The 144,179-nt window shown below is 32.7% G+C and overlaps 10 protein-coding genes, 3 long non-coding RNA genes and 1 pseudogene across 25 annotated transcripts; 8 read left to right on the forward strand and 6 right to left on the reverse strand.

Moving 5' to 3' along the window:
- Window positions 1–1,478: 1,478 nt before the first annotated feature.
- LOC128283809 (uncharacterized) lies at window positions 1,479–2,132 on the reverse strand. Its single transcript, XR_008274218.1, has 2 exons — window positions 2,007–2,132; window positions 1,479–1,731 (listed from the first exon to the last, which is right to left on the reverse strand). It is a non-coding gene; the product is annotated as an uncharacterized LOC128283809 (long non-coding RNA).
- Window positions 2,133–41,724: 39,592 nt separating this feature from the next.
- On the forward strand, window positions 41,725–46,061 carry LOC108472695 (jasmonoyl--L-amino acid synthetase JAR4-like). 2 transcript variants are annotated; one of them, XM_017774248.2, is made up of 6 exons: window positions 41,725–41,873; window positions 42,571–42,617; window positions 42,754–43,054; window positions 43,128–43,229; window positions 43,398–44,221; window positions 45,460–46,061. In XM_017774248.2, the coding sequence occupies exons 3-6, from the start codon at window positions 42,762–42,764 to the stop codon at window positions 45,996–45,998; spliced, it is 1,758 nt and encodes a 585-aa protein (XP_017629737.1). In that variant the 5' UTR covers window positions 41,725–41,873; window positions 42,571–42,617; window positions 42,754–42,761; the 3' UTR covers window positions 45,999–46,061. The 2 variants fall into 2 exon arrangements, with proteins under 2 accessions (XP_017629737.1, XP_017629735.1); XM_017774246.2 differs by lacking the exon at window positions 42,571–42,617.
- A 2,415-nt stretch (window positions 46,062–48,476) lies between these two features.
- Window positions 48,477–52,693, forward strand: LOC108472614 (jasmonoyl--L-amino acid synthetase JAR4-like). Of its 4 annotated transcripts, none has more exons than XM_017774159.2 (5): window positions 48,477–48,878; window positions 49,445–49,797; window positions 49,871–49,972; window positions 50,185–51,008; window positions 52,106–52,693. In XM_017774159.2, the coding sequence occupies exons 2-5, from the start codon at window positions 49,505–49,507 to the stop codon at window positions 52,642–52,644; spliced, it is 1,758 nt and encodes a 585-aa protein (XP_017629648.1). In that variant the 5' UTR covers window positions 48,477–48,878; window positions 49,445–49,504; the 3' UTR covers window positions 52,645–52,693. The 4 variants fall into 4 exon arrangements, with proteins under 4 accessions (XP_017629648.1, XP_052878333.1, XP_017629650.1 ...); XM_053022373.1 differs by having other exon boundaries at window positions 52,188–52,693; XM_017774161.2 differs by having other exon boundaries at window positions 48,477–48,692.
- Window positions 52,694–55,979: 3,286 nt separating this feature from the next.
- On the forward strand, window positions 55,980–61,629 carry LOC108473529 (protein ENHANCED DISEASE RESISTANCE 4-like). Of its 5 annotated transcripts, none has more exons than XM_017775154.2 (5): window positions 55,980–57,133; window positions 57,764–60,023; window positions 60,163–60,223; window positions 60,336–60,559; window positions 61,196–61,629. In XM_017775154.2, the coding sequence occupies exons 1-5, from the start codon at window positions 57,019–57,021 to the stop codon at window positions 61,236–61,238; spliced, it is 2,703 nt and encodes a 900-aa protein (XP_017630643.1). In that variant the 5' UTR covers window positions 55,980–57,018; the 3' UTR covers window positions 61,239–61,629. The 5 variants fall into 5 exon arrangements, with proteins under 5 accessions (XP_017630643.1, XP_017630641.1, XP_017630642.1 ...); XM_017775152.2 differs by having other exon boundaries at window positions 56,077–57,133; window positions 61,227–61,629; XM_017775153.2 differs by having other exon boundaries at window positions 56,087–57,133; window positions 61,233–61,629.
- Window positions 61,630–66,494: 4,865 nt separating this feature from the next.
- LOC128283465 (uncharacterized) lies at window positions 66,495–70,493 on the reverse strand. Its single transcript, XR_008273813.1, has 2 exons — window positions 70,371–70,493; window positions 66,495–66,786 (listed from the first exon to the last, which is right to left on the reverse strand). It is a non-coding gene; the product is annotated as an uncharacterized LOC128283465 (long non-coding RNA).
- A 2,325-nt stretch (window positions 70,494–72,818) lies between these two features.
- Window positions 72,819–77,035, reverse strand: LOC128284258 (pentatricopeptide repeat-containing protein At1g09900-like). 2 transcript variants are annotated; one of them, XM_053022189.1, is made up of 5 exons: window positions 76,899–77,035; window positions 74,758–76,010; window positions 74,555–74,674; window positions 74,409–74,469; window positions 73,455–73,680 (listed from the first exon to the last, which is right to left on the reverse strand). In XM_053022189.1, exons 2-4 carry the CDS (start codon window positions 75,258–75,260, stop codon window positions 74,457–74,459), a joined length of 636 nt encoding a protein of 211 aa, XP_052878149.1. In that variant the 5' UTR covers window positions 75,261–76,010; window positions 76,899–77,035; the 3' UTR covers window positions 73,455–73,680; window positions 74,409–74,456. The 2 variants fall into 2 exon arrangements, with proteins under 2 accessions (XP_052878150.1, XP_052878149.1); XM_053022190.1 differs by having other exon boundaries at window positions 72,819–74,469.
- On the reverse strand, window positions 73,027–74,432 carry LOC128283825 (60S ribosomal protein L18a-2-like). The gene is made up of 2 exons (XM_053021220.1): window positions 74,409–74,432; window positions 73,027–73,446 (listed from the first exon to the last, which is right to left on the reverse strand). Exons 1-2 carry the CDS (start codon window positions 74,430–74,432, stop codon window positions 73,027–73,029), a joined length of 444 nt encoding a protein of 147 aa, XP_052877180.1.
- LOC108472976 (hydroquinone glucosyltransferase-like) lies at window positions 76,675–78,500 on the forward strand (annotated as a pseudogene).
- Window positions 78,501–81,468: 2,968 nt separating this feature from the next.
- On the forward strand, window positions 81,469–83,552 carry LOC108473746 (hydroquinone glucosyltransferase-like). Its single transcript, XM_017775478.2, has one exon. The coding sequence runs from the start codon at window positions 81,992–81,994 to the stop codon at window positions 83,408–83,410; it is 1,419 nt and encodes a 472-aa protein (XP_017630967.1). The 5' UTR covers window positions 81,469–81,991; the 3' UTR covers window positions 83,411–83,552.
- A 10,837-nt stretch (window positions 83,553–94,389) lies between these two features.
- Window positions 94,390–95,375, forward strand: LOC128283538 (uncharacterized). The gene is made up of 2 exons (XR_008273902.1): window positions 94,390–94,520; window positions 95,209–95,375. It is a non-coding gene; the product is annotated as an uncharacterized LOC128283538 (long non-coding RNA).
- A 2,589-nt stretch (window positions 95,376–97,964) lies between these two features.
- On the forward strand, window positions 97,965–98,411 carry LOC108471353 (uncharacterized). Its single transcript, XM_017772985.1, has one exon. The coding sequence runs from the start codon at window positions 97,965–97,967 to the stop codon at window positions 98,409–98,411; it is 447 nt and encodes a 148-aa protein (XP_017628474.1).
- Window positions 98,412–108,508: 10,097 nt separating this feature from the next.
- LOC108471352 (putative anthocyanidin reductase) lies at window positions 108,509–111,711 on the forward strand. The gene is made up of 5 exons (XM_017772984.2): window positions 108,509–108,772; window positions 108,852–109,021; window positions 110,489–110,701; window positions 110,783–111,150; window positions 111,239–111,711. The coding sequence occupies exons 1-5, from the start codon at window positions 108,664–108,666 to the stop codon at window positions 111,393–111,395; spliced, it is 1,017 nt and encodes a 338-aa protein (XP_017628473.1). The 5' UTR covers window positions 108,509–108,663; the 3' UTR covers window positions 111,396–111,711.
- On the reverse strand, window positions 111,471–113,809 carry LOC108472609 (probable WRKY transcription factor 46). The gene is made up of 3 exons (XM_017774156.2): window positions 113,157–113,809; window positions 112,916–113,044; window positions 111,471–112,341 (listed from the first exon to the last, which is right to left on the reverse strand). Exons 1-3 carry the CDS (start codon window positions 113,414–113,416, stop codon window positions 111,732–111,734), a joined length of 999 nt encoding a protein of 332 aa, XP_017629645.1. The 5' UTR covers window positions 113,417–113,809; the 3' UTR covers window positions 111,471–111,731.
- An 8,238-nt stretch (window positions 113,810–122,047) lies between these two features.
- Window positions 122,048–123,744, reverse strand: LOC108472697 (transcription factor CPC). Of its 4 annotated transcripts, none has more exons than XM_017774249.2 (4): window positions 123,534–123,744; window positions 123,185–123,248; window positions 122,954–123,041; window positions 122,048–122,734 (listed from the first exon to the last, which is right to left on the reverse strand). In XM_017774249.2, exons 2-4 carry the CDS (start codon window positions 123,234–123,236, stop codon window positions 122,605–122,607), a joined length of 270 nt encoding a protein of 89 aa, XP_017629738.1. In that variant the 5' UTR covers window positions 123,237–123,248; window positions 123,534–123,744; the 3' UTR covers window positions 122,048–122,604. The 4 variants fall into 4 exon arrangements, with proteins under 4 accessions (XP_017629738.1, XP_017629739.1, XP_052877910.1 ...); XM_017774250.2 differs by lacking the exon at window positions 123,534–123,744 and adding an exon at window positions 123,454–123,531; XM_053021950.1 differs by lacking the exon at window positions 123,534–123,744 and adding an exon at window positions 123,450–123,488.
- Window positions 123,745–144,179: the final 20,435 nt, after the last annotated feature.

Here is a 144,179-nt window from a genome sequence, read left to right on the forward strand (position 1 = left end):
AAGAGGAGTGAACCTTTAGCATCTTTCGATTGTTTGCCCTTGGTGCAAAAGAGTTCTGGAATGCGCACCTCATCTAGTTTTCAAATGCAGATTTATTGAAAGATTTTGGGCAAATATTTTTAGTTGGTAGGATACTGAATGGAAAAGGGTCGATGGTGTTGTGGACTTCTTTGCTTTATGTTACAATGCGAAAATAGAAGTTAGTAAGAAAAGTTTATGGCTAATTTCTTGTGCTGCAGCTTATTGGACAATATGGATAGCAAGAAATGGGCTGGTTTTTGAAGGTAGGAGAGTAAAAATGGAAAATTTAGTTTTTCAAACTAAGATGAGGGCATTGTTGTGGATTAGATCAGCTCATAATGAACTTATGATACAAGAGAAGTTTTGGTAGTTTGCTCCAAAGATGTCAAGTGGTGTCCCACAAACTCAACTCAACTGTTTCCTTTTGGAGACCCCCTCCATATGGATGGTTCAAATTCAATGTTTGTGGTGTAACTAAACAGGATAAAGCCGGCTGTGGAGGAATTTTGAGAGATTTTGAGGGGATGGCAAGAGGGATATTCTCTGGTGCTGCAGGTACAAATGTTACTGAGGAAGCTGAGATTGAAGCGGTGAAAATTGCTCTCGAAGTGTTTGAATCGACAAGCTGGAAGTGTTTTAATTCACTGATAATTGAAGTAGGCTCTGCGGTGGTGTTTTCTTGGTGTAACAACAAGGGGCTGAGACCTTGGTCGCTTCAGGCAATTTTTTCAGAAATTGAATCAACTAAGTGCAAGGCTGGATCCATTGTCTTCTCTTTGGTGGATAGGAATGGAAACGACCTGACGTTCTCATTGGCTTTGGCTGGGGTAAATATGACTTAATTGTTTAAAGCTTGGTAGTGATTTTTGCTTTGTTTGGTACTTTAATGCTGCTGGAACTATGCTTTAATTTTTGCTGTATTTTTATTTGGATACTACTCTGCTTTGTTACTATTAACAGAGCAGTATGAATGTTGCGAAAAAAAAAATATCAAATACACTTCAAGGGTTTATCTTGATATTGTCATTTTTCTTGAGTTAATATCAAGTTGATTTATGATACCAACTCAGTTAAGGACAACATTAATAAGCCAACTTAATCACGCACTTAAATAATAGTATATACACACACACACACAAACAATCTGGATGAAATAATTTGTACAATAACATTGACTTGTATAAAAATGTTAAGGCTAAAGGGCCTTAAAAGCCCTAATTTTTTTTCCACTCACTTGAGCCTTTGAACAATTAATTCAGCCATTTATCCATTAAAGTTAATTGCCAGTTACATATCTATGTTAAATTTGAAAATTTAAATAATTGTTGATGTGGCATCCACATTGCAATTCACGTGTATGCTAGATCAACAAAGTTATAGATGTTAAGTTTTTTTTTTATCCATTTTTAGTGATTTGATAAACAATGCAAATTCAAGTGCTAAAAGAGACAAAAAAATTAAATAGAAGGTGTAGACCCAATTTTTAGCCCGGGCCCATATATATTCAAAGATAAAACATAAAACGGCCCAAAATACAAGTCAAGTTACAAATGGCCCAACACTAATAGGCCCAATTTCGGAAAACCTAGGGTTTTCATATGTTTCGCGCCGCAGCAGTGGCCACCAGCAGCCTCCACGCACTATGCACGATCACCGACTCGCGCATGGCTCGCCTCATATCCGTGCGCTTTGCTCCCATGTCTCCATGACCTACAATATGAGCAAAAATAACTAGAAACCGCTTGTATTTTGGACTATAAAGCCTCTAAATTTTGATTGTAAAATGATGGTTTTTTTTCCTCTCGGAGAAAGAGAATACGAATTGTATACAAAATACACACAAAAATCAGTAGAAAGTAACCAAAGAGTATTTTCAAAGGTAATTATTTAATGCAATTTTTTTTTGTTTCTTCTTTTTCCATTTTTTTTCATTTCCATTCGGATCCGCATACGAAAATATAAAAAGAAAGGGGAGGGGAACTCACCGTCGCGGCACAAGAGGAACCTCTGAAGTCGAAGTTTGGCTCAAAATGGTGGTGGAGCCGTTTCTCTTTAGTCTGTTGAAGAAGAGAAAAAAGAGGGGAAAGTGAAGGAGAAGAGTCTCAAAACTTAAGGGATTTTTTAAGGAAAAAGTTAAAATGTTCTCTTTAAAGCAAAAATAATAATTTTTAAAGTAGGTTTTAATTTTAAGAAACAAAATAAAACAGCATTGGGAAGGGTAGAGTCAGTATGTGACTTGGTCCACGCGTATTTACCTTTTAGATGGAGGATTTGCGCTTTTAGTCCGCCTCCTTTGTGTCCACTTTTAAATTGGCCCAATTCACATTTTATTGTCTTTTAAAATTTTCACTAAAATTTGCATACTGTTCCAATTTGGCCCGCGCCTGGGTACTACGTTTAGGAGTTTGGATCTTTTGCGTTTTTGGACCCTATGCATTCGCGCGCCTTGCACTTTGATCCCTATTTTAATTTCCATGGTTTGTTGTATTTATAAAGTATCCCTTTTGTTTTAATTTTTTTTATATTTTTTTTGCATAATTCATTTTTTCATTCACTTAGTTTTTTATATATTCAGTATATACATTTTAAATCGCTTTGACAGTTTTACCTTTTTAAAAAACATTATTTTAGCGTTTTTATATATCTTATTTTGTATGTTATTACATTTAAATATTCTTATATATACGTTATTATGCACATAATTTATGATAAAATTAACTCTATTCTATGTACACTATTGTTTTCATATTATCTTATGTAAATATTTTCTTTTAAATTTTATATATATATTTTTTAAATTTATTTATGTATAATTTGGTTCTCTTTAAAGGGTTATTGTATATTTTATTTATTTTAGTATCTTGGTATATATTATTTACACTTTTTTTCCCATTTTCATATATACATCATTAGTTAAATTAACTTGTCTATGTTTTATATATTTTTTAATAATTATTCATATATTGTCAGTTTTTATATGCATATAAGTTATTTCGAATTTTTGCTTGTGTATTTCTTTGCATATATTTAATAGTATTTAAATTGTTTATATCATTGACTCCTAGTTCTTGTGTTGTCTTGCATATCACGTGTCGTCACTGGCTTTCATATCGTTTTCACATATTATTGTTCATATATGTAATTATGTTTTTTTTATTTCTTGTAATTGCATTATGGTTTCAATTCCCATGTTTACTCAACATCGATTGTTTTTATCCTCAAGCAAACAAGTATTTTTAATTCGTTTTTGTAACTATCAATTTAAAAAAAAAACTTCTAAAACAAAGACAATGTTTGGCGTTTGGAAATTTAGAAAATCGTGCCTTAACATGCTGGGCTTCGATTTTTTGCTTACCCAAAATAGTCAAATATTCCTTTAAAATTTCATTCATGTTTTCTAAATTTTAAAATAAGGCAATGTTTTATGTTTGGAAATTCGAGAAATCGTGCCCTAACGTGCTGGGTTTCGCTTTTTTTCGTTGGTCCAAATAATTGAATACCCTTTTCGTTGCATTTTGGAAATCATGAAGTGATCTCAATTTTTGGAGGCTTAAAATATCGTGTCCTAACGTGCTGGATGTGGTTTTTTATTTCTTTGAAACGAGTGAATCTTAAAATCCAATTCGAGTTGTGCACACACTTTTAAGAGGATCATATTTCAATGGTTTTTTTAAAATTTTCAACATTAGACATAAATTAATTAATTAGGTACCAATTTTGGGCGTTACGAGGGTGCTAATCCTTCCTCGTACGTAACTGACTCCCGAACCTATTTCTTGATTTTTCGTGGGCCAAAATCCATATTTTAATAAAATGATTTATTAGGTGATCCGATCACACCTAAACCAAAAAAGGATTGGTGGCGACTCCATACCTCGTTTTAAAGTCGATCCCTTTTTTTTCAAACTTTTAAAAATGATTTCGACAGCTTGGCGACTCCATTGGGGACCAATAAGAGAGTCAAACTGTAAAATTGATTATTTTCTGTCCTTTTGTCGAAAATTTAAAATTTAGATTTTAACATATGATCTTTTTATTGCATTTTATGGGTTTTATGGTTTTTGTCATTTTATTCGTGTTTTGCATTTTGAGTTTTTTTATATCCCTTCACATCATCTTACATGACCGTTGTGGTCGCACCTTTTTAAGTGGGAGTGATGAACTATGCCTTCGTGAGGTTTTCACATCCACATGGGCTAGTGGACTGCTTCCGGGATATATCCGTACCTATGTCTTCGTGAGGTTTTCACCTCCGCATGGATATAGGGAAATGTATTCCTCTGAACTGAACTCGATCCGCATGAGCCTATAATGGGTGAGAGTTGAGGAATCTGCTGGTTCAGATACCATTTTCTTAGAACCGAGCCGCATATAGTGAACTCTAGGAGCCCGCCCTAGGTAGAGCTATGTTGAACTCTAGTGATTACCCAGTTAGGTGTTTAATTATTTTCTATTTGCTTAAATTTTTATTTTTTGAATACTAACTTGTTGTGTTTTGTTGTGATTATGTTTTGCATGTCATTTCATATTAAAAAGGTGTCAACTTCTGTTCGGTTGCTAAATTAGAAAGGTTGTTATGGAGAGCGAATTCCTTGATAAAGTAGAGGATAATGGGACTGTCCGTATCTGGTCAGAGAAGATGCAACTTGAGAAAGGGGATAGCCTAGTTGAGGGGTATGCATCGGGGTTGTCGGGCTTCACTCACATCAATGTAACCTAAAATGAACTCTAAGAGTTGAGGGATATATGGGCTCGTCAGGATGATGAGACCAAGCAGCTATTCTATCAAAGTTATGGTGACTTACCCTACCTGCTCGATATCAAGGTGGACAAGTACTTGTTTCGGGCTATGGCTCAGTTTTGGAACCCGGCATATAGTTGTTTCACCTTCGGGAAGGTGGACTTGGTGCCTACTGTGGAGGAGTATACAGCTTTGCTTCGTTGTCCAAAGGTTCAAGTCAACAAAGTTTATTCCAAGGCTGCTAGTGGCCTAGCTTTTGTAAAGAAGTTAACGGGTATCACTGGGATGAGTGAACAATGGGTTACAGCTTTTATTCAGCAAAAAGGTGAAGGTAGGTGTATTCCTTGGGTAAGTTTGAGGGACCTGATCGTAGCACATCCAGATACAAAGAGGAAAGTTGATGTCTTCGCCTTGAGTATTTATGGTTTGGTGATTTTCCCTAAGGCTTTAAGGCATATAGCTGAAGCAGTTGCCGATTTCTTTGATCGACTTGACAAATGGGTCACACCGGTGCCGGCAATTCTTGCTGAGACATTCAGATCCTTAAGTGCATATCGGAGGGCAAGTGAATGTAGATTTATAAGGTGTGAGCAGTTATTGTTGGCTTGGTTCTACGGCCATTTCTGGAAGGTGGATAAGGTTTCCTATCGGGTTTTTCTGAGAGTTACTCCCCGTTAAAGGAGATAGCAGCCATGTCTAGGAGATATGAAATATCAGAAGAAAATTGGATCGTGCTCTTCCGAAATCTTAAGGAAGAGGATGTTGAGTGGAGAGCTCCTTAGTTTGTTCCTGATGAGATCCTCTATCGGTGTGGGAGTTTTGATTGGGTACCTCTACTTAGAATTTGGGGAGCTGCTGGATATGCCCCTTTGCTCGTTTTAAGACAATACAGGTCAAGCCAGTTTATACTGATGACACATGGATTAGCCCATAGTGAGTTCGCGTATAGGGAGAAGAATTATAAGAATAAGGTTCAAGAGATTTCTGATGCTTGAAAACAGACGCGCCGGATGAAGCGATCGGCTGTTGGATCAATGACGACTCCTGAATAAAATGGGTGGTTGAGTAAAAGAGTTAACGATAATATCCCCGAGCTGAGTTTAGAGGATGTTCGTGTGATGAAAGAATATTTGCAAGTAATTCCCTCCGAGCTTGAAATCGTAAAACGGGACTCCGAAGAAAGAAATACAGAGTTGGGGAAAAAGATAGAATAATTGGAGGAAGAAAAGATGCATTTGAGTTTGGATGTCGATGTTCAGAAACTCGAGGTCGAGAAGTTGAGAAAAGGGAAAAAGAAGGTTGAGGAAGACTTGGATAGTTTGAAGACCGATTACAAGAAGTTGCATATGTCGATGAAAACTGCTAGATTGGGAAAGACGTCAGAGTAGTGGCGATAAGAAGTTCAAGAGGAAAAGGCTAGAGCAGATCAGTGGGAGAAGAGATTCCATGATGCTCGAGCACGTGAAAGCGCCTTAAAGAAGAGCTTGGTTGAAGGCCAAGGTGAGAAAGAGATATTAGTAGCTCAGGTAGCGAAGCTAGAAAAGGCCCTGCATCAACACCGTGGTCGTAACTCTGATATTGAATTAAAAGCCAGCCTGAGTAGGATTGAAGATTTGAAAGGGAAGGTAGAAGAGCTCGAGACTACACTACAAAACTGTGAGCTTCGAATTGAATTACTTGAGTCAAACAATGAGCAGTGGAAGGAACAACTCTGTCAATCGCAAGACCAAGTCAGGGAAAGAGATTATATCATGGGCGAGGCCGTGGCTCAGATTCAAGAAGTGGCCGATTATCTACAGACCTTAGTGGTTTAGGCTGATGTGTTATGTTTGAAGTATGAGTTAGAGTCAGACCGGGGTCATGAGCTGGCTTGCCTTCTTAAGAAAGTTAAAGCTTTGAGTATTAGGGCTAGACCGTATATATGATTTGTTTTATGAAAAGGATTTTGCTTTCTAATAAATTTTTTTAAATGGAATTGAAACAGAATCGACGTCTCTTTAGTTTTGCATTCATTTCATGCATTTGCATTTCATCGCATCATGTACATTAAATTTCAAAAAAAGAACCTTAATTAATTAAAAAATTGTATTATAGTTACCCTGAAACATCAATACCACACACGGAAAAAGACCAAAGCTATGGATCAAAGGTTGGAAAAATTAGAGCAAATGCAGAAAGAAATGCAGGAACAGATTTAAGCACAAACGCAAGAGCAATTAGCTAAGATCCAGCAAGATATGAAAGATCAAATGCTGTAATCTCAGAGGAGTATGATGAGCGAATTGACTCAGCTACTAGTTGGAAAACCGGAAAAGGGGAAGAGTTCCAAGGTCAATGCTGAAGATGTTAGCGGGATTCTTGCTTATCCTCCGGGTTTCACCCCAACAAATACCTCAGTGCCTCCTCAAAAGTTGTCTGTTAGTATCAAACCCCAATATCAGACTGGTACTTCGGTACCGATAAATATTCGGATGGGCTCGTGTTCCAACCCTAGAGACCATCGGGCAAATCCTACAGTCTCTGACTTCGGTGAGGTCGCGAAAGTAGGAAAGGCAGAAGCAAAATTTCCAAAGCGACTAGAAGACTGATATAAATGGTTGGAGGAAAAATTTAAGGCATTGAAAACGCTGATTATCATTGTGGAATGGATGCTAAGAAGTTGAGCCTGGTCCCGGATTTGGTACTCCCTCGGAAGTTCAAAATTCCGGAGTTTGAGAAATACAACGGAACCAGTTGCCTTGAGGCTCATGTCACTATGTTTTGTCGAAGGATAACTGGTCATGTCAATAATGATCAGTTATTGATTCACTGTTTCTAGGACAGTTTGGCCGGGCCTGCGGCTAAGTGGTACAATCAATTAAGTCGTAGCCAAGTCAAATCATGGAAAAACTTAGCACAGGCCTTCATTAAACAATATGGTCATATGACTCACATAGCGCCTGATAGGATCAAATTACAAAACATGTAGAATAAGTCAAATGAAAGTTTCAGGCAATATGCTCAGAGGTGGAGGGAGATTGCTACATAAGTCTAGCCCCTACTATTGGAAAAGGAAACAACCATGCTTTTCATTAATACCTTGAAGGCACCTTTTATTAATCACATGGTGGGAAGCGCAACTAAGAGTTTTGCGGATATAGTTATGTCTGGTGAAATGATTGAAAATGCAATAAGGTGCGAAAAGATAAAGGCAAGGGAAAGCACCAGGAGGTTGGCCCCGAAAAAGAAAGAAAATGAAGTCAGCAATGTGAACATGTGTTATGCGAAACCAATCATGGTAAATCAACCGAAAGTGGTAGCCACGGGCCAGCAAGCTTCACCAAGGCAGGAGCCCAATAAAGCAGAACACGGAGAATTCCCAGTTTACTCCCATTCCAGTAACGTATCAGGAGCTGTACAAAAGTTTGTTTGATGCACACATCGTATCTCCTTTTTATTTAAAACCACTGCAACCCTCATACCCCAAGTGGTATGATGCAGGTGCTCAATATGAATATCATGCTGGAATCGCGGGACACTCGATAGAGAACTGTACCTCTTTTAAGAGGGTTGTCGAAAGGCTCATCAACATGGGTATTGTGAAATTCGATGATGCACCTGGTGTAGGAAATCTGTTACCCAATCATACTAATAAAGGGGTAAATGCAATAGTCGAGAATATGGGGAGGAAAATTAAGTTGGATATGACAGAAGTGAGAACCCCGATGAGGGAGGTTTTGAAGAAGATGGTAGAGAAATGTCTAGTCATGCAAGACTTTGGGAGCAAATCCCGAGAAGCAGGAAACTATTGTGAGTTCCATGGAGAGGTGGACCATGAGATAGAAACATGTAATAAATTTAGAGCCCTAGTACAGGCTCTAATAAACAACAAAGAGCTAGAGTTCTTTGAGTTTACTAAGAAGGAAGATGTATGCACCTCAAAGGAGGGGTTGATAGAGAAGGTTTCTGAGGTCAATCACCCAGTGGTGATCATTTCACGATCGAAAATTAATAAAGTTGGAGCAAAAATCACACCGAGAGTTGTAATCCATAGACCCATGACTTTTCGGTATAAGGATATCAAAAGGGTGCTTTGAAAGTACAACTGTAATGTGACATATCCATAGGGGGAGAATCTGGTCAGCACGCCAAGTACAAAGGTCGAGCGTGGAAAAGGGAAGCCCGTGATAATTGAACTGTAAAAGCCTAATTTTCAGTGGTGTCGGAACATTGATTCGAGATCACTAAATCCGACAAATGAGTAGGAAATATTATTAATTTAGTGAGTATAAGTTAAATGTTAAGTTAGGAAAAATTTTGAAATAGAGAAATGTACAATATATATATTAAAATAATTAGAATTGAAAATGAGGTATCGAGACCTCGGGAATTTTAAATCGAGCCATAAATATTTTTATAAATATTTATGGAGGGTTAATAAGTTAGTATTAAATTTTTGTCAAGAAATTTTAAAGTACTGATAGCTAATTGAACAAAAAGGACTAAATTGTATCAAATGCAAAATTATGCGAAATGATTAAATAGCTTAAATGATAAAAGAAAGAGGGTTTAAAAGGCAAATAGACCCAAGGTCTATTTGGGCTGGACGGCAAGAGCATGAAATCACCAAGAAAATAAGGGCAAAATTGGAAAATTACAAAATTTACTTAATAAAGCTTGGACTAAAGTGGAATTATCTAGATTTCTCTTTATTTTTCTTCATTCTCATCAGCAAAAACACCATGGAAGAGTTACCTTAAGCTGGTTTTTCATATTTTTACTGCAAGTAAGTTCAATTCTTGATTATTTCTTGAAATTTTTGTGTTTTTGTGACTTTTACAACTAGGTCCATTTGTTGAATTCATTAGTTCTTGATTCTATGAAAGAAATTGAAAGTTTCTATGAATATGTGCTGGAAGTATATGATGATTTGATATAGAATTAGAGCTTTAAATTATTTATATGCTGACTTTATTGAAAGAATTGAATAGAAAGTGAATGTTTGGGACCTAAATTGTAAAAGAGTTTGAAGTTAGAGTTGTATGTGGAAATTCTGAATTTCAATAGTTATGAAATAACTTATAATGTCTAGGAAAATTATTAATTGAAAAAATTAGTTTAATTGAGGGGTTAATTAAGTAAGGACTGAATTGTATGAACTGTGAAATTTGGGGCAAAATGAAAATCAACATTTTGCACTAAAATAGTTTTGGACAGCAGCAATAGTCTAACTTTGAAAAATCTCCAAAAATTTTAAAAATATAACTAGAGGATGAATAAAATATGAAATTAAAGCTTATTGAGTCTAGTTTCTTATAGAAGAAACGATGTAAGCAATGGAATTGTAAATCATGAGATATAATAAGTTTTGTGAGACAATGTCAGAACGATTTCGGGTTCCCCTATTCTGAATTTGGAAAATCATCAAAAATTGGATAAAAATAATTAAGGAATTAAATTTATATGTTTAAAATCCTTAAAGAGTCTATTTTCAATAGAAATAAGCAGAAACATCATCCGAATCTCGTACAATGAGATAATTAATTCTTAGTGAAGAAGGGTCGGAACTGTCAGACAGCAGAACAGGGGAAACTTTAAAGAATAAACTGTACTTATTGGATGAACCAAAAATTCTGAAAATTTTATGGTAATAAGATAAGTAAGTCTAGTTTGAGGAAAAATTAGCGGATCTTAATTTCAAGTTCTGTAGCTTAAGATATAAATAATTTAGTAACTATGACGCAAATAGACAGTTTTGAATATACATAAGTAAATATGTATGTTTTAGGCTCATGGACTAAATTAAATAAAAGTAAAATTTTATGGGAATTTTGTAAAAAAAATGTTAGAAATGACCAATTTGCATGAAATGAATTATTTTATTCTTTAAATTACAAAATTGAATGAAATTATTAATTTAGCTCAAGATCAGGGAAAAACATGTTTTAAGGATTAAATTGGAAAGTGTTGAAATTATGGTAAATTCTGACATTTTATAGAATTCATAGGTTGTTATCAATTTGTGTGAGAACAACGGCTGGAAATAAGGATTAAATTGCAATTATTTTATTTTATTTTAACCTAAGGATGAAATCGTCATTAATTAAAAGTTTAGGGGTAAAATGATAATTTTGTTTAGAGCATTAGTTGAATGTATTATAACATGAAATAAATGAAAACGACGATCAAATTTCTTTATAAAGATCCGGATGACTTGAATACGAGACTTGAACGTGGAAAAGAAAAGATATCGGATTAATGAAATATATGATAAATGAATCGGTAACTCCGGTAATGCTCTGTAACTCTATTCCGGTGACGGATTCGGGTTAGGGGCGTTACATGAACAAGGGAAAGAGAGGACAAAACCACTGGTTAATAAACCAGTAATTGAAGATGAAGCTAAAGAATTTTTGAAGTTCCTAAAACACAGTGAGTATAGTGTTGTGGAACAGTTGCACAAGCAACCGGTACGCACATCGGTACTAGCCTTGCTCCAAAACTCAGAGGTTCACCGAAATGCGTTGATGAAGGTGTTGAACAAGACCTATGTCGCTGAAGATATTTCAGTGAACAAGCTAGACCGCCTTGTCAGTAACATAAGCACCGATAATTTCATCTCCTTCAGTGACGATGAAATACCACCAAGGGGCATGGGATCCACCAAGGCTTTGCACATCACCACTCGCTGCAAAGGGTATACATTGCCGGGGGTATTAATTGATAATGGGTCAGCACTGAATGTTTTGCCATTGTCCACATTAAATAGGTTACCAATAGACAGTTCTCATATAAAGACATGCCAGAACATAGTGAGGGCATTTGATGGCACTGAGAGGAAAGTGATGGGAAGGATTGATGTACCTCTGCTGATCGGACCAAACACATACGAGGTAGATTTCCTTGTGATGGATATTACGCCTTCTTATAATTGCTTGTTGGGGAGGCCTTAGATTCACTCGGCAGGGGTAGTACCGTCATCGTTGTACCAAAAGTTAAAGTTGGTAATCGGGGGCCGCTTGATAACGATAAATGCTGAGGAGGACATTATTGCATCCGTTACTAGTAGTGCACCGTATATAAAAAATAATGATGAAACAATTGAGTGTTCCTATCGGTCATTGGAGTTTGTAAATACAACTTTCATCATTTAAGGGGGCAAGGTCCCAATGCCAAGAATGTCTGAGACTACGAGGATGAGCTTGCAATTAACAGTGGGAAAGGGAGTATTGCCTGGAAGAGAACTTGGAAAGTATCTTCATGGACGAGTTGAGGTGCCGGTTTTGGCTAATAAACAGGATCGCTTTGGCTTAGGGTATAGGCCAAATACAAAGCAGAAAAGAAAGGAGATGGAAAGGACGCAGAGGAGACAAATAGCACGACTGAATGGGGCAGAAGTTGAGTGGGAATCAATGACTTTTCCCCATATATCCTATACATTTGTGTCAGGTGGAGTTATTTATCCTGAATTGAATATGACAAGAGAGGGAACAGCTGAAGACGCAATGGAAAATTTGAATATTAATATCATATCTGAAGTGCAAGTGATGAAACGTGACTTAGCAAGTATTGCCCTTATGAGCTTGGAAGTGTTCTAAACAACTGGACTGCGGAGGAAATTCCTGTAGTTTTTAGTGCTAATACAAAGTAATGTTTAAAACACACTTGTTGTTTTAAAGCCTAGAAGCAATAAGAATCATTTGCGAAATAGGCTCATGTTCAAAACGTTTATTTCAATATAAATACACTTTCATGTCTTATTCTGAGCAAATATTCTTTTATCTTGAGCAAATTTTATTTTCTTGCATTTCATTGATAATCCTACTATAAAAATAAAGCTATACTTAGGTTCATTTGATTGTTGGATATTCTTTCGTGCCTACAATAGGTCTCTAGATATCAATGGCATGAGTGATGCTGTTACAAACTCAGAGTTCCTTTTTGAGAGAGACGTGTGTCTGGAGGGATCTCAAGATTTTGAAGTTGATGAAGGCTGTAGCTTACCTTCAGATTTGTTAAGGATGGTAGAACAGGAGGAGAAACAGATTCTACCCCATAAAGAGACAATCGAGAGTGTGACCTTGGAAGAGGGGAAAGAGGTGAACATTGGAACTTGCATCATTGAGGAAACAAGACGGGACCTCATTGATTTACTGCAAGAGTTCAAGGATATCTTCGTGTGGTCATATCAAGACATGCTTAGGCTAAGCGCTGATATTGCGGTGCATCGCGTCCCCACAAAAAAATAGTGCAAGCCTGTTCAACAGAAGCTTCGAAGGATGAGACCTGATGTTGCAGTAAAAATAAGAGAAGAGGTCAGGAAGCAATTTGATGTCGGGTTCTTGCAATTTGTTAATTATTCAGAATGGGTAGCTAACGTCGTCCCTGTCCCTAAGAAAGATGGAAGGATGAGGATGTGTGTAGATTACATGGACTTAAACAAGGCCAGCCCAAAAGACAACTTCTCATTGCCTCACGTCGACACTTTGGTGGACAACACGGCAGGTTACTCGCTGTTTTCCTTCGTGGATGGTTTCTCTGGGTACAATCAGATAAAGATGTATCCTGAAAACCTGGAAAAGACCACATTTATAACCTTATAGGGGACTTTTTGCTATAGGGTGATACCATTCGCGATGAAGAATGCGGGAGCAACGTATTAAAGAGCCATGGTAACCTTATTTCATGACATGATGCATAAGGAAATCGAGGTCTACGTCGACAATATGATCGCAAAATCCCGAACAGAGAAGGAGCATATACAGGTTTTGAGGAAATTGTTCCTGAGGTTGAGGAAGTTTCAGCTAAAGCTCAATCCAACAAAATGTACTTTTGGAGCTAGGTCAGGGAAGTAGCTTGGTTTTATAGTTAGTGAAAAGGGAATTGAGGTTGACCCCAACAAAGTCAAAGCTATACAAAAATTGCCTCCATTGCGCACTCAGAAGGAAGTTCGAGGGTTTTTAGGAAGACAAAATTACATTGCTCGGTTCATCTTGCAATTGACGGAGAAATGCAATCCCATATTTCACCTTCTCAAGAAACATAACCCAGGTGTATGGGATGATGAATGCCAGAAAACCTTCGACAGAGTTAAACAATATTTGACCAATCCCCCAGTGCTAACGCCACCTAGCCCGGGTAGGCCATTGATATTGTATTTGACAGTATTTGATATTTCAATGGGATGTGTACTCGGCCAACATGATGAGACAGGAAAGAAAGAAAGGGCAATATATTACCTTAGTAAGAAATTCACTGAGTGTGAAATGAGATACTCACCAATTGAGAAGTTAGGTTGTGCCTTGGTTTTGACCACTCGGAGATTAAGGCAGTACATGTTATACCACACGACTTAGTTAATCTCAAAACTGAACCCTTTAAAGTACATGATAGAGTCGACTACTCTAAGTGGAAGAATGGCCCGGTGGCAAATCCTGCTTTCTGAATTCGACATAGTTTATGTGAACCAGAAGGCTGTGAAAGGGAGTGCAATAGCATATTTTCTAGCCAGCAGAGCTTTAGAAGATTATGAGCCTTTGAACTTTGATTTCCCTAATGAAGATCTAATGTATGTGGCAACTACCGAAGAGGACACTTCAGAAGATCATCCGTGGAAACTGAATTTTGACGGAGCATCAAACGTTGTTGGCAATAGAATTGGGGCAGTCCTGATATCCCCACATGGAGATCATTATCCATTCACTTGCAAATTAGATTTTGATTGCATAAATAATATGGCAGAGTACGAGGATGTATCATGGGAATCCATGCAGCAATCGAACGTAAAATCAAGGTGTTAGAGGTGTATGGAAATTCTGCACTGGTGATCTATCAGCTTAAAGGTGAATGGGAAACAAAAGACCCAAAGTTGATTAACTATCGAGAGCTAGTTTGGGATTTGATTAAAGTGTTTGATGATATCACTTTCTTTTATCTCCCGCGATACAAAAACCAGATGACAGATGTTCTGGCTACGTTAGCTTCTATAATCAGAGTAAATGGACCAGAGAATATGAACCCGATCCAGATGAGTATTTATGAGGCTCCAGCTCATTGTTGTAGTATAGACGACGAAGAGGAGAGAGATGTTTATCATTGGTATCATGATATTTTACAATATGTGAAGAGCCATGAATATCCTGATTAGGCAACTGAAAATGATAAGAGGACGTTGAGAAGGCTAAACAATGACTATGTCTTAGATGAAGAAATCCTGTACAAAATGAGGAAAGATCATGTGCTGTTAAAATGTGTTGATGCTGTTGAAGCTAAGAAAATCCTGGAAGAAGTCCAAGAAGGTGTCTGCGGACGCATGCCAATGGGTTCACAATGGCCAGGCAAATTATGAGATTCGGGTACTACTGGTCCACAATGGAAGGAGATTGCATCAGCTATGCCAAGAAATGTCATAGGTGCCAAATTTATGGTGACAAGATCTACGTACCTCCATCACCCCTTCATGTCATGACTTCTCCATGGCCTTTCTTAATGTGGGGCATTGATGTCATTGGGTCGATTTCACCAAAAGCTTCTAATGGACATCGATTCATCTTTGTGGTCATCGATTACTTCACCAAGTGGGTAGAGGCTATTTCATATGCCAAAGTCACAAAGTCGGCAGTCAGCAAGTTCTTAAAAAAAGAAATCATATGTCGATATGGCATGCCAGAAAGGATCATATCTGACAATGCATTGAATTTGAATAACAGTGTGATAGTAGAGGTCTGTAAGTAATTCAAGATTAAACACCACAACTCGTCACCTTATCGCCCAAAAATGAATAGTGCGGTTGAGGCAGCCAATAAGAATATCAAGAAGATCGTGGGGAAAATGACTGGGACCTATTAGGATTGGCATGAAAAGCTGTCATTTGCTCTTTATGCCTATCGAACATCTGTCAAAACTTCTATCGGGGCAACACCTTACTCATTGGTTTATGGGATGGAGGCAGTTTTGCCCATTGAAGTCAAAATTCCTTCTCTCTGGGTTTTATCAGAGTTGAAGCTAGACGAAGCAGAATGGATTCAGTCCCGATATGATCAGCTGAACTTAATTAAAGAAAAGCGACTGAAGGCTATCCGTCATGGTCAAATGTACCAGAGGTGAATAATGCGAGCTTACAACAAAAAGGTTCGACCCAGAGTATTCCATGAGGAGGACTTGGTATTGAAACAAATTCTTCCTATACAAAAAGATTTCAGAGGGAAATGGATGCCAAACTGGTAAGGACCTTACGTGGAAAAGAAGGCTTTTCTGGAAGAGCGCTGATATTAACTGAGATGGATAGTAGTTGTAATGGCCTAAATTCAAGGTTATCGGAACAATGGTTTCGTAACCATAGATCCGATTTAAAGAGAAATTTATTTCAATATTTTTGCTTGAAAATTGATATGATAGGAAAATCGTATGAAAATATTGATAGGAAAATTTTATCGATTTAGTGATTAGTTAGAAAAAAAAATTATTGAAGAAATTGGGTAAAATAAGGTGTTTAATATGTCAACAAGTTAAAGCTGAACATCAGGTACCTTCGGAGTTACTTCAGCCAATTACTATACCAGAATAGAAATGGGAAAGAATCACTATGGATTTTGTATCGGGGCTACCTTTGTCTTCGAGGAAAAAAGATGCTTTTTGGGTGATTGTTGATCTATTAACAAAGTCAGCTCACTTTATTCTGGTACGTATGGATTATTCTTTAGATAAACTAGCTGAACTGTACATATCTGAGATTGTCAGGTTACATAGAGTGCCTGTCTCCATTATATCAGATAGAGATCCTCGATTTACGTCTTGTTTCTGGGACAAATTGCAAGAAGCCTTGGGTACTCAGTTGTATTTCAGCACTGCATTTCATCCTCAGACAGATGGTCAATCTAAACGTGTAATTCAAGTATTGGAAGATATGCTCCGATGTTGTATACTAGAGTTTGAAGGTAATTGGGAGAGGTATCTACCTTTGATTGAATTTGCTTACAATAATGATTATCGATCTAGTATTAAAATGGCTCCGTATGAAGCTTTGTATGGTAGAAAATGTAGCACACCGTTATATTGGACAGAGCTCAGTGAAAGGAAGATACATGGGGTTGATTTGATCCGGGAAACAGAAGAAAAAGTAAAGGTTATTCGAGATAGTCTAAAAGCGACTTCGATCGTCAAAAATCATATCTTGACCTTAAGCGAAAAGAGATGAATTTCAAGTCGGTGACAAGGTATTTCGAAAGTGTCTCCTTGGAAGAAAGTTCTTCGATTCGGTTGAAAGGGTAAATTGAGTCTAAGATTTATCGGGCCCTATGAAATCATAGAAAGAATTGGACCGGTCGCTTATCGATTGACATTACCACCGGAACTTGATAGAATCCATAATGTTTTTCATGTATCTATGTTACAACGATATCGATCGATCCTTCAAATGTTATTTCTCAATGTAAGTAGAGATTCAACGGATATGACTTACGGTGAAGAACAAGTCAAGATATTGCACGGGAGACAAAAGAGCTTAGAAATAAAAAGATAAATTTGGTGAAAGTATTGTGGCAAAAGCACGGGATTGAGGAAGCAACATGGGAACCGGAGGAGGCAATGAGGAAACAATACCCAAACCTCTTTACTGGTAAGATTTTCGAGGACGAAAATCCTTAAAAGGGGGGGAGAGTTGTAATGGCCTAAATTCAAGGTTATCGGAACAATGGTTTCGTAACCATAGATCCGATTTAAAGAGAAATTTATTTCAATATTTTTGCTTGAAAATTGATATGATAGGAAAATTGTAACATCCCAAAATAGGCCTAAATGGAATAGTGGTTGCGAAACCACAAATTCGAAGTAGAAAAATTTATTTTATTATTATTTTAAGGTTCATGGTATGATTGCATGATTGTGTGAAAATTTCGTGATGAAATTCCATGCATAAAGTGCTTAAGTTGAGGTTAGGGACTAAATTGAATAATTTACAAAACTTGCATTCTAGAAGTTTTTAGTATGAAATTACTTTGGAATATCAATTAGGAGGGTTTAAATAACAATTTGACCAATTTTAAGTTCATGGACAAAAATTAGGACATGGAAGGAATTTTTGAAAGTTTAGTAAGGAGGGGTAATTTGGTCATTTGGATATTAAATGAATTAAATAGGGAAAAATAACACAAAAATGGTCATCTTCTCAATTAGTTTCTGCCGATTTTTGCTCTCCTCCATAGCTGGGGTTTCTTCAACTTTCAAGCTTTATAGTAAGTGATTCCAAGCCCCGTTTTTAATGATCTTTACGTTTTTGGAGTCCCGTTAACTTGATTAAGCTTATTCTAGCAATAATTCAGCCTAGAGTTCATATTTGGAAAAATACCCATGGCTGAAATTTGTGTATTTTGGTGTTTTATGATAGAATATGAGGTTTTAAATTATGTTAAACAACTTATGCTACTCGGTTTTAAGTGAAAACGAGTAAAAGGGCTTAAATTGGAAAAAAATACCAATAGTCATAAGTATATGTTAGAGTGTGATTTTGATATTGCCATAGAAGGGAAAAATGATCAGCATGTCATAAAACATAAGAAAATAGGATGAAGTTTAATTTACGAGCCTTGGGGAAAAAGTGCAAATATGTGAAAGTTTAGGGGTAAAAATGTAATTTTTCCAAAGTTTGAGTAAAGGGTTGTTTTGATAAATGTTGATATTAAATAAGCTAAATTTGCTATTATAGATCAAGAAGAGCGAAATTCGAGAGTAGATCGGGGAAAAGAAAAAGTAAAGGACTAAATTGTAAAGTTTAGTCACATTTTGTATCGAGGTAAGTTTACAGTAAATAAATGCAATATTATTTTATTTTACATTATTATTGTCAATTTCTAGCATTTATATATTTATGTTATAAAAATATTTAAAGTCGAATTTAAGGTGAAGTGACAGAGGAAAAGTGTTAGAAAGCCTCGGTTGAACCCTAGGAATGTTAGGATATTAGGGTTGACAGGACAGAACGAAATGAGCCATGTAAGTCCATATTAGAAATATGGCTTTGGGGACAGGATTGAGCCATGTAAGTCCATATTATATATGGCATTGGAGACAGGAATAATTCATGTAAGTCCATGTCAAAGACATGGCATTGGCAGGATATTGATAGACAGGAACGACCCTAGTATCCTTAGTATTCCGAGTGGTTCAACAGGTCAGGATACGAGTTAAATTACAGTGAATTAACAGCAAAGGAAAAGTAGATTATACTTATGAAAAAGGAAAGGTCAGGTAAGAAAGAAGGTAAGGGAATAAAGAAGAAGATAGAAATTGAGAAGTAAAGAAATTTATGATGTTAGATGATATTATGCATAATTATCCATTATGTTGAATGTTGTGATTTATTTGCTTGTAAGCTTACTAAGCCTAGTGCTTAATCTCTTTATTTTCTTCTTCTTATAGTACTTATCTAGCCACTCGGGATCGAAGGAAACGTCGGAGGCCGATCACACTATCAAAGAAATAACTCGGTATAATTAGACGTTTTGTTTTGTGTATGGCATGTATAGAAACTTAGCCACTTTTGGTATAATATGAACAATGAATGATGTGTAAATACTTGCTAGTGATTAGCTAATAAAAATGGCCGATGATATGCATGTTTATTAATATGTATGATTGAATGGTGATTATCACATGAAAATTATGAAAAATGTGAAAGTAACCTAAAACAGATTCAAGTAACAGCAATAACGTAACTTTGAAAAATCACTAAAATTGCATAAACATAGTTTGAAGATGAATAATATATGAAATTAAATCTTATTATGTCTATTTTCTTATGGAATAAGAAAAATAGGTAAAGGTATTATATTTCATGATATATCTGAGTTTTAGTGAAATAGGGTCAGAGCGATTTTGGAACCCTGTTTCAACTTTGGAAATTCACCATAAATTGTACAAAACTAATTAGAAGGTATACTTTATATGGTTATAATACTTGTTGAGTCTAGTTTTAATATAAACAAACGTCTTAGTGATATGAATTTTGTACAGGAAGAAACATGGTTCGTAGTAACAAGAGGTTAGTGCAGTCGAGTTTTGAAACAGGGAAACTTTAACTAATAAACTGTACTAATTGGCCGAGTCAAAAATCTATGAAAAAATTAGTAGATAGATATATGAGTCTAGTTTCAGGAAAAATTTACGGATCTTAATTTCGAGTTTGAACTCAAGATATGAATTTTAGGCGACTCACGACGCAGAATGGCAGTACATTCGAAATGCTTAAATAAACAACTTAAACCTATTTAAGGGATAGAATAAGTTTAGTAATGCCTCGTGCTCGATTCTGGCAATAGTCTCGGGTAAGGAGTGTTACAAAAATCGTATGAAAATATTGATAGGAAAATTTTATCGATTTAGTGATTAGTTAGAAAAAAAAATTATTGAAGAAATTGGGTAAAATAAGGTATCGGGACCTCTATCTCGTAAAACCGAGTCAAAAATAATTTTATAAATATTTATGAAATGTTATTAATGTGGTATTAAAATTTCGTTAGAAAATTTTAATGTTTGGGTAGTCAATTAAATAAAAAGAACTAAATTGTAATAGGTGTAAAAGTTGCTAGAGTGATTAAATAGCTTAAGAGTCTAATGAGAAAGGATTTAAAAGACAATTAGACCCAAAAGTTATTTGGGCTGGACGGCAAGGGTATGAAATCAGCAGAAAAATTGATAAATTAAGGGTAAAATTGGAATATTGCAAAATTAACTTAATAAAGCTAGGACTAAATAGGAAATCTCTAGATTTCTCTTCATTTCTCTTCAATTCCAGCAGCTAAAAATGCCATAGGAGGGTTCTCTAAGCAGGTATTCCATAATTTTTGCACCAAGTGAGTTAATCCTTGCCTTTTTCTTGTAATTTTTGTGTTTCTAAGACTTTTACAACTAGGTCCTACTATTAAATTCATTAGTTTTTGATGTCATGGATGAAATTGAAGGTCACCATGGTTGAGTGCTGTAAGATTATGATGAAATAGAATGAAATTAAAGCTTTAATTTGTTTATGAGATGATTTTATTAGGTAATTTCAATAGAAATTGATTTTTTAGGACCTAATTGTAAAAATGATTGGAATTAAAGTCTATTGCTGAAATTCTGATTCCTAAAGGTTGTAAACTAGTTTAAGGTGATAGAATAAAATGTTAATTGAGAAAAATCAGCTCAATTGAGAGGATAATTGAGTAGGGATGAAATTATCATTTATTAAAAGCTTAGGGGAAAAATGGTAATAAACAGCTTGCACTAAAACAGTTTGGACAGCAACAGTAGGCTAAATTTGAAAAATCACCAAAACTTGTAGGAATCAAATTAGAAGATGAACAAAATATGGAATTAAAGCTTATTGAGTCTAGTTTCCCATAGAAGAAATAGTGTAAGCAATGGATTTGTAAATTTTGAGATATAATGAATTTTGTGAGACAAGGTCAGAATGAATTCGGGTTCCCCTGTTCTGACTTTGAAAAATCATAAAAAAATTTAAGAAAAACAATTATGGGCTTAAATTTATATGTATAGAATTCTGAATGAGTCTATTTTTAATAGAAACAAACTAGAACATCATTTGAATTCTGTATAAAGAGATAATTTATTTTTAGTGAAGAAGGGTCAGAACTGTTAGACAACAGAACATGGGTGACTTTGAAGAATAAACTGTACTGATTGGCTAAACCAAAAATTATGAAAATTTTATGGTAAAAATATATATGAGTCTAGTTTCATGGAAAATTAATGGATCTTAAATTGGAGTTCTGTAGCTCAAGTTATAAATAATTTAGTGACTATGACTCAAGTAGACAGCTTTGAATGAACTATAAATAATAGTTGAATTATAGAGAATGTAGCATATGAACATGAAATGTATTAAATTGATAATTAAATTTATTTATTTAGATCCGGAAGATTCAAATCTGAAGCTAGATCGAGGAAAGGAAAAGTTCGGGATTAGTAGATTTTATTGTTTACAAACAAGTATCAAGGTAAGTTCATGTAACTTGAATTATATTCTTAAATGCTTGAGATTGTATGTTATTTTTGTGAAAATGATTTGAATGTTCATTGTATGAAAATTAATGAAACATTGATATATTTGATAAAATGGGAAGAAATCCGGTTGAATGAAAGGAAAATTCGATGGATCTCTGAAAAGGAATTGACGGTAAAAGGATCTAGCCGGACGGGTGATCCTATCTGATATAGCCTTCCAAGAATATGTGTAAAATGGATTTAGCCGGACGGGTAATCCGAATTAGGGTCTGAATTTAGCCTGGAATGGTAATTCAGATCCAAGCTCATTAGAGTAATTGTCGTTGCAGGGGATTTAGCCTGGACTGGTAATCCCGACAATACTCTATGAGTTTATATTGCGAGGATTTAGCTCGATGGTAATCCCGCGCAAGGTTGAGGTTCATGGAGTGTGCTCTCGAAATGGATATATGCGCACATGAATATGAATTGACGGGTTCGGAATTGTACACTAAATGTGTACCTCTGAAAATCCATCGAAATTCCGATAAATTCAACAGGATAAATATGGAAAAATAACAAGGAAATGGAAATCATGGTATTGATGAGCTCATCAATCATGGTATATATATTATTGATACATGGAAATTATTGTACTAACTTGAATGTTGAGTTTGTGCATGTTAGGGTAATAATGCATTGAATGGATATATGAATGTTTATTATATTGTATTGAAAATATTAGGTAAGTATAATTCTTGTTACATGAGCTTACTAAGCACAAAGTGCTTACCCCGTTTCCTTTTTCCCTGTTTTGTAGTGTTAAAAGCTCGGAGGTCGGATTTGGTTGGAGACACATCACACTGTCAACCTCAGGATTTCGATATATAAAGAAACTTTATTTTGGAAATCAATGGCATGTATAAGCTAACAAAGTAAATGTTAACGTGAAATGAATGTAAAGTTAGCCATTAGTATGGTTAACAAACCTGGTTATAGATATGTGATGACGTTATCTTATATAAATGCATGAATCTATCATGAAAATATGTTGAATTGATTTGGTTGATGTGGATTGGTCTCGATTTAATATTACAGGGAAGGTTAGATATTTATAAAAGCGCTATATTGAATATAAAAAAAAAATTAATTCGTAAATTCCGGTAATGTCTCGTACCCTATTCCGACAATGAATACGGGTAGGGGTATTACAGTAGGAGCCTGCCTAACCCAGTAAATTCGGATTCAGTCAAGAAGTACTTCGATTAAGAGGTGAAAACCCACAAATGGCGCCTAAAAAAAATGGAGAGGCCGAGGTAAATATTTGCTTCTCTTGATTAATCTATTCTCTTGAATCTTGTTCCTAATAAACTTCAGTTTTGTCCATCTTTATCTTTGTGTTCACGTACTTGTATTGAAATAATTACTAATGAACTGATAATACTTTTACAAAAGAGGTTTTTGTATATTACTCTGGGAGTTTCTAAATGGAACATGAATCTGAAGCAGGACTTTTAGTTAGAACTTACCCAACTTAGAGGTGGGATATTTGTGTTCAATTTGGGATTATCTCTTTAGATTTTTAGTCAAAGATATTGATTGAATAAGAAAACAGGATATCATGTCAACCAAAGCATTAAGAGGGGATCATGATATTCCTCATTAATGTAATGTCGGGCGTACACATCTGGTCATGGGGCTCGGGGAATGGTGTAATAGACCGAATTAATGGAAGAGGGGGGTTTGAATATGGTACAAACCTTAGGTTCTATAAGTATAGCGAAATAGACTTTGAAGTTGCAATAGGGCAAACCAGTTGAGCAAAATGAGTTGTTTCTACAGGTTTTATTGAGAAATGCTAGTCGAGCAAGAAGACAGCATAATACGATAATGATAAAGCTCTGATGAATAACGAGTGATGGCACTTAAAGTTTTTTTTAAAAAAAAAAAGAAAAAGAAAAAAGAAATCATTTTCATTTCTACATTCATATCATTCATAACACATTTGGTTAGGAGCATCTGATTCATTTCAATCTTAGCATTCTAATCATTTGGCATAAACATAAACATAAAATCGAGTCTGCAGGGCATGTTCCCTAGAGGACAATGTAGCGACATCGGTGAAAATTACAGATATTATCTCTATGTATCGACTATAGAGTAGATCGGAAATGGCGAGTCTTATCTCCATGTATCGGCTATGGAGCAGATTTTAGCCACCAAGCCTTATCTCTCTGAAGTTACAGAGAGCAGGTTGAAGATACAAGTCTTATCTTCCTGAAGTTGCAGGAAGCAGACTGAAAATTACAGATCTTATCTCCATGTATCGGTTATGGAGCAGATTGAAAATGGCGAGTCTTATCTCTATGTATCGGCTATGGAGCAGATTTTAGCCACCAGCCTTATCTCTCTAAAGTTGTAGAGAGCAGGTTGAAGATACAAGTCTTATCTTCCTGAAGTTGCAGCAAGCAGACTGAAAATTACATATCTTATCTCTATGTATTGGCTATGGAGCAGATAAAAAATGACGAGTCTTATCTCTATGTATCAACTATGGAGCAGATTTTAGCCACAGACCTTATCTCCCTGAAGTTGCAGTGGAACAGGTTGAAGTCAAACATTATCTTCTTGAAGTTACTGTAAGACTACTTGAAGAAGGAGTACCAAGGAGGTCGAAGATTTGGCAGGACCGGGCAAAATTGGTTCTTTTAGGGTCTTTGCTCCGTTCTCGTTACACAATAACGGGCAAAGAGGGGCAGTTGTAGACCCAATTTTTAGCCATGGCCCATATATATTCAAAGATAAAACATAAAACGGCCCAAAATACAAGTCGAGTTACAAATGGCCCAACACTAATAGGCCCAATTTTGGAAAACCTAGGGTTTTCATATGTTTCGTGCCGCAGCAGTGGCCACCAGCAGCCTCCACGCACTATGCATAATCACCGACTCGCGCATGGCTCGCCCCACGTCCGTGCGCTCCGCTCCCATGTCTCATGACCTGCAATATGAGAAAAAATAGCTAGAAATCGCTTGTATTTTGGACTATAAAGCTTCTGAATTTTGATTGTAAAAGGATGGTTTTTTTTCCTCTCGGAGAAAGAGAATACGAATTGTATACAAAATACACACAAAAATCAGTAGAAAGTAACCAAAGAGTATTTTCAAAGGTAATTATTTAATGCAGTTTTTTTTTGTTTCTTCTTTTTCCATTTTTTTCATTTCCATTCGGATCCATATACGAAAATATAAAAAGAAAGGGGAGGGGAACTCACCGTCATGACGCAAAAGGAACTTCTGAAGTCGAAGTTTGGCTCAAAATGGTGGTGGAACCGTTTCTCTTTGGTCTGTTGAAGAAGAGAAAAAAGAGGGGAAAGTGAAGGAGAAGAGTCTCAAAACTTAGGGGTTTTTTTAAGGAAAAAGTTAAAATGTTTTCTTCAAAGCAAAAAAAAAATGATTTTTAAAGTAGGTTTTAATTTTAAGAAATAAAATAAAACAACATTGGGAAGGGTAGAGTCAGTATGTGACTTGGTTCACGCGTATTTGCCTTTTAGATGGGGGATTTGTGCTTTTAGTCTCCCTCCTTTGTGTCCACTTCTAAATTGGCCCAATTCACATTTTATTGTCTTTACATTTTATTGTCTTTTAAAATTTTCCCTGAAATTTGCATACTGTTCTAATTTTGCCCGCGCCTGGGTACTGCGTTTAGGAGTTTGGATCTTTTGCTTTTTTGGACCCTGTGCATTCACGCGCCTTGCACTTTGATCCCTATTTTAATTTCCATGGTTTGTTGTATTTATAAAGTATCCTTTTGTTTTATTTTTTTATATTTTTTTGCATAATTCATTTTTCATTCACTTAGTTTTTATATATTCATATATACATTTTAAATCACTTTGACAGCTTTTACCTTTTAAAAAACATTATTTTAGTGTTTTTATATATCTTATTTTGTATGTTATTACATTTAAATATTCTTATATATACGTTATTATGCACATAATTTATGATAAAATTAGCTCTATTCTATGTACACTATTGTTTTCATATTATCTTATGTAAATATTTTCTTTTAAATTTTATATATATATATATATATATATATTTTAAATTTATTTATGTATAATTTGGTTCTCTTTAAAGGGTTATTGTATATTTTATTTATTTTAGTATCTTGGTATATATTATTTACACTTTTTTCCCATTTTCATATATACATCATTAGTTAAATTAACTTTTCTATGTTTTATATTATTTATTTTGATTTTCTTCTTACGTAATATATATATTTTTAATAATTATTCATATATTATTCATTTTTATGTTATTTCGAATTTTTGCTTGTGTATTTCTTTGCAGATATTTAATAGTCTTTAAATTGTTTATATCATTGACTCCTAGTTCTTGTGTTGTCTTGCATATCACGTGTCGTCATTGGCTTTCATATCGTTATCACATATTATTGTTCATATATGTAATTATGTTTTTTTTTTTATTTCTTGTAATTGCATTATGGTTTCAATTCCCATGTTTACTCAATATCGATTGTTTTTATCCTCAAGCAAACAAGTATTTTTAATTTGTTTTTGTAACTATCAATTTAAAAAAAAAAATTCTAAAACAAAGGCAATGTTTGGCGTTTGGAAATTTGGAAAATCGTGCCTTAACGTGTTGGGCTTCGATTTTCTGCTTGCCGAAAATAGTCAAATATTCCTTTAAAATTTCATTCATGTTTTCTAAATTTTAAAATAAGACAATGTTCTATGTTTGGAAATTCGAGAAATCGTGCCCTAACGTGCTGGGTTTCGTTGTTTTTGTTGGTCCAAATAATTGAATACCCTTTTCGTTGCGTTTTGGAAATCATGAAGTGATCTCAGTTTTTGGAGGCTTAAAATATTATGTCCTAACGTGCTGGATGTGGTATTTTATTTCTTTGAAACGAGTGAATCTTAAAATCCAATTCGAGTTGTGCACACACTTTTAAGGGGATCGTATTTCAATTTTTTTTTTAAATTTTCAATATTAGGACATAAATTAATCAATTAGGTACCAATTTTGGGCGTTACGAGGGTGCTAATCTTTCCTCGTATGTAACCGACTCCTGAACTCATTTCTTGATTTTCCGTGGGCCAAAATCCATATTTTAATAAAATGATTTATTAGGTGATCCGATAACACCTAAACTAAAAAAGGATCGGTGGCGACTTCATACCTCGTTTTAAAGTCAATCTCCGTTTTTTTCAAACTTTTAAAAATAGTTTCGACAGAAGGCTAAAATGATTTTTTTTTAGTAAAGTTGGAGGGCCAAACAAGTCATTATGCCTATTTTAAAATTACTTAAAACTTGACATGCATGATCTAAATGAGTAAAATATAGATAAAATACGGTTGTTGTATTGTTAAAATATTAATAGTAATATATAAAATTAACATTAATCTTATTTACCCTCATTCCTTTTAAATATGCAGTAGTTTTTGCATGGAAAATAAATCCTATCACTGTAACTGCTAAGAATTCAATTAGTATAGCTGTATGCATGTGGCATGTAGCATTTATGCACCAACGAATTGGACTTCTCTTGGTTTGACAGCTTTTCCCAATGTTGACATGCAGGAAAAACAAATACGTGGAGAGAGTACAGATCCACGATCGTAATAGACGTATAGTTTAAGCCTTTGGGAAATGTTATTTTTATGAATGGCTAATGTTCAGCAGCCATTTTGGTCGGTTACACTGCTATAGGACAAGAGCCTCCAAGTGCGGCAGGCAGTTATGTTTTCGAGCATTAGCAAATCAAGCAAAGAGAAAGGCAAAACGTTAAACACGTGAGGAAAAAGGAAAAAAAGAGTGCTATTATTTTAGCAAAGATTATAGGTTTTAAGGTGAGTCGGTCATGTTGTGTGATTTTACTGGTGAAGGCCAGGCCAGGCCCATCCACGCGAGTAGCCATTGTTGCTTTCTTCTTTGTTTATTGCATTACTTTTTCGGCTGAAACCTACTTGTTATTTCACATTTGACTAACAAGTAGTAGTAACGGGTCCTACCCAATCAATCTTTTAATAAAAATATTGGAGCCATTTTTTAAAAGATTTCTTGGGTTATTTTATTTTTAGTAGAACACAAGAGTGTAATTTATGTCTATTTTATTGTTCTTTAATATTGATTTTTAATGAAAGAATTAATATTTGTAAAGGTGTAATCATTGCCAGGTAAATTACTTTTTATGTTTTTATTATATATTAAAGGATGATTGAATTTGTATTGGATAATAATAAATACAAAACAATAAATGTGCCACAAATAATTGTTTGTTCTAAATTTGATTTGATGTTGAAATATGAAAATTTTATTTTACTATATCAAATGTTTTGAGTATTAAAAAAGAGGTATTTGATGAAAATGTGAGGTTAGGTGCGTTAAACTCAGAAAATAAGGAGGGAAGGATTAGATCCAAATTACAAGAAACATACTTATCGGAATTGAGGTAAATCCACTCTTCCCAGAACCACTGATGAAGAGACGAAGTTGGAAAAGGAAGAAGATTGACGATTTGGTTACCCACCGGATCTTTGTTTTTGTTTTGGTTATTTTGTCTAGATTAGGTTTTTTAGGGTTTAAACCTTTTGGTTTTTAGGAATAGTTTTAATGGAGCTTTAATTTTATTTTATTAAGTTAGGTGACACCAGCATTCATGGTAAATAGTTTAGAGACAGGTCATTCTAGATGGATTTGTAATCGTAAAGTTTTTTTTTTTTCAATCAATACATCGGTCGATTTTATTTTTAAAAAAATGAAAAAGAAAAAGAAGTCTTTGATTGGATGGACATTTCCAATGATCGGACCATCTATCTTATAAAATTATATTTGGAATATGATATTTTACATTAGAGAACCTAAATTATTATTTAATAAATAAGGGTTTTTTTTTTTGTGAATTATAAGAGGAGAATAAAGTCTTAATAATAACGCAATTAGCGTAACTCGAATTTAAACAATATTTGAGGTGATAAAGACCCTAATTATTAAGCTAACACGAGATTCAATAACACTATTTCTATTTAAATTCAAATCCAAAAGAAATATAAAACTAATCTTGAATCACAGGACGATTGAGCAATCAAAAAATATCTTGTTTCTCTACTTGAAAAAACCATGTGCTTAAATCAGTTTCGGTTAGAAACTTGAAAACGAGATTGAAAGGTGCATCGGCCGGTGGGAATGAATATATCTGAGTGACTTTTTCTGATTTAAATTTGTTTCAAACCTAATTACTTTTGGTGCCATCTCAAATATAAAAAAATAATTGTTGTTTCTCTCTGATGTTTATAAAATTATTTTATCCATATTTTTAGATTATTTTATTTTTTAACATTGCCGTCTCATTATAAAAAATAATTTTTAAAGTTTATAATTATTTTTTAACGATATTAAGGTTTGAACCTAAATTTTATTTGTAAGAGTGAATCGTACCTTATTATTAAACCCAACATTTATTAGTATCTATATTTAGCAAATGCATTAATTTTTAATTTTATTAAGATTGAATTAAATGAATAATGGGACAGCCGGGGTGTGAAGTAGAGCTAAGGGTGAGTACATTTTACTATTTAATCCTTATAGAATTATCATTAATAAAATATATGTATTTGAGGATTAAATTAATAGAATTTATAAAGTTAAAAGATTAAATTTATTATATTATTTAAAATTAGAATCAAATTGATCAAATGTATAAGTATTGAAGATTAAAAGTATTATTATACATGTTAAAAAATATCACATCATAATTTTCATTAACCATTTAATGGAAAAGAACGAAAATACAAATAATCTAAAACATTAATCACAAAATTGACAATTTTATAATTTGATAACAAAAAAATACCATAATAATTGGATGAATAATGATACAATTTACCTAAAAATTTTTAAGATTTTCTTTTATACTTTACCTCACATGTACGCATGTTTATGATCAGTGTCAATTTTGTCTCCATTATCACCTCCCAATCATTGAGGAGTTAATTAAACCAGAGCCCTCGGGTAGGGACCAGAGATTAAAAATTGAAAAATAAATAGAACGGAAATTCGATATGTAATAATTATAGGATTAAGATAGAAAATAAAGCTGTCCATAGTTTCTTCTCCTAGCTTCTTCTTTTTACTTTTCAGCAAAGAATTGATTATGTCCGTAAAAGACGAAAATATTTAATTGTGAGTTTTAGTTCATTTAGTTAGTAGTTTGATTTTTATTTTAATTATAGTATATTTATCTTGTAATAATTTTATTTTACGTTAAGTGACAATTTGATCGAGTATTATATTTGTATTGTATTTTGTTAATTTTTTAATTAAGAATTGAACATTAAAAATTATTTTCTTATTTTTATTTTAAAATAATTTATAAATTAAATAGAGATAATTAATTGTCATTAAAAAAATTCAAATTAAGTAAATCAGCTAGGCTAGTGCAATAGTGCTGGAATTTTCTTTTAGGCTTTTATGAAAAAAAAAATGAAACATTAAAAATAAAAAAAAATTATTCAACTGTTCGGTTTCCAAATCAATTGATCTAATTGCTTTCTCCGAATTGATATCAGGGACGAAATCAGAAATTTTTTTTAAGGGAGGCCGGATGAAATTTTAATTTTCTATAGTTTATATTTTTATAATTTGTAAAGGGTTAAATCAAATTTTTATAATTTTAGGGGGGCCAAAGTATAATTTTACCTTTACTAATTTAAAATTTTTAAAAAATTTTAAGGGTCTAAAATATAATTTTATATTTTAAGGGGGTCAGGGCCCATGCCAGCCCCCCTGGCTATGCCCCTGATTGATACCCTTGTTGATTTCAGTCTAATCAGTCAAATTCAATTTTTTATGATGTTTATAAGTTTATATCAATTTTAAACACTTTTATAGTTTTATGATTTTTAAAAAAATCATACTTATTTATAAAAATTTAAATATGTTTTATTAATTTTATAAAATTTATTATAATTTATTAGATTCATTATAATTTTATAGTTTTTATTAGTTTATATTAATTTCGTATTATTTATAATATTTAATAATTTTGATAATTTTTTATCTTTTTGTAATTTTTAAATTTTTTCTAATTTTTATTTGAAATTTTAAAATTTTAAAATTATTTTTAAGAAAAATATTAGATTAAACCAAAAGTTGTCATGTATAACCATCTAATTAGTCCATCAATTTATTTAATGGTCAACGTGATCAATAACGAAAATCATCAATTGAATGGCTTAATTAATTATTTTAGTTAACGACAAAGATTTAAGAGTACGAATTTAATACAAGAATTTATTTTTGCTTTTTTTAAAAAAAATTTTACATATAAACTTTTATTTTATTTTTTTTTCTCTCCTTGATTTTGAAAGGGAGTTTACAATATAGCCGACAAAAAATTATTAGAGAACCTTTTATTCAATCGGTTTGAAATCAAGATATAGAAAAAAAAAATAAGCAAGGATCATTTGACTCCATATTGTTTTTAGCCCCATAACATTCACTTTTGTGGCGCAACATGAATTGTTGGCCCAAAAATTATTGCGGTTAAGGAATTGAGCGGAAAACAGTAGGTGGTGATCGATGGGGGTCGGACATTGGTAAGCCAATGACTGATACCAGTCCAGGAGGGCATCTAAATTCTTAAAGACAGATAATTGAATTGAAAGGGGAAAAAAATAAAGGGCATGGGGTTAATAATTTGTTTTTACATCCTTTAATTAATATCATCAAAACCGTATACATCAGACAATAGGCAATGAAGAAAATGTGGACTTAAATTTGCGGAAAAATATTGCTGGCTGCCTAAATGTGGGATAAAGCCAAGAAATCTTTTATCCCTAAAGTTTTTCCCTGTCTTCGCCTCTGATAGAGTCAACCTTTTATCCCTTTGTTTTGAAATCAAAGACAGAAAAAAAAATAAGCACCAATTATTCTGACTCCATATTATTTTTAGCCCCATAACATTCACTTTTGTGTAGCAACATGAATTGCTGGCGAGTGGTGAAATTAAGGGGCTGGAATGGCCTGGCTCCCCTTAAAATAATTTTTTTATATAATTATTTTAAAATTTTTAAAATTTTAAATTAATAAAGATAAAATTATATTTTAGTCTTCTTAAAAATATAAAATTTAATTTTATCTTTTAAAAATTATAAAATATAATCTATTAACATAATGGAATTGCATTTTTTCTTATCATAATTGTAAAAAAAAAACCCTAACGTTTGGGGGCTTTTGATTTTGTACCCTTAATTTTTTTATTTTTTAATTGACACCCTCAATGTTACAATTTTTTCATAAATCAGTCCATTTTTAACAGTCAATATGAGTTGACCGTTAATCAAACTGTAGATCAACATAATAACTCATGTGGCATGCTACATAGTAGCTCATGTCTAGATCAACAAATTATAATTTAATTTCGGCACCTAAAAGTTTTTTCTAATTTCACCCTATTGCTCGCCCAAAAATTATTGCAGTTAAGGAAATGAGCGGAAAACAGTACGTGGTGAACGATGGGAGTCAGACGTTACTCGTTCGTAAGCCGATGATTGATATACCAGCCACAAGAGAATGAAGCAAATGTGGACTTTATTACTGGATGCCTAACTGCATGATAAAGCTAAGAAATCTACATGTTTCGACTCTTATATATATATATAACCTATTTCTAATCTATATTCGAATATAAATATAACCGTTCATAATTAAACATAGAGAGAATAATAAGTTTAATTTATTGCATGCTATGAGATATAAAAATAATTTTGATATAGATGCAATTCGCAGACACAAACAACAATAGAATTGAACACATGTTTGAAAACGTGTCATTTTCCTATCAAGATAAACGTCGAACCATCTTTTTCATATCAAACATTAAAATATTGCCTCATATCAGTAAGATTTGTCTTGATTATCTGACTCGCAGTCGGCCGTAGACTTTGCTCCACAATTCATGCAGAACAAAGACGTAACACGTGTTTAAATATTTTATATATATATATATATATATATATGTATATATTATATTTGCCTTTGTTGTTTGGCGGTATCACCTTTATTGAAAATCATAACATTTAGATTACCACAACTCATGAGTGGAATACATATATAAACTAAATTTATGAAAAATTAATATAAAAATTAAATATGATTTTGAGTAAAAGGGTAAAATTGAGATAATGATGACTATGATGTTTTCATTTTAAATTATATGATTTTTATCATGTAAATGTATTTCTTTTAGATTTATTAAAATAGAAAAGATATAATTATTCTTGGAATAATATTTGTTACTTTGTAATAAGATTGAAGTGAGTTGATTCAAGCTTGAATACTATCAAGTTCTACTCGAAATTTGGAGCTCGATACTCTACTCAAGTTCGATCAAACATTTATTTTTACGCTATAGCTCAGCTCAAGGTATAATCATGCTACTCGAGCTCGACTAAGATTGTTTAGCAATTTTTGTTCTTAATCTCAAGCTCGGCTCGATAATTAAGCTGAGGATTAACAATTTATTAAGGGTAATAATGTAATTAGCAAAAAAAATGAAAAGATCGATAAGGCTCGTGAGCTATTTGAGTAAATTAAGTCTTACTAAGCTCAAATTAGGCTTGACCGATAGTTCGAGCTACTTAAGCTTAAACTCGGCTTAATAGTTACCAAATTGAGTTTGAAAATTTTCGAATCAAATTCGAATAGTTTGCGAGTACCAATGTCTCATTTACACTCTTATTTTGTAAAAAGAATGAACTTTTAAAAATTTTGCAACTGAACTGAAAATCATAAAACTAAATCAACCAAATATATTATAAAAGTATATAGATTAAAACATTTTAAATAAAAATAAAAAAACATACGTCTTTCGAATAAAAAGAAAAACTCATTGTTTATTTTTATAAATGAAATCTTTTGAGGGCAAATGTTGTATATTATTGCCAGGCTTTTATCTCTTGTGATATGTGTTTTACATGTCATTATTCAATAATTTGAACATAAAAACAACTTAATTCAACATAGATTTAGGTGTGTTTGGAAAACTACTTAGTTATTAGATTTGGGTATGATTGCTTCTAATTACATAAAATTAACATGTTTGAGTAATTATTGTAATTGGTGGGTCTTTCTGAATTTGGTATTATTGGAGGACTCCAATTATACTTTTCAATTCTTAAGGAGAGTGTGAGAATTAGAGTAATTACACAGGTAATTACATTAAAATTCAATTTTAAAAATTATTTTTATAAAAATTATATTATAAACATAAACACGTATCGTTGTTTGGGATGGTTATGATAAAAATTTTCTTACATTCAAATTCTGGAAAATTCTATTATAAAAATAGCTTTGTGTATTTTATAAAGTTACATTAAAATCATTATTTAAATTCTAAAAATTTTAAAAGTCAAGGGCCAAAAAGTTTATTATAAAAAATTTACATGTTATAAAAATGTTATAATATATTTATTTATAAAAAGTTATAGCTAATAAGTTTGAAAATAATTTATTTATGTGTCCGTATTATATATTATAAAAATAATATACTTATTTATAAAAAATATTATAGTGTTTTTATCATAACTTATTTATAAAAATAATTTTCTAAAGTTATTTATTCAAATACAAGGTATAATAAGAATACGTGAATAATTACAGTGTTGATATTGTAATATGAGAAATTAAGCCCCCCACGTGTGAACTTAATAAAATGTTAGGATACATTTGGCATATCAATAGGGCCTTGTGCGCACTTGTACGGGGATTATCAAAGGCCTTATCGGGATCTTGCATTCGTTGATGATTCTCAAGTATTATGTGACACAAGTTTAGCTCAGATGAGTAACCTGATGTGTCGTGAAATAGGTTTAGCCTGGACGGGTAACTTGATATATATATTTAGCTCGAACAAGTAACTTGGTTTGGTGTAGTTTATTTGTGTATCCGAGTTCGTTTTACTAGGGTTCGTCCGGTAAATCAATATAAATAAACTTGGAAACTTGAAAAGAAAGTGAAATTGATTGTTGGTATCAAATTGAGTTGTTTTTAAATGAAATGTGTTTGTCTTAATTTATGTATGCTTAATATGGATTTATAATTTGTTAGTTGAATTTGTCATATTGATAAGTAAAAGAGAGTGGATAACTTGGTATGATTAAGTTATATGTAGCATTGGATGATTTTGGACATTGTTATAAACTCACCTTATTGATGTTTGAATGCTTTCAGCTAGCTAAACATTATGCCAACTAAGGGTTGTGTTAGAATTAAGTGACCCAAATTCTTATTTAAATAAAATACGATGGAAAATAAAATAAAAGTAAAATCCATATAGAATTAGACTTCTTTTATTTTATTTTAGAATAAGGTTTTTTAAACCTTATTAAACTCCATCTATTTTATATTGATTAGGATAAGGTGTTTCAATCCTACTAGAATATGGCTTTGCAAGCCTATAAATAGACATAGTCTATTTCTCTTGTATTTGATTCAAATTTTTCGACATAGTGAATTTTCTTCTCCTCTGCCCGTGGTTTTTTTCCTGAAAGGGTTTCCACGTAAAACTTGTGTGTTCTTTATTTTATTTTATTTTATATTTTCACAAATTGGTATCAGAGCTTCCGGGTTATTCATCTCGATCACGGTAATGGCGTCTTTGAAGTATGAAATTTTACTGTTGGATCGCAACACCAGATTTGCATTGTGGCAAATTAAGATGCAACCAGTTCTTGCACAGATGGATCTAGAGGATGCCCTGCTAGGGATAGATAAGATGCCTTCGATATTAACAGATGAAGAGAAGAAGTGTAAGGATCGAAAGGCATTAACACAATTACATCTGCATTTGCCCAATGAAATTTTGTAGGATGTGATGAAAGAGAAAACTGCAGCTGTATTATGGAAGAGGCTAGAACAAATATGTATGTCGAAAACTCTAACAAGCAAGTTGCATATGAAGCAGCGTCTTTAAGCTCATCGTTTGGAGGAAGGTGCGTCTGTACACGAACACTTAACAGTGTTTAAAGAAATTCTCTCAAACTTGGAGGCCATGGAGGTTCAGTATGATAAAGAAGATCTAGGGTTGAATCTACTTTGTTCGTTGCCCCCGTCTTATTCAACCTTTAGAGACATGATTTTATATAGCCGCGAGTCTCTCACAGTTGATGAGGTTTATGATTCTTTAACCTCGTATGATAAGATGAAGCATCTTGTGGTTAAACCCGACTCTCAGGGAGAGGGTTTCATTGTTCGTGAGAGACAAGATCGGAATGCTGATGATGATCGTGGTAGGACACAGGAATGGAATCCTCGTGGTAAATCTAAGGGTAGATCGAAGTCTTCAAACAGAGGTAAAACTTGCAACTTCTGCAAGAAGAAAGGGCACATTAAATCTGAGTGCTATAAGCTACAAAATAAGATTAAAAGGAAATCGCGAATCAAAAGGAAAACAACCGAAAATTCCGTGAAGTCGATGTTGTAGAAGACTACAATGATGTTGAACTTCTAGTCGCTCATCAATGATTCTAAAGTAAGCGAGAGTGGATACTTGATTCAGTGTACCTTCCACATGAGTCCCAATCGGGATTGGTTTACAACTTACTAAACAAGATGTCTGAAGGTGTTGTTTTGATGGGAAATAATGCTTCATGTAAAATCGCGGTGTTGGAACAATTAAAGTTAAGATGTTTGATGGAGTTGTCGAACACTTAGTGACGTGCGGCATGTTCCGAATTGAAAAGAAATTTAATTTCGTTGAGTACTCTTGATTTAAAAGGTGCAGATACACGGTGAAAGTGGGGTTTAAAGATTTCAAAGGGTGACTTGTTGTGATGAAAGGCGGAGAAAGATTGCCAAGTTATATGTTTTCTGAGGTTCTATCATTATCGGTGATGCAATTGTCGCTTCCTCTTCCTTGTCGATGATGATATTACTAAACTTTGGCATATGCGCCTAGGGCATATGAGTGAGAATGGCATGATGTAATTAAGCAAAGAGGACTTCTTAATGGGCAAGGAATTTGCAAACCTGAATTTCGTGAGCCTTGTGTTTTGGGAAGCAAAGAGAGTTCGATTCACTAGAGGAATCCATAACACGAAGGGAACGTTGGAGTATATTCATTCTGATCTATGGGGGCCATCCAGAGTGCCTTCGAGAGGTGGAGCTAATTATATGCTAACCTTTATTGATGATTTTTCCAGAAAAGTTTGGGCGTTTTTCCTGAAGCAGAAAAACGATGTGTTTTCCGTATTTAAGTCTTGGAAAATTATGATTGAACAACAGAAGGGAAAACAGCTAAAATACCTCCGCACAGACAATGGCTTAGAGTTTTGTTCTGATGAGTTTAATAGATTGTGCAAGTCAGAAGGGATCATGAGACACTTGACAGTTCGTCATACTCCACAGTAAAACGGCGTTGCAGAACGAATGAACAGAACGATCATGGAGAAGGTTCGATGTATGTTGTCAAATGCCAACTTACCCAAGGCATTTTGGGCAGAAGCGGCCTCTACTGCATGTTTTTTGATCAACCGATCTCCATCAGTTGCCATTGAGAAAAAGATTCCACAAGAGGTATGGTCTGGTAATCCTGCTAATTATTCTGATTTAAAGATTTTTGGGTGTCCTGCGTATGCTCAAGTTGATAATGGAAAATTGGAACCGAGATCTATTAAGTGCATTTTTCTTGGTTATAAAGCTGGTGTAAAAGGGTATAAGTTATGGTGTCCTGAAAATAGAAAAGTTGTGATTAACAGAGATGTTGTTTTTGATGAAACTGCTATGCTACCTAACTTATCTATTAAAGACTCTTCCAATAAAGAAAATCAAAAGCAGGTGGAGCATCAGATTAATACAGAGTCAACTCCTCAAGCCAGAAGAAAAATTGAGAATAGAGTTGCTTCTTCACCACAATAGTCTATCGCCAAAAACAGAACTAGAAGAGAAATTAAACCTCCAAAGAATTATGCCGAGGTTGATCTAGTTGCTTATGCTTTTAATGTGGCTGAAGATATAGATGCGGATCAAGAGCCATCTAATTATTCTGAGGCGGTTAGCTGTGAAGACTCAAAAAAATGGATGTTTGCTATGCAAGAAGAGATGGAATCACTCCACAAAAACAGAACATGGGACCTTGTGAAACTTCTTAAAGGTAAAAAGGTTGTTCGTTGTAAATGGGTGTTTAAAAAGAAAGAAGGGACTCTAGGAGTTGAAGAACCCAGATATAAAGCAAGGCTTGTTGCAAAGGGTTACAGTCAAATTCCAGGAGTGGACTTCACAGATGTGTTCTCTCCAGTTATTAAGCATAGTTCGATTCGAGCTTTGCTTGGTATTGTGGCCATGCATGATTTGGAGCTTGAGCAGTTAGATGTAAAAACTGCATTTCTGCATGGAGAACTTGAGGAAGATATTTAAATGCAACAACCAGAGGGTTTTATAGTTTCAAAAAAAGAGGACTATGTTTGCTTGCTGAGAAAGTCCCTTTACGGTTTGAAACAGTTACCAAGACAGTGGTATAAGAGGTTTGATTCCTTTATGACTTCTCATGATTTAAAAAGAAGTAGTTTAGACAGTTGTGTTTACTTTAAGAAAAACAGTGATGGTTCTTTTGTGTATCTACTTATTTATGTTGATGACATGTTGATAGCAGCAAAAGATAAAAGAGAGATAAGAAAGGTTAAAGCCCAACTAAGTGAAGAATTTGAGATGAATGATTTAGGACCAGCAAAGAAGATACTTGGTATGGAGATTCTCAGAGATAGAAAAACAAGTAAATTGTACCTAAGTCAGAAGGGGTACATTGAGAAAGTTCTTTGCAGGTTCAATATGCAGAGTGCTCAGCCTGTTAGTACTCCTTCAGCAGCCCATTTCAGACTTTCATCGGCCTTGTCTCCACAATCAGATGATGAGATTGAGTACATGTCACATGTTCTATACTCTAGTGCAGTGGGATATCTCATGTATGCTATAGTTTGTTCACGTCCAGATTTATCATATGCAGTCAGTGCAGTTAGCAGATATATGGCAAATCCCGGTAAAGAACAATGGAAAGTAGTTCAGTGGATTTTAAGATACTTACGAGGCACTACTGATGTTTGCTTATAGTTTGGAAGAACTAAAGATGGAGTTATAGGGTATGTTGATGCTGATTTTGCTGGAGACCTTGATAGAAGAAGATCTCTCATAGGTTACGTCTTTACAATCGGAGGTTGTGCAATTAGTTAGAAAGCCACTTTGCAAACTACATCGCTTTGTCTACCAAAGTCGAGTATATGGCGATTCATCGAGGCTTGTAAAGAAGCTATTTGGTTGAAGAGACTATTTAGTGAACTCAATGAAGACCTTCAAATCAACAAGATTTTGTGACAATCAGTGCCATCTTTCTTACAAAAGATTAAATGTTTCAGGAGAGAACAAAACACATTGATATTCAGTATCATTTTGTTCGTGATATTATTGCTCGTGGTGATATTGTTGTGAGCAAAATTAGTACTCATGAAAATCCTGCAGATATGATGACTAAGTCACTTCCTATAACCAAGTTTGAGCATTGCTTAGACTTGGTTGGTGTTCATTGTTGAAGTTAAACCCTTAAGGGGTTTTATGGAATATGTAGAGAACTTGTTTATTGAAAGTTCGCGATGAAGAACTTATTCATTGAGAATTTGTGTCAAGGTGGAGATTGTTAGAATTAAGTGACCCAAATTCTTATTTAAATAAAATACGATGGAAAATAAAATAAAAGTAAAATCCATATAGAACTAGACTTCTTTTATTTTATTTTAGAATAAGGTTTTTTAAACCTTATTAAACTCCATCTATTTTATATTGATTAGGATAAGGTGTTTCAATCCTACTAGAATATGGCTTTGCAAGCCTATAAATAGACATAGTCTATTCCTCTTGTATTTGATTCAAATTTTTCGACATAGTGAATTTTCTTCTCCTCTTCCCGTGGTTTTTTTCCCGAAAGGGTTTCCACGTAAAATTTTTGTGTTCTTTATTTTATTTATTTTATTTTATTTTATTTTTTCACAGGTTGCCTTTATGTTTAAACAAGAATAAGATAAGTATAATATTTTCCAATTGAACTTATTAAGCATTCTACATACTTACTTTAGTTGTTTCGTTCTCTTGTAGATCGTCACCTTGCGGAACTCTCGAGTCGGATCGAAGAGAAACTCACATTATCATCAAATCAGTAGAGTTATGCTCATTTTGGTTAAAGTGTTGTGGCATGTATATAGGATCAATAGGTCACTTGAATTGTGAACATAATGTATGTACCAAGAAGATAATTTTGGTAATGTTTGTGTTACACATGCTAGTTTGTTATTTGAACAAGTTAATGCTTGGTTTTGGATGCTAAATTGTTGAAGGACTTATAGTGCATGTTTAGTTATGTTTGATGTTATTAAATATAGTAATAATGCATTTGTATGAATTGTTATGTTAATGATTGAAAGGTGAAATTGTTTAGGTATAATGAGTTGATGAGTAAATTAGAATTGGCATGTTTAGATGCAAAGGAAGAAAAGCGATTCACTTATATTTTGGTTGTATCTAAAAGAAGTTATATAAGCCCTCGATTTTTCATATGACATAAGTAAAGATACATTTGAGTTTAGATGATCATCATGTTGTATATAACATGTTAAATGTTTGAGTGACATGTTTAGGTGATTGAATTAGCATGGTATGGAATGGAACGAAGATGTTTTTAATTGTTAAAAGATGTATGCTACATTTAGGTTGATTTGCAAATGGTTGAATTAGGTACCAAATGAGATTTAAGCTAAAAAAAAGGCGCCTTGTCATGACAACCAACTCCCAACGTTGCAACGTGAGTTGATAGAGAGTGACGTCACAATGTTGATGTGCGTGATCATGTCGCAACGTGACTCACTGAGTTAGCAGTGTCATGACGTGGAGATGGCGAAGTCGCGATGTCAGTCTAAGAATTTTAAAACTTTACAAATTGGTCTTAATTCATGCTCAAGTTAACAAAAGAGCTCCCATAAGCTCATGTGGGATTGGATTTGATTATGATGCATATTTAGATTGTGAATGATAATTGTTTGCTATTGTGATTGGTTGTACGTTATAAAATTGTCTGAAGTTGCTTCGATAGCAAACGTAACATCTCACAACTCAGACTTGACGGTAGAGTCAGATGAGGAATGTTACAGCATTATTATTAAAATTGATAATATCATATCAATTAAAATAAATATATATATATATATATATATATATTATATTACAAGATTTAAATAGAAAGCTGACATAAACAATTTAATTTGCTAACACGTGGACAACTTACTTTTATGTTAAATAAATTATATCTTTGAACAATTTTAAATTTAAATAAATAAAACAAAAACCACCAATTAATATTTTGATTTTATTTTCCTGGAGAAGAGTTCCATATACCATAATTTACAATCTTAGGGAACATGAGCTCAGCAATAATATTCAAAAGCATCATCAACAAGCGTCTAATTATTATATAATTACCATTAAAATATTTAAATTATAGAAGTCATTAAAATATAAAAAATAAAATTAATTTTTATAATTATCATTAATTGAATATATATAATATAGTTTGAACCTATGAAGATAATTATTGTTAAAAACATTCAAATTATGGAAATAAAATTAAAATATGAAAATATAAAATTTAACTTTATTATATAAATAATTTTTAACTTTATTGTACAATAAAATTTTCCATAGAAAATTTATTTAAATACTTCTTTTATTTATCCTTAACAAAAGACATGAGCCATTTTTTGTTTAGTCAGTAAATAATAATGAGGGAGATGATTAACATGTTGGAAAAAGGGGTTTGGGTCCCAAAACCTAACTATCCTTATCAAGGTTCAAAGCTAGCTATCTTGTTTGGTGCCCTCAAATTTGTAGCGGTTAAACAAATAAAAACAAAAACAGAAAAGGTCGAAATTGATGGAAAAAGGAAAACAAAAGACAAAAAATGGTAACGCCTTTGGCCAAACTTTATCTCTTTCTCTTCCTATAAGAATTGGATACCTTCGAAATTTCGTACTCAAAATCAGCTTCTCTCATTCTCTCTTTCACTTGATAGATTGAGCTTCTTTAGGTAATTGGCGTCCTTCTTTTTCTTCTTCTCTCTGCCTTTGAACTAAAACGAAAGAAATTTTTTCACAGATTTTCAAGCTACAGATTCCCCATTCTAATTATGTTTTATTGAAAAATCTTTTTTTTTTTTTGGGTTAGTGTTGTTCACTTTCCTTACTTCAGGCACTTCTTTTAAGGTTGATTCTATTCATTCATTCAAATTTGGCTATTCGAATGAAAAAGAAGCAACTCTGAAAAAGAGACTATCCAAAGCTCAAAGCTGAAGAAAAGCAAACTGAAAATCACAAGACATAAACCAATATCGGTTTAACCCGTTTTTAATCGGTTCTCAACAGTTTATCTAATTTCCGTTTTATAAGGGTGATTGGACCGCCAGATTTGTTGGTTCTCAGTTCAACTAGTTGGTTTGGTTCAGTTTCGAAAATGATGAGTTTTAAGTTTTGGAAAAGTTCAAATTTTTGATACAATTTGCATTTCAATATCCGTTCTTTACTTTCTAGACGGTTATAAGTTTGCTACAAACTTCTTCATGGTTGACAATGTTGACCATTTGCCAAAGAAAATGTTTTTTTTTTTTTTTTTAAGTTCCAATTATTTATTGTTGTAGTTTTTCGTGATTATACAAGTTTTGCAATTTGCCTTTTTTCTTTTACCTGAATTAATTTCTTTTTATTTGCACTTACCGACGTGAAATACAGGTTCCATCTTGCTTGTACTTGGCTGCATAAAAAAGGAAAAAACTAGTGTAAAACTTTGGTTTTTTTTTTTTTTGGAGAACTTGATAGTAATTTGCTTTTTCTTTTTCATGCTTTCCAATCAGTTCCTTCAAGGGGAAGTTAGATAGTGATCATTTCATTGTCTTCTCTTATTTTTGCTCATAGTTTCAACGATGCTGGAAAAGATGGAAATTCTGGACGTTGAAAAGCTAATAGGAGATTTCGAAGTAATGACCAAAGATGCTGAGAATGTTCAAAGACAGACTTTAAAGATGATTTTGGAAGAAAATGGATGCGCGGAGTATTTGCAGAATATGGGCCTCAATGGCAGAACTGACCCTGAAAGCTTCAAGGCTTGTGTTCCTCTCGTCACTCACAAGGACTTGGAGTCTTATATTCAAAGAGTTGCTGATGGTGCTTTTTCTCCGATTCTCACCAGAAAACCGATAACAACCATTTCTCTCAGGTACTTTCTACCTCTTAGTTTGTTTGCTATCATTTGATTTCCAAGACTGACAGCCTTTTATTGAAATTCGCAGCTCTGGCACTACTCAAGGAAAGCCCAAATTTGTGCCTTTCAATGATGAATTGATGGAAACTACTTTGCAGATATATCGTACTTCCTTTGCTTTCAGAAACAGGTAATTAATTGAATATACTAGCAGTTTCCCTTTTATCCACACCTTTATTTTCAACTTCTATGATATAGTGGACATTAACCAGATTTGAAATACATGTGTTATGCCCACAGCCCACCATTAAACAATTTTTTTGGTTGTTATTAATTTGTTTCTATTTTTGGAATACAGAGAATTTCCTATTGAGAATGGGAAGGCTTTGCAGTTCATTTACAGTAGCAAGCAGAGCAAGACCAAAGGGGGTTTGTTTGCTGGAACTGCAACCACCAATGTTTTTCGCAATTCGCAGTTCAAAAAAGCGATGACAGCAATGCAATCTGAGTGTTGTAGCCCTGATGAGGTGATATTTGGTCCTGATTTTCACCAATCTTTGTACTGCCATCTTTTATGCGGGCTGATTTTTCATGAGGAAATTCAGTTGATTTCCTCTACTTTTGCACATAGCATTGTTCTTGCATTTCGAACTTTCGAAAAAGTTTGGGAAGAGCTCTGTGATGATATAAGAGAAGGGGTCCTCACAAGCCGGATCACTTTACCTTCTGTTCGATCTGCTATGGCCAAATTGCTGAAGCCAAATCCTGAATTGGCTGATTTGATTGAGAATAAATGTTCAAGATTAAGTCATTGGTATGGATTAATACCAGAGCTGTTCCCTAATGTTAAATACATTTATGGGATCATGACTGGGTCCATGGAGCCTTATCTGAAAAAGTTAAGGCATTATGCTGCGGATGTGCCTCTTATAAGTGCTGATTACGGTTCTTCTGAGGGGTGGATTGGGGCAAATATCAATCCAAGTCTACCTCCTGAGTCAACTACTTATGCTGTGCTTCCTAATATTGGGTATTTTGAGTTCATTCCTCTGAAAGAGAATGTTGAGGAACACATGCAAGAAAATGGTAATGTTTCTTTCCTTTCCACGGTGCCAAAGCCAGTGGGTCTCACTGAAGTTAAGGTTGGTGAAGAATATGAGGTTATCATCACAAGCTTTGCAGGTACCTTAAATATTTACCTTGTGATTCAGATAAATTTTCTACTTTATTTGTGTATAGCCATTTTGAGGACATGCTATTTTGGTGCAATTCTTCTCCTTCCTGTGCTTTTTGTTTTCATAACTGCTTGCATTGTTCTAAATAAATTTCTTTAATTCAGACATTTCAGATCTAATTGGTTAAGACAAAATCGCATCTTGTTCATATAATCATGAAGTAGCTATATCAAACAGTACTTATAATTTATTTGGCTTTTCGATATATCTTTCTGTACATGCACATGGTTCTTTGTTGGTACTTTCATCAAAACTAGGAAATAGAAGTTCTATTTTCAAGAAGACCCATGTGTGCCATGCGATATTTCCCGTTGCTTCGTACTGGTAACTTCTGTATCTTAAATGCAGAGATAAAACTCATAAATGAAGGAGACATAGACATATCTGACCCATCATGTCTTCATATGTTTATTTATATAATTTATTTCTATCCAATTTTTAAAGTAAGATGGTATATGGCATCCTTTTTAGTTTTACTTTGTTATCCTTCATTCTTTTATCATATTTTCATGCCTTCTTGACTGGACCTTAGTGATTATGCTAGTGAAGTTTTTCTTAATACACTTTTTATCTCTTGGTTTTCTACTTTCTGAAATCATGCAAGTACACATTCATGGTTGTCTAATTAGTTGTCATCTCAAGCTACATAGAGGAGGTCAATGTTAAAGTTTTTATGATATTAAGGATGGCATTAGTTAACAAAATAATGATGTAATGAAAAGGATTGGATGGATATTTTGGTCAAAACTTTTGTGTATTCACTGATTTAATAATTAAAAGCATTATGGCCAAATGGATGCTTTTAGGGTTTTGCATAGGTATTTGTGTAGAGTCATATAAAAGTTTAGAAATCATGCATAACAAAAAAAGTAAAGTTAATCACGCTCATCAAACTTAAATATAATACTTTTAAAGATGTTTGGTGGAAACTTCTTGTAGTTTAGTCATCGGCAATCGAGTACTGGTTGGCAAGTAGTTGCATTAGCCATATTCTCTGTATTTACTTGTAGATGTATATGTATATATTCAACATTAAGTATTGAGCTATTTGAAATGTTTGTCATGTTAGTGTAATTTGTTGGTTGTCCTTTTTCATGGAAACATTGTAGCATGTATTCGTATCTATTTACGTCCTAGTTTTTAAAAGAAGTATAATTCCCTAATATCGTTTCATGTAAATCCCAGGTTTATACAGGTATAGGCTAGGGGACGTGGTCAAGGTTATGGGCTTCCATAACTCAACCCCGGAACTGAAATTTGTTTGCAGGAGGAATCTCATGCTCACCATAAACATCGACAAGAACACCGAGAAAGATTTACAACTTGCCGTGGAAGAAGCCGCCAAGTTAATTGCCGAAGAAAAGTTGGAAGTGATTGATTTCTCTAGTAATGTGGACGTATCAACTGACCCAGGTCATTATGTGATCTTTTGGGAAATTAGTGGGGAAGTAAGCGACGAGGTCCTAAAAGAATGTTGCAATTGTTTGGATCGATCTTTCGTGGATGCAGGCTATGTTAGTTCACGCAAGGTCAATGCCATTGGTCCCCTCGAGCTCCGAGTTGTTTGGAAGGGAACTTTCCATAAGATTCTTGATCATTATTTAGGATTAGGAGCTGTTATTAGTCAATTCAAAACACCGCGATGCGTGGGGCCAACAAATAATAAAGTGTTACAAATCTTGTGTGATAATGTTGTCAAAAACTATTTTAGTACTGCTTTCTAGAATGTAAAATTTTATCGTATTTCTATTTATATATTAATAAATAAAGTGCGTTTATTCGCTTAATCATCATCTTACTAATGCAACATCATTTGATTTTTTGTGGGTCTTGTCATATAGGCCCCATAGTTGACTTCTAAGGTTTGGTGGTTGCTGTCCGTGGTAGGTTAGACTTTAATCTCAATATAATTGCTTGAATCCTTATATTTGTTTTTAATGGACATGATGAAGTAGGACCAACTAGGAAGTTTAAACTTTTTTATTTTAAAAAATATAACACTTTTAGGGTATGTCGGATGGAATTAGAACTATCTTCCAGTGGAAGTGTGGAGTGAGTATAAAAATTGGAGACTATGGTTAAGCCTGTGTTCTTAATCAACCGAGTAAAGTTGTTAGCTTTGATTTTCTATTTTTTTATATAAAAAATTATTTTTTAATTAAATTTTGTAAAATTTGATGTTTAATTTAAGGTGAGCGTTCGAACGAATCAAATGAAAAATTTTCAAGTTAATCGAGTTGACGAATTTAAAATTTTTTCGAATCGAGTCAAATAAGATGAAATTCAAATTGAATCGAATATATATTTAATTCAACTGAACATTCAATCTTAATTTTTAAACAATTCTATATGATATAACCACAGCTCAACAGACCGGAGTTAAATACTAAACCAAACTCAGATGTTGACCGGTCTTACTCTAAAACCAATACTCTTGTTGTTGCCCACGATCACTGTAATTTTTCTTTGTGAATTTTCCTAAGATCCAAACAAGATAAAGAGAATCCATCTTGATCTAGTGTTTCAATTTGCAGAGAAAAGAAAGTAAAGGACTGGGCAAGCCATAAATATGTGGTCCCTTTACAGCAACCTCTCCTTTGGTCCTCCCGCAGTGGGAGCATCCTAAAACCAACCTAAGCTTTTTGTTGTTTTTCATTGAAAGTTCCGCATACTAGAACATAAGCCTCCGCAACTGTATTTAATACACAAGTAAATCTCTTCAAGGATTCAATTTTTTCTCTAATTACTCCAAACTACTAAAATTCATTGAGAAGATATAAATAGAATTCAAAAACACAAAAACATTCAATAATTTAAATGAATTTGTTAAAACACTAAAATTTTATGTAATTAGTGCATATTTTATGAAAGAATGCAGTAAAAACAATGTGTTAAATAATTGCATCATATGCCCTTAAATCATGGCTTAGATTCAAATTGGTTGTAATAATTTAAAACATTTCAATTGCTTAAATCATAGCTTGGATCTAACATTGAGTATATTTAACGAATGTGAATCTATTTTTAACAGCATGTATACTTATAACAATGACAACTTAGATCTGACGTGTTAATTAAGTCAAAATCATTAAAATTTAATAGAATTATTTATTTTCTTAACATGTCAATTTCAAGTTGCCCAAACGTAAGTCACACACGCTAACCTTACGTAACTATATGAAAATAATGGAATTTATAAATATTTCAAAAAAAGTAATTTGTTTTTTTTCTCTTGCAAACATCCCTAAATTTGAAGCAAAGAATATTAACAACTATGAGAGCTAGCATTTCAATTTCCAGAACTTAGAAGTTTGGAATTTATGATGAAATTAATTTTGGGAGAGTATAGAAAGTCACCCTACATAGTTATTTATTATATATTCACATGCATGTATGAAGTACAACTCATCAAAATTTACAAAACCCTAAAACAAAGGAAAATGTTAAAAATGAATTATATTTAAGGGATCAAACAACATGAATTTAGTATTATTTTCATTTTTAATCCTTGAAATTTTTTGTCCACACTAATTTTAGATTTTGACAATTTTTTAACTTGGTATTTAAACTTGAATTTCTGATAAAGTGAATTAATATAGTACTTAGAGATTAGGCCACCCTTAAAAATTTTAAAACTTTCTTTAATTTTTAGATATTATATAAAATTGTTAAAAATATTCGGTGATGACATGGCATTTAACATATTAATGGAATTTGAGTTTAGAAATCAGATTAAAAAATTAGCTAATTTCTAAAATTAAATTGAGAAAAATATAAAATTTAGAAAATAAATAATTTATTTTTATTATTTTTAAAGATATATTATTAACATTGTTTCACTGTTAATGTAATTTATATTAACATTACAAAAAAAATCAAAGACCATAATGGAAACTATATTAGCCAAAAAATATGAATGGAAAAAAAAAATCCAATAGCAAAAAGTGAGAATATGAAGAAGGCCATAAATATATTATTTGAAATCCAAGAAAGGGGTTTGAACAAAGGAAAAGAAATTCCAAAAAATGCAATATATCTGCTACGGTTTCACATATAAACCCATAACCGTAATTTACAAGTCTAACAGTTTAATACCAAATACCAAGCGGCATTTCCGGAATTCAAACCTTAGACCATGGCCCGAATCGGTAAAATACAGTGGGAAACAACAACAATGAACGGAAAACTTGCATATTCCTATTCTTTTTGCTTTAAATTTGCAGAGGTTAAACGAATAAAAAGAGAAAAGAAAGGGTTGATATTAGTGGAAAAAGGGGGAGGTGGGGGAAATGGTAACGTCCTTGGCCCAACCTTTATCCCTTTTCTCTGCCTATAAAAATCTGATAGCTTTGAAACTTCTGACTCAAAAACAGCTTCTCTCATTTTCTATCTCACTTAAAAAGACTGAGCTTCTTTAGGTAACTGACTTCTTCTTCTTCTTCTTCTTCTCCCTACCTTGGAACTAAAACAAAAGGGTTCTTTTTTTAAAGAACTTTAAGCTGCAATTAATCCAGATACCCCATCCTAATTAGGTTGTATTGAAAAATCTCCATTTTCCTTGTTTAGTGTTGTTGACTTTCCTTAGTTCACGCGCGTCTTTTAAGGTTGATTCTATTCATTTCTTCTTTTATTTTTTGTAAATTTCTTTGAAGTTTTGGTTCGGGATGTGAAGTTCAATTTTGTGATACAACTTGCATTCCTTAATTTTGTTTTTCTTATTAGAATTAAATTTGATTAATTTTATCATTTTTCTTGGTCTTTAGATTTGAAAAGTTTCCCGCGGTTTTTAAATTGCCGGAAATTTCTTGATGGCTGAGTATGATGACCATTTGTCAGAAAAAAATGGAAGTTTTTATTTCGAAAAGTTTCAATTAACTAAAGTCTTAATTTTTCGTGATTATACAAGTTTGCTCTCGACAACGTATTTGCTTTTGCGATTTTCCTTTTTTCCTTCTCTTCTCCCTTTCGACTTTCCTTGTTCTTTCAGTAGCCGCCTTTTTTTCTTTTACCTGAATTAATTCCTTTTTATTCCCACTTACCGATACCAAATAAAAGCTCCATCTTGCTTGTAATTGGTTGCATAAAAAGGAAAAAAAACCTAGTTTAAAACCTTTTTTTTTTTTACAACTTGATTGTAATATGCTTTTCTTTTTAATGCTTTCTTCAACAGGAAGTTAGATAGTGGTGATCATTTCATTGCCTTATCTTATTTTTGGTCATAGTTTCAACGATGTTGGAAAAGAAGGAAATTCTGGATGTTGAAAAGGTAATAAGAGATTTCGAAGTAATAACCAAAGATGCTGAGAATGTTCAAAGAGAAACTTTAAAGATGATTTTGGAAGAAAATGGATGCGCTGAGTATTTGCAAAATCTGGGCCTCAATGGCAGAACTGACCCTGAAAGCTTCAAAGCTTGTGTTCCTCTCGTCACTCACAAGGACTTGGAGCCTTGTATTCAAAGAGTTGCTGATGGTGTTTTTTCCCCGATTCTCACCGGAAAACCAATAACAGCCATTTCTATCAGGTATTTTCAACCTTTTAGTTTGTTTGCTATCATTTTATTTCCAAGACTGACAGCCTTTTATTGAAATTCGCAGCTCTGGCACTACTCAAGGAAAGCCCAAATTTGTGCCTTTTAATGACGAATTGATGGAAACTACTTTGCAGATATTCCGTACTTCTTTTGCTTTTAGAAACAAGTAATTAATTGAATATACTGGCTCTAATTTTTTTTACCCTTCTCCCCTTTAAAGTCTTTAATGACCAATAACAATTTTCTTTCTATCCACACCTTTACTCTAAATTTTTATGATACAGTGGATATTAACCAGCTTTGAAATACATGTGTTATGTCCACCACTCATTTTTTTTTTTAGCTGTTATTAATCTGTTTGTATTTTTTGGTATACAGAGAATTTCCTATTGAGAATGGGAGGGCTTTGCAGTTCATTTACAGTAGCAAGCAGATTAAAACCAAAGGGGGTTTGTTTGCTGGAACTGCAACGAGCAATGTCTTTCGCAATTCGCAGTTCAGAAAAGCGATGAAAGCAATGCAATCTGAGTGCTGTAGCCCTGATGAGGTGATATTTGGTCCTGATTTTCACCAATCTTTGTACTGCCATCTTTTATGCGGGCTGATTTTTCATGAGGAAATTCGGTTGGTTTCCTCTACTTTTGCATATAGCATTGTTCTTGCATTTCGAACTTTCGAACAAGTTTGGGAAGAGCTTTGTGATGATATAAGAGAAGGGGTCCTCACAAGTCGGATCACATTTCCTTCTGTCCGATCTGCTATGGCCAAATTGCTGAAGCCAAATCCTGAATTGGCTGATTTGATTGAGAAGAAATGTTCAGGATTAAGTAATTGGTATGGATTAATACCAAAGCTGTTCCCTAATGTTAAATACATTTATGGGATCATGACTGGGTGCATGGAGCCTTATCTGAAAAAGTTAAGGCATTATGCTGCGGATGTACCTCTTATAAGTGCTGATTACGGTTCTTCTGAGGGATGGATTGGGGCTAATATCAATCCAAGTCTACCTCCTGAGTCAGCTACTTATGCTGTGCTTCCTAATATTGGGTATTTTGAGTTCATTCCTCTGAAAGAGAATGTTGAGGAGCATATGCAAGACAACGGCAATGTTTCTTTCCTTTCCATGGAGCCAAAGCCAGTGGATCTTACTGAAGTTAGGGTTGGTGAAGAATATGAGGTTATCATCACAAACTTTGGAGGTACCTCAAAATTTTCACCTTATGATTCAAATTTTTTTTTTTTTTTTGCAATTCCTACCATTAGTTTATGTGTGTATAGTCATTTTGGAGCTATAGAGGACAGGTTATTTCTCGTGCAATTCTTCTCTTTCCTACAATTTTTGTTTTCTTAACTGCTTGCATTGTTCTGAATAAATTTCTTTGATTCAGACATTTTAGATCTTGTCGGTTAAGACAGTCATACCTTGTCCATATATTCTGAAGTAGTTGTATCAAACAGTTAAAAGCTTAATTTATTTGGCTTTTTGGTATATCTTTCTGTACATACAAATGTTTTTTTGTTGTTACTTTTCTCAATTAGGAAATAGTTCTATTTTTAAGAACTATGTGTGCTATGCGATATTTCTCGTTGCTTCAAACTAGTAACTTTAGTATTAAGAATTTGGCAACTTCTGTTTCTTAGATGCAGAGACAAAACTCATAAATAAGAGAGACATCTCTGATCCATCATATCTTCATATGTTTCTTTATTTATATAATTATTTCTATCAAATTTTTAAAGTAAGATGGTATCTGGTATCCTCTTTACTTTTACTTTGTTATCATTCATTCTTTATCATATTTACATGCCTTCTTGTCTGGGCCTTAGTAGTTTTGCTAGTGAAGTTTTTCTTAGTACACCTTTTATCTCTTGGTTTTCCCCTAAAATCATTCAAGTACATAAGTAAGTCATTCATGGCTATCTAATTATTTGTCATCTCAAACTAGATAGAGGAGGTTAATGGTTTTAACTATGTTAAAAGTTTTTATGATATTAAGGATGACATTAGTTAACAAAATAATGATGTACTGTGAAAAGGATTGGATGGATATTTTGGTCAGTTTTCTGTGTATTTTTTATTCATTGTTTTAATAATAAAAAGCATTATGGCCAACAAGGAGAAGATGGATGCTTTTAATGTCTTTGCATAGGTTTTTGTGTAGTCATATAAAAGTTTAGTGTAATTTTTTGGTTGTCCTTTTCCTTTGAAACATTGTAGTATGCATTCACATCTATTTAGTTCCTAGTTTTTAAAAGAAGTCCAATTCCTTAATTTCATTTTATCTGCAAACCCCAGGTTTATACAGATATAAGCTAGGGGATGTGGTCAAGGTTATGGGCTTCCATAACTCAACCCCGGAACTGAAATTTGTTTGCAGGAGAAATGTCATGCTCGCCATAAACATCGACAAGAGCACCGAGCAAGATTTACAACTTGCCGTGGAAGAAGCCGCCAAGTTAATTGCCAAGGAAAAGCTGGAAGTGATTGATTTCTCTAGTAATGTGGACGTATCTACTGACCCAGGTCATTATGTGATATTTTGGGAAATTAGTGGGGAAGTAAGCGATGAGGTCCTAACAGAATGCTGCAATTGTTTGGATAGATCTTTCGTGGATGGAGGCTATGTTAGTTCACGAAAGGTTGATGCCATTGGTCCCCTCGAGCTCCGAGTTGTTCGGAGGGGAACTTTTCAGAAGATTCTTGATCATTACTTAGGATTAGGAGCTGCTCTTAGTCAGTTCAAAACACCGCGATGTGTAGGACCGGCAAACAATAAAATATTGCAAATCTTGTGTGACAATGTTACCAAAAACTATTTTAGTACTGCTTTCTAGAATGTAAAATTTCCTCGCCATTTTTGTTGAAGGGTGTTTATTCGCTTAATCATCTAGCTCATCTTCTTACTACGTTAAATGCAAGATAATTTAATTTTTGTGGGACTTGTCATACAAGGCCCCCCATAGTTGAATTCTAAGGTTCGGTGGTTGATATGCCCCTTTTATCCATCACCATAACTAGCTTTCTTCCTTTTTAAACAAATCTTATTTTAGCTCAAGATATTTGCTTGAAACCCCTTGTTTTTAATGGACATGATGAAGTAGGACCAACCAGGAAATTTAAGCTTTTATTTAAATTTGGTGGACCAACAACAATCTTAGCTTTTTTTTCTTAAAGCAAAATGTTTAATATCACTGGTTCTTTATATCCAAATCTTGAATAATAGTCTAAAATTAGTTGGATCTTGTTATCATTTGTCAATTCAGGTCACTTTTCTAACTTTCGTACTTCGGCAAAGCTTCTTTCCTATCATTTATGATTTTGTTCATCTTTAAGTGGGGTGGTTAACGAGTGACTTTTAGCTCATTTTTCAATGGTCTCTTTTCTTTATTCGGGTGTTTGATCACTTTGTTAAACTTTTTTTTTTTTTTTTAAATATTTTTGAAGTGTATGATCGGTGGTGGTGGGTTACTTTTTTATAAACTGAAAAATTTATCGGGTAGTTTTGTAAATTATTTAGTCATCTTCACTTCTCATGATTCAATTTCAAATTTAATTAGAATCCAATATTGAGGGTCTTAAACCAAAAATATTGATAAACTTTTATGACATTATATATGATATGTTAACATGTTGATGTATTAATATATTTTTCTAGCGTGTTGTTCTTCACTGTTCTGGTTCATATATGTTTCTCTTTTTCTGCTGCTGCTGCTACCTACATTCATCCAAATGTAAACTGGACATGGAAAACTACATAGCTATTAATTGGAGAAAATAGAACATTGCTGGTGGTGAATAAGAATACCACAAAAATTAAAAATATAAAAACTTTATGTTGTTTTTATTTTGCATTTTTTTTCCATATATATTGTTGTGATATGACGATGTAGCTACCATAAAAAGGGATTTGAACTGTTACTTCAAAACCAAATAAGAAATGATAAAATCCCAACAATAATTGTGGAATAGCCTGGTTGAAGAAATCCCATGTTACTGCTAATTTAAGTGCAAATTCTGCTTTACATGGTATGCTGTAATTCTAATTGCTTACGTTTAAACCCAGTTTTTTATGAGTATTTCCCTTATTTTTTTATCTTTTCTTTTTCATGGGTAGTTGATTGCGAATAAGGTGATGGCTTGGGATTCGAATCTCAAATTTGTTGAATATTATAATGACTGCGTGTAATCATTTATGTATAAACCAATATGACAATCCCCCAGAAATTTTATTTAAACTCAAATGAAGAAGATAAAAACCAAAGGGAAAAATGAAGATTCATCAACATTTGCTACATGGGATTGTGGCAGCCGTTTATATGATTCGTATGATTTGGTATCACTCAGTCATGTGATCGACCCGCGTCTAATAGAACTGCCTTATTGAGATGGTTCGAAGAGGCCAATGACCGGAATTTCTCATCCCACTGATTTCACGCCAGTTAGCATTGCAGATCCCACAAGCAAATCCATAGCCAAGGAATCATCTTCTCTAAGGAGCAGCTCGCGTGAACTTCATGAGAGCAAGTGTTGGAAGGAAAGAAGGTTTGGACAAAGGAGGGATAAGGCTATAAAGTTAAGATCAGGATTCAGTTGCTTTTGCAACAAGTAACATACAAAACAATGTAATTGATTCAAAGGCAATTATGTTTATTGTTCATCGATGCTGCTTTTCTTAATTCTTGGTGTTAATTAACCAAGCAAAGTTGGTTCTGATGCAGCACAATTCTTCCCCAAAAGACCTGATTTGGGTCAGAGAATGATTTAACAGGCTGGTTTTTTAGGCCAGCCATGTGCATAAAAACCCAAGTCTTGGGAGTTAATATGCATAGCACTAATCAGTTTCAGTTGCTTCCAAATTAGGTCTTTCGTTGCCTTAAAGCTCCTGAGCATGGGCCTCCCGTTGCCTGGTCTGGGCCATTCGATGTAGCACTAGTTTACAAGTTTTTAGTTAAAAGGGTGAACAACGACCAGGAAATTCAGTTATAGGGGACTCAACTATTTGAAGAGTTGAATAGCTTTTGGGACCATTTTTTGGCATTCCATTATTCCCTTCCAAATAGAACATGCCCATTTAGTCAATTAGTCCTTGAAAGAATCTACAGCCAGCTATGGGGACACTCTTTATTTAAGCCAACTTATATATATAGGGAATCTCACCCTTTGTTTTATTTATGTTTCATGACCCACACTTAATAGAAGTCTTCATCCACAAACTAATTTGTATAATACTAATTCTATTACCATTAAGCAACCCCTTTTGACCATCAACTTTTCTTCAAACTTCATATAGTAAATTTCAAGTCTCCCACTTACCATTTGAATATCCAAATAATTTTAGATGCAATATGAGGACTGGACTTGCATCATTTTCCTGTGGGAAAGTAATCAAATCAAGCAAAGCGTTGAAGTTTCAACCAAAAGTTTAACCTAGAAGCAAGTAGGCGTAGTAAATATTGGATAAAAATCAACATCCTCAAATATATGCAAATGTTTGATTTTTTTTTTTTTTTTGGGGGGGGTGGTTTCTTGTTTCTATCTACTATTACTACAATTAATAAAGGGACAGTGGTTGTTCGTTTGCTCATTGTCTGCATTGGGAGGGTGAAGTCAAAGCGAGTGAGAAAGGCGTCATTAATGGTGAGATCAATGCCACACCAGCAGCACTTCGATGGGTTGCTTTCATCATCAAGTTCCAATGGAATTCCGAGAAGAGAACTACTGAAATTAAATTCCCAGGCTTATCTTATAAATAACTTCACATTTCACCCTTATTATTTTAATCTTAAGAATACAGGGAATACAAGGAAAGGGGAACAGAGTCTCAAGGTGTTTTCTTCATTAAATTTTATTTTGCTTGCTGGGGTAGGCATGGATGGTGACTATTTTAAAACACCACACTTGCAATTCATTATTGATTGACTTAAATGTAACCTAATTTAGAAGTTAATAACCTCACCATCCCTATCTCATTCCTCGATGCACGTTTCATCTCCCTTCATCATCGAGCACCTGTATTTCTCCCATTCCCAATCTGAATCCTGAAACCCATCACCAGTCATTCTTTAGTAACAAAATTAGATGTAATCCCAGGGAGGTCTAGAAAACTGGTCTGAAAATTGGTCCATGATTGTGTTGTAATGAGAAAACCCATGCAACGTGTATGTGACAAAAATTGGTAAAATAATAAGCAAGAGTGGGACCTAATCCCATGTTAGGTGAGCTGTGGGGCACATAAACGTATATACATTCACTTTCCAAAATGTAAAAAATATAAATTTATAAAAAGAAAGAAAAAAACAGAGTGAGTGATTAAAGTTTAAAGATGTGGGTGGTCAGAACTCAGAAATGGAAGAGAAGTCTGCAAATATAAACAGAGGGGGGGCCTTTCACTTCTTTTCACAACCTCCAAATCTCTGCTTTGCTCTCTCTCTGTCTCTCTCTCACCCGTCACAACACTAAGGTCCCAAAAAAAAGCAATATATTGGATCGAATAAAGTTCTAAACACAGTAAAATAATAAAAATAATTAAGAAAATTAAGAAAAAAAAGACTAGGTGAAAAAAAGTAGGAGATTCCATAGTGGAGGCCAGACCCAGAAGCTGTTGATGTTTGAAGGGGTTGTACTTGTTGCAATAGCCAATAGTATGTAAGTAGAAAACGATGGCGTTTCGATGGCTTTTTTTTTTCTTTACCTGCACCCATTGGGAAACGGTCCAGGGTACACTCGGTTTCGGGGTCTCTCTGTCTTTTTCTAGTTCTTGTATTTTTTCTTCTCTTTCTCGGTACCCAAAGTGGAACAAAAATTGAGCAGAGTACAAACTCAGGTTGCTTCAGAGCACACTTAACTATTCTCTTTCAACAGCAAATTTCAGAGTGTTTCTCACAAATTCTGGGATCCTTCATTGTATTGTCTTAACCTCTCTTCCCCAAACTTTCCTTTCCCTGTTTGGTCGCTAAGAAATCCAAGAGAAACTTGCTTAAAAACAAAACAAATAGAACCTTAATTCAGCTTATCAATTCCCTTCCGCTCTTGGTATTCTCTTATTTCCTATTACCAAACTTAGCTAAAAAGAGTTGTTGTTTTTTTCCTTAAATTGAATGTGTTTGATGATGATAGTTGTTGCAAGAGATTCTCAAGCTCTTTAAAATAAGTTTTAGAGAAGTATTACATTGTTTTGGCTTGACATAAGGCTTTGAACGATTCAAAAGATGGCCGAGTCAACCAAAGTGAGGTTGGTTCGGTGTCCAAAGTGTGAAAACCTTCTCCCAGAGCTTGCTGATTATTCGGTTTACCAGTGTGGTGGCTGCGGTGCTGTTCTTCGAGGTACCGTTGCTTTCTCCTCTCTTTCTTTTTTCCTAGTTGTTTGTTTGGTTGGTGAAGACGAGACAGAAAATCGATTTTGGATCCTGGATCCTGGATCCATGTTAATAAGCTTCCTGTAAATGTTCAAACTTGAACCCATTGGTTAAATTGAAAGGTAAGGTATAGTTAAGGTGTGGATCATGTGTGCTGTTTATGACTCTGGAATCTTATTAGAATGCTAATGATAGTTGTTTTGTATTTACCAACAATGGGCATGGTGCATTCTGTGAAAACTCGAAGTTGGGTATTGCTTGGTTTTCATTTTATTGGGGTTTTGCTTCTTTTTTTTTTTTTTGTTCTTTTCATTTTATTGGTTCTATAATGCCCTCAATCCGATTGATGAGTAAGCTTGCCATTTTTCTAAGGCAATAAAAGAATCGACTGCGCTTCAGCCTCCTCTTTTCAATAGTCAGAATCTGATATGGTCATAAAAGTATATTCTATGGAGTATTTTTGTTGAGATCAAAATAATAAAACCATTTAAGGCTTTGATTTCGGTTTCTTGTTGTTTTCTGAACTTTTTAGTGTTGATCTTCCATGAAATTTGTAGTTTTTTCTTGTTTTAATAGTGTAATGTTATTTGCTTAACAGCTAAACTTAGGAATCATGAAGCAGATACTTTCTTGGACAAGTCGAAAGAAGACAGTCTTGGCAGAGTTTCTACCAAATCCCAAACTTCCTCCGAGAAGGGAATAGTAGACTCAAGTGATGCCTCTGATGCAGATGTTAAATCAAGTGCTGGGTTTTTGATGTGTGATCAAAGGGATCCAGAGAATAATGATGTTGAGTGCAGTGATAGAAGTAGGAGTGAATCAAAGGTTGCTGGTGATAAATGGTCTCTTGAGAACCCAAATGATATTAGCAGGAACAAGGATGATATAGTGAATTCTATTGGAAGAGAACAGGAGGATTTGGATTCCAATTTTGTATATACTGGTGGATCACAAAGACTGGGACAGATGTCTGATTGGCAGGCTGGGAAACGAGAAGAGATGGAGCAATTTCAGAGAATTCCAAGAGTTGTCGTTGAAGGTGTGCGATTTTCTACCTCAAAACACCCAGATGAAGGCCCATCAAACCTTAATTTGGATTCTTCTTATGGTTATCGTGAATCGTTGCAGAATCAAACTGGCCTGGATGGTTCTAGTAGAATTCACCTTGACCAAGATCGAGCTGTGCTTCTAAGGAAGCTAGATGAGCTAAAGGAGCAACTTAGTCAGTCTTGTGATGTGGCTGATAAACCAAAAGAGAAGGCTCCGCTTGATAGGAGGGTAGTTCCTCCAGAGTCTTATGGTGGTACTGATAGCTGGTTTCCAAATAGTTCTTCTGGATTGCAGAAGCCCTCAATGCCTTTCTATGGACCTGATAAGCATGGTGCGGAAGCAGGACCTTCTTACTTTGGTTTTTTTCCAGAACAATTTGCTTATCCTGTTGAACATGATGTGACTCAGCATGGGTTGTATCCTCCAATTCGTAATCCAAATCATATCCCTGCATATGGAGATCCTTTTGGATCCAAAATGCTTGGAAGAGCTCCGCACCAGTTCCCTGGAGAATATCAACAGCCACGTCATCCATACTTTTCTGGACAGTACATTGAAAGTAATCATGATCCATTTATGCCATATCCACGAAGTTCAGTGTTGCACCAGGCTTCTTGTTCTTGCTTTCATTGTTATGAGAAACATCGGCAAGTTCCAGCGCCTATTCCACCCAGTTCATTTGGCAATAAAAGGTTCCCTGATGTGCCTAGCAACCCATTTTACCATATTGACAACCCTGGGTCTTTTGGTTCACATTTCCATAGTTCTAGGACCACAATGCCCCCATTGAATGCTCATGCTAGATGGCAGAATGATATTAACTCAGACATGGGTGGTTTTGTTCATTACCGTCCCCAGAGAGTAGTGCTAGCTGGTGGTGGGCGCCATATTCGTCCTATAGCTGGTGGTGCTCCATTTGTAACGTGTTATAATTGCTTTGAATTGCTACGAGTGCCCCGGAAAGTGCAGCTCATGGTGAAAAATGAACATAAATTGCGGTGTGGAGCCTGTTCAACTGTGATAAACTTTACTGTCATGGACAAGAAGCTTGTTCTTCTTAATCATGCAGAATCAAAGGGAATTTCTGTAGATGTTGATGATAACTGTAATGAAGGCCGTGTCAACCGAATTGCCACTAACTTCTCCTCTGATGATTATGATCATTCAGGTTATGATTTTCAGTCAATGGATAGAGAACCTGTTGCATCGTCAACTGGCCAGGCTTTGAATTCAGTCAGACCTCAGGAAATGCAAAGCTTTCATTCTTCATCTCCAAGCACCTCCGAGGATGAAAACAGTCCGGATGTTTTAACTGCTTCAAGACAGGAAGTGAGTTCTGTTCAGCAGCCAGCCAAATCCACTTTGTCTTCCCCACCTGCAGGCTCACCTCTTCAAGAGCACTTTGATTATTCTTCTAGCAATCATGCAGCCAATCGATTCGGGAAGGGAAATCGTAGTAGTCGCTCCGATCAAGAGAAAGTTGTGTCAAACAAGGGTACCAAACGACAAAATTCTTTAAAAGAGGCATTACCTACTGAGATGGAGGTGTCATTCAATGAGTATGCTAATACTGGGATTTCTCAAGATTCAGGGGATGTAACTAGGGAAGATGATCAACCGAAAATGGCAAAAGGAGGTGAATCATTTTTTACAAATATTATCAAGAAGAGTTTTAAGGATTTCTCAAGATTTAATCAAACAGAGGAACGTGGGAAAAGTAACATTTCAGTTAACGGACATCCTATTCCTGAACGTGTGGTTAAAAAAGCTGAAAAGATAGCTGGACCGGTTCTTCCTGGACAGTATTGGTAAGCATCCATTGGTTTTCTCTCCGATCTGTGCTATGAGTTTTACCAGTTTCTTTGTATGTCTATCGTGATAGACTGGCATGTAATTTCTAGTGTATTCCAATAATTGACATTCTTGTGTTGCATATGACTAAATCAGGTATGATTTCCGAGCTGGATTCTGGGGTGTTCTCGGCGGACCTTGTCTTGGCATAATTCCTGTAAGATTATATAATTTTTAACCTAGATACTGACTGTTAAGCATTTTGTTGTTTCTTGGTTTTAGTAATTTGTGTATATATATACATATTAAATAACTGATTTTCAATGCAGCCTTTTATCGAAGAATTTAACCATCCAATGCCAGAGAACTGTGCTGGTGGAACCACTGGTGTTTTTGTAAACGGGAGAGAGCTCCATCAGAAAGATTTAGATTTGCTTGCTAATAGAGGGCTTCCACCTGACAGAGATAGATCTTATATCATTGAGATATCGGGCAGAGTTCTGGATGAGGACACTGGTGAAGAGCTCGATAGCCTTGGGAAACTTGCGCCAACGTGAGTCTGTCTTTATTCTTTTCCCCTCCTACATGCTTATACATGTAGATAGCTAAATGTTGCCATAACCAGTTAAAAAGTAGACTGCTTTCATTCAATTCATCCGTTGCAGCTAATAAGTATTGATATTCTCATGACTGTTTTATGCATTAATCCTATGTAGCCGTAATGCTAACACGTCTCTTGTTCTTTATAACTTTTGGATCTCGGAATAAGCCTCAAGGCAAACTAGATCTTAAAATAATGGCAAAGACATGGCACTAAGATCGTACAATGGAAAGAAATAGGGATAATGGGGTTTATTACATGAGACACGTACAAAAGGGCTTACATAGATGGTTTGTAAATGTAGTTTCTGTGCTTTGATGGTGGTCGATGGTTATAACTTTCTTTTCTAATTTCCTTCCTTTAATTATTGTTAGAATAGTACATTCCTGCATGTTATGAGTTGTTATGAGTACCAAGTGTTAGTACGTCATTCCGGCATTGGGCCATTGTGTAGGATGTTTGAAAGCTCTCTTTTTTGGTAAAGATTGATTTTTTTCCCCCATTGCTTCATTGTGTGTCCATTATAACTTTTGAACTCATGTATTGCTATTAAATTTTCTGCATCTCAAAATGGGGTTTCTTTGTAAGGTATCATCCTGAAGCATTTTTGTTTGTTAAGGATCAGAGTTGAGAAAGCGAAGCGTGGTTTTGGCATGAAAGTTCCAAGAGCAGCTGCATAATGCATTTGTAATGATCACAGAATTATTGATTTTTTCTAAACCAAGTGCCGAAATAAGCATCTTGGCTGTATTGGTTGGAACTTGGAAGGTCTGAAATCCGAATGATGTTTCTGTAGCTTGATGGGTTGGTGTTGGATTGTTTCTTAAGCCATTGATAAAATAGTGATAAAGTTTCTGATTTTATTAGATATTTTCACTGGTGGTGATAATAGTACACAGTTTAAAGTTACTGCTTTCTCTATGCTGCAATTTGTAAATGGGATTTATGTAAATTTGGTTTGATCCCTCCATTTTTGTTTTACGGAATGAGAGATGGATTTCGTCTTTCCTAGCTATCAACAATGGAAGTTCAAAAACCAGAAAATGAAATGAAATTGCTACTAGACTCTGGCGATTCAAGATATGAACATCAATAACTAGGATGGAGTTGTGGAACATTGTCAAATTGTTCTTAGACGATCTGAATGCAGCAAAATGATGGTGTCCAACTCATTACTAGGTTGGCAAGTGAAGTCACTGTTGAAGGAGCTCGAAACTGATAAAGTGACTAAGAAGCCTGCCTAATCCCAGGAATAGGGCCCATCTTCATTCCCACTTCCACAATCCACTCCTATGCGGTCCAAAACGTGGCATCTTTCCTGTAATTTGAATCAAGGATGGGCGAAAGAAGTGCCGTTCGCTGTTCCTTGGGACATTCAATCTAATGCCCGAACATTCACGCGCATGTTCTTCCGAGTGTGTTGATCCTTCTCTTACATTTTCTTATAGGCATTCGAACATGTTAAACATTCACCAGAGGGCATGTTTTATCAACGGAGATGGTAAATACAGGAAGAGATCAATAAATTTAACCATTTTCTATGGACTTTCAGGGGGCTGTATACTTCTTCGATAATGTATCATTCAGTTAGAACGAACGAGATTTTTCTTCCCTCGTGAGATGGGAATGAAAGGGAAAATCTGAAAAATGGCATCCAGGACATCTGAGAGCCCAAAGGTGGATCACTTGTACACCAAAGGTGAGCTGCTTCATCTCTACCATAACCTATAGGTTAATTCTCCATTAGTTCCTGTACTTGGCAAAAATTGTAGATTTAATCCTCTTACTTTTATTTGATCCTTTTCAAAATTTGAAGTTTCAATCCTCACTAAACTATAATTGTTAAATTTTGTTATCTTCAAACTCACTAAACTATAATTGTTAAATTTTGTTATTTTCAAAATCAGATGTTCCAAACATATCATGTGTAATGTCATGTCAATTTATTATTTCCACATAATACTAACTAAAAATTCAATTAATAAATTATTGATTATCATATGTATTATGACCGAACTTTAGAATTTGAAAAGTATAAAGATCTAGAATGAGCCAATTGAATAAAATGGATTCAAACTATAACTGTAGGTATAGTACAAGGCTAGTAATTGATTTTTACCAAACGAGTTTAGCTCCTACTGTTTGGGCCAAAACTAAAATTTCAAATTTTAAAAAGTACAAAAACTAAAATAGATCAAATAAAAATACTTGGACTATATCTACCACTTTCACAAAGTACAGGGACTAATATCAGAATTTAACCTAACCCATATGCATCTCAAAAGAAAATAAAACCAATTCTGATTACACCTATACACAATAGAATCGACAAGGTATTATCAATATGCCAATCAGTTTTATCTTATCTAAGGATTTATCAATATCATCTACCAATTCCAAACTGTTTTCAAGTCCAAAACACAGTCGCATTCAGCCTTGAATGCTGCAAGCATGCAACAATTTGATTATCATTCAAAGATAAAATGCACAAATTAAGGCGTCTAACTAAAACACAATGGCCAACAAGCTCTTGACCTATGCCAAAATACTTTGTATTGTGCAACATAAAAGCTCGGGTTCAATTCAATCCCTAATATTTCCACCCCTTCCCAAATTATTTAAAAAGAAAATGCAAGATATATATACAATCAAAACAATGAACACCTATAAAAGGAAGGAAATACGAAACCAATAGGTGGAACCTGCTTTATCATAGTCTAGTTGCAAAGTAGTCTGTCTGGTGCAACTTTAAGCGATGTTCCGAGATTCAATGCAAGTGTTCAAGAACTTTGTAGTTGAGTTGTTATTTCAAAAAGAGAAAACAGAAGCTAACCCAAATTACAAAAAAAACAGATTTGATATTATTCAACAAACAACTCATGTTTCAAACAGCACCTAGGCATTTCTTTGCTGTAAATGCCAACAGCGACCGTCGGCTTCTTTCTACTTGGTTTGTGGTGGTGAATCAGTATTCTTCTTTGGTTTAAGATATGGATCCTGTGAATATTCGAAGTTACAGAAAGATGTTAAGGCAGAGCAACACCCCCATAAATGAATTCGGAATTACAATTTCAACATAATCCACACGACAATACCTTGACAAAAACAATGAGGAGAAAGTGAAACACATCATATGCACATTAATCATGACCCTTTTCAATTTCCAATGGAATTCCATGTTTTGATTCTCTTTATCACCTTGCACTCTCTTCATTTTAAAGTTTCGTGCAATTCAACTATAGTTCAAAGTCCAAATACAAAATAAACTAACATAAAAAAAATCATTTAAATCTTCGTGTTCCTTAAATTGGAGATGTTCCATCTATCTCGATTCAAAAAAAAAAAAAAAAAAAGAGTAAACTAACACAATATTAAGAAAACTGGCCCTCCTTTCAGTTCATTAAAATTTGAAACTTTACGTTTGGCGAAATCAATGAAAATTCCCCAAAACAAAAAAATTTATTCCTAATCTAAGATTTATAAGTGCAACTAGGTTTAAAACCAAAAGGGAAAGGGCAAAAGAAATTACGTCAACAAAGAGAAAGTGAGCGACGACGGTAGCTCCCACAACGCCGCCGAGGATGACAACTGGGCCTGTTAGCAAACTCCATTTCCGGTGAATCATCTTTTATTTCGGCTCCTTCGATAAGTTTCCGCCTTTCTTTTTCGTCAGATCTCCAAAATTGCAATGATTCAGTAGAGTAGAAAAGCACCTCGGCAGCAATTAAAGAAAGAGAGCAGGCAAGTTGGGGCAGTGCCCGATTGGCCCAAACAATGGCATTATTTTCTTGAGTTTTTTTTCTTTAACCTATTGGTTGACTTGAGCTCAACTCTGGCCCTTAATTTAGAGGCCCTTCCATTGTGGTTTCCAATAATAGGCCCAATTCTATATTTTCTATTAAAAGTTTAAGGCTTACACGACAAAAAGGTCCTTAAAGAAAATACGAAAAACTCTGTATTAAATTCGCACTCAATTAAACTTATGGTGTTAATAAAAAAATCAAATTAATCTCTTTCGTTAACAGTTTTTGTTATTGACCATGTTAATTGTTAAAAAAACTAACGGACCAATCATAAAGTTACAAATGGCGACTTTTGATTTAATTTAATATTTTTCCCATAAAAATATTAAAAATCAAAAAATATATATAAAAATCAGAAAAATTATAAAATAATTTAAAATTAAAATATTTAAATAATTATTAAAATTAATATAAACTTATAAATATTATAAAAAATAAATCTAATAAATTAAAAATATATAAAAATCAATTAAAATATTTAAATGTTTATAAAACGTATAAAAGTTCTTATAAACTTATAAAAAATATAAATATCATTAAAATATTACATTTATACAAAATTATAAAAATTACAAAAATCATAAAAACTTGAACTAGGCTAGATTAGTCGCTCGGATCGATTAGACTGAAATCGACAGGGGTACCAGTATAGAGAAAAGCATTTAGATTGGCTGACCTGAGAGTGGGGCGGTTGAACTGATTTTTTTATTTTTTTAATAATTTGTTTAATTAAACTAGACTAATCGGTCGAACTAGCAAATTGGTAGCTTGACCGACTCGACTACCAGTCTAACTATACCAAAAACACTTAATTTTGAATTCATTTTTATTAATTTTATAATTTTTTGTTATCCTACTATTAGCATATGTCAGTATGAAATATTTTGGCTAAGATTTTTAGAACCGAACTGATGGTTGAAACGATCAGGTCACCGGTTTGTCAATTCGATTGGTACGTCCAATTTATTTAAATAAAATATTAAAAAAATCAAAAAATAAAAATTAATTGGTTCAACCACTTGGCCCCAAGTTAACCAATCTAATGACTTTCCTCAAAATGGTAACTACGCCGATTTTGGTCTAACTGGTTCGACCGGTTGATTCATCCAGATATGTTTTATGATTTTGTAAAAATAATTTATATAATTTTATATTAATTTTAATAAATTTTATAATTTTCAATAATTTGTTATGATTTTTAAAGAATTTTTATACCTTTTATAGAATTTTAAATTCTTTTATTAATTTTAATTTTTTATATCTTTATATGTTTATAATATTTATAAGTTTTTTTATTCTTTTAGGCTTAAAAGGTAAAAAAATTCAAACTTTTTAAAAAAGCAATTAAACCATTATTTTTTTGCAATCAATTGTGTAACACTCTTAACCCGTATCCATCGTCGGAACAGGGTTACATAGCATTATCGAGGTTTACAGATCAATTAGAGAGAAATTTCAAACGTTTCATTATATATCAATACTCATAATAAAACCAATCAAAATCATATATATTTTCCTTTAAATGAGCTCTCAATACCCGAAATACATATTAAAAACAAGTTGGGACTAAATTGGAAACTAAAAAAATATATATTAAAAAAATTTAAAATTTTCAACACTACAGGGGTCACACGGCCAAGAGACACACTCGTGTCTCAGACCGTGTGGGCATTCGAAATAGGGACACATGGTCGTGTCTCAGCCCGTATCCATACTCGTGTAACTCTCTAATTTAGTTCACACGGCCAAGTTACATGTCCGTGTGCTAGGCCGTGTGAGCATACTGATTTGCATTCCTAAAAGATGCAGGGGACATACGGTCGTGTCACCTGGTCGTATGTCACACACGGCTGAGACACACGCCCATGTCTCTGCCCGTGTGAACAAAAATGAGCTATTTTTTAAGCCACATTTCTCACCCAAATTGACACCAACCTAACCTCAACAATTTACACATCAACAAGCCATAACAAGGCATTCAAAACAAGCTAAAAAAAATTAAGTCTCAAACATGCATTATCACCACATACAACTACTATACCCTTAGGCACCACAAATGACAACTTAAAAACATGTCAACCAAGTATTCAACCTTACCTAATTAATTTATCAAACCAAGTTACCAAAGTTCACTATAATTCAAATACATATATCACTTATACCAAAATCACAAATTTACCTTAATCTCTTATCAATATGTAGGTTGATTATATAAACAAAATATTATTCATAATATTTACATAAGCTAAATTTTGACTAAAATCGTACAAAAGCCTATACATGTCATATAAACCATATTGAATGTTTAAAAAACTACCGAGATAAGCTGAATAGTGTGACTTGAGTGCTGATCCGACCGTCCAACCTTCTGAAAATCTACAAAAACATTAAACAATACAAATAAGCTTAATAAAGCTTAGTAAGTTTGACGGGTTAAATAATACAAAAAAATACATTCGTATTCAAATCAATACAGAAAAATAAATAACATGACTTTCAAGTTTATTAAAAAAAATCACTTTACCAAAATCTTTCCATTCAAAGAATGAATTACGGATAAGAGTACATCGTCAACAGAAGCTCATAAGAGTTGAGCCTCCCGAATACACCAACAGAAGCTCATAAGAGCTAATTCACCCAATTATGCCAAATAGAAAGTAAAACACGAGAGTTTGGAAAATTTTAAACCCCGATTTACTTGGGTAAAATGCTGATATCTCCCTCCAGTATCATCATAAACCAAATTACTATTGTACTCAAATCTTGTGTTCCATTCAAACCGAATATCCAATTCAATGTTATAATTCCAACAATAATTCATTTCCAACAATAGAATAAATACATAATATCATTCATCAAATTTATACAAATATTAAAATTTAACCGTACGAACTTACCTGGATTGAATTGTAGTAATTATAGAAGTTCAGGGATTATTTCACTATTTTTCCCTTTTCACGAGTATCTATGGGATCTTAATCTAAAATATAAAATTATTCATTTATTAGCATATATTCCATTTCTAATTCATTTCACAGTTAATCCCTTTTATTTTTATAATTTACACAATTAGCCCAAACATTTACAATTTTTGCAAATTAATCTCTTAATTAGTTAATTTATCAAATTAACTAATTTTATCAATCAATAATATATCCAAATATTCTAGGCCTCCATACAGCCCCTAATAAACCAAAAATTCACTAGTACACCCTAATATTTTAATCTTTTCGCAATTCAATCCTAAAATCAATATTTAACAAAATCATTTTATAAAATCATTATACAAGAAAATCAAAACTCTAAATCTATGTTATTCATAAAAACATCCAATATTTATCAATGGAAACTTCCAAATTTTTATTAAAATAAAAAACAAAGGTATAGTTTAGTTGGACCTAATTGTAACAATTTAAAAAACATAAAATTATAAGAAACGAGTAAGAATTGAATTGACATGAAGCAAAAATATGAAGAACCAGCTTAAATTCTCTCTCCTATGTCTGTTTAGGCTGAATTTGAAGAAGAAATGTCTAGAAAACCTTTAAATTCAATTTTTTTCCTTATTTCAAGTAAATTACAATTTTTCCATTGAATCATTTTATTTTATTATTTTTTCCTCTTATACCATCTCATCTTTTAATTTAGGTTTATTTATTACTTATGTCCTTCCTCATTTATTAATCAAGCCATTTAATCACTTTATTATTATAATTAGCAAATTTTGCACCTTTTTCAATTTAGTCATTTTTAATTAATTAACTATTGAAACGTTAAAATTTTTCAACAAAACTTTAGTACCACCTTAATGACACTCCGTAAATATTTATAAAAATATTTACGGCTCGGTTTATAGAAACGAAGTCCTGATACCTCACTTTCTAAAACCACTTGACCTAATAAATCATTATAAAACATAAATTTTCAAATAAAAAACCCCTTTTGAAACCATATTTGACTAGTAAATATTAAATAATAAAATTTACGAGCTTACTCGTCGGATTTGGTGGCCTCAAACCACTGTTTCCGACACCACTAAAAATTGGGTTGTTACAAATTGGGTTCTTAAACTTTCAAAATGCATCAAAAAGGTCCTCAAACCTTTAAAAAAAGCAATTTAACCCTTACTTTTTTTTTACACTCAATTTGGTGCTTGAACTTTCAAAATTTATAAAAAATACCTTCAAACTTTTTCGAAAAAAGCAATTAAGCCCCTACTTTTATTAAAAATTATAAAAAAATTATAAAATTAAAATCTATAAAATCTATAAATATTATAAAATTTTAATAAAGATTCAAATATTAAAATTTATTAAAATTAGAATATATATAAATAGAAAAAATATAAAAATTGTAAAATTTGATAAAAATCATAAAAATTATAAAATATATAGAAATATAAAATTTTACAAAATCTTAAGAAGATTATACAAAATGTAAAGAAATATAATGTAATACCCCATACCCGTACCTGAGACCGGGATAGGATACGAGGCATTACCGAGATTTTCAGAATAATTTCAATTAATTTATATTATTTAGTATTCATTTTCATGTTTCATGTAACATCCTTTTCATATATTCAATTCAAAATATCATATAAAATACGATACAATACTTAAATTGTCATATTTACATGATCATTCAAGATATACAAACTTACCTGACTAAATTGCAAAAATACCAAGATTTAAGGGCATATTGGTAATTTATCATTTTTCCAAATTTCACCCAATCTTAAATTGATAGTTTCATTCAATTCATTAATTTAGATAATAAAACAATTCATTCCCTTCAATTTAGTCATTTTTGACATTTTTACAAAATTGTCCTCTAAAGTTTTACTTTTATTCAATTTAGTCCATGAGCTTAAAACATGCAAATTAGCCATGCTAACTGAATATTCATATATATTTTCCTCCTCCTCCTCTCCATTCCACATCCTTAATGTATATAACACACTTGTAAGTAACATTATCTATAATTTTTATTATTTACTTTTATGGAATAGATATTCAAGCTGTCCATTTGTGTCATAGTCACTAAATTATTTATATCTAGAGCTATAAAACTTCAAATTAAGATCCGCTAATTTTTCCTGAAACTAGACTCATATATCTTCTTACCATTAAATTTTCAGAATTTTTGGTTTAGCCAATAAGTACAGTTTATTCTTTAAAGTTACCCCTGTTCTGCTATCTGACAGTTTCGAACCTTCTTCACTAAAAATTAATTATCTCATAGTACAAAACTCAGATGATATTCCAGTTGATTTCTCCTGAAAATAGACTCATTAGAAATTCTAAAAATATAAATTTAAGCCTCTAATTATGTTTTTCCAATTTTTTGTGATTTTCCAAAGTCAGAACAGGAGAATCCGAATTCATTCTAACCTTGTCTCACAAAATTTATTATATCTCATAATTTACAATTCAATTGCTTATACTGTTTCTTCTATAAGAAACTAGACTCAATAAGCTTTAATTCTATATTTTATTCATTATCTAATTAAATTTATAAAATTTTTGGTGATTTTTCAAACTTAGACTACTGCTGCTGTCCAAAATAGTCTTAGTGCAAAATGTTGATTTTCTACTTTTAATTTCAATTTAATCCTAACTAAATTCACTTGCTTTTCTATCTTAATTCATACTTTACTTCTACTCAATTTTTAACCAAACTTTGACATAATTATCTATTTTTCATTATAAAACCATAATTTTGAAATTCTTTCAATTTAGTCCTTAAAGCATAAAACTTACGAATCACTTTACAATTCAATCCTTATATCATTTCTAACTTGAATTTCTATCAATTTAGCCCTTAATTCATCATTTTATTTAACATGGATAATATCTAGAAATCTAATAACTTTCAAAATATCAACTTAATTTCATCAAAACTTTGTTCTGAAACTTCTAAAACATCAAAATTAAGTAAAAAGGGCTTGATTGACTTACCTATTAAAGCTTAAAGCTTCAAACCTTAAATTTTCCCTTTTCCACCTTTCTTTTTTTCTTTCTTTCTTTTTCTCCCCTGCTCTCTGTTTCGTTTCATTCTGTTTCTTTTCTATCTTCCTTTTTTTATTCCATTTGTTTTATATATATAATATAATAACAATAAAAATCTACTAAATAACCAATATTTATTTAACATTTGTATCCATTTATATCCTTATATTTGCCTTTTGTTTAATCTATTTATTATATAAATATCTTTTACTTAATACTAATATATAATTTAATAATATACTTATATGATAAGTAAATATACATGTATTTTACAATTGTATGTATATTAATATTACACATGTCACCATATCCATATACACCATACATTTGTCTTTTCTTAATTTATTTCAAAATATAATAATATAATTAATTTAATTTGTAATATAATAAAATAATAACATTAATAATATATTTATAATTTAAACAACATAAAAATAAAAATTTTTATGTTTTGCCGCCTCATTCTTTAGAATAGGCTTAATTTCCTATTTAGTCCCCTTATCTTCTTTAATTCTGTAATTAAACTTTTACACTTCATTCAACTTAATCCTTTTCCTAATCACTCTTAATTAAGTTAAATTCACTTAATTAAACTCTAATTAACCACTCATTTTACTTCGTAAATATTTTTAATAAATATTTACAAATCTATTTTTCATAAACAGAGATCCGAAATTACATTTTTCAAGATCGGTAAAATTCGGTCATTACATATAAATTTCAGTAAAAAATTATAAAATTATCGTATCAAAAGAAGCATCTTATAATTTTTCTGTAACTCTTATTGATTTCTATTTTTATCATCTTTCACCAAATGTCACATTGTGTTACAACACATGATGACTTTAATTGAAAAAATTAGGGTTGTTAATTTTTTTATGATTTTTATAAAATTTTACAATTTTTTATTTTTACGATTATTATAAAAATTTCTAAGTTTTAATAAATTTTAATTTGTTATTTTTATTAAAATTTAATAATTTTCTAAAATTTATTATTTTTATAATTTTTTCTAATTTTTAATAAAAGCGGAGCTTAATTGTTTTTTTGAAAAATTTTAAGGGTCTTTTTGATGCATATTGAAAATTCAAGTACCCAATTGAGTGAAAAAAGCAGGAGCTTAATTGTTTTTTTTGAAGAAGTTTGAGGGTCTTTTTGATGTATTTTGAAAATTCAAGTACTCAATTGAGTGCAAAAAAAATGAGGGACTTGATTGCTTTTTTAAAAAAAAAGTTTGAGGGCTTTTTACGCCCTTAAACCTTATTTTTAGGTCATTTCTATACTCAATGAGAAAACATATCCATTTATTAATGTGACCCATTTATTTAACTTCACCATTTTCAATCATTTATGTTCATTTGATTTTTCATGCAATTAGTTTATGGTTTCAATGAGCTAGCGGAGGGATCGAATGGAAATATATAATTAGGACTCAAAAATTTTATAATTAAGTTTCAGGTTTTCACCTATTAATTATATACTTGTTAAGTCACGAAATCATTTAACTATAATATCATGGTTGAAATCTCTTTAATTACATACCATTACGAAAACTACTCTTAGAGCATTAGATCAAATAGTCTCCCACTTGCTCTAGTAAAATAGATGAATCATATTTCGCATTCTCATGTCCTCTACATGTTTCTCAAAATTCCTAATTATTAGAGCCTTAGTAAACTCAAATTAGCCCATTTACTATTAAAAAAAATCATTTACTGTAAAGTAAATATTTAATGGTTTTAAAAACTTTTGTTTCACTTAGAATTGACGTGCTATTGAAATAATAATAATTTTCAATATAGAATTATTTTTTATACTGTAGATGTAAATTAGATTTGTTTAATTTATATTAATAATATAAAAATTAAATTGATTCATTTAGGCTCCGTTTATTTGCCAGTAAAATATTTTTTAAAAAATGATTTCTGGAAAATGATTTACTTTTCTGGAAATGATTTATTTTTCTGGTGTTTGGATGAATCTGTGTAAAATATTTTCTGTTGCTTGGCAGATTTCCTGAAAATAATTTCTGGAAAAGCTGTTTTAAATTAAAAAAATATGTATTTAAGAATTTATTATTTTTTCATTGTTTAATTGAGTTTATTATATATATTAATAAATTTATATTTAATATCAAGCATGTACAAGTTGCCAAGTTCTTATATTACTCTAAAAAAGTTAGACAAAAAAATTTTAAACCATTATATAGGAACCATTGCCATGTTTTGGGATTTAACTTGGACAAAACAAAAATTCAAGCCTTAAAACAAAAATAATTGCTTAGTTCAAACCCGAATGTAAGAAAAATTGCCTAACTTAGTGGATCAATAATAAAGTCAAGCCCCAATGTAGTATCAGTTACCAAATTCAAGTCCCAAAAAATGATACACCATCAAATTTATTAGAAAACTTGTGAAATATAGCCAGCAATTTCTTTTACTAAAATGTCCTAGTTGCCTTTGAGAAACAAAAACCCTAGACAATAAAGTTCAAACATTGCAAACAAGCTCATCGAAGTAAACAAAATGTGGTTGTAAATTAAAGAAAATTCAACTTCAACCAGTCAGATATGGCCTAGGCTTCTCAAATGAAAAACAATATCCAATCAACAAACTAACAGATGTTCACTACCAAAAATTTTAGAACCATAAACCACATTAACTCTCTTTTCATTGCAATGAGAGAACTTAAACAAGTTAGGCTTTGATGCCTTGTAAGTGGTCTTCAGCTTCCTGGTAGGCGACCTTACCTTATTGAACACCAATGGGAACTTGATTTTGGAGTTGTGGAGCTGCTTGGTGCTATCTCTCTTGCATAGCTTGGCTGGGATAGTTGCAGTCTTGATAATCTGGATACATGGTAATCGGACTCTGTGGCGAGAAACGATCTTAGTGTACTTTTGTTCAACAGCTCCGTTTAGAATAGTGTCACGGTATTCCTTGTACATGTTATGATAACCAGTACGACTTTGGTAGCAGAGCCATATACCATAATTCTTGATCTTGGTAGGGTTCTTCTCAAATATCTGCAGAGAAATTTATTTTAGATACCAAGCATTAAAAAAAAAAGAGAGTAATATCATGAGAGTTAAGAGATACTTGGATAAATATTACATTAAGGGGTATGGCCAAAGGGAACAAATTAAAGAGAAAGAAAAATACACACACATCACCTATCCTACATTTAAGATGTTTGGCATGAGATGCTCTAGATGGAAAAAAAATCGATGCTCCCGAAAGCAAGGACTTTCCCCCTTCCACTGCATACGAGAACAAGAGAAAACATGTGAGGTTGATTCTCAATATTAATGATTTACGTGTCTTTTCTCTGGTGAAAAAACATCAACACATAGATTCAATAAGAAGTATCTTCTTGTGGCCATAAACAAAATGTTATGCTGATTAAAATTTTACAAATGCATCTTCAAAGCATGCAATATGTGATTTCTAATTAAGATATTTTGATAGTTGTCTTAAGTTGTTGAAGTTGAATTGTTCTTTTACCAATACAAGGATATCGAACTTGCCAAATATAGATCAGAAGACGAAGTCCATTGCCTTTCCCTGATCTTGTTAGCAACATAAAAGTTGTTTGTTAAGTGTTTAAGTTGAATTCGGCAAAACAACCTTTTTAAGGTTCCTATACAAGAATATATTAAATTACTGTAGTTACCAAACATAATAATATTCAATACCAATAAAACTATAGGTTTTTTAAGGACATCTTGGTCTATCATAAACCCATATTTTTACAGGCTTTCAAGACATGTTTGCATAAGTAGAAAGCTTTGATAAATATTCCATGGATTTGTTTTTCTTTTGTAACTTTAGTGGCATCCCAGCACTCACATCCTCTTCATCAGAAGAGCTTTCAAATTGATAAATTAAAAACCAAAGATCGTTTAACAGTTCAACAATCAAATACTTACTTCATCTTCGTCTAAGCTACTATCTTTATCTGAAGAATCCAAACTACTAGAAGACTTGCCTTTATTAACAGGTGCAGAGCCATTTTTAACAACTGCTACCTTTGTTTTTACAGCAGACTCCTATATTAAAATTCAATAGAAGATAAAATATTAGGAGATTGTATAAAATTTTTTTGTTCAGTCCATAATTAGCCTCCGTACTTACCTATTTTTCAACAGAGCCATCATCAGAAGAAGAATCTGAACTGCTATCTGCTTTCTTTGTCTTAGCAACAGTAACAGACCCCTTTTTAGCAACAAGTATTTTATTCTTAGCAGGGGCTTCCTGGGGAAAATTTGCAACATAAATAATCATATAAAGAACACGTGCAACCATGTAACTTTTACAAGCATGAGCGTAACACTCACTTCATCTGAGGATGAACCTTCCTCACTACTAGACTCAAAAGAATCTGAAATTCTAGCTTGTTTGGCTTAAAGCCAACTTTCATCATGCGCTTCAACTGAGACAATGCTTCTCTTGATTTATTCTCTTGACATAAACATTGGAAGTAAATATTATAGACAGCAACATCCGCAGTTCCATTGGAAAATATATCAAGGAATAGTTCACATGCATCCCCTATTTTTCCTATTTTGAGCAGGCCTCCACACAAAGCAGCATATGAATATGAATCCGGAGAAAGACCTTTTTGATCCATCACCTGAATTAACTCAGAAATGTCATCTAGTCTATCTCTATGGCAAAGCTCACGAAGAATGACATTATAAGTAAACAGATCAGGGTTACAACCTTCCCTTTCCATCTTACTGACGAAGTCCATAGCCTCCTCAAACTTTCCATTATCAAAAAGAAACTTAACAATTATCGTGTACGTAATCACATTAGGCTTACAACCATTATTTTGCATGAAATCCAGCCATTGAAAAACATTATCTTACAGGCCTTCTCTACAGAACCCATAAATCAAAGCAGTATAGGAACACACATTATGAACAAACCCTTTCTTCTTCATCAAATAAAACAATTGCAAAGCAGTATAACTTCGACCGGTCTTGCATAAAGCCCAAAGAATAGGATTCTAACAATATACACTATAAACATAACTGTTTCTCAAAAGAACAGAGAACACAAAACATGCATCAGAAACCATCCCAGCATCACAAAGCATTAAAATAAATTTATTCAAAGTTGGTTCTGTTGGGTGATAATCATACCTCAACATGAGCTCAAAAACAAGAAGACCATCAAGTAAATTCCCTACTTTGACAGCCATTTTCAACGTTTTTGATAAAGAAGTAAAGGATGGCATAAAATGATTTCTATACATCTCTTCAACAATAAAAATTGCATGTTTCAGATCACCAAGAAGTAACATTCCATTAAGAATGGTATTAAAAGTGGATGCAACTGGTGGAGGACCAAACCTCTTCATCCCGGTATACATTTCAACCAACTCTTGCCAACACGCTTTCTTAGACCTCAAGTAAAAGTACATCAAAGCATTACAATCATACACAGTTGGTTTCCCATCAATGTTTTTCATCAAATTTAAGTAGAGAAAGCATTGCTAAAGTCACCTGAGATAGCATAACTCTGCATCCCCGTTGTAATTCAGGATAGTCGGAAACATGGGTATCGATTTCTTTGAAGTAATCTACTGTATTTAGAGCACATGAAGTAGAAAAATAAGCTAAAACACGAAACTTTCTGCAAACTCTACATGAATAAGTAACTGCAGAAGATAAACAAAAAGGCATGGAAGTTTGAATAAAAAATTTGAACTTGGGAGATACAATTGCATTTAATAAATATTTGTAGGTACCCTCTCGCAGCGGAAACAAACAAGAAAGAAGAAAAGGGAATAGAAGAGAAGAGAAGAAATGGTCATTTTTAATGGTGGAACTGAAACAGATGAAAATCGGTGTTCTTCTAATTTTCCTGAAAATGTTTCCTTGGGAAAATCTTTTTAACCAAACAAACAACGGAAAAGCCTGAAAAGTTTTTTCGAAAAATATTTTACTTCCAAACAAACAGACCTTTAATAATAAGAGATTAATTTTTTTTCCATTTAATAATAAGAGGATTAATTTGATGGCCCGAAAATCAAGCAAAGTTGGGCCACATGTTTTAAAATTACAAAAAATTTAACTATCTAATGGCATCTAAACTCCCATAAAGATATCATTTTAGTAATCTAGTCGGTGTTAAGTGCATCTGTATGCAAAGAACAAAACAGAGGCTGCTAAGGGTATTCGTATTCTAAGTGATCCCATTTTATAAATATCTCATAGACCCCATCCGGTATTTGATTAGGGCTTTTTTCTTGGATAATAGCAGAAAATAGAGTCCTTAAAAATCAAAGTAGATGATTAAATAAAGAGACACCAAAGGCGTCGCATTAGAGAACCGCTGGAATAGGCATATTCCAAACAAAATGACAAACCATTAAAGAACAGTAAATTTTAATAATTTGGTTATAGGGGCTGAACCTAACTACCAAAGTTTCGATTTTGCACGTAATATATTATGGAACACTCTGCCTTACGTTTGTGCCATCCGATAGCATGTTCAAGTTTATACCATTGCTTTCGCAGATCGACCATGGCAGAGAAACCCCACATAGTCATGTTACCGACTCCAGGCATGGGACATCTCATTCCACTAATCGGATTCGCCAAAGACCTCGTTCAGTCCCACGACTTAGCTATCACACTCATCGTTCTCACAATTGGGCCACCGACAAACGCACAAAAGGACCTCCTTCATGCTCTCCCTGGAACCATAAAACCCATACTTGTTCCTCCAGTTAGCTCCCAGCCTGAAATGAATGCCTTTGTCGCAATCACTCGATCCATGTCTTCCATCCGCCATGTGTTCAAGTCATTGGTAGATAGTAACAGGCCCAGGGAATTGGTCGTTGATCTTCTTACCACTGATGTTTTGGACGTTGCCATGGAATTTAACATTCCATCCTATGTATATTTTCCTTCCTCAGCTTTGTCCTTGGCTCTTATGTTTGACTTGCCAACGTCAGACGAGACTGTCTCCTGTGAGTTCAAGGACCTTCCGGAACCGATGAAATTACCAGGATCCGTCCCGGTTCATGGTAGAGATTTTCCAGCAGAGCTGCAAGATGGAAGCAAAGATGAATACAAGTGGTTGCTTAACCAGGCGAAGCGATACCGTATAGCTAAGGTATGATATTGAATAGCTTCAAGGACTTGGAGCCAGGAACCATCGAGGCTTTACAACTGGAGGAACCCGATAAGCCTGCTGTATACGCTATTGGGCCACGCTTACAAACCAGTTCGAGTGGTGGGATTGATGAATCTGAGTGTGGTAAATGGTTAGATAATCAGCCGAGCGGCTCTGTGTTGTTTGTTTCGTTTGGCAGCGGGGGTACTCTCTCCTTGGATCAACTCAACGAATTAGCCTTGGGCTTAGAAATGAGTGAGCAAAGATTTTTATGGGTTGTAAGACCACCGAATGAAATGTCTGCTATGGGCTCCTATTATGATTCACAAAACAACAAAGAACCTTTGAGCTTTTTGCCATAAGGGTTTCTGGATAGAACCGAAGAAAAGGGTTTAGGGGTGCCATCTTGAGCTCCACAAATGGAGATTCTGGGTCATGGTTCAACTGGTGGGTTCCTGACCCATTGTGGGTGGAATTCGGTCCTTGAGAGCATAAGCAACGGTGTACCTATGATTGCCTGGCCTCTATATGCAGAGCAAAGAATGAATGCGGTTCTTTTGACTGAGGGCATAAACGTTGCATTGAGGCCAACAGTTAACCAAAAGGGTGTTGTGGAACGAGAAGAAATAGCAAAGGTCATAATTAAAGTGTTTGATGAAGGGAGATCAAGGGTTGATCATTCGTGAAGAAATGAGCAAGTACAAGGACGCTGCTGCCAAGGCTGTGAGTGAAAGTGGGTCATCAACGTAAGCACTGTCCCAATTAGTGGTCAAATGGAAGGAAGATGACAACATATGATATGAAGTCCAATTTTCCTTTCCATCATCTTATATTTACCAAGTTTGAAAGTGCTTTAACATTTCAATGATTGCAATATTGTGTAAACTTAAGTGGCAAATTAAACCTCTCGAATCTCAGCTTTTCAATCCCAAATAATTGATAAAAAGCAAAATCCAAATAGCCATTTCTTACTCTCCAAAGGTGATTGTTTTTGGTAAAGATAGAATATTGTGAGGCCTGTATCTATTCAATTATTCTAAAGAAAAGATTGGTGGTAAGTGATTGTGCGCGTATAATATAAGCTGTGCGCCACTATAACTCTAATGGTGCTTGGATTGGATGAATGTTTAAGGTTATTAGGAATAGGGTTGCCTTATTTTAAGTTTGTTGCGTTGCATGCCGGTCCAATCTCTACTTCCACATTATTGCTCCAATAACTTAATGGTTTATATATCCAATCCACCTTTTAGTTATGCTTGTCATCATGAAGTGGTAAGGCATAAGTCAAACGTTACATAACACCATTTTGATATCTATTAACTAAAAGTCAGTCCAGAAATGGGGAAATTCATGATTACAGAAAAGATAAATTTAATAAATTCATCATACAGTCGCTGATTTCTTTTTTCTTTTTTACACGTTGTAGAATAACAAGCCGCTGCAATGCCAAAACAGCTGAAAAGTAGCTTCACGTATTTCATGCTTAGATTTATATTTGTTTTCTTTTTATTTATTAATTTACTTTTTACATAGTACGATGTTGGTTTCGCTCCACTCCATTTTTTCCATCCATTAATATTCAATGCATATTTAATCATCATTTATAAATTAATTTTTACATTTAATAGATGGATCAAATCCTATACGTAATTGAATGATGATAATTATTGCATTGAATATTAATGAATGAAAAAGTAATGGAGTGAATCTTATCCCATTTGTTACTCTATGATTAAATTTTTAATTTTTTTTAGTTTAAATGTAAAATTTCAGTCACAACTTTTTACTCCTTTAATCTAATAAAACATAAACTAATTTAAATAAGTTTGAATAAAAAATTATTATCTAAGCAAAGTTAAATACTGTTAATTATTTTCCTTCTCCAAATTGTAATACAAAAAAGTAAAATTATTATTATCTTATTTATACTCTATTCAACTCTTAATAGTTTATGAAATTACTTTTTTAAATATAATAATTTATTTGGCCTTTCAATTTTAAAAAATTATTTTAATTATCATTTAATTTTTCATCTCTTTCCGTCTTTACACTTATATTGTTTGTTAAATCACCCAAAATGGATGAAAGAGTTAACATTTGTCAATTTTATTGATATGTCATCCACGTGTATGCCACGTTAACAACTAAGTAATTTTAAAAAAATATTTTTACAGTTTTTAATAATGTTAATCATTTATTTAATATTTTAAAAAATTTAAAATTAATTAATGTGTATGTCATATCACATTAGTTTTTTCATTTATTTTGGGTAAATTTGACAAATAAGGCAAGTTCAATAGCTAAAAGAGATAAAAGTTTAAATAGAGGAGTAAAATGACTCTATTTTTTTTTTGTAAAGTTTGAAGACCAAATAAATTATTATGCCTAAATTTTACAATAGATTTAACTTTGCTTTTTATACTGAAATTAAATTTATTCTTTCTAAAATACACATGTATTTTGTAGAAATAATATGCAGGCGTATTGTAATTTTTTACCCACTCACGTATTTTGTTTGTAACAAAATGAAAGAAACTTCTTATACTTGTCATGAATAGATTTTTTTTTTACTAAAGTTACTCTAATTTCAGTTTTAAATTTGTATTATTTATTTTATATCTTATTTTATATCATGACAATTTATTTTTAATATTTATGTAATAATTAAAATTTTTCGGAAGTTAGATTTTATAATAAATTAAATATAATGAAGGAAATTAAAATGTTCTTCTTAAAACAATAAAATATTTTATTGCTACGTATTGACTATTGACCATTACATATTGATTCAAATTTGATTCCCATCTCCATTATTGACCTTAAAAATAAGGGTCCGGATCACACGTGTGCAATACTACCTGCTCCTTCTCAATTCAGACCAAGTTGCTCCACTTCGAAGCGTCTAGCAACCTTAACGACTGTCTTTTTTTTCTTTTTTTTTTTAAAAGGGTCCAAAATGATAGGAAAATAGATAAAAATTAAAAGTAATAAAGAATTGATACGTCCTACGTTCTTTCTCTCAAATAACAGTATACTTTTCAGCCAACATAATTTATTAGTTAATTAGCAACTAGGGTTTATCGAAATGAGCAGACATCGGGGATTGTGGTCGTTTTTATTAGCAATAATTAAGAAGTGGGGGCACATAAATTGCTTATTTTTGCATCATCTTTTCATCACCGTACCGTCATGACAGGTTTGGTTGCGACTGCATGGACATAACGTTTATTATTTTATTACCTTGGAAATTGTTTACAAAATGATTGAAGTCCTATTATTTTTTTTCTATCCTTTGGATTAATAGTCTCATCTGTTTCCGAATCCTTTTAATTAATTAAAAATCGTCAATCTTTCCGCAATTTGAGATAAGATGTCAAGTACGGCTTCATGTTAGGTTAATGGGTAAATTTCACTTTTAGTCCCTTTTAAAATTTAATAATCAATTTCACTCTTTTAGTCTTTTATATATATATATATATATATATATATATATTTATCTGTCCTGAAAATTAATTATTTAGTTTAAATTTTTGAAATAAAAATTTAAAAAAATTTGTAATTTTTTTTCTTAACCGCCTACCCAACATTCTAGCTTCTTGTCTAATTCGTAGCATGTCATCCAAAATTACAATAAATTTAAAGTCAACTACTTTTTTTTTTTGCCAAAATGTCTACAGTTTTATTGTTGGGTCCGAGGAGTATGAAATAATTGACTAAAAAAATTATTGATATTAATGTTCAGATTCTAATTTTATATAAAATTTTAAACAGAATAGCTAAACATTTTCCATTATTTTTTTAACTTTTTTAAATAAGAACATCACTATGAATAATAATTAAAATTATCTTTAGGAATTTAAAAAAAAAAAATCTAATGCCTAGCTCGAAAGCTGAAACCAAGCAATTATTATTTGTGTTTGCGGGCCGAGTTCAATCCATCCAACAATGATTTGAGTTAAAAGCTGCACTTTTTCACCATAACAGCTCGAGAAAAGGACCCAAAAGAAAAAAACTCAAAACATAAAATAAAGAAATGCAAAGAAAAAGTTTTTATATAACATAAGCCTTACGTCTGAACTGACATCACTAGGTCCACTCTCCATAATATTCCATTTGTAATTAAAATAGCTGTAAATCCCTTTCCTCTAGAAATTCTATTCCTCATCTCATCTGTCATCACTATTCCTCCACATATTCTTTTAACAATCAAGGAGAAATTATAGGTTTTTAAGTAGATATACTCCATTAATCAACCCAACCTTGTATTGTTCTACAAATTCATTTCTACCACCAAAAACAAACAAATAATTCCACAATCTCACTCCACCCATCTATTTAAACCTCATATTTCATCTTCTTTTTCCTTCATACCAAACACTTCACGAGAAAAACAGAGAAAGAGTACTTTCTTTTTTCTTCTTCTTTTGGTTCTGTTTCACTGCCATGGCGAAAACGCAAACACCCCATATAGCGATTCTTCCTAGTCCTGGGATGGGTCATCTTATTCCACTCGTTGAGTTCGCTAAGCGATTTGTACAGCAACACAATTTCACTGTCACTTTTGTTATCCCCACCGCTGATTCTCCTTCTAAAGCTCAAATATCAACCCTGGATTCCCTTCCCAGCTCTATAGATTATGTTTTCCTTCCTCCTGTTGACTTGAGTGACCTCCCTCAAGACGCAAAGATTGAAACCGTGATTTCTTTAACGGTGGCTCGCTCTCTGTCGTTCCTTCGGGATGCTTTGAAGTCGCTGGCTGCAAAGACAAAACTCGTCGGTTTGGTGGTTGATCTTTTTGGGACAGACGCATTTGATGTCACCGGAGAATTCAACCTCTCGCCGTACATATTTTACCCCTCCACGGCCATGGCCTTGTCTCTGTTTCATTACCTGCCGAAGCTTGACCAAATGGTTTCGTGCGAGTACAAGGAGTTGCCTGAAGTGAGGATTCCAGGCTGCATACCTATTCGCGGCAAAGAACTGCTGGACCCGGCTCAAGACAGGAAAAACGACGCTTACAAATGGTTGCTTCATCATGCAAAGAGGTATAGATTGGCTGAAGGCATAATGGTGAACAGTTTCGTGGAGTTGGAAGCAGGAGCAACGAAGGCGTTGCAAGAGAAAGAACCCGATAAGCCCCCGGTTTACCCGGTTGGTCCACTTGTTAACTTTGACGCGAGTAACAAAGGCAAAGCTGATGGGATGGATTGCCTGAAGTGGCTAGATGAGCAGCCACATGGCTCGGTTTTGTATGTATCTTTTGGGAGCGGTGGGACCCTGTCTTCCAACCAGCTAAAAGAATTGGCGGTGGGGTTGGAGATGAGTGAGCACCGATTCTTGTGGGTTGTAAGAAGCCCAAACGATAAGGTTGCTAACGCCACTTTTTTCAGTGCGGAGAGCCAGAAGGACCCTTTCGATTTTCTACCAAAGGGATTTCTGGAGAGGACAAAAGGGCGGGGTCTAGTGGTGCCATCGTGGGCACCACAGGCTCAAGTGCTGAGCCACAGCTCTACCGGAGGGTTTTTGACCCACTGCGGGTGGAATTCTACTCTGGAAAGTATCGTTAACGGGGTTCCTTTGATCGCCTGGCCGCTCTACGCTGAGCAAAAAATGAATGCCGCGATGCTAACCCAAGATATTAAAGTGGCACTGCGAACAGAACCCAACGAAAACGGTTTAATTTGCAGAGACGAGATTGCAAAGGCTGTTAAGGGTCTAATGGAGGGTGAAGAAGGGAAAGGTGTTCGAAATAGAATGAAGGACCTGAAGGAAGCTGCGGCAAAGGCACTTTCTGAAAATGGGTCTTCCACCAAGGCACTTTCCGAGGTGGCTACCAGGTGGAGGAACCGTACAGCCATCTAGATTTTTATGCTTAATATATGTTTTATATATAAATTTATCTTCACTTCTCCTGTAAATGGTCCAGGCCATCTGTTTGTAACTACAGGTTAGCTTAGCCTATATGTTTAAATGTTAAGAGTTTCTTGGGAGTTTCTGGTTTTAAGTTCTTTCATCTCCTCCTTTTTTAACTATTTCCCTTACATAATGAAGTGGGTGGGATTGGTGTGGCCGATGGCCACAGTGACGTGTTGCATTGTAGAGTTGGAAGTTTGAATGGGCATCCAATCATGCCAAAGGGGTGGACCCAACGACCAAACAAAAAAACTTGTTGCAACGCATCTTAGTGATGGCCTAGCATTGATTGAAAGTAGGTGGAGTGGCATTGACATGAAATTAATTCATTTTTACAATTTATATTTAGATGGTTTTAAAAAAAAATTCGATTTTATACTCTTCAAGTATAATCTATCTTATCCGTCACTTGTTAGTGTCAAAAAATGACCAAAGAATCCAGATATTACCTGTCTCGTCAATTCTACACTTCATTCACGGGATATTCATTTTTTTAAATGGAAGAATGTCTGCAATAGACCTTTAAATTTTACATTTTTTAGCGTTCATATATATTTTATATTTTATCAATTAAATTTGTACTTTTATATTAATACAGTTAATTGTGCTGAAGTGGTATTGTTAGTCAACCCAGTACCATCACATTGCAGCCTTTCAATATATCATATTCAAACATAAATTAAAAAATCTTTAAAATATATAAATTAATAAAGAAATAAAATTTTTCACATCAAGAATAAACTCCAATAACTGATTGTTTTAAATATGTTTTTAATAATTTTATATATTTCATTTTTACAAAATATTAGGTTATTTTATTATTGTGAAATTAAAATATATAAAATAATAAAAATATTGAATAATTTTACATCAACAATGAACCTAAGCAGATGGTTATCCAAATTCAAATGTATCGAAAATTTATTTATTCAAATTCATCTTAATTATGCTTTTAGTTCTTTTATGTATTTATATATTCTTTTTTTTATAATTTTTATTCTTTTATATATTTATATATTTTATTGTTTTATAAATTTATAATTTTTTTATATATTTTTCAAAATATTATAGACTTTTATACATTTTAATTGTCTATATTTTTTATAAATTTATTTTTATATATTTTAAAATAAAATAACCCAAAATTGATATTTTATAAATAAAATAAAATATAAGATTACTAAAATTCCATATGAAATGAATCTGGACAACCATTTGTCTAAGTTTATTCTTGACGTGAAAAAAATATTTTTTATTTATATATTTTTATTTTTTATCTTTTAAAGTTATGTTCAACATGTGGTATACTGAGAGACTGCCACGTAGTATCATCGGATTGACTTGTAGTGCCATGTCAACACAAATTAATGGTGTTAATGCGAAGATACCAACTTGGTTGATGGAATATAAGTTCGAGTGCCAATTAAATACAAATGAACAAGTTAAACATGCAAAATATATATTAACTTTTTATAGTAAGGAAGTTAGAAATTTTAGTAGAAGGGACATAAAATTATAAATTTTGAGGTATTAGAGTTAAATTATTTTTAAAAGGAATTAAATTAAATAATGAATTTTTAGAAGGCATAAAAATATAAAGTTTCTCATTTATCAAAGGATTAAAAAAATTAACGTAGGTCTGCTTTACTAGCACGTCTCTGTCTGCTCTCTCTGGTAGGTTTAGGGTTTTGTTTTTTAGGTTTTTTGTTTGCTTGACGGCAGTGATAATTCGATAATTTTTCTTCATTCTTTTACCAAATTAATACACACAGTTGAATTTCGATCAACATTATGGAATCAGAATTCGCTGGTCTCACTATCAATGAAGAGGAGGAAACAATTCTTCAAGTGCAAATCGAACCGAATCCAGAAAAGGAAGTGGGGGCTTATCAATTAGTGGGCTATTTTTTAACGGCTAGCATTATACACTTTCCAGAAATGAAGAGTACCATGGCGAATTTATGGCACCCAGTAAAAGGGGTTCAAGTCCGATATCTGAGGGAAAAAAGGTATCTGTTTCAATTTTATCACGTTATGGATATGGAGAGGGTTATAAAAGGGTCACCATGGACCTTTAATAATCATTTATTGTTGTTACATAAACTGCAATGAGGGGAGAACCCATCCAAAGTTCCATTAATTTATGCACATTTCTGGGTACAAATTCATGCTGTTCCTGTAGGGTTTTTTTCTGAAAATCTGGCAATACAATTGGAAAACTTTATAGGTACTTACATGAAATATGATGGCTCTAATCTAGGGAAGGAAAACAGGAATTTTATGAGAGTTAGAGTCCAAATTGATGTACGACGTCCTTTGAAAAGGAAGAAACAGATTATGTTTTACGGGAGTTGTTCATATGTTAGATTCAAATATGAGAGATTATCATTGTTTTGCTTTTACTGTGGTCAATTAGGTCATAGTGATTCTTTTTGTGAAGCAAAAATAGCTCTAAAGGTGGAAGTTGCTGAGATGGGATGGGACTTATCATTACGAGCACAATCTTGTTGTAACGGCCTAATTTTCAGTGGTGTCGGAAATAGTGATTTGAGATCACTAAATTCGACAAATAAGATTGAACAAGATAGTAATTTAATATTTATGAGTCAAGTAAGAATTTAGAAGAATTTGTGAAATGGTGAAATTAGTGAATTAAAAGAATTTATTAGGTCAAACGGGTCAAAAATGAGGTATCGAGACCTCAAAGTTGAAAATCGAGCTATAAATATTTTTATAAATATTTATGGAGTGTCATTGAGTTAGTATTAAAGTTTCAGTTAGAAAATTTTAACGTTTGGATGGCTAATTAATTGAAAAGGATTAAATTGAAAATAGCACAAAATTTGTTAAATTGTGAGTAAATAGCTTAAGTATTTAAAAGATGGATTTAAAGAGCAATTATACCCAAAGGTTAATGGCTGGACGGTTTGGGTATGAAATAAGCAAGAAAACAATGTGAACAAGGGCAAAATTGGAAATAGATAAAAGTTAATAGTTAAATAATGATGTAATTGAAAAATCTAGACATTTTCTTCATAATTTCTCAGCCAAAACGCCATAGAAGGTCTGGAGAAAGCTGGTTTTCATATTTTTACATCATGTGAGTCTAATTCTTGCTTTTTCTTGATAATTTTATGTTTTTATGACTTTTACAATTAGGTCCACTTGTAGAATTCATTAGTTTTTGATTTTATGGGTGAAATTGGAAGTTACCCTGGATGGATAAGGAATTTTATGATGAATTATTATGAAATTTAAGTTCTAATTTCATATTAAGGTGGTTTTATTAAGTGATTTTGATAGGAAATGATATTTAGGACCTAATTGTGAAAAAGTTGTGAATTGAAGGTTGCTGTTGAAATTCAGAATATAAAAGGTTTTGAAATAGTTTATAATGATAAAATAAAGTGTTAATTGAGAAAATTAGTTCAATTGATGGGTGAATTGAGTAGGGACTAAATTGTGAAAGCTGTAAATTTTGGGGTAAAAGTGCAATTTCGAAATTTGAACAGATAAATTGTGAAGTGAAATAGAAATCAAATAAATGCTAATGAGTAGAAATATTTTATATTATAGATCAAGAATCCAAAGAAGAACGAGGAAAAGAAAAAGTTGCGGAATAGTCCCAAAATTTCAATATCTTCTACAAATTAGCGGGTAAGTTCATATGGTTGAAATTAGATGTTTATTTGTGAATGATTGAAGTATATAATGTGTTATTATATACGAATTTGTTGTGGGATTGTGTAGATTTTGTTAATGAAAGAATAAATGTGGAAATGCAAATTAGGAAAAAGCAGGATTGAGTACGTTCAGTATCGTGACGTGTGATGAATTGATGGATAAGACCATGGTTGTTCCATGGCAAAGTGTGAAATGTAGGTATGGTATCATCCATACTGAGTTGTGAAATGTAGGTATGGTATTATCCATCTTGAAATGTGAAATGTAGGTATGGTATTATCAAATCCATCTTGAGTTAAGAAATGTAGGTATGGCATTTCCCATACCGAGTTAAAAAATGTAGGTATGGTATTTCAATGAGGAAAACCATACTGAGTTGTGAATCGTGGCATTGAGCAACGACGTACTCAATTTCGTAAGCCGTTTCCTAATTTGATTATAAGAAATAAAGAGAAGTGATCCAAATGAAAGAGATTGAGTAGTTATTCTTGTTGAGCTCAACTATGTGAATTATTATAACAATGGTTGTGAATCGCAGGAAACTTTAGTAAATGTTTTGGTATTGTTTGGAAATATTATGTTTGGTAAGCATTACTTTTAACCTATGAACTTACTAAGCTTCAATAAGCTTACTTGTGTGTGTTTAATATTTTTATGTAGATTGACTTGAAGTGAAGTGGGTAGATCGGATCAACACAACAAAGCACACTATCCAGATCAATTCCGGTAGCTTTTGTTTTATGTTTGAAGATTTATATGGCATGTATAGAGTTTGAATGAATTGAAGTAAAGATGTTATAAACTAGTTAACAATATTTGTACTAAAATAGTTTTCGGTAAGTAGCAGTAGTTTGACTTTGAAAAATCACTAAAAATAGTATAAATGGAATTAAATAATGAATAAATTATGGAGTCGAATCTAGATGAGTCTATTTTCATATGGAAGAAGCAAAACAGGTATATGAGCTATATTTTATGAGATGTTTAAATTTTTGTGAAACAGGGCCAGAGCAATTTCTGGATCCCCTGTTCTGAACTTGGAAATTCACCATAAATTTTACAAAGATAATTAGAAGTCATACTTTATATTTAAAGATTCCTTATTGAGTCTAGTTTTATTAGAGACAAACGGCATAGTTATTGAAGCTCTGTACAGAGAGATATCTGATTCGTAATACACAAAGGTCAGAGTAGTCAAACCCTGAAACAGGGGAGATTTTAAATAATAAACTGTACTAATTGGCTTGACCAAAAATTCTAGAAAAAAATTGGTAAGTAGATATATGAGTATAAATTCAGAGAAAATTTACGGATTTGGATTTCGAGTTTTATAACTCGAGATATGAATTATTTAGCAACTATGACACAGTTGGACAGCTTGTCTAGAAAGTGTGATATAAATTGTTTGAATTTGTTTAAGTGCTCAAATAAGTTTAGTAATGCCTCGTGCTCGACTCCGGCGACGGTCTCGGGTAAAGGGGGCGTTACATTTATTGGTATTAGAGCCTGGTTTAGTCGATTCTCGGAACGAATTTGATGTGTAAAGTGTTTAAAAATACATGCCATATAAATCTGTGATAGTGTGATGTGAATGATCCGATCTAATTACTAATTTTTGTTATAGATTGTAAAGATGTCGATAGACCCGATGGTGCTAGTCGGAAGAGGAAGTTAATAGTAGAATCTGAGACTTACGAGCAGGGAACAAGTGGTAATGTCCGATTTCTTTGATGAGAGAGGAAGAACTTAAAATATGATTTACGGATTAATGAATCGGTGGTATCATGAAACAATACAAGGAAGAAGTCAGCACAACAACCTCCTCCTCCCCTCTGTACCACCGTTACAACCCGGTTGCTCCTCCTTTAATAGATGAATCTAGCAAAAGAACACCAATTGAAAAACTCGAAAGTTTGGAGTGAAGAATTTCGAGGAGATCGACGATGATCCGGTTAAAGCGAGTATTGGTTAAAGAGTTTGAGAGAGTTTTAAGCAGATGATGTGTTCTCAGGAGGACTATTTGGGATGTGCGCTTTGCTATTGAAAGAAGAAGCGTATAATTGGTGGAAACCATTGAGGCAATGGTACTGCAGATAAACTTACAGGAATTCTTCCAAAACGAATTTAAGAAGAAGTATGTGGGAAAGAGATATTTAGATAAGAAGAGAGAATTTCTTGATCTTGACAAGGGAATAAAACAATGGCGAATATGAAAGAGAATTTGTGTATCTCAAGAGATATGCTCGGGATGTTGTAAACCGACAGAGGAAGAAATGTGCATTAGATTTGAAGAAGGGCTTAATGATGAAATCGAATGATGATTGGAGGTACAGAGATTCGGAATTTGTGATTACATCGATCGAGCTCAAAAGATGGAAGAAGTGTATAATGAGAAAGATGCAAAGAGAAAGAAGAGGTAAAGAGGTATACAAAAGAAGTTTCTCTAGACCAACTTCGACTTTTTCGCCAAAAAGTTCGAAATGATTCAGTCGACTGTTATAATCCGAACGATCGAATAACGATAAAATGACTCAACAAGATGTCGGAGTAACTAAGAAACTGGCAGCTAGTGTTAGTAGTGTGCAAAATATTCGAGACTTAGATGTAAAATTGTGGTAGATTTCATATTGGTGAGTGTTGGGGAAGAGTCGGAGCTTGTTATAAATGTGGTGGAACTGATCATTTTATTCGGATCATCCTCAATTATTAAAAGAAGATAGAGAACAAGGGAGAAGCAAGCAAATACTCCTCGTAAAGGTAAACGTTCAGGTCAAAGTAGTGCTACTGGGACTGTTCATTCGGAACGAGAGATCTGCTGCCCGATCGAGACAAGAGTACTGCACGTACATATGCTATCCGGCAAGGAAGAAGCTTCGCTCCGGATGTGATAGCTGGTAATTTCTATCTTTTGATGATTCTGTATGCTTTAATTGATCCCGGATCTACACATTCATATATTTGCCTTCGCATTAGTGTCGAAAAGAAAATGACTGTTGAGTCCACTGACCTTGAATTGCAAGTCACTAATCCACTAGGGCAAAGTGTGTTGGTTAATTTAATATGTCGGAATTGTCCACCTTGAAAATACAAGGCGTGAATTCTCTGCTGATTTAATGTTGTTACCTTTCCGAGAATTTGATGTTATTCTTGGAATGGATTGGTTGATTGAACACGATGCCATAGTGAATTGTAGAGAAAAACGGATTGATTTAAAATGTCAGACAGGGGAAATAGTTTCAGCTGAGTTTGGGGATAAAAAGAATGATGTCAGGATTATTTCAGCCTTTACAGCTCGAAAATTGATTCGGAAAGGTAATAAAGCATTTCTAGCTTATATTCTTGATACTCGGGGTTCTGAATTGAAGATGGAACAATTGTCAGTTGTTAATGAGTTTACTGATGTGTTTCCTGAGGAATTACCTGGTTTACCCCCAGATCGTGAGGTTGAATTCACAATTGATGTAATTCCGGGTACAGCTCCAATATCAATAACACCGTATAGAATGGCACCAGCTGAGTTAAAAGAGTTGAAGACACAGTTGCAAGAGTTATTGGATAAAGGGTTCATCGATCGAGTACATCACCTTGGGTGCACTGTCTTATTTGTGAAAAAGAAAGATGGTTCGTTGCGATTGTGTATTGATTACAGGCAGTTGAATAAGGTAACAATTAAAAATAAATATCCATTACCTCGTATCGATGATTTGTTTGATCAACTGAAAGGTGCTGCAGTGTTCTCAAAAATAGACCTTAGATCTGGGTATTATCAGCTGAAGGTTAAAGAGTGTGATGTGCCAAAGACTACTTTTCGAACTCGGTATGGTCACTACGAATTTTTGGTAATGCCTTTTGGTTTAACGAATGCCCCTGCTGCATTTATGGATTTAATGAATCGAATTTTTCAGTCTTATTTGGATAGATTTGTGGTGGTATTTATTGATGACATATTGGTCTATTCAAAGACAGAATCCGAACATGTACAAAGACTTGAGAATTGTACTACGACTTTGAGAGAAAAACAGTTATATGAAATTTAGTAAATGTGAGTTTTGGCTTCATAAGGTTGGATTTGGGTCATATTATATCAGTGAAGGAATTCGTGTGGATCCAAGTAAAGTTTGGCGGTGGTGAATTGGAAAACACCAAGAATGTAAATGAAGTGCGAAGTTTTCGGGATTAGCAGGATACTATCGCCGCTTTATAAAGAATTTTTCCATGATTGCTTCACCAATGACTCGTTTATTACAGAAGAATGTTGAGTTTATGTGGTCTGATGAATGTCAGCAGAACTTTGATCAGTTAAAGAAAATGTTACCAGAAGCTCCAGTCTTAACTCAACCGTAATCGTATACCGTATGTTGTGTACTGATGATGCATCTTTAAGTGGTTTGGGTTGTGTGTTAATGCGATCGGGAAAGGTAGTGGCTTATGCTTCACGGCAATTAAAACCACATGAAAAGAATTACCTACACATGATCTTGAGTTAGCTGCAATTGTTTTTGCCTTAAAAATTTGGAGACACTATTTATATGGTGAGAAGTGTTATATGTATACGGATCACAAAAGTTTGAAATACTTAATGACTCGAAGGAACCGAACTTAAGATGAGACGGTGATTAGAGTTGTTGAAAGACTATGATTTGGTTATTGACTATCATCCGTGGAAAGCTAATGTAGTTCTTGATGCACCGAGTCGAAAGTCATCCTTGTTTGCACTTGGCAATGAATGCTCATTTGGCTCTTAATGAAGAAGGTGTTGTATTAGTAGAATTGAAGGTAAAACCAATGTTTCTTCAACAAATTGAAGCTGCAGAATGAAGATCCAAAATTGGTCTTTGAAACGACAAATGGTTCGGGATAATTTAGATTCGAGTTCAGATTGATGATGAAGGTATATTGCGCTATCATAATAGGATTTATGTTCCCAATAATTCGAATTAAAGAATGATATTCTTTTCAAGCACATAATAGTATGTATTCTATTCATCCGGTAGTACAAAATGTATGGTGATCTGAAAAAGAATATTGGTGGCTCGGTATGAAAAGAGAAATTTCGAATTTATTGCAAAATGTTTGATTTGCCGCAAGTTAAAGTAGAGCATCAAGTGCCAACAGGTTTATTACAACCCATTATGATTCTGAATGGAAGTGGGAGCATATTTCAATGGATTTTGTGTCGATTGCCGTGACTCGAGAAAGAAAGATTCGATATGGGTGATTGTTGATAGATTGACAAAGTCACACACTTTATTCGATCGAATAGATTTTCACTTAATAAGTTAGCGAATTGTATGTGTCGAGATTGTGAGACTACATGGAGTTCAATATCTATCATTTCGCATCGGGATCCGAGGTTTACTTCAAGATTTTGGAATAAATTGCAAGAAGCCTTAGGCACCAGATTGAATTTTAGTACAAGATTTCATCCTCAAACAGATGGACAATCGAGCGAGTGATTCAAATTTTAGAAGATATGTTAAGATGTTGTATACTCGAGTTTGGTGACAGTTGGGAAAGGTATTTACCGTTGGCTGAGTTTGCTTACAACAATAGCTATCAGTCTAGTATAAAAATGACACCATTTGAGGCTCTTTATGGTAGAAAATGCAAGACTCCATTGTGTTGGTCTGAATTGAGTGAATCAAAAATAGTTGGGGTTGATTTGATTCGAGAAACCGAAGAGAAAGTCCGGATTATTCGAGATAGTCTAAAAGCTACTTCAGATCGTTAGAAGTCATATGCGGATTTAAAACGAAGAGACATAGAATATGCAGTGGGTGATCGAGTATTTTTAAAAGTTTCACCATGGAAAAGGGTGTTACGATTTGGTAAAAAGGGAAAATTAAGTCCGAGATTCATAGGGCCATATGAAATCGTGGAAAGGGTTGGTCCTGTGGCTTATCGTTTGGCTTTACCTCCGGAACTTGAGAAGATTCATAATGTGTTTCATGTGTCTATGCTAAGGCAGTATAGGTCAGATCCTTCACACGTAATTCCCATCACGAAATTGAGCTTCAACCGGATATGCCTTATTCGGAAGAACCGGTGAAGATTTTGGCTCGTGAAGTTAAGGAATTGCGGAACAAAAGAGTACCATTGGTTAAAGTATTATGGCATCGACATGGTATGGAGGAGGCAACCTGGGAAACAGAGGAGTCAATAAGATCACGATATCCAAATCTATTTTCAGTAACAAATTTCGAGGACGAAATTTTTAAAGGGGAGAGTTGTAACCTAATTTTCAGTGGTGTCGGAAATAGTGATTTGAGATCACTAAATTCGACAAATAAGATTGAACAAGATAGTAATTTAATATTTATGAGTCAAGTAAGAATTTAGAAGAATTTGTGAAATGGTGAAATTAGTGAATTAAAAGAATTTATTAGGTCAAGCGGGTCAAAAATGAGGTATCGAGACCTCAAAGTTAAAATCGAGCTATAAATATTTTTATAAATATTTATGGAGTGTCATTGAGTTAGTATTAAAGTTTAGTTAGAAAATTTTAACGTTTGGATGGCTAATTAATTGAAAAGGATTAAATTGAAAATAGCACAAAATTTGTTAAATTGTGAGTAAATAGCTTAAGTATTTAAAAGATGGATTTAAAGAGCAATTAGACCCAAAGGTTAATGGCTGGACGGTTTGGGTATGAAATAAGCAAGAAAACAATGTGAACAAGGGGCAAAATTGGAAATAGATAAAAGCTAATAGTTAAATAATGATGTAATTGAAAAATCTAGACATTTTCTTCATAATTTCTCAGCCAAAACGCCATAGAAGGTCTGGAGAAAGCTGGTTTTCATATTTTTACATCATGTGAGTCTAATTCTTGCTTTTTCTTGATAATTTTATGTTTTATGACTTTTACAATTAGGTCCACTTGTAGAATTCATTAGTTTTTGATTTTATGGGTGAAATTGGAAGTTACCCTGGATGGATAAGGGAATTTTATGATGAACTATTATGAAATTTAAGTTCTAATTTCATATTAAGGTGGTTTTATTAAGTGATTTTGATAGGAAATGATATTTAGGACCTAATTGTGAAAAAGTTGTGAATTGAAGGTTGCTGTTGAAATTCAGAATATAAAAGGTTTTGAAATAGTTTATAATGATAAAATAAAGTGTTAATTGAGAAAATTAGTTCAATTGATGGGTGAATTGAGTAGGGACTAAATTGTGAAAACTGTAAATTTTGGGGTAAAAGTGCAATTTCGAAATTTGAACAGCATAAATTGTGAAGTGAAATAGAAATCAAATAAATGCTAATGAGTAGAAATATTTTATATTATAGATCAAGAATCCAAAGAAGAACGAGGAAAAGAAAAAGTTGCGGAATAGTCCCAAAATTTCAATATCTTCTACAAATTAGCCGGGTAAGTTCATATGGTTGAAATTAGATGTTTATTTGTGAATGATTGAAGTATATAATGTGTTATTATATACGAATTTGTTATGGGATTGTGTAGATTTTGTTAATGAAAGAATAAATGTGGAAATGCAAATTAGGAAAAACGCAGGATTGAGTACGTTCGTATCGTGACGTGTGATGAATTGATGGATAAGACCATGGTTGTTCCATGGCAAAGTGTGAAATGTAGGTATGGTATCATCCATACTGAGTTGTGAAATGTAGGTATGGTATTATCCATCTTGAGTACGTGAAATGTAGGTATGGTATTATCAAATCCATCTTGAGTTAAGAAATGTAGGTATGGCATTTCCCATACCGAAGTTAAAAAATGTAGGTATGGTATTTCAATGAGGAAAACCATACTGAGTTGTGAATCGTGGCATTGAGCAACGACGTACTCAATTTCGTAAGCCGTTTCCTAATTTGATTATAAGAAATAAAGAGAAGTGATCCAAATGAAAAGATTGAGTAGTTATTCTTGTTGAGCTCAACTATGTGAATTATTATAACAATGGTTGTGAATCGCAGGAAACTTTAGTAAATGTTTTGGTATTGTTTGGAAATATTATGTTTGGTAAGCATTACTTTTAACCTATGAACTTACTAAGCTTCAATAAGCTTACTTGTGTGTGTTTAATATTTTTATGTAGATTGACTTGAAGTGAAGTGGGTAGATCGGATCAACACAACAAAGCACACTATCCAGATCAATTCCGGTAGCTTTTGTTTTATGTTTGAAGATTTATATGGCATGTATAGAGTTTGAATGAATTGAAGTAAAGATGTTATAAACTAGTTAACAATATTTGTACTAAAATAGTTTTCGGTAAGTAGCAGTAGTTTGACTTTGAAAAATCACTAAAAATAGTATAAATAGAATTAAATAATGAATAAATTATGGAATCGAATCTCGATGAGTCTATTTTCATATGGAAGAAGCAAAACAGGTATATGAGCTATATTTTATGAGATGTTTAAATTTTTGTGAAACAGGGCCAGAGCAATTTCTAGATCCCCTTTTCTGACCTTGGAAATTCACCATAAATTTTACAAAGATAATTAGAAGTCATACTTTATATTTAAAGATTCCTTATTGAGTCTAGTTTTATTAGAGACAAACGGCATAGTTATTGAAGCTCTGTACAGAGAGATATCTGATTCGTAATACACAAAGGTCAGAGTAGTCAAACCCTGAAATAGGGGAGATTTTAAATAATAAACTGTACTAATTGGCTTGACCAAAAATTCTAGAAAAAAATTGGTAAGTAGATATATGAGTATAAATTCAGAGAAAATTTACGGATTTGGATTTCGAGTTTTATAACTCGAGATATGAATTATTTAGCAACTATGACACAGTTGGACAGCTTGTCTGGAAAGTGTGATATAAATTGTTTGAATTTGTTTAAGTGCTCAAATAAGTTTAGTAATGCCTCGTGCTCGACTCCGGCGACGGTCTCGGGTAAAGGGGGCGTTACACTTGTAGAGCTCTAACGATGACTAGTGTTTGGCTTCGAGAAGTAGGAGAGGGAGAATGGGGTGATAACAGGGAGGGAAGACAAATTCTAGGATATAAAGGAAAGCTAGATCCAATACTGAATGCTAATTTGGAAGGGAGATTATCTACCGTATAGAAAGGAGGGGGAAATTCAAGTGCTGGTCAATTCCATACTTTAATAGAACATGATCTTAAAGATGACGTATTAATAGAGGAGGAAGAAAAAAGAGAGGCAGGGGGAGATTGAAGATTTATCGGCTAAGGAAGAGTTTAATACCTTGGCGATAAGAAATAGAAGAGGTGGGGAAATTAATCACTTAATATCGGCGGCTGCCAAGGGGCAAGTCGACCAGGCGCAATGAAAATCTTAAGTTAGAATGTCCGTGGCTTGGGGAATCCATGGACAATTCGTAGACTTCGATACTCACTGAAGTTATACAATTTCCAAATGGTCTTCTTTATGGAGACAAAACTCGATAGGTGTCAAATGGAACGAGCTCGAAGAAGCTGTGGTTTTTTTAATGGCATTGAAGTTGATTCAAATAGATCTAGAGGTGGATTAGGTTTGGCTTGGAGGGGGGACAGTAACGTTAGGCTGCAAAGTTTCTCGAAAAGACATATTGATGTGATAATAGAAGACGAAGGCGAAAGAATCAAATGAAGGTTTACGGGTTTTTATGGATCTCCTTATTCAGAAGGTAGAGATGAAGCATGGAACCTTTTGCGGCAATTAGGCAATGATGGAGAGATCCCATGGGTGGTGTGTGGACATTTTAATGAAATAATGTATGGTTTTGAAAAGAAAGGAGGTATGCCACGAGAGGAGGGGAGAATGAAAGCTTTTCATACAGTGTTGGAGGATTACAATTTGATGGATTTGGGATTCAGTGGAAATTGGTTTACTTGGGAGAGAAGAAACTACCAGAAACGAATATCCAAGAACGCTTGGATCGGGGAGTAGCAAATACAGATTGGTTTTCTTTGTTCCCTGATTTTCAAGTCCAGCATCTTTCTCACTCTTTCTCAAACCATTGTCCACTACTCATTACCACGAAAAGAGATGTTAAGCAGCGCACCCAAAATCATTTCAAATTTGAAGCATGGTGGGTTTTAGAGGAATCTTTTTTACTAAAGTTAGAAATATTTGGGAGATGTTTGAAGGTGATTTATTGAACAAACTGGATAGAGTTAACGCGGGTCTCAAGAGATAGGCTGACTAGATTTGAAATAGTAGAAACGGAAAGAAAGCAGAGTTAAATGCCAAACTGGCTAAATTGTTGGAATCCGAGAGGAATGATGAAATATTGGAGGAGCTCATCGATACAAAAATTCATCTCAATCTGGAGATTGATAAAGATGAGCGATATTGGGAACAAAGGGCGGGAGTAAATTTGTTGAAATTGGGGGATAAGAATACAACTTTCTTCCACAAACAGGAAACACAGAGAAGACAGAGGAATTTTATTCAGAAAATGCAGTATGAGGATGGAAGAGAAATGAACGATTTAGAAAACATGGAAGGGATAGCCAATTATATTTTCAACAATTATTCTCAACAGATAGAAGGGGTAATTATGATTATATTTTATCAGGAACTGATTGTTGCATTTCTAACGAAGATAATTTTAAGCTTAAAGTGAGATACACAGAAGAGGAGATCGCAAGGCTTTAGTAGAAATGGGCCCCACAAAAGCCTCAGGAGAAGATGGTTTTCCAGCATTATTTTACCAAAAATGTTGGCCAATTATTGGTGCAGATATTATATCTTTTTGCCTTAGCCAACTGAATGGAGGTATGAACGTTAGCTCTATCAACAAAACTAATATTGTACTAATACCGAAAATATCAAACCCCTCGAATATTTCTCAATTTAGGCCAATCAGTTTGTGCAATGTGCTTTATAAAGTGATGGCTAAAGTTATTGCTAACCGTCTACGAACTGTGATGGATAAATGTATTAATTTGGCGCAAACTACTTTTGTACCTAGGAGATTAATTTCTGATAATGTGTTGCTGGCCTATGAACTTCTCCATACTTTAAAGTATAAGAGGGCGGGGAAGAAGGGGTTTATGGCGGTGAAACTTGATATGAGCAAAGCGTACGATAGGGTTGAGTGGTCCTTTGTGGAAGTAGTAATGAAGAAATTGGGATTTGATTCAGATTGGGTTGCTTCGCTAATGAAATGTGTCAAAACAGTATCATACTCAGTGGGATTAAATGGTTATATCGGTGAAAAATTTTTTCCCATAAAGAGGACTACGCCAGGGAGACCCTCTAAGCCTTTTTCTATTTTTGTTTTGTGGGGAGAGTTTATCAAGTCTTATGAAGCTGGCAATGCAAAGAAATCTGATTAGAGGAGCCAAGGCAAGTAGGAGCGGTCTGCAAATTTCTCATTTACTATTTGCTGACGCCTGCATTTTATTTGGGGAAGCTACTGAAAGTGGCGCAGGTTCATTAAAGCAGCTTTTACATGAATATGAAAAGTGCTCATGGCAAAATATCAATTATTCAAAATCTACTATTTTTTTCAGTACGAATACGCAGGAGGAGATCAAAAGAGTAGTAACTAGAGTGCTAGAAGTACGCAGTTCAACTGATCTAAAAAGGTATCTAGGTCTACCTAATTTAGTGGGTAGAAATACAAAAGCGTCTTTTAAAAATTTGAAAGATAGATTGCAGAAACGGATTGATAATTGGAGCATAAAGCATCTTTCTCAAGGTGGCAAAGAAGTTTTTATCAAAACAGTTCTACAGTCTATTCCTACTTACTCAATGGCATGTTTCTTGCTTCCTAAGTCGTTATGTGCGATTTGGAGGGCATAATTGCGAAATTTTAGTGGAGGAAAAATAAAGACAGAAACGGTATACACTAGTGTACATTGAAGGATTTGTGTTCGTTAAAAGAATATGGAGGTCTCGGTTTCAGAAAACTTGATAAGTTTAATATCGCATTACTAGCTAAACAGTGTTGGCGTCTTGTTAATTATCCCAATTCTTTGTTAGCTCGTGTTTTAAAAGCTAAATATTATGCGTAGTCAAGTTTTTTAAAAGCTCATTTAGGAAACTCACCTTCACTTACCTGGAAGAGCATCTGGTCAGCTAAAGGATTGTCGGAAAATAGCTTATGTTGGAGAGTTGGCAAGGGGGATAGTATCTCAGTTTGGTCAGATCTCTAGGTACCGAGTAGCAATGAAGATAGAATACAAAATGTAAACAACATCGAAAATATAGTGTTAGTTTCGGACTTAATTGATGATAAAAATAGAAGATGGAAGACTGAATTAATTGCCAATACCTTCCAAGAGAATATTGTTAGAAGGATTATGCGGATCCCCTTGGCAAAGTCAGCCCACGACGATTTTCAAGTTTGGAGGGGAGAACCATCAGGTAACTTCTCAGTGAGAAGTGCCTATAAATTATTACAGGAGTCTACTCTTAATCCTAGTAATCATATACAGGCCGATACTAAAGCTTTTTACAAAAAACTGTGGACCATGAACATGCCATCGAAAATAAAAATTACAGTGTGAAAGATTTATTGGGATTTTATTCCCAATTTTTTGAATCTCAAGCTGAAAAGAGTTGCTGTTGAAGATCTATGTCCGAGGTGTCAGCCAAGTGGGGAGAACATCAGCCACATTTTTCGACAGTGCCCTACATCGATAGAAGTATGGAGATGTTTAAATTCTATATGGATACTCAATAATGATTCTCAAAATGTATGGGAGTGGCTTACTTGGGTGTTTAGTCAAGGTACAAAGGAGCAATGTCGGCTCTTCTGCTGTTGGTTGTGGTTAATCTAGACAAACCGTAACAAGTTAATATATGAAAGGAAAATCACAACAAGCAGACATATCAAAGCAAATATTCAGTTTTATCTCAGAGTTGAAGAGAGTAGAGGAAAAAGAGCTTATCTTGAAAGAAGGCAGGAGACCCGAATGTCATGACCAAAGGACGTCCGTGGCTATTTATTTTGATGCGGCTTTTGATTAATAATCTTTCCGTTCGGTGTCAGGGCTAGTAGTACGAGATGTGGTGGGCAACATTCTGGCATCCAAGTCGGTGCTTCATTCCGATGTGGCGTCTCCGTTTGCGGCAGAAGCACATGCAGCTTTTCAAGCAACAAAGTTAGGGATCGACTTGGGTTTATAGGTTCTAAAAATAGTAATAGATTCAAGATCGGTGATTATAAAATGTCAGAGTGTAGAACAAGACAGATCGATGATCGGGGCAATCATAAGAGATATTCAGAGTACGAAAAACCATTTTCAAGATCTTCGATTTCGTTTTATTCCAAAGACAGGAAACTATTTTGCCCATTTCATAGCCAATGAAGCATTAAAAAGGGGTGAAGGTCAATACCTGGAATGAGACATCCCAAGTTCCGTGCGGATTGCAATGGAGAAGGAGCGTCTGAGAATCAAAAGGAGCGTCTGAGAATCGCAAAGTGAAAGGCTTGTAGCGTCTATGTATAAGGATTTTTCAAAAGAAAATGCTGAAGAGTCGCCTCTCTGATAATGTAGCAAAAAAGTAAAAGATTGGAAATGATTTGCTACAGAGTAACAGCTAGGTCGGTGATGTGAATAGGCTCTGTTGGTTACAAGAATCGATAGAAAGTAATGGTTACCAGCTGTTTCTGACGACTGGTTTTTGAGTTAAGTGTCCTTTTTTGCTTTTATTTAATTTATTATTAAGTCTGGTTTTGGGCCGTTCTAATTAAGGCCTGGTTCTTTTTTTTTCTTTTTAGGATTGTAGTGTTGGTGTCAATCAAACTCAGCAGACAGATTTTTGTATTCTATTTTTATTTTTTTAATCCAGTCGAGCCATTCAAAAAAAAAGATTAAAAAATTATAAATATTTTTTTTAAAAAATACCTTCACTTATGTTAGTTTTTTGAATTTTTTAGATGTTAATTATTTTAAACATATACTTTTTGAGATTTTAATTTCTTACCCCACTTTTAATCTACATGCCCAAAACACCAAAATAACTTTTTTTTCATCACACTGTCCAAACACATTTTTTCTAAACCAAAAATTTTCCTAACATCAAATAATAAACTAAAACTATGATTTGCACTAAACTTCTGACAAAAAACCGGAAACATTGATAATCAAACACCATTTTTGAGATGAACAACAACGTTTTCATAGGCATAACCTCTTTCTTACATCTGCTCTTCAGTAATCTAAGGTCCCAATGCAAAAGCATAGACTGTCTGCTGCATTCTTGCAGGCAATCAAACCCAGAAGAACAGTTGAAGCACACAAAGAGAAAGGAACTTTTGTTAACAAACAGTGAGCTCCCATGTCGTGATACAATTCCTACAGCAATAAAAACAAACCACATAGACAAATAGCACACTATATTAGTCCGTACGTGTATTACTCATTAAACTCTAGATAGATTTGCATAGTGCTGGTAATTTACTCGTTAACCTTCATTTCGGAAAGATAAACTCGGCTCTCGATGATACTGCTACCAATCCAAAAGCCAGGCATAACCATTAGTCCAACATCAGGCTTCTCATCGGATTCATCCATTATCAAATTCTTCACTACGCTTTCCATATAAACCTCTGAGTACTCACTTCTCCTTTTAACTTGAAGGACTTTCGCGTTCCTCTGTTTAGATAAAAAGAATCAAGGCTTAGAAACGATATTGTTAAGAAGATAACTGTGATCCTCAAAAAATTAGTTTTCATAGACGGTGGACATGAATAATATCTTAAAAATAAAGTTTATCACCAATAAGTATTGAGTGTAATAGTAAAGAAACCATAAATTTTAAACATAGATCGTAAAACAGACACGAAAATTTAATCATCATATTTAGATTCTCTAAATTTTTTTTTAATTTAACTCTGAATATATTTTAATTATTAGCGTTAGTAATATGCTGATTATGGTTTTTGTGAATACATCCATCTTTGGCAACATATTGGCGTATACCAATCTAAAGAAAAGAGACATTGTGAAAAGGACATTGCAGGGTAAGATTTCAATATCAATTTCTTCTAGAATAGATGAGTATAACATTCATGATGACATCAATTAAGTACCTCCCACACTCGGTGCTTCTTGTCTTTTTATTGCGATGTAATCAAGAGGGGGATATTTTCCTTTAATTCTACTTCCGTTTCATCCAATCCAACATTACCGTCTGCCACTGGCAACCTAGAAAATTTCGTACACAAAACATTATCAATAATTTTCATTTGTGGTATCTACTGCTCGAATAGATTATGGTACCTAATATTTAAGTTTAATTAAATTAAAGTTAAAAATAAAGGTTGGAGACAAGCCCATTCACTCTGTAAGCAACGAGAAGTCTACAAACAATGGCATGTGCAAATGCAATGCCGGGCAAGCATGCTTACCCAAGCAGAGTCATTTTCTTGTTTTCTTTGAAGTCAAGGAATTTCTTATATCCATTTATAAAAATTAATATTTTTGAAATTTATAGTTAGAGTAAATTATTGAAATAGTTAATTTTGTTTGTTTCAGGTTACATTTTAACTATATATGTTTGAAATGTTACGATTTAGTCACTTAGGTTATTGTATTGTAACATTTTACTCACTAAGCTATTTATTGTCATTAACGGTGTAACAGTAAAAAGATGTGGCACGTCAAATTATTATTTCAAACAAAAATTTTAGGTTAAATTATACAATAGGTCCCTATATTTTTCGTTTTGAGCAATTTAATTTTTTTCTTTTATATTCTTTTAACTTTCTTTTTTTTTTCTTTATTTTCCATTCTCTTTTGCTTCTCCCTCTATTTTCTTCCCTTCTCCATCTACGTAAAAGAAAAAAATTAAATTGCTCAAAACGTAAAAAAAAATATAGGGACTAATTGTATAATTTAACTTAAAAATTTCATTTAAAATAATGATTTAAAGTGTCATGTCAGCTTGCCATTACACCATTAATAGAAAATAACACTTAGTGACAAAAATGTTATAACACAATAACATAAGTGACTAAAACGTAATATTTTTAAATATAAATAACTAAAATATAACCTAAGACAAACAAAATAACTATTTTAACAGTTTACCCTTTTAATTATTATTCTAAATTCAAATCTTCCTTTTAAAAATACCATCATTTTGGATAATTTAAGATTTTGTTGAGATATTATTTTTTAGGGGTTGGCAAAAGTCCAAACAAATATACAAGGGAAAGACAAAGGTTTCAATTTCCTCGTCCTGACTCCAGCATCTTGTGGTCTGAATTCAAAGCTATTTTCTTCCCTTCAAAATACCCACGTTTTTCATTTTCACTAAAGTAGGTCGGTTCTTGATATTTGGGGGTTTTAGATCCAATAATAAATTGAGTCCATTTTAAAATTATAAAATATAATACAATAAAAATTGAAAAAAATTTAAGCCTCTTCTAACCCTAGGCCTTGGAAGACAACACTTTCAAACAACCCCAAAATCAGGCTTGCAGTAAAAGTTAATGTATATTGCTATATTGTATATTTAGAGGGAGAGAGTAGCTGAAATTAATGTATCCTATCAAACAATATGGTTTTCTCATATATTATGTCATGCACGTAACTATGAGTAATATAGGTTGTCAATTTATATAACAAAGAAACCCAAAAAGGAATCGAGGACTCATTCATACGCAATTAAGTAGAATTAGATGGTAAATAAAGGTGAGTATTCGATCGAGTCAAATCGAATCTGAGTTAAAAAAATTTGAATTAGTTAAGTTAACGAATCATATTTTAGTAATCGAACTCAATTTGAATTCTTTTCGAATAGAATTGAATCGAGTGAAAAAATTTTGAGTTTAGTCGAGTCGAGTTAACGAATCATATTACTTATACTCAACATGGACCGATTATTTAACTAGTAGATGAAGCACAATATTATTTAACTACATAAACAATATAATTGTTTAACCTTTTAACTTAATGAGTAAATATTTATAATAAAAAAATATAATTTTGCCTTTAAACTTTAGCAAGGGTAAACATTTATCAAAACGACGTAGTTTTGCCTTTTATTAGTCGGATTTTCAGATAACTTGAATTGTGTAATTCATATTCAAGTTAAGCCAAAAAACTTGATTTTTTATTCGAGTTGATCCAAATAACTTGATTAACTCAAACAAATCGAACTATTTAATTCAAAATTTAAATTTTTTTATTGAATTTTTCGAATCGAATCAGATTTTGCTCACGCCTAATAGTAGATACAACTTTTTCCCCCTTATTATTCATCTTTCTTTTATTATTATAAACAAAACCATCAATTTTTATTTGGCATTCGCATTATCCATAAGTAACTCATTGCTTTATTATTTAAAAATACATACATATAAATTAATAAACACATATCTCACTATTAATTTTAGTCTATTTTACTATATTTACTTTTACCGGTATAATAATGAACCTACCTAAATAAAACAGTGGACAAGTAGTGACACATTGTTGAGGGGTTTAGCATCTAATGAGTTTATCTTTTCCTTTCTTTTTGGGTTTAAAGTTAGAATAGATTGTGACTAATCACCTACCCTGCCCGTTCTACTAGCTCCAACCATAATATGCAATCCAATGGTTTTCTTTCCAATATATGGTCCAGAAAAAGAAGAGCACATTAGACTTTTTTTGTTTTGCATTTTGGCAGTATTCCTTCTTTCCGAAATTAACTCAACCTATACAACACTATCGCTCTCTCTCTCTATATATATATTCAATGCTAAACTTAGCTTAACGAGTGTGTTTAAGTCAAATTTTATTTAATTTTCTAATATTATTTTTATTAATTTAAATATACCATAGTAATAAGTAATTACCATCTATTCAAAAAAATAGATTTTTGAAAACTTTAAGACATATTCTCTATTAGTAATTGTGGAGATTTGAATCATAAAATTATGGTTTTATATTCTACCCTATGAGACCTTTACAACGGAATATCATATATTCTAAATGGGAAATTTTCTGTTAAAGTGCACGTGGAACACACGAGACATTGGGTGGAAAGGCATTTGGAAGTATCAAGAACCTCATCGTGTTCAATTTTTTCTCTGGCTTGTTTATAAACAACGTTTATTCACTAACCTTGAACTTGTACGAAGAGGTCTTGGTCAAAATATGACATGCTCAATTCGCCATCACGAAACAGAAGATATTCTACACGTCCTAAAGGATTGTCCAACCGCTAAAGAAGTCTGGAGTTATTTTGTTTCAAGAAATAGCCGACATCAGTTCTTCTCTGGAAACCTGTTAAATTGAGTTGAGGCAAATCTAGAGAATAATGAGTGACGATTGTAGATAGAGGTGCCTTGGTCAACTATTTTTGGATTGATTTCATGGCGCTTATGGAAGAATAGAATTTTTTTTTGTTTTCCAAAGATCATCTTGGAGTTAGATGAAAATTATTAAAGTATCAGTCAGTTGGACAAAGCAGTATAAAGATGTATATAGTTGGGACCCGTTTAGCAAACAAAATTTAGTTTCTAAACTTTCTTTAGGAAGCCGATTAAGATGATAGGATTTTTTTACCTTTAGTTGTTCTTACCTTTTCACTTTAATTCTTAACTCTTTTCTTTTTTACTTCAACCATTGCTTTAAAAATGATATTTTTTTGGATGACTAAAATAAAAGTGAGAATATAATGTGGTGTATATAGTAAATCGGCATTAGAGATTTAATGGTTAAGTAATTAAAATAAAAGCGCCTTAAAAATTAAGTGATGAAATTGTAAAGATTAAGTCTCCTAAAAATGAATAAATTAAGATATATTAAATAGAATTTAAAAATGAATTAATGTAACTCTAAACTAAACCCTTGGATAGAATGGTGTAATTGATTGGTATTTCAGAGAATTAGCAGAGAAAAGATAGGCCACCTTTAAGATGTCACAACATCAAAGTTACTGCGATCATTATCAAAAGGGTAATGATTGGAGAGCTAAAACCCATCATTTCCTTTAAGAAGATATCTCACATTTGTTTACAATCATTGCCTTACTTGTTAGGTAATCTAACACTCTCGAAGGTGAAATTTAGTTGTTTATAAATACAGTATTTGTATTACATTAAAGATATAATTTTTGTATCCGACAACCCATTTTGTTTTTAATTATACTTGCATCGAGTATTAATTTAAAATGGTGTGTTTATTTATTGTTAATTTTAAAATAATGATTAAATTTTATAATAATGTTATAACATAAGATAAAAAAATTTAAACACACCCAACTAAATCTAAAAGTAAATGTTGATTAAAAGAGGCGCTTAGCGGAATCAAGATTGAAACTGTTGAAAAATAATGTTAACCAAATGAAATTGATTTAAATACTTCAGTGGAGACAACACTAAGTCGGAACAAAAAATCCTATACGGCCTAAATTTGGGGTTTTTCTTCAATTAGTCCACATAAAGCTAAACTTCACTGTTATAGATGATCGTAAAAGGCCCAGGCTGTTGGCCTATTTGGTGAAGTATTGGGTTTTCCTTTTATGGATAAAAGGCCCAGTCGTTTCTTTTTCCTGAAATTTCTCGATACTCAGGATTAAACTCTACAAACCAATTATTACCCCTTTCTATTTTCAACACTTGACCATAAAAATTTTCAATTTAGGCACTAATATTAGTATTCTTTTTCTATTTAGTCACCTGTTGTTAATAACAGAAATAATCACGTGGTCTTTTTCTAGCTGGTATAATATCATATTTAGTTCTCAATATTTTATTCTATCAATTTGATCCTTAAGCACATATTAATCATAAATAAAAATTATAAATATTAAAAATATATCATATTTGAATAGGAATTATAAATGTTTTAATGTTAAAGTAGAAAATGTTAATAAAGTAATGTGCAAAGTAAGGAGAGATAATACGCAATATTTAACTCGGTTTGGATTCTTTGATCCAACTCTCAGAACCTTACTTAAAGATTGATTTTATTCAACAATTTATCCAGATCAACTAGTTGCTAAAGCCCAAATTACCTTTACAACAACTAATATTTGCAACCCAATATTAAAGTTAAATTGTTCCAAATAAATCTCTTCAAAATAATCCTCACTTATATTCAATTAAACTCTGGAGAAAAATATGTAAAAGAATATCACTAATACTCAAAAAAAAAAAAAATAGAAAAGTATAAATGCTAAAGGCACTACAAATACTGTCCACCAATATTGCTATCAAATTGCCAATATATAGGCTTGGTCATCACATTTTGCAACACCAAGATAATACCTTATCTTGGTTTTTTTCACCAGAAATTATCAACAAACAAACTTTGAAGAATAATCTAAAGAAAACATAAGCCAACAAGAAAATAAGCTTTCCCCACATTTAGGGTGTTGTTGGTTTGATTAAAGAAATTTATGACTTTTTATTGTCAATAATGTCAACCTAAAAGAACTTTGACGGAAACAAGCATTCATTTTAACATAAATTTTAACCGTTCATGAAATAATTGAAGATAATTAAGTTTCAAAGCCAGTTTAAACACATCATAAAACAATTAAAGGTTCTAATAATTTGTTTAAAAATATTTCAATTACAATAAAATTAGTTACAATATCTTTAATACAACAATAATATTTCGATACAAAACCTATTACATAACAACAAGATATTAATTGTAAAATAAATTTTGCAATAATATAAATTATTTAGATGTTAAATTTAATGTTTTTCTTTATTTGTTGAAAGAAAATGTGTGAACATTAAAGAAAAAGTTACATGCAGGAAAATGGAGCCTCCATTTAATTGTAAAATTTTGAAATATTTTTATTAAAATTATAAATTAAAATGAAGATTTTAAAAATTAATTAAATATTAATAAAAATTATAAAAACTCTAACATTTAGTGTATGGTGTTCATCCTATACCCATGCTATGAGACTATGCTGCAGGAATTTTATATTAGTGGTGCATGTGTGTCCGGTAGTGATTTGCTTTTCCCAATTATGTATAGGTATCAAAATAAATAAATAAATATTTAAGAGTTAATTGCATTAAACATTCCTAAATTATGACTCTTATTTTAAATTAGTCCTTAAATTTTAAAATACTCTAGTTACATTTTCAAACTATCGATGTTTTATTAATAATGTCTTTTCATTATTAAAAATGTTAATTTAACTGTTAAAAGAGATGTTAAATCTTATATGTCATAATTTAAAATATTTTTTAAAAAAATGACTATTGTAAGGATGAATGTTAAAAAATCTTGATTTTCAGATTTTCAAATTTTACACTAACAAAAACAACAGTTCTCTGTCTTTTTGTTTTACTTCATTCTTGGTGTTAAAACTTATGTGGCAATATTTTACTTTTCTTTAAAATTTTCATTTTAAAATATATCATATAAGATTTTACGTGTCATTCAATGGTTAAATTAATAATTTCAATAACTAAAAGACCTGATTGATATAATATCGATAGTGTGAAGATGTAATAGAATGTTGTGAGGTTTGAGAACTAATTCAGATAGAACGGTGGCCAAACTCATTCAGCCGTAGCCTACAAGGAATCTTCCTCTCTTATTCATATATTACATTTTCCCCAATTTGCTCTTATTCATTTAAGATCCCAGAAGGTCATAGAGAGCTCTGCATTGGATGGAGAGTAAGGTGTGCGTGACTGGTGCTGCCGGTTACCTAGGTTCTTCGCTTGTCAAGAGGCTCCTGGAAAAGGGACACATTGTTCACGCAACTACGAGGAATTTGGGTTACTTTTTCTTCTCTCTTTGCTGTCTTTGGTTCATCTGTCTGTTCTTGGTATCTAAGTTGTATAGTGCGACTTGCAGGAGATGCTTATAAGGTAGGGCTACTTAAAAGCCTCCCAAATGCAGAAACCAGGTTAAGATTGTGTGAAGCTGATATATACAATCCCAGTGAGTTTCAAGCAGCAATTGAAGGTTGTCAATTTGTAGTTCATATGGCCACCCCATTGCAGCACCTGTCCCACAATTCTCAGGTTTCACTTTCAACTCTATTATTATATTATTATATGCTTATAACAGATCTTAACTGGCGTTTATGGATCCACAAGATACTATCTCCATTTTCTCATATTTAATGCATCATTTTATCAATCTATTTCACTAATTATATTTTCTTTATTTAAATATTACCTTATAAAAAGGTAAAGAGTGGGAGGGTTTGGGCAAAGTTATTAATTCAAAAAATACACTTAATCAAAAAAGAAGGCATGTTTTGAAAATGTGCTGAGCCTCGAATAATATTTTTTGGCCTAGGTCCGACCCAAATTTGTAGAAAAAAACTGTTGTTTTTTTCACTATTTTATTTATATTTTCTCATTATTTTGCTGCTATTTTATTATTATATTGCTACCATTATTATGTTATTGTTTGGATATTGTATAGCTCTTATTTTATTGTTAATTTTGCTACTACTTTAGAGACATTTGCTTATTAAATTGCACATATTTTAGTGATATATTTTAAATTTTTTATGTAAAAAATAAAATAAAGAAATTTGATGCAAGCTTGCCAGTCCCGAGTTTTAGCATTTTACCTAGGTCGGGCTTGAGCAAAAAATTATGTCCATTTTTCGGGCCCAGCCCAACCCAAACCTATCAATCGGGCCTAGAATTTTGTTAGGGCCTAACCCGACTCATGGACAACTTTACATGGAGGTTTAGATTGCATTTTACCCCTCCACTAAAAAATGGATAAGCTAGTCATTGTTTGTTAATTAAAGAAAAAACTAGTAATTCTTTTAAAAATTTTATCCATTTCTGTTGTTAAAAATATGTTCATCACATATGTTATTTCATCAACCACACCACTTTTTAACAATATAAATGGATGAAATTTTTAACAAAAGATCATTTTGCCCTTTGATCTAATGTATTGAGGCTAGCTTACTCATTTAATGAATAAAAATAAAATAAAATATAATCCAACTCTTAATACAAGAATCTTCATATTACTTTTACTAATAGTACCTTAAGAATTATTTCATTATTGTCAAAAAAATTATAATTTAACGACAAAAGTATTACATGGTAAGAAATAGGTTTAAATTCGAGGCAATGCAAATATAATATTAAAACAATTTGACACATAAAACATTTATTTTACACTAAAATATTGCATTTACCCATGAAAAGTATTCATACATTAAATATACATGTGTGATATAAATATAGTACCAGTCGTCGGCATAAGTTTATTTCCATTTTTGCTTTAAAAACAATAGTGTGTATATATTAGATTATTTGAATTTGTTGTCATTAGTCAAATAGCAGAGACTAGCTCGTAAAAATACAACAAAACAAAACAAAATTATCAAATTAAATAAGAATAATCATGTGTTCTAGCATTTCTTTTATTAAGAAAAAAACTAATCACTTAAAAATTTACGCAAAATCTTGAACAAATTGGTCTTATCCCCTGTCACTTAATTATTTGACATTCAGTTCAAAGATGCAACAGAGGCAGCAGTTGCAGCGGTGAAGAGTATTGTGGAGTGTAGCATTACATCAGGGACTGTGAAGCGACTCATTTACACTGCTTCTGTGGTAGCCTCATCAACTTTGAAAGAAGATGGCGAAGGCTTCAAAGACCAGTTAGACGAATCTTGTTGGACTTCACATGGAGTTGCTTTCGCCTACAGCACCGACCAGTTAATGGTAAAATCCTTGTATATCATGACCATCCATGGAGATAAACAGTATGCACTTAATCTTTACGGTTTGGTATAAAACTGGCAGGCATATGCAAGCTTGAAAGCAGCTTCGGAGAAAGAACTGCTGAGGTACAACGGTGCGATAGAAATAGTGAGCCTGGCTCTTGGACTTGTGGGTGGAGGAACGCTTCTCTCCACCATGCCTGGAAGCGTGAACGTGCTGATTTCTCAAGTCACAAATAACAAAGCAGTATACAACACCCTAAGGTTTTTGGAAGAACTGTTGGGGAAAGTTCCCATTTTGCACGTTGAGGATGTCTGCGACGCTCATATTTTTTGCCTCGAGAAGCCATCTATCAATGGCAGATTCCTTTGCGCTACTGCATATTTGAGCTCTGCTGAGATTGCGAGTCACTATCGAATGATATTTCCTGATATCCAGATACCTGATGAGTAAGTCATTAATGACCTATCATACTGAATTGTTTTACGTGTAACGCAGTCCTAATTTACAAATCCTGCATGCTTTGCTTGGTTTCAGGTTTGTGGAGAAGCTGGATAGAAAAATAGTGTGGGTTTCAACTAAGCTGAAAGATGCTGGCTTTGAGTTCAAATGTGATGTCAAAACAATCCTTGAAGATAGTATCAACTTGGGTCTCAAGTTAGGGGAACTTAAACTTCCATCGTCTCAAATCTGAACACTCAAATTTATGTTTTGAACAATTCAATGAAATGCTGTAATCACTAAAACTATTGTTAAGCTACTTCACATATTTATCAACAAAAACATCGCTATCACATGTAAATTGAAGATTTAAGAAAATTTTACACGGATGGAAGGTTACAAATTACAACATTCTTTTTTCTCGTTATATAAGAAACACCCTCAAGCCAATTAAGACAGGCTTCAACCTGAGACAGATAAATTGCTGTCTACCGTCTCGTCACACTCATCAATGTCTTCTCTAATGCTGGCTGAGCTTTACCCTAACAAATTAGTGCACTACTTTATGTGTGTCTCTTTTCTCCTCAGATCAATAGAAGAATTCAGGGTTGTCAAATGGGAAGCTTGGATCAAATTCCAATTTATCAAGTGATGAGATATCCAGGTCTCCAATTGGCGAATTAGTAACCGAAGTTGGTGCGGAGATTATATCCGTAAGATCAGATTCGAAGCAGCCCATGTGACACGGTGACATCGAAAAATAGTTAGATTCAGATGTTGCCGGCGATATAAACGCGGGAGAAATGTTTCCCATGATATCGTTTTCCATTAGGGCCTCAACGAACGAGCCATTTTTAACTTGTTCTGATTCAACAGGGAATGGAAATGAAGGGAAAATGTCCTCCCTATTGTCCAAGTCCTCTGTTTTAACCATAAGCCCCGATCCGAAACTCGAAAAGGCTTGTTGTGCTTGCTTTTGTTTCGCTTCAAGCTGGTGCTGTCTTTTCCGAGAGTAGTTCCCTTCGTTTTCTGACTCTGTTGACACTGATACATAGGTAGCAGCAAAGTGAGAGGTTTGATTGCAAGTATGCCTTCCTTTATATTTCACCTCAAAGATGGTAGGGTCGTCGTTTGATTTTTGAACTTGCTTAATGGCTAAACAGCCCTGTGAGTGGCGATGAGTGCATCGATAATATCCCCTGAAAATTGTACGTGCAAAATTGAATGTTAGAAGCTATATAAAATACAAAAGAAGAGATTATTCGTGCACTACACTAAGCTCCAAGCAGATAAAAAACAGGGTAATGTGTCTTTATCGACACATTACAGACATTTCAATAATGTCAGCTAAGAAGGTTGGTATTCTAAGTGTTAAATATGACGATGTAACATTTGGACGAAGATAAAACAAAATTTGAAGTCCTCTTTTACTACTATGTACCCGGGTTTTACGTTTCTATTCGATGAAAAAAAGGACTAATTACTACGTACAAGATATAATCCCCATTTCCCACCCTGCCAATCTCTCTCTAAAGCTGCCTCTTAGTTTAAAGTATGTTCTCTTTTTTCTTTTCTTTTTTTTCTTTTATCCCTTTGTTGTTGGCAATTCAATGCCTTTATACGTCCCTCCCCCACCTACATGTGATGGCGTGACTAATGATGTGTCCTTTGGATAAGCCATGAAATGTGATTCTCGTAATTTTAAAGCAACAGTCTTTGTTTTTTTTTTTTAAAAAAAAGGGGTTATACACGAAATAATAAAACTTTGGTCACCTGGGAAAATTTGATCCAAGAATAGCTTTCTGCCCATACTTTCGCCAGCAAAATCCATCATCAATTGGATTGTCTAATGAGGTGCCAGAGCAAACCCTAAGTTGTTCGGTCCACCCGGACGACGTTTTCCTGAAACAGGATCAAATGTTTCAAACATACATCAATTTCCTTCTCGTCACTTTTAAACAAAGCCGTAAAAAAGAAATGGTGGTGTAAGTCTTTTTTATTTATTTATATTTACCTCTTTTTATACACATCTCTTTTATCAGGGCTGCTATGGTCAATGGAAGGAAGGGATTCCATCGTGCTAAGTGAGGGCTTAGTTTCAACCACAAGACCATTGCAGTTCAGAATTGAAAGTGCGTTCTCATAGGAACCGAGTATTTTCTCAATCAAGACTAGGCGTGTTTGGTGAGACGAAGGAAGATGAAGATGCTTCATAAGCAGATTCGTCACCTCCCTCCCCTCTTTCAGCTCATTCAAAAGAGCCTCTTGCTTCATTAAAACAAATGTACCCAAATATGTGGTAAACTATAGGCGGCTCTCAACTCCCAACGGTGATAGTTTTACCTGGTTTGAGGTTTTACAACTACAAAAGGAAACAAAAAATGGAGCAACACTAGATCATGGAAGGGGTAATTGTAGTTTTGCGCAAAGACGAAGAACCAAAAACTAACAACATAAACAAAAACTCCCAAATAGACATAAACAAGCAATAATGGAGAAATGGTGGGGAGAGAGAGATATAAATGAAGAAAAGGTGAAGAGAAAGAGGATCTGTAAGGCCGGAAGGGAAGAGGATACTGGAAAGAAATGAGGTGGAAAGAGGGGGGAATTTGAGTGGGAGGCGAAATTTGTATAGTCACAATGAGGGTGGGGAGACGTAGTAGTATTATAGTGTCGAGAAAAAGGATTAAGAATAGAAAAGGTGAGTTGCTGACCAATTCAAACCCCACCAAACAACGTACCAATTACAATAAAAATTGAAGGGTTTAATTTGAAATCTCACCCCTTTTTATTTTTTGAAAACATAGACTTCAATTTTGTTAGATTTTAATTTAATTCAATTTTTGATAACTTTGCTAATCCATTGCATATGAATTGTTTAAATGTTGACATATTTGTTTAATTTTTTTAACGAGAAGGTTTAATAGTACTTAAATTTTAACAAATTAAAATGGAAGGACTAAATTCCTAATTTTTTTATAAAATAGAGAGATAAAATTTAGAATTAAACCAAAATTGGAGTGAGAAAAAAAAACGGTAGAGAAAGTCAAGATATATATTATGAAAAAAGAATCTTCAAAGTTCCTTCCGCGTTGCTGCTCAGTGTATAACCAGAGGAAGAATACAAGGTTTTAATCCCTTAGTTACGATGATGTTGATGGAGTGATCCACCCATGTGAGCCACTTATACCACACATTATTTTTGGGATTTCTTCGAATTTATCTCCAAATTAACAAGTAATGAAAGACTAATTAAGCGCACTGGCCTTTTCTTTCACAAACATGAAAATGGTGTGTCCGCCATTCCATCAAAATGGGTCAGATTTTCAACATGAAAAAGAAAAAGAAAATCAATTACGCAGAAAAAAAAAAGAGTTAAATAGTGCGGATCAAAATTATGGATAAATCATGGGATTTGATAAATATTTAGAGAATTGTACAGCGATTGAGGTTAAACTTTAAAACATCATTGACAGTTTAAAATTTATTATAGATAGAATATTTGAAAAGATCTTAATCGAAATTGATATTGATTTTTTATAAATCATGGGATTTGATAAATATTTAGAGAATTGTAGAGTGATTGAGGCTAAATTTAAGACATCATGAACAGTTTAAAGTTTATTATAGATAGAATATTTGAAAAGATCTTAATCGAAATTGATATTGATATTTTTAAGGCTGCTAATACCATTTAGGAAGATATCTTTAGAATCTTGAACTCAACTCTTCTTAAAAGAATTCATCAGATCCTAATAAAAGGTTAAACAGTGGAAGATCCAACATATTTCTCGAGAGGAAAACACAATGACAGATAGTATTATCAAGATGATTCATGATAGAAAATCAAGGTTAAAACTATTTGAGAATCCTCCCTTATAGGTCTAGTTTTCTTTGAGCTTGTATCTTATATTTTTCAAAAAGGAAAAAAGTAAAATAGTATTATTATTTATGGTAATGTTACAAACCTTATTGTTTTAATAGAAAAAGAAAGTTAGTTTTAAGGGACAAAAAGGGTTTAGGGTTTAAATAGTAAAGTAATCAAACATGGAGCCCCAAAGTCTAAGCACGTGGTTACTCAAATCGGCTTTTTCTGATTTTTGAGTTGGAATAACGATTGCGTTCACACCTATTCAACATCTTTTTAATTTAGACAACGAATTTCCGAAAGCGTATTCTATAATTTCATATTTTATAGATGGTTAAATTGTAATTTCCTTAAATTTAAAATTTAATTTTTTATTTTTTTAAAATTTTTAAAATTTAAATTTAATTATTAATATTGTTAAATTTATCATTTAACAGTATAAATATATTAATGATTAGAAATAGCTAATTTTGGTGGCATAAAAACAAGAAGTCCACCCAACAATCATCCAATCCATCATTGCTTTGCTCATTAAATAGAGCAGTGAATACAGGTTTTCTGAATAAAGACGGAACATAGGTTTATTGGGGAAGGCAGATGATGACGATTAATGAAATTTTGAGAAAAAGCCAAAAGTCTCCAATTTCAAGCCCAACATGTTTACTACTTAAAAACTTCCAAGAAAATTCAAGGTAGCCGGGCAAGAAACTTTGCAATTCATCTCTAGTTATTAGAATGAACAAAAGCGCTCAAGGGTAGGGACCAAGGTTTTGGTTTCTTTCCAAATTTTCCTATTCTTTTTCCCTAATTGAATACTGATGGTACCGTTTTCCTGTTCTTTCTAAGGTTTTTTTTTTTTTTCATTTCCATCCTTGGCAGTTTGAATATTGATGGTATTGTCATGATTTATGTCAGTTTTGCTGCAATAAGAGAATAGTGCGTGATCAAAATAGAGGGTAGATTTTCAACTACAACAGATATTTGGGAAGTTGTTCTGTATTTAATGTTAAATTATGAATTATGATAGTATGATAGTGTCAAGACAGTTAAGGTTATTCAAGAAAGTAACTCCAGTCAGTGGCGAATCTAGAGGAGACTGGCATAGGCCCCGGCTCCCCTTAAAATATAAAATTGCTATTAAGTTTTTAAATTTTTTAAAAATTTTAAATTAGTTAAAGTAAAATTATATTTTGGTCCCTCTAAAATTATAAAAATTTAATTTAATCCTTTAAAAATTATAAAGATATAGAACATAAAAAAATTAAAATTTTATTCAGCCCCTTAAAAAATTATTCTGGCTTTGCCTTTGGTTCCAATTCCGCTTTAAATAGAAAAATTCATCAACTTTTGATAAAAGTAGGATATTAAAATTTATGACATATTTGTAGAAAGAATAATGATGGTGCTGATGGTGCTGACGGCACGATCAAAATAATTCAAGATAAAACAGAAAAAATACTATTATTTGAAAACTTCCCTTAAAAATGTTAGCCTAAATTAAATTGTTTATCTTCTTTTCACAAGAAAAACAAGTAACTAAACGTGTGGAAGAATTGTTTTTTATTAGTCTTATTTTTCCATTTCGTGTTTGCTATGGACTAAGTCAAGTACTCCCAATTTTATATCATATTTTGTCATTATTCTATATGCTATATTTGCCTTTAATCAAATTCTTTGCACCATTATCTGATTTAATTTGCATCAGGTTTTTGGATAAAGTCTCGAAAGTTTAATTATTTAATTAATAAAATATTTTATTAAGTTTTACATATATATACATTATTATTATATAAAATATTAATTTTCTTACCCAAACAGTGTACGGGCTATAAATTAATTATAATCGATATAAAATTTATAATTTGAGCTTAATTATAAATTTATGAAATAAGTAAATTTAAATAAGGTAATTGCTGCATATAGTAATATTGATTATAATTATAAAATAATTTATGTACCTTTAATTAATAACGGTGTTGATTAGTATTATATATAGATATACAGGTTTATTGTATTTAAATTACAAATATATTTAATTAACTTATATTTATACATATAATATAGAATAATATTTGATATCTTTGTCGGTGTGTGTTTTAAACTCTACAAGAAATGTTAGGGGTTGACAAGTGTCCTATAGATATATAGTAAAATATTAAAAATTAATGTTAAAAACACATGATAACCTTTTAAAATTACTTATAAAATAAAATAAAATAATATAGGATCACTGTACCAAATACTAACTCATAAAAGATTTACATATAATGTAATTTAATGCATATATAAAGATTTAACTAATTCACATCTTTTATATATAAAATATTTACACATAAAATAATTCAGAACATATATAAAATATTTACACATAATATAATTTAGTGCAATGCAATAACATCGTTTTATCTTAAAACATTTGAAATAATTGACGTTTTGAAGTAAACTTTTAATTTGCACTATACTGGAATAACCACCGTCCATCTACAAAGGTGAGAAGGTTCTGGATTTTATTTTCGAACTAATACCTCATTTTTTTAAACATTATATATGTAAGCAATTTTTAATAATTTTTTTTTCAAGTGAAGGAACTCCATGGAGCTGATGAAAATAGAAAATTGTCACTAAATGTGAGATATGAGAGTATTTGAAATTTATGATATTTATCTTATTTAAAAAAAATTTAATTTGATATAATCTTATAAAAAAAATTTAACAAAGAGAAAATAAAATAAATATTAAGCAAACACCATTCTTGGTGTTACAAAATCATGAGCATCAGCATATAGTAAATCAAAAAAATCGCATAATGTGGAGATTAATAAACGAAACATTGCAACGGCTAACCCCCAAGCCGCCAAAGCTAAGCCATCGGCAAGTTTATTACCTTCCCTGTAGATGTGTTGTTTAATCACCTCCCATTCTTTTTTTCATGTACGTACGAGCTTCCCGACCCGAGTTATACTCCCCGATCTAAGTACTACTGGAATGTCCATATTATCCAATTCAAGAATAGCTCTTCTCTGTCTACTCCACCAGGCAAGTCGAAGGCCTTCAACAACACCCCAAAGTTTTGTTTCCAATGTCGAACAGGAACCAATGAATCTAGGAGATTCGACAATCTATTTCCTATTCTAATCCTATATAACTCCTCCGCAAGCAGCCATACCCATAGTTGGTTTACGTACACCATCAATGTTCAACTTGTACCATCCGAGAGAAGGGCTTCTCCAACTTATCAATTGCATACTTCTTGAACAAACACTTATAGTATTACCTTCAAGAGACTCCATCGCAAATGTGTATTGTTGCTGCATTCTCAAACTTATCTCAAGATTAGATTCAAGCTCCACAAAATCTTCATAAAAAACTAAATCTTCATAAAAAACTAACATGTTTCGGCACTTCCATAGGTTCCAACACAGCAACCCAAAAAGAATGTCCCAATCAGCATTATCTCAAGCAAAATAACGGGGATTAGAGAGATTACAATGTACCCATTTAGGAAATTGCATGGTCACAAATTCAATGAACTTCTCCTCGCGTACCAGCCGTTTCCAGTTACAGGCGCTACAATACAACTTAGCAAAACATGATCCATATTTTTAACTTCTACCCTACACAAGCTACATCGATCATCCATTGTCATGCGCCTTCTTTTTCTTTCATGGTTTGTTAAAAGTTTATCCGAGCACACTAACCATAGAAATACTCGAACACGTTGGGGTCCCCTAAAATTCCATATTGGCTTCCACCAATTCTGACCATCTCCTCCCGTATTGTTAGAGGCCACCAAATAAACTGATCTGACCGAGAAGCGTCAATTAGTATCCCATCTCCAAGCCAATGAGTATGCAGTTTCATCTTCACTAGGCGGAAACGTTGCTGCAAACTTAAAAAGGATATTATGCGGTAAAAGATCCTCAAACAACCGTCAGTCCCAACACCCATTTGGTGTAACCATCGAAGCCACCGACGTTTATTCCTACATGTCACCAATTGGAAACCCAGCTTCTTAAGTCAAATTATATAAATGTAAAGAAATTAAATATTATTTATTAATAATGGAGCCCACATATTATATTAATATGTTTTTATATATAAATAAGTATTTTCAAATTACAAATTAATTTATCAATATTAAAAATTTAAAACAAAAATCTATTATTATCAATTATTTATTATTCTAATTAAATTTTATTTTTTAGTTTTCAGACATTGAGTACTGAAATTCAAGCCGAATCAATATTCTAAATTAGTATAATTTTTTAGTCCAAAATTATTTTCCTCTTTAAATTTGGATAAATAACTGAATTCTTAATAAATTGGCCCATAGCTATTGATATCCCATTTCCTAAAAAGCTACTTCCGGAATTGTAAATACAGTTAGTGATGATTGTGATACCTTGTTTTGAGTACTAACCATCATATGCTAACTAAATTTCTACCATGGGGTCCATTAAAAATATTACCTTTGGTCCTAGAGGCCCCTGCGGCAACTAAAGTGTTTCCATCTATTATTCAAAAAGTTGGTGTGAACACCATCACCATGCAAGTGAGGAGTTTCCATTTTCAAACATTAAGTAGGCTTGGAACTTGAAAGCTACTTCAGGTGAGGAGTTTGGCAGAGCAATGCAATATACGTTGAAGGCCAGCTTGGAAATTCTTTAATAATAGATAGGGTGCATTTGATTCGTCAAATTTAAAATTTGTAATATTTTTTCCTCAATCAACATATAAAAAAGCAATATTTTATTGGGTGATCTAAATGAAAGCAATTTAAAAGTTGGGTGTTCGAAATGAAGAAGTAAACATGATGTGGCATGTACAGTCAACTCTTATTAGAGATTTAATACTTGGGTGATTAAAATAAAAACATCCTAAAAGTTAAACGACGTAACTGCAAAAATTTCATTTAATGCGACCAAAATAGAAATACTCTAAAAATTAAGTGACCTAACTTGATAGTTTACCAACGATTAAATATAGCATTTGGAGAAGTATTATAAAAAATTGGGTTTGGGCAAATGAAGCGGGTAAGAAAAAGCCCAATATAAAATTATTCAGTGGAGTCCAAAAGTAGGCCTGAAAACAGCTAAAATAAATTGCCAAAAAAACAGTTAAATCAGGCAATGGGAATAAATATCCCATCCATATAATTGGACCTACCAATATCTAGGCGTAGCCATTCTCAACCATTCATCCACCAAACTAAAGCAAGGTTGTCCTGTCCTTCACAGTGACAATGACACCATTCCAGAATAATCTCTCTTCATCTTCATCTAACCACGATCTGTCTTTCCCCACATTTCTTTCATTTATCCTTATTACAACGACAATATATGCAACAAACCTTTTCTCTTCTGTTCCATTGGATTTAGAGAGAAAAAACCCTTCAATTATGTTTTTAAGAAAACAAAGCTAATTATTATATTTATTGGTGTGGATAATTTAGTTACGAATAATGAGTTATTTGGGTTTAACTTTATAAAAAAAATTTATTTTAGTTATTTATTTAATTTTTTTCTTTTTTGGTCTTTGAATTTGAATTATTTGTCAAATTACTCCAACATAGATGGAAATATTAATGTTTGTTAACTTTGATGATGGGGCATCTAGGTGTATGCTACGACAGTAAGTAATTAACTTTTTAATTTTTTAATAAATTTTATAATTTTATATTTAAAACAATTAATTAAATGCTAATGTGGCATCCACATGTATGTGTCACAGAACTAAACTTTTCGTCTCGCAAACCGCACTACCTTAGGTAATTTCTCCGAATCTGCCTAAGTAGATCTAATTCTCGCGAAAGTGATAATTCTCGCAAAAATTTTGTAAGGTGCCGAAAATATAGCAGAAGCACACTCGAAACGAAAGAGCAACAAAGAATATAAAAAGCCAAAGGAAAACAGTGTGCCAACTATATGAGTAAATACTATCAAATATATTCAAACTATGAATGAAGTGATTACAAATGAAGGGAGATATCTATTTATAGTTGAGCTCCCTCAGAACTAGCTATACAAATTGAGTTACATTGACGATCAAAATTAGAGCTTATCTACAATTGAGAGTCCTTGGAGATTTAAACTTTATATAATCTTATCCCTCTAGGATTTATACTATTTATCTTGGTAACTCTTGTTTCACTAAAAGTGTTTCACTGGGCCACCAAGGCTTCAAGTAAATGGACTTCTCCACAGATTTCACGAATCAAGCCAATTCATGTGAGTCAAATGAGCCTCATTTAATAATTTAACCTGGAGCGTTCTATGTGTAAGGGTCAATAGTTTTGATCCGCGGCCCGTGACATATGTCACGTCAGTAAAGTATTTGTTAACTTTTCTATCTATTTTGAGATAATTTGACAAATTACGTAAGTTTAAGGGCTAAAAAAAAGTGAGAAAGTAAATGAATAGACAAAAAAACTTTTTTTATATAGAAAATTAGCGAATCAAATGAGTCATTATGCCTAGTTAGTTGTTACAATTTACCATCCCTGGTTGAAAACTAAAAAGTTTATATAAAAGATAATTAAAATGTATTCACAAACTTGTTATTTTGTAAGGGTTAAGATCAAATTAATTTTCTACTATTAAATGGATTAATTTAGTTAATGTATTATTAAAAAGAATAAAATAAGTTTAAATTTCAAAATATTAATATTTTTTCATGTTATTTTTAAATATGTATAACTCTATCATAGTTGACTTATTTTATTTTTCTAATAGTATAAAGAACAACACGTCACCGTAACGGCCTACGGTGACCACCCCCCTTTAGAGAGTGTTTCAATTTCAAACCCTCTCATGCGGCTAAGTTAGTAAAGGCCCACTAAGCCCCTTCCCAAGCCGATTGGGTGTTCGCCCTTTTATCCTTAAAGCCCCCAAATTGGGTTTCTTAGCTTGACAATTTCTTACTATATTTTGATTAGAAAGAGGGGTCTCTTTCTTCTATTTGCGTAGATTATGGTTTATGATAATAATAAAAAAGATAATTAAAAAAATGTTACATAAAATTCAAATAAAAAACTATAATATTTGAAGTATTTTTTAATTGAATTAAATTAGTATATAATTTACTTGCCACTTTCACCTAAACCTAAATGGTAACATACGCGTACATGGACATCATTTAATCCCCCCAATCCTTACTCAACACTCGAAACCACGAAGAAGAGTGAGTCAACTGAAAAAGACCCTCAACCAACTTCAGTTATAATTATCTTCTTCGATATTAATCCATTCTGAGTTTCAATTAGTTTAGTTAGGTTTAGAGTATAACATAGGAAATGCCTTTTTGTCTTGGACATGCAGGAAGCCTCTCTCAATCCTTTGACATGAAATAAGTGTGTCAACAAAAGCCTAGGAAGATACTTTTAATCGAATAAAACTGCAACTACCTTCTTCCATTTCCCATCTCGACAAAAAGACCTTGTGCCATACATCAACAAACGGCATGCACTGCAATTTGCAACCCTTACAGGGAAGGAAACAGAGCACCAAACCCAGACACAGATCATAAACAACATTAGACCCAAAAAAAACATAACATTGTTCCATCCCTAATATAAAAGAAATGAATGCCGTTATTTTCAAACAGAACCGTGTCTCATCTTCAGCTCCCTTCGCCTCTTTGCAAATACTTCTCCATGTCTCATGATCCAAAACCTTTCTATTTCTTCAGCTTTCTGACCCGGTATCCTACCTGCAATTAACCCCCACCTGCATATATACTACTTCTTAATCATTGTACCCTTTTGATTCTGTGCACCATGAACAGGTATGATGAAATAATGGACCGACTAAATTCAGAGAAGATATAAATTAGGTGAATAGGGTTCTACTATGTATGAGTGGTAGTAATGTCTGATTTGTTATAGCGATGTTTTTGAAAATGATTAAGAGAGATGGGAATTTTTTTCTATTTCATGGTACCTTTACCTGTCCCCAACCAGTTTATACATTCTATAAATGAGATCTTCTTCTTGTTCAGACATATTTATGAACTCCCACTCAGTGCTGCTCACCTCTGTCATAATACATTAACACCACCAAATATAGAGCTAACTTTAAAACCAAACCAGGAAGTACAAAAATGGAAACTGGGAAAACAAGACGAAACATCCAAAGCAACCAAAGAGGAAACAAAAAGGAATTCAGGACATAACATACCTTCAGAACAGCAACTACCAGTCTTCGCTTGCTTCCGGTCACGTTTGTCCATTTCTTTTAGGCCCTGGTCGGGAAAAAAAATTTGGCAGATGGTTTAAAGAAAAAGAATGAAACTCAATACTCAAAAAGTAGAAATTGTTAATAATAAAGAATCAGGGCAATTAGTAGTTTCCTACTCAAAGAGGCGGAGGCAATTTATATAATTTCTAGGGGGTATGAATAATATATATAAAAATGTGTACTAGAGTTGATCTCGAAAATGAACCTACTCCCCCTCCTTCCCTTGGAACAAAAGCAAACGAACGACAATGCAGAAAAAAAAAAAGGGGCAACGAACGACAGGTCCTACCAAACAAACTAATTTAAACCGGCTGACTTGTAGTTGTCCCTGTTGAAAGACATAAGCCACCCAGACCCAGGTCAGATTTTTTGTAGCACAAAGCAACACAAATGGCTGCACCGCCGCCCCCTTTTTCTTAATCTTCCCTAAACATAAAATTGGAATTCATAATCTACGTCAATCAACTAATACTAATAGGGATAAATATTGGAGTTATGATATGAGGATATTATTGAGGAGTTAGTTCCTTTAGTAATTGAAGCATAATTAAAATGTAAATTATTGGTGGGCATGCACAAAACAGCACCTGTAGCAGTAGGTGCTGGGAAATTGTAATTGGGTTAATTAGAAAAATGGGAGTGGGGACAATTCAAGCTTAAACTAATACTCCTAATTGTCTGATTCCATACTGGGAAAAGTGAGATTGGTATCGATAACGATGTGACAATTAAATCACAACAAACTAAACCTACCGAATCTAGCTCAAACCAAATATATCCTCGTAATATGATGGTTTTAGATGTTTTTTTGCCCTTTTAAAATGTGTTATATATCTTTAATTTACATTTTTTTTAAATACAAATATATAAAATTGGAGGTGGCCAAATCCTCCCATTGAGTGTTGAGAGGACAAATAATTAAAAATTTTCATTTTAAAAGTTCTAAACCAGGCCCTAAAATAAAAAATTTTTAATTTAAATTTTTAAAATTTTAAATTATTAAAGATAAAATTATCCTTTCAACCCTAAAAATAATAAAATATTAATTTAATTTTTAAAATTATAAATATATAAAATATTAAAATAATAAAAATTATAATTTAATTTCACCTTTGTCGTATCTATTCTGTTTGTTTTAAAGGTATACCGTAAATGTTTTGAGTTGAGATGAAGAAGCAGTGTGAGGCGAGGAGGTGTTTTGTACTTTTTATTGAGTGAGTTTTGGGGGGCAGCTTTTGCGAATATCCATAGTGCCTTTTGCTTATTATTTGAAAGATCAACTTTTTTGAGATTTTGAGCATTACTTTAACATTCTCATGTTCATATATATATTTTCAGCAAGTCTTTGAAAGTTCATCAACTTTTACCCCTTGGCCACATGTATCCAACCTTAGCTAACTGACACTACCCATATGTTACTAGTATTTCAACATTACAAAATAATTAGTAACTAACATCCATTGGATATTCATCTGGCATTAATTACTTTTGTCTTGTTAAGATTAATCAAGCTCTCTTAATTTGGTACAACAAAATTTAAAATTTAATTAATTTTAAAAAAATGAATATTCAATTAATAAATTATCATTTCAAATTTAAGCTAGAAGATATAATCAGAATTGGATTGTTGTATGTTGGCATTAAATAAATGTTGGGATCTTGTGTTACATGTTCCACTCCCTATTTTGTATATTATTATGTACTCAAATTAGTGAAGAAAAATGTAATTTGATATTTGGAGGCTCTAGCACATGTGAATTAATAAGAAGAAAGACGTTGAAAATTCCAGAGAAGAAGCCCAACTAACAGCACTCTTGGGTGCCAAACAAGGTGAAATATTTGATGATGAGATTCGGACTGATGCATCTGAAAACTGTTCAACACTGACCAAACTATTTCAACCAGCGCTTGCAGAATGCAGCAGAGCCACAGTGCTGAGAGAAAAATAAATTGTTGGTAATTTCTAAGAGGTGCATTACATTAACTAATATAGTAATATGCACACAGAGTATTGGGTGTGGCTGTCAGAATCTTTAATGACCTAAATAGTAGCAAATAAATAATTAAAGAAAACACGTGCATTGCCCAAAACATCTCCATAGTAGCTAAATGTTGGTTGAGTTTTGTTAGGCAAATATACCTCTAACTGCAGGAACAGTTGGAACACAATCAAGTGATAATTGTAGGTAACTTTACACCTATACTCTAATCTAGATTATTCCGCGATAAATTTTTTTCGTTCAAAGCTTAATTGTAAATCAACTGATTCATTTGTATTTATTAACATAAAATTCTTATAATTAGATTAAAAAGTAAATTAATTTTTTTATTAAAAAATTTATTTATTTATATTATTAAAATTAGTATAGTTTACGTACAAAAACTAATTTTTAACATGATAAATAGATAAATTTTTAACCTAAAGATTAATTTATTTTTTAATTTAATATATAAAGACTAATTTACTTATTTTTTTAGTAGAGGGGTAAACTGTAATTTGACTCTTAATATAAGAGCCTTCGTAATATTTTAACCATCCATCAGCAACTTTTTATAAATTGCACATCAAACGTGCAAATTGGAAATTAAAGGTAGAGATTCCTCCTTTTACAAATTCAACCATTAATTGTTACAATTGTACACAGCATTGGCGTTCAGTATATATATGTATCGCATTGGGGACAATAAACGAGTTCGGGTCTAAGACATTACCATATATCTAAACAAAAATGCTTTAGGTTCCTTTTTAAGCTTCTTCCTCTACTTCAATGTACATATGATATACCACTGTGAATGGCCGGCAAGAGCTCATGAAAAACATCATGGATGCTTGAAGCTTATCTGCAAGCTTTGATGTGTATGCCTACTTCATATATGCAAGGGGCATCGTTTCCCATTTACAAATTTATCCTAATTTGCAGTTTATTTCATTCAAGCTTAGCTCAAAGAAATGATGATTTACATGCAAAATACAGTTTGAATAAAAGATTCCATGTGCGGATTAACATTTGCGGATGCTTGTCAATTCCCATATCTGCTATGCCAACCGTTGCTTGTAGTGAATCAGACAACAGAATGTTTTCTGCAAATTATTCATGGTACTTGAACTTATGGCCTCTTGATTGTTGTGATAACAACAGTACCACTAAAATAAGGACACTTCTCTTTTGATAATGATAATAATAATAATTTGAGATTCAACATAATTCATATGCAAAACCGATTCAAACCGAAACCCCTCGACATTTTTCACCCGAATGAGACATGGCTTCTGTGACCATACTCAGCTTACCTCAAAACAGTGGAGGTCTATCTGTTTTCCATTAAACCAAAGAGATACACTTATTTAGCATAAAAATGGTTCCATTATGAGGTTTCAAGAGGATTTGACCATAAAACACTGGCCTCCTGGTATTTCGTCGTAATAGGGGTCAAAAGCAGGGCGAATCTGGAGGTATGGTAATCTGGAGGTATGTGTTCGTGCAATGATTGTTGGTGACAGAGGGACCTTAATGGCTTTCAGTATTTACTACTCCGAACCATCATGCAACAACATCCTGCATACTGTCCTGCTGAAAGTAGAGGAAACACATCAACCTGGAAGCTCATTGTTTTAGTTTAGCGATGGCTGTAGGAATATATAGGACAATTTGATTCGACAGTCGTCACCAATAATCTACAAAGCAATGCTGCCTTGAGAATAATACAAGCTACACAACCAAGTGCAAGATTTATAAATCACTTTCATCCTTAGTTTAAAAGCATTTTCATGGAACCATTATACTGTTGCTGTTACAAATCAAAATTTGAAGTCTACAAACTGAGGATAAGAAATCAAATATTAGGGTGTGAAGCATTCAGCCCAAAATTTAACTGAGGTGAAGATAATATCAGTTTATCGTGTAGTGGAGAATGCCAATTTCATTCCTGGTAGTACAAACAAGTGAGGGTTTAACACACATGAAGCAGAGGGTGTGGATGATTCATAGTCCTTATCCAAATGAACTAAAAGTGTATTCCAGGATGACCTAGTTAATTTAGTAATAAACCAATTGAGAGGAACCAGGTTTGCAGTAGTTCAATTCAACAATAGGGACAACAGAGGGAAAGAGCTAATCACGAGTTCTCTCAGAGTACGTGTCGGAAGTTCACGTCAACAAAGATGAGTGATTGGTTAATCCAGTGGAACTGTCTAGCGTGGTACGTCTAAACTCAAGAAAAATCGTCACAAAGATCTTTGAGTTAGTGTATTGGTTTCTGCTACTTTATATGACTCGGAAGAAAAAAAAAACATTTGGTGCAGTTGTTGCTTAGTGTACCCGCACTTTCTGCACTCAAATTCAGAGGCTGAAAACTCAAAAACTATCAAACACAAAAATCCCTACAACAAACCATCACCAACACCCCCAAAAAAAATACGTACAAAACAAAGAAGAAAAGAGTAAGCTGTTGCTTAAAAGGGTTCTCCAAATCCATTTGCAACAATCTAATTTTCGTTGGTGACAGTGATTCAAGATCACAAAATCCGACGAGTAAGTTGAAAGTTTAATAAATTAAAATAAATTAGTTAAGAGTGACATTAAAATATTTTTGAATTAATGAATTTTGTGATTTAAAAGGAAATTATTAGGAAATTGGGTCAAAAATAAGGTAAATATTTTTAGAAATATTTGTGAAGTTTCATTGAGTTAGTATTAAAGTTTCGTTAATAAAATTTAACATTTTGATAGTTTTTAAATTTGTTAAATTGAGATTAAATTGTATAAATGATAATTAAGGGAGGATTAAAAGAGAAAATTAGCCTAAAGGATATGGCTGGGACGGCACTAGCAAGAAAAGAAACCTGAAATTTGGTGAAATAGGGGTAAAATTGAAATTTTAACAAAGTAAAGTAAATAAAATATCAATTAAAAGAGAAATCTAGACATTTCTTTAAAATTGACAGCCAAAAACGCCATAGAAGAGTTCCTCCAAGCTGGTTTTTCATAATTTTGCTCCATTTCAGTTTATTTCTGGCCCTTTTCTTGTAATTTTCATATTTTTAAGACTTTTGCAATTAGGTCCAACTATCTAATTCATTAGTTTTTGATTTTATGGATGACTTTAAAACTTACCATGAATGAGTGTTGTATTTTTATGATTAATTTACATGGATTTAAAGCTTTAATTTCATTAAATGATGATTTTATTAAGTGATTTTAGTAGAAAATGATTTTTAGGACCTAATTATGAAAAAGTTGTGAATTAAGGTTTGGTGCTGAAATTATAATTTCAAAGGTTGTGTAACAGCTTAGAATGATGAAATAAAGTGTTAATTGAGAAAAATTAGTTCAACTGAGGGGTGAATTGTTCAGGGACTAAACTGTAAAAATTGTGAAATTTGGGGTAAATGTGTAACTTTAAAAATTCAAGGACATAAATTTTGAAGTGAATTAGTATTGAACTAGATGCTAATGAATGAAAAAAAATTATATTATAGATTGGGAATCCGAAGATAAATGCAGAAAAGTGAAAATTTTAAACTAGTCCCTGAATTTTACAACTTCTACAAATTGGCCCAGGTAAATTCATATTGTTGAACTTGTAGGATTATTTGTTAATTTAGAAATTTTATAATGAATTACTTCATATGTATGCTATAACACCCTAACCCGTGTCCGTCGCCAGAATAAGGTTTCGGAGCATTATTAGAATTTACAGATCATTTAACAAAAATTTCACTTCATATAATATTCATACCTGAAATCAATTAAATTTAATCATAATGTCCCTTATGTGAGCCATTGAGGCCCTAAATATTTATTGAGACTAAATTGGAAACTCAGAAAATTTTTTAAAAATATTTAAAATTTTCAACTCTGCAGAGATCACACGGCCGTGTCATCTGGCCATGTGTCACACACGGCTGAGACATACACCCGTGTCTCTGCCCGTGTGGATGACATAGGCCATTTTTCCTTGTAACACCCCTACCCGTATTCGTCGCCGGAATAGAGTACGAGGCATTGCTAGAGTTTATCGAATTAATTTTTCCATTATCACGAGTTAAATACTATTTGTTTGCCAAAACATGTTATAACGTCCTTTAGATGGGCCTCCGAAGCCCAAAACATATATCGGGATCAAACCAGAATTAAATCGAAACCATCAAAAATTTTTCGCAAACTCTAAATTTTTTTTATGAACTTAATATAACCCCTTTATAGATATATAACCTTCCCTACAATTTTAAACCGAGATCAATCCAAATCAACCAATCCAACTCAACATAATTTCAATATAGATTCATACATATCCATAAGATAATCCCATCACATGCCAAAATCAGGATTTGTTAGCCATACCAATGGCTAACTTTACATTCATTTCACATTAACATTTACTTTATTAACTTATAAATACCATTGATTTCCAAAATAAAGTTTCTTGATATACGAAAATGTTGTGGTTGATAGTGTGTTGTCTCTCCGACCCAATCTGACCTCTGAGCTCTTAATACTACAAAACAGAGAAAGAGGAAACAAGGTAAGCACGTTGTGCTTAGTAAGCCCATGTAACAAGAATTATACTTACCTAATATTTTCAATACAATATAATTAATATTCATACATTCACTCAATTTACCATTTACCTATCACAAACAATCTCAACCAAAACATTAATTAAACAGCATCATATGAGTTCAATACAAAGATTAATGACTGATGAGCTCATCAATTCCATGTTTTCTATTACTCTTATTATTTCTCATATTTATCTTGTTGAATTTCTCAAAATTTAGATGGATTTTTAGAGGTATACTTTTAGTGTACAATTTCGGGTCTGTCAATTCATATTCATGTGCGTACATTTCCATTTCAGAGAGCACACTCCCATAAACCTCATCCTTACAGCGGGATTACCAGTCCAGGCTAAATCTCCTGTAATATAAACTTATAGAGTATTGTCGGGATTACTAGTCCAGGCTAAATCCCCTGCAACAACAATTACTCTAATGAGCTTGGATCTGAATTACCAGTCCAGGCTAAATTCAGACCCTAATTCAGATTACTCGTCCAGGCTAAATCCATTATAAACATATTTTTCAAGAGGGTTATATCAGGATAGGATCACCCGTCCGGACTAGATCCTTTTTACTGTTAATTCCTTTTTAGAGATCCATTGAATTTTCCTTCTTTTTAACCGGGATTTCTTCCTCTTTTTATCAAATATATCAATGTTTAATTAAATTTCATACAATGAACATTCAAATCATATTCACATCAATAACATACATTTCAAGCAGTTAAGAATATAATTCGAGTTACACGAACTTACCTCGATACTTGTTCGTATACAAAAAATCTACTAATCCTGAACTTTTTCCTTCCTCAATCTAACTTCGTATTTGAATTTTTTGGATCTAAATAAATAAATTTAATCATCAATTTAATACATTTCATGTTCATATGTAACATTCTCTATAATTCCACTATTATTTATAGTTCATTCAAAGTTGTGTACTTGAATCGTAGTTACTAAATTATTTATATGTCAAGCTACAGAATTCAAAATTAAAAATCGCTTAATGTTTCTGAAACTAGATTCAAATACCTTTCTACCATAAAATTTTCAAAATTTTTGGTTTAGCCAATAAGTACAGTAAAATCTTCAAACTTACCCCTGTTATGTTGTCTGACAGCTTCGACATTTCTTTGCTAAAAATTAATTATCTCTTAGTACAAAATTTGGATGATATTTCCGTTTGTTTCCATTGAAAATAGACTCATTAATAGTTTAAACATGTAAATTTTAACCCCTAATTATCTTTCTCCAATTTTTGATAATTTTCCAAAGTCAGAACAGGGGAACCTGAATTCATTCCAGCATTCTCTCACAAAATTTATTATGTCTCATTATTTACAATTCCATTTCTTACGCCGCCGTCTCTTCTATGAAAAACTAGACTTAATAAACTTTAATTATATATATTTTTTTCATCCTCTAATTCGATTTCCACAATTTATGGTGATTTTTCAAAGTTAGCCTACTGCTGCTGTCCAAAGCTGTTTTTGTGCAAGATGTTTGTTACCGTTTTTCCCGTAAGCTTTTAATAAATGATAATTTCATCCCTGCTCAATTAACCTCTCAATTGAGCTGATTTTTCTCAATTAACACTTAATTCTATCACTTTAAACTACTTTATAACCTTTAGGAATCAGAATTTCAACACTAGACTTTAATTCCAAACTTTTTCACAATTAGGTCCTAGAAATCAATTTCTATTGAAATTACCTAATAAAATCATCTCATAAACAAATTAAAGCTTCAATTTCATGCTAAACAAATTAAAGCTTCAATTTCATGCTATGTCATTATAAAATTACAACACTCAACCATAGTGACTTTCAATTTCATCTATGAAATCAAAAACTAATGAATTTAATAATAGGACCTAGTTGTAAAAGTCTTAAAAACACAAAATTATAAGAAAAAGGTAAGGATTAACTCACTGGGTGCAAAAATTATGAAATACCAACTTAAAGAACCCCTCCTATGGGATTTTGGCTGATGAGAATGAAGAGAAATCAAAAGAAATCTAGATATTTCCATATTAGTCCTAATTTTATTTAGTTAATTATGCAATATTCTAATTTTACCCTTAAATCATCAATTTTCTTGTTGATTTCATGCCCTTTTCGTCCAGCCCAAATTAATTTTAGGTCTAATTGCCTTTTAAATCCTTTCTCATTAGACACTTAAGCTATTTAGGCCCCGTTCGGCTTTAATTTTTAGATAGGCTTTTAGAAGAAAAAGTGCTTTTATATTAAAAGCATTAAAGAATAGACGTAAAAGCAGAAACTTTTTCAACTTAAGAAAAGTACTTTTTCTCAGATAAAAAGCAAAAATTTGGTGTTTTTTTTCGGCCAAAAATGCTTTTGGGGCTGATATTAATTTTTAACCTTATTTGTTCTTCGTCCAAATATTTAATTACAAATATTTAATTATTATATTTAAATATAATTTATATATTCTAATTAAATTTAATAAATAATTAATATAATTACTTAGAAATATTTAAAATTAATATTATATATTAAAATATTAATAATAAGTTATAATAAATTATTTTTATACTATTGCTAAAATATCATAATATTAACTAGTTTGAACATTATTTAAATACATATTTGTTACTTTATAATATCATGTCTAAAATAAACATTTTATTTCTCAAAAGCACTTTTTGACAGCAATACCAATCACTCAAATTTTCAAAAGTATTTCTCAAAATTACTTTTCCACAGCATTTCTCAAAAGCACTTTTCAAAGGCATTGCTAAACTAGCCCTTAATCATCCCAGACACTTTTACACATTTTTCAATTTAGTCTTTTTCATTTAATTGACTACTCAAATATTAAAATTTCCTAACAAAATTTTAATACCACATTACTAACATTTCATAAATATTTATAAAAATATTTTCGACTCAGTTTTGCGAGATCGATGTCTCGAAACCTTATTTTTACCTAATTTCTTCAATAATTTCTTTTTCTAACTAACCACTAAATCGGTAAAATTTTTCTATCGATATTTTCACACGATTTTCCTATCATATCAATATTCATGCAAAAATATTAAAATAAACTTCTCTTTAAATCAAATTTGTGATTACGAAACCACAGTTCCGATAACCTTCAATTTAGGCCATTACATTCCTAGCCTCATTTCTTGTCTAACTTGTCATCAAACTAACCAAACATCAATATTATAAAGCAAATTATGCATACCAAAATACCAAAGCACATATAGACGAATATTTAATCAAAATAACCTATACATGCCGTTATAACCAGAATCAGATTGTCCAAAATTACCAATAGAACTAATGGATAGTGTGATATAGCTCCGACAAGCTTCCAACCCATTCGAGCTTCCGATAATCGGTTCAATGTATCGTATAAATAAACATATTACCATGCAATCAATAGCTTAGCACTTGCCTAAGCATCAAACAACACCACTTGTTTGCGTTCTTGCACATATTTCATATAAATTCAAATTGATATATTTATTTTCTTGACATGTCACACTTGAGTTTAATACTCGTCTTAACTTACATAATTTCCTTGTATCAACATAATAAAGATAATCATATATGTACATGTCATGATACATATCATTCTTTTACCGTTTCTTCATAAACATATGTCATTCATTTCATTATATCAATATTTCATGTACTAGAATTTCCATGTATTTCATGTATATTTATTCCAGTAATAGTTCATATCGAACTTAACATTAATAAAATTACATATACATATACTTTCCACACCATGTGTCCATATAACATGTACAAATCATTATATATATTTCAGGCATATACGGGTAATAATTCATTTCGTACTCATATTGTTAAATATTAGAATTTTACCCATTAAATCAATTATAGTTTCGATGATTACACGGGTAGTACACTCAAGGTGTACAAATCTATAATCATAGATTAACATATTCATCAAACAAATTCCATGTTCATATAGCATTATTTATTACTTCTATATATCATGTATCATTATTTTCATGTATTTCAAGAATATTCGAGATATAAATTCATTTAAACTCATATTTCTCATTTCGAGAGTTTATATCCGTTGAATTATTGAAATTTCAATGGATACTCTAGTAGTACACATAAAGTGTACAAATCATTAACCAATAAATTCCTTTTCAGAGGTACCCATTAGGGCACTTAATTTTAGAGCACATTTTCGAGCCACATATCATACAGCAGGATTACCAGTCCAAACTAAATCCTTTCTATGACAAATACTCTAAAGAGATCAATCTAGATTACCAATCTAGGCTAAATCCTAATTGCAACATATGCTCGAGAAGCTTGTATCAGGATTACCCGTCTGGGCTGAATCCTTTCGATAATGAGGTCAATAGGATTACTCATCTGAGCTAAATCCATTCTACAACAAATGAAGTGTAACACCCCTAACCCGTATCCGTCGTCGAAACAGGGTTACAGAGTATTACCAAAAGTTTCGAAACAATTTCAGTTAACTTATGTCATTAACTATTCATATTCAAAATCAAACATATTTAATCTTATAGTCCCTTTAATAGACCCTCGGGGCTCAAAACATGCATTAGAAATGAATCGGGACTAAATCAGAATCTCAGAGAATTTTTTACAAAATCATAATTTTTTTCTTGTAACACCCTCTAACCCCGAACCGTCGCCGGAACAGAGTTACGAGGCATTATCGGACATATCGGACAATTTACGAATAATTCACAAATAAAATAACATTCATAGTATAATTTAATTACTAAATCCTTATAATGAACTCTCGAAGTCTAAAACATGCATTAAAAGTGAAACGGGACTCGTTAAAGTACTCTGAATTTTTTTTTTTAATTTAGACAGCATTTCTGTTTATTTTTACATAAAACTCCCTGCAATTAAAACCGTATCTATTTCAAACATAACCAATTCAACCAACTCAATTTCTATTCTAAATACCTTCTAATCAAACTCAATCAATATAATATCAATTTAAATTTATCAATGTACTAATTAAATTAAAATGGATAAACTTCTTTCATTATAATTCTTAGACTTGTAATACTAACATTTTTTAACCATTTATATTCAAAACATAATAACCTTTATACACATCCTATGTACATGCCACATTACCAAAAGAAAATATACATCACTAAAAGTTTACTGAAGTCAGTGCGGCTTTGGATCTTTGGTTCAAGATGCTTGACTTCTACAACTGCAGACGAAAACAACCGTACACTGAGTATGTATATACTCAGTGGTATCACTATAATTCAATTTATAATTAAATATGTTAAATCACACACATACTTTTACATTACAATTATCACCACTTAATGAACAATTCGATCTTTTTATGTTTTCATTTGATTATATATATATATACCATTCTTATTTATTTATTTCAATTCTCACATTCCACATATGTCATATCATTCAAATTTTGTTTTATCAGTAAATTTATTTCATTTGTCCCTATTAACTTGACTCAGACTCGGCGGATACACAGATTCCAACCATCACACTAGTACGGCACATTGTGTCTTAACGGTATACAGTGCCTAAACAGAAATCAATAATGGTAGCAGTAACAGTAACAGAATTCAACACACAAAGTGTCGAATCTGTAACAGTAATGGTAACAGTATTCAACACACAAAGTGTCGAATCGGTGACAGTAACGGTAACAGTAACAATAGTCGGTACATAAGTGCCTGATCAGTAAGCCGACAAAAACTCGTACTCTTCCATATCCTATGGCATGCCAACTATATCCGACTAGCCCGACTAGTTAATAGAGTATTTAAATCATCTTTTAGTACAATTTCCATTTCGATTCAATATTAATTATAATTTATTATTTCGATCAATTTTTTTTCACAGTAATACAGTAATTCGTTTCATCAGAAATTTTACAGTTCAATGCAGTATACGTAACAATATTCAGTAATTTCACAGTTCAATTCGGTATTCAAATCAATATTCAATATACCATAATTCAGTTCAGTATCAATCTCAATTTTAATACCCAATCACAAATTTTATCAGTTCATTAAATACTTACCTTAAAATACTTACCACACATACATATTAAATTAAACACATATTAATTATAAAGCTTGAGTTATAGTGATACAAACCAGAATTCTCTTCGGATTTAATCCTAAACGATCTTTCGTTTTCCTTTTTGGGCCAATGCTTCAGGCTCAATATTAGCCACGAACAATTAAAATAATTTCACAATCACTAACAGAACACAATTTAATTTCTGAAATTTTCATCTAATTTTTACTTTAATTCCAATTTAATGTTAACTAAACCTATATATTTTTCTTTCTCAATTTCATACCTTTTTGCTACTCAATTTCTTGCCAAACTCACATTTAACTATTTAATTTTTATCATAGTTTCATAATTTCGAATTTATTTCAATTTAATCCCTAAAACTCAAAACTTATAGCTTAGTTTACAATTCAATCATTTATTCAATTCCAATCAAAATTTCTATCAAATAAACCCCTAATTCCATCATTTGTTCAACATAAACCCTACTAAAAAATCTATTAACTTTCAAAATTTCAACTTAAATTCAACAAATTCTAAAGCTTCAAAAATATCAAAATTAAAAGAAAATGACTTAATTAAGCTTACCAATTAAACTCCAAGCATCAAATTCCCTATTTCCCATTTTTCTTTCTTTTCTTCTTTCCCTTCTCTGTTTTCGAATGGTTCTATTTCTTTTTATGTTTGTTTTATCTTTTATTTTTACTTTAGTTTATTGTATTATTATATTAACTTAATAATAATTATTATTATTTCTTAAATAATAAGTAAATAAATATGTATTTTACAATTGTATGTATATGATTTATTACACTTGTACTTTACTATCACCATACATTTGTCAAATTATTAATTTATTCATTAATCTAATAATATAATATCAATTAAATAATAATATATATTTATTAAATATTTATTTAATAACAAATATAAATATTATAAATGTACACATATATATTTTACATTTGTATTTTATTATCACCATACACTTATCATAATTTCAATTTATTTGTCATATAAAATATTTTACTAATTAATAATAAATAATAAAATATCTTTTCTTAATTTATTTCATAATATAATAATATAATCAATTTAATTTATAATATAATAAAAATAATAACAATAATAATATATTTTATAATTAAATAATCATAAAATCAAACATGCCACCTCATTCATTAGAATAGGCTTAATTGCCATTTTAGTCCTTTCTATTTTCTATTACTCTATAATTCAACTTTTACCCTTATTCAATTTAGTCTTTTTTACTAATTACTCTAAATTGAGCTAATTTCACTTAATTAAAACCTGATTAAACACACTAATAGACTTATAATTATTCCTAATAATTATTTATGAACCCGTTTCACTAAGACGGAGGCCCGATAACACACTTTTTCAGTGCCCATGGATTTTGGGTCGTTACATTTCCAATCCAACGAACTTCCGATTTATATTCATTCTGTAACAGTCCGGTTTAGACCCCAGTCAGAATAGTGGTTTTGGGACGACATATCCAAGTTAGAAAAATATTTAAATATTATTTTCCGTGCTTATGATATGTGAATTAGCATGTGTGAAAGTTTCGTCTAAAAATTTAATTGGTTGTGTGCTTAATTTGATAAAAAGACCTAATCGCGTAAAATGTAAAAGTTGCTTGCTACTTGTTAAAAGGGGCTATTTGACTTGGATTTGTAAATGAGAGGTCCTTATGTGGATATTAGACCATTGGTTTAAAGAATGGACAAATATGGACAATAGTTAGTGGAATTATAATGAAATAGCTAAGGGTAAAATTGGTATTTGGTTATTAAAGATATGTTAAAATAAAACAAAGCTTAAAATAAGCTAATTTTCATGTTCATCCACCGAAAATACAAAATAAAATAAAATAAAAGGATAGCTAGGGTTTAGCTAAGGAAAATCTTGATTAAGGTATGATTTTTGTTCAGTTTTTGATAATTTCTACGTTTTTGTGATCGTTGTTAAGTGCTTTAGCTAGCCCATGCTTAAATTCATGAATTTTTTGATGATTTGGAAATGTTCCATGGATGAATTCATGAGCTTTGTGATGTTATATGTTGAAATATGAAAGCTTGATGTTGGGTTTACATGTTTTGTCTTTGGATTTTTGATGAATTTGAGTAATTTGAGCTAAATTGTAAAAATGTTATTTTGAGGGACTAAAATGTGAAATAAATGAAATTTATGGACTTGTATAAGAGCTATGAAAATTCGGTTAAGCTTGTGTGTAAGCAAAGTATGCGTATTTTATGATTTTGTGAATTATGGACTAAAGTGTCGAAATGTGAAAATGTGAGGGATTGTGAAATGCCCTAAATATGTGTCTATTGATTATTTTGAATGATTTGGTGAATAAATAAGTTAGTTTTGAATAAATATGGATCAAGAAAAGAGGAATTCAGACTTAGACCGAGGGAAGTCGAAGATTATAGAGTAAACAATCTGAATCGACAAATTTCGAGTACGAGGTAGGTTCTTACGCGAAATATGATGTTATAAGTATGTTTTGATGCTTTGATTATACACGAATTGTATATATATTTGGTTTGGATTAATACGATGGTAAATTAATAGTATTTGGCACTAAGTGTGCAGAATCATTCTAGCTTCGGCTAACCTTTACAGCACTAAGTGTGCGGATGTTTAAAGCAATAATAATTTATAGAGAGTCTTAAAATATCCGAACGGAAGGTGAGAATGAAAATTAATAAGTACGGGAAGATTAAGGTATGTACGATACTTATGTGGTAAATGATATTATGTATGTGATGTTCACTGAATTGGTATGAACATATGAATTGTGTTGGCATAGAATTGATAGATGATTTGAGAATTTATAAATACTTATGTGTTGATGTTTCATATTTTATATGCTGTTTATGATTTTTGGTACGAGCTTACTAAGCTTTTTAAACCTTACTTTGTGTGTGTTTGTATTTTTTTTTTAGATATCGAAGCTACTGTGAGCTCAGGGATCATCAATGATTGACACCAAACTATAGAACCTCATTTTGGTACTTTGAAAATGTATATTTTGAAGTATGGCATGTATAGGCTAGTAGTTGTGGGATTATGTTTTGTGATGTACATATATTTTTTAGCTATGTGATTTGGCTAGTTTATGTTTGAACTTATAGTTGATAATGGTATATAATATGTGATGCCAATGTTAAATTCTGGCATGTTTTGGTTGGTTAAAAGAGATTGTAAGTTTGGTAAGTTCATGGCATGAGATTGAATGATGGTTTTGATATGATCTTACCTTATGTTTTGGTATAAATTGGTAAGGTTGATGAGTATGTAAATGATTGATAATGTTATAGTATAAATGACTTATGTTTTGGTTTTGAATTTGGCTAAATTAGTTGAGCAAATATGCTTATTCCTTTGATTGTAGGTTGACCCAAATTGGGTGGCAAATTGACTATTCAAATGGCCTATTTTTGTCTACACAGGCAGAGACAAGGGCGTGTGTCCCAGCCACGTACGACACACGGCTATGTTACACGGCCATGTGACCCCTGGGTACCCTACAATTATAAGTCAAGCTCGAGCACGGCCAAGGCACACGAGTGTGTCTTGTGGCCGTCTGATCAAGTTAGTATGTATGCCCTGTTTTGACACGGCCTAGACACACGGGCGTGTCTAAAGCCGTGCAAGGCACACGGCCTGTTCACACGGGCGTATGACCTGTACTTGTTTGAAAAATGTTTAAGTTTTGGAAAAATTTGTATTTTTTCGGTTTAGTCCTGATACCTTTCTAAAGCATGTTTAGGTCTCGATGACCTATATATTGATATTGATCTTTGATGCTTTAATGATTATGAAATGAAAGTTAAATGTTCCGATTTGTCTAGTAATGCCTTCAACCCTAGTCTGGCGACGGATACGGGTTAGGGGTGTTACATTGTATTGGTATCAGAGTTATGCTTTAGTCGGTTTTGGGATTACCATAACGTATTTGAGTCTAGCTATACATGTCATGTTTATGAACTACAATAATGTGATGAATCCTGACATTGAAATGTGCTTTTATATAGCAAATGAATCCCGAAAGAGCCATAGCGGACGATGTTGAAAGTAATGCGCCTGCTCCCGCACAAGGGACGGCGCCATCTGATTCTCGACCAACTACGAGTAGCCATGATGGTGAGGCTAGACAAGCCTTCTATCAGATGATGAATGATTGGTTCACCAAATATATTAGAACCAATCCGGCTATACAACAACCTCCACCCTCGGTTAATTCTCCGCAAACTACTGTTATGCCATTAGTGAATCTGATTCAGTTAAGTAGACCACCAGTCTATAAGATTAGAAAATATAGGGCTAAAGATTTCCGAGTTACAACGAGCGATAATGCTGAAAAAGCCGAGTTTTGGTTAGAAAACACGATAAAAGTGTTTGACGAATTATCATTAAATCCTGAAGAATGCATAAAATGTGTTGTTTCCCTTCTGAGAGATACAACGTATCATTGGTGGAAGACTTTGACATCTGTGGTTCCGAGTGAACGAGTCACTTGGGATTTCTTCCAAGTTGAATTTCGGAAGAAATATATTAGTCAGAGATCCATCGATCAGAAACACAAAGAGTTTCTCAAGCTTAAAAAGGCCGTATGTCTGTCACAGAATACGAGCTGGAATTCGTAAGATTAAGTCAGTATGTTTGTGAATGTGTATCTATAAAAGCAATAATGTGCAAAAGATTCGAGGATAGCTTAAACGAAGATATTTGTTTGTAAGTTGGGATTTTGGAAATCGAAGAATTTGTTATGCTTGTTGAATGAGCATGTAAAGCTGAAGATCTCGGGAAAGACAAAATAAAAGCTGATTTTAAAGCTAGAGAGGTGAGAAAGAGGTCATCGGGCAAGTCATTTCAATCTAGATCAAAGAAATTCAAAGATGATAATAGCCGTTCAAAGGCTAGTGTGGGACATTCGAACAAGGATCGTTCTAGATCGCAATCAAATTTAAAAGCTTCAGCTACGTCCATTGCTAGTGTTGGTAATGTAAAGAATGAAAAGCCTGAGTGTGATCAATGTTGTAGACGACATTTTGGAGAATGCTGGGAAAAGAGTAATAACTAAGCTTGTTACATTTGTGGTTCATGAATTCACTTTATAAAAGATTGCCCAGATTTAATTGAAAAAGATAATGTTCAGAATCCGAGGTCGAGTGATGTAACGGCCCAAATTTCAGTGATATTGGAACAGTGATTTGAAATCACTAAATCTGACATGTGAGCTTAGATATGAGTAAGTAAATGTTAAGTGTGGTTTTAGAAATAATTTTGAATTAGTGAAATTATGTAGTATAGGAAGTTGTAGATAAAACGGAATAAAGACGAGGTATCGAGACCTCGAATTCATAAACCGAGCCATAAATATTTTTAGAAATATTTATGGAGTGTAAATAAGTTAATATTAAAGTTTCGTCAAGAAATTTTAAGGTTTCAGTAGTTAATTAGGTAAACAGGACTAAATTAAACTAAGTGCAAATTTGTGAGATGTGATTAAATATCTCTAGTAATAATTAAAAGAGGACTAAATAGGAAATTAGACACCTATTATTGGGCTGGACGCATGTGTGTGCAGGAAAATTAAAAATCAAGTGTGAACAAGGGGCAAAATTGGAAATAGGGTAATAATTTAATTGTAAAATATGATATATTAGGTAAAATCTTGAGTTTTCTTCATTTTTCTTCATCTTCGTCAACTAAAAAACACCATTACAGAGCTTTTAAGAAGCTGGTTTTTATATTCTACAGCATGTAGGTTTAACTCTTGATTATTTCTTATAATTTTTGTGTTTTTGAGACTTTTACAACTAGGTTCATATGTTTAATTCATTAGTTTTTGATTATATGGATAATTTTGAAAGTTTTCATGAACAAGTGCTGAAATTTTATGATGATTTATCATGGAATTGAGGTTTTAATTCTATTATATGATGATTTTATGAAGATATTTTTATAGAAATTATTATTTAGGACCTAATTGTAAAAGTTATGAAATTAGGGTTTGGTGATGAAACTTTGAATGTCAAAGGCTGTGAAATAGTTTATAATGTTTAACTAAAGTGTTATTTGAGAAGAATTAGTTCAATTGATGAATAAATTAAGCAGGGACTAAATTGTAAAAAATTGAAAAGTTTGGGGGTAATAGTATAATTTCAAAATTTTAAGGGTATAAATTGTGAAATAGAATAGAATTGTAATGGATGCTAATGAAGGAATGATTTTATAATTATAGATCAAGAAAATGAAGTGAATCGTGGAAAGGAGAAAATTCAAGAATAGTCCTTGAATTTCTACGACTTTTGCAAATTAACCCGGGTAAGTTCATATGGCAAAATTCGATTTTTGATATGAAAATCTTATGATTGTTAAAGTATTTTATTGTAGATGAATATTTTCAAATTATATGAACTAATGAATAATGTGTAACTAAAATAACAAATTAGCTGAAACAATGGTTTGAGTGCTTTCATTTTATGACTATAATGAATTGACGGAAAAGATGTGATACATGATTCCGTATAAGACCATAGCCGAGCTATGGCATCGGTACCATGTGATTCGTATCCCCGTATAAGACCATAGCTGGGCTATGGCATCGGTGTGATGTGATTATGTGATTCCGTATAAGACCATATCCGGGATATGGCATCGGTATGATATGTGGTCCGTGTAAGACCATGGCAGGGCTATGGCTTCGGTGTGTGATGTGTGACAATGTGAAAGTCCATAGTTTACTATGGCAATGTGACAATGAAGCACTTAATTCCATTATTGTTCCCTAATTTGACAATGGAAATAAATAAGAAATGGGCCCAAAAGAATTAAGTTCATGAATTGCATCATGAAAATTATTCAAATGAATTTATTAATGAAGTTGTGAATTGCAGGATGAAATAGTTTAACTAATATATATATAAATAATTGTGTTCAGTGTACGGTAAGATTTGTGTTAATATGCCTAAGAGCTTACTAAGCTTCAATAAGCTTACTTGTGTGTGTTTGATTTTTTTTTATGTAGATTGAATTAAAGTGAAGTTGATAGATCGGATCAACACAACAAGGCACACTATCCAGATCAATTTCGGTAGTTTTTGTTTTATGTTTAAAGATTTATATGGCATGTATAGAGTTTAAATGAATTGAAGTAAAGATGTTATAAACTAGTTAACAATATTTTGTACTAAAACAGTTTTTGGTTAGTAACAGTAGTTTGACTTTTGAAAATTCACCATAAATTATGAAAATCTAATTAGAGGTTGAATAAAATATGAAATTAAATATTATTGAGCCTAGTTTCTTATAAAAGAAATAATGTAAGAAATGGAATTGTAAATCATGAGATATAATAACTTTTGTGAGATAAGGTCAGAGTGATTTCGAGCTCCCCTTTTTTGATTTGTAAAAATCATTAAAAATTGTACAAAAATAATCAGGAGTCATACTATATATGTATGGATTCCTTATTGGGTCTATTTTTAAGAGAAATAAATGGCATGGTTATTTGAATTATGTACATTAAGAAATTTGATTCGTAGTGCACAGGGGTCAGAGTAGCCGAACCCTGGAACAAGGGAGACTTTAACTAATAAACTGTACTAATTGGCCCAACCAAAAATTCCAGAAAAAATTTAGTAAGTAGATATATGAGTCCAGATTCAGGGAAAATTTACGGATTTGGATTTCGAGTTTTGTAACTCGAGATATGATTTTTTAAGCGACTATAACACAGTTGGAAAGCTTGTCTAAATTTGTTTAATAGCTCAAATAAGTTTAGTAATGCTTCATGCTCGACTCCGGCGATGGTCTCGGGTAAGGGGGCGTTACAAGTGATAACGCTTCTCGTGTTAAATCTTCCAGAAATACAGGAAATGTAAGCTGTAGTCAAAGAGGGACAAAAGATACAGCTGTTAGATCTGAGGCTTGTGTACCTGTCAGAGCCTATTCTATCCGAGCTCGCGAGAAAGCTTCATCGCCAGATGTGATTACAGGTACATTTACTCTTTCTGATACTTTCGTGATTGTTTTAATAGATCCTAGATAAATACATTCGTATATATGCATGAACTTAGTGAACAGTAAGACTTTGCCTGTAGAGTCTACTGAATTTGTAATTAGAGTTTCGAACCGCCTAGGCAGATTTGTTATGGTTGATAAAGTCTGCAAGAAATGTCCCTTAATGTTTAGAGACATTGTTTTTCGGAAAATCTAATGCTATTTCCTTTTAATGAATTTGATATAATTCTGGGTATGGATTTGTTAAC

This window comes from Gossypium arboreum, chromosome 11 (genome assembly GCF_025698485.1).
Source record: "Gossypium arboreum isolate Shixiya-1 chromosome 11, ASM2569848v2, whole genome shotgun sequence".
Taxonomy (NCBI): Eukaryota; Viridiplantae; Streptophyta; class Magnoliopsida; order Malvales; family Malvaceae; genus Gossypium; species Gossypium arboreum.

Bases quoted from the DNA above. Each gene is read 5' to 3' on its own strand.
- LOC108473529 (XM_017775152.2), top strand. From the start codon at position 57,019: ATGGCCGAGTCAACCAAAGTGAGGTTGGTTCGGTGTCCAAAGTGTGAA. The intron at 60,024-60,162 runs GTAAGCATCCAT...TGACTAAATCAG, and splicing joins GTTCTTCCTGGACAGTATTG to GTATGATTTCCGAGCTGGAT. The intron at 60,224-60,335 runs GTAAGATTATAT...TTTTCAATGCAG, and splicing joins CTTGTCTTGGCATAATTCCT to CCTTTTATCGAAGAATTTAA.
- LOC108472697 (XM_017774249.2), bottom strand. From the start codon at position 123,236: ATGGACAAACGTGACCGGAAGCAAGCGAAGACTGGTAGTTGCTGTTCT. The intron at 123,042-123,184 runs GTATGTTATGTC...GTATTATGACAG, and splicing joins TGGTAGTTGCTGTTCTGAAG to AGGTGAGCAGCACTGAGTGG. The intron at 122,735-122,953 runs GTAAAGGTACCA...GTATATATGCAG, and splicing joins TATAAACTGGTTGGGGACAG to GTGGGGGTTAATTGCAGGTA.
- LOC108472695 (XM_017774248.2), top strand. From the start codon at position 42,762: ATGCTGGAAAAGATGGAAATTCTGGACGTTGAAAAGCTAATAGGAGAT. The intron at 43,055-43,127 runs GTACTTTCTACC...TGAAATTCGCAG, and splicing joins ATAACAACCATTTCTCTCAG to CTCTGGCACTACTCAAGGAA. The intron at 44,222-45,459 runs GTACCTTAAATA...TGTAAATCCCAG, and splicing joins TATCATCACAAGCTTTGCAG to GTTTATACAGGTATAGGCTA.
- LOC108471352 (XM_017772984.2), top strand. From the start codon at position 108,664: ATGGAGAGTAAGGTGTGCGTGACTGGTGCTGCCGGTTACCTAGGTTCT. The intron at 108,773-108,851 runs GTTACTTTTTCT...TGCGACTTGCAG, and splicing joins CGCAACTACGAGGAATTTGG to GAGATGCTTATAAGGTAGGG. The intron at 110,702-110,782 runs GTAAAATCCTTG...TAAAACTGGCAG, and splicing joins ACAGCACCGACCAGTTAATG to GCATATGCAAGCTTGAAAGC.
- LOC108473746 (XM_017775478.2), top strand. From the start codon at position 81,992: ATGGCGAAAACGCAAACACCCCATATAGCGATTCTTCCTAGTCCTGGG.
- LOC108471353 (XM_017772985.1), top strand. From the start codon at position 97,965: ATGGCTAAAGTTATTGCTAACCGTCTACGAACTGTGATGGATAAATGT.
- LOC128284258 (XM_053022190.1), bottom strand. From the start codon at position 75,260: ATGCAAAATAATGGTTGTAAGCCTAATGTGATTACGTACACGATAATT. The intron at 74,675-74,757 runs GTGAGTGTTACG...AATTTTCCCCAG, and splicing joins AAGGTTCATCCTCAGATGAA to GAAGCCCCTGCTAAGAATAA.
- LOC108472609 (XM_017774156.2), bottom strand. From the start codon at position 113,416: ATGAAGCAAGAGGCTCTTTTGAATGAGCTGAAAGAGGGGAGGGAGGTG. The intron at 113,045-113,156 runs GTAAATATAAAT...ATCCTGTTTCAG, and splicing joins AGAGATGTGTATAAAAAGAG to GAAAACGTCGTCCGGGTGGA. The intron at 112,342-112,915 runs GTGACCAAAGTT...TACAATTTTCAG, and splicing joins CTTGGATCAAATTTTCCCAG to GGGATATTATCGATGCACTC.
- LOC108472614 (XM_017774159.2), top strand. From the start codon at position 49,505: ATGTTGGAAAAGAAGGAAATTCTGGATGTTGAAAAGGTAATAAGAGAT. The intron at 49,973-50,184 runs GTAATTAATTGA...TTTGGTATACAG, and splicing joins TCTTTTGCTTTTAGAAACAA to AGAATTTCCTATTGAGAATG. The intron at 51,009-52,105 runs GTACCTCAAAAT...TGCAAACCCCAG, and splicing joins TATCATCACAAACTTTGGAG to GTTTATACAGATATAAGCTA.
- LOC128283825 (XM_053021220.1), bottom strand. From the start codon at position 74,432: ATGGCTCTGCACCTGTTAATAAAG. The intron at 73,447-74,408 runs GCAAGTCTTCTA...ATTTCTCTGCAG, and splicing joins CTCTGCACCTGTTAATAAAG to ATATTTGAGAAGAACCCTAC.